Source organism: Lytechinus variegatus, chromosome 1 (genome assembly GCF_018143015.1).
Source record: "Lytechinus variegatus isolate NC3 chromosome 1, Lvar_3.0, whole genome shotgun sequence".
In the NCBI taxonomy this organism is placed as follows: domain Eukaryota; kingdom Metazoa; phylum Echinodermata; class Echinoidea; order Temnopleuroida; family Toxopneustidae; genus Lytechinus; species Lytechinus variegatus.
The window spans coordinates 13,321,670-13,465,848 of NC_054740.1; the positions used below are offsets into that span (position 1 = coordinate 13,321,670).

General features: G+C 36.5%; 5 protein-coding genes across 6 annotated transcripts in view; 3 read left to right on the top strand and 2 right to left on the bottom strand.

Annotated features, from left to right (window-relative positions):
• Nucleotides 1-19,838: 19,838 nt before the first annotated feature.
• Nucleotides 19,839-21,159, bottom strand: LOC121405797 (the record flags this gene model as incomplete). The annotated part of the gene is made up of 1 exon (XM_041596786.1): nucleotides 19,839-21,159. A coding segment is annotated over exon 1 (960 nt), but the record flags the coding sequence as incomplete, so codon positions are not given.
• A 3,998-nt stretch (nucleotides 21,160-25,157) lies between these two features.
• Nucleotides 25,158-51,215, bottom strand: LOC121429678. Its single transcript, XM_041627220.1, has 4 exons — nucleotides 51,055-51,215; nucleotides 36,333-36,547; nucleotides 26,392-26,654; nucleotides 25,158-26,073 (listed from the first exon to the last, which is right to left on the bottom strand). The coding sequence occupies exons 1-4, from the start codon at nucleotides 51,213-51,215 to the stop codon at nucleotides 25,492-25,494; spliced, it is 1,221 nt and encodes a 406-aa protein (XP_041483154.1). The 3' UTR covers nucleotides 25,158-25,491.
• Nucleotides 51,153-78,364, top strand: LOC121405878 (glutamate receptor 2-like). The gene is made up of 18 exons (XM_041596900.1): nucleotides 51,153-51,629; nucleotides 56,390-56,536; nucleotides 61,398-61,655; nucleotides 62,131-62,309; nucleotides 63,337-63,390; nucleotides 64,654-64,851; nucleotides 66,419-66,589; nucleotides 67,352-67,456; nucleotides 68,644-68,778; nucleotides 69,224-69,427; nucleotides 69,892-70,150; nucleotides 70,719-70,863; nucleotides 71,337-71,535; nucleotides 72,190-72,446; nucleotides 72,675-72,786; nucleotides 73,300-73,434; nucleotides 74,956-75,069; nucleotides 75,880-78,364. Exons 1-18 carry the CDS (start codon nucleotides 51,536-51,538, stop codon nucleotides 75,937-75,939), a joined length of 2,826 nt encoding a protein of 941 aa, XP_041452834.1. The 5' UTR covers nucleotides 51,153-51,535; the 3' UTR covers nucleotides 75,940-78,364.
• Nucleotides 78,365-82,535: 4,171 nt separating this feature from the next.
• Nucleotides 82,536-115,942, top strand: LOC121405974 (glutamate receptor 4-like). Of its 2 annotated transcripts, none has more exons than XM_041597080.1 (19): nucleotides 82,536-82,889; nucleotides 84,807-84,953; nucleotides 92,469-92,726; nucleotides 93,299-93,477; nucleotides 93,754-93,807; nucleotides 94,360-94,548; nucleotides 95,195-95,365; nucleotides 96,958-97,062; nucleotides 99,269-99,376; nucleotides 100,867-101,070; nucleotides 102,324-102,582; nucleotides 103,142-103,286; nucleotides 103,789-103,965; nucleotides 110,974-110,995; nucleotides 111,799-112,049; nucleotides 112,579-112,690; nucleotides 113,400-113,546; nucleotides 114,172-114,285; nucleotides 115,545-115,942. In XM_041597080.1, exons 1-19 carry the CDS (start codon nucleotides 82,796-82,798, stop codon nucleotides 115,545-115,547), a joined length of 2,739 nt encoding a protein of 912 aa, XP_041453014.1. In that variant the 5' UTR covers nucleotides 82,536-82,795; the 3' UTR covers nucleotides 115,548-115,942. The 2 variants fall into 2 exon arrangements, with proteins under 2 accessions (XP_041453014.1, XP_041452938.1); XM_041597004.1 differs by having other exon boundaries at nucleotides 115,548-115,942.
• Nucleotides 115,943-125,982: 10,040 nt separating this feature from the next.
• LOC121406135 (alpha-1,3-mannosyl-glycoprotein 4-beta-N-acetylglucosaminyltransferase A-like) overlaps nucleotides 125,983-144,179 on the top strand; it is an 88,739-nt gene continuing 70,542 nt past the window's right edge. The window contains exons 1-3 of the mRNA XM_041597190.1: nucleotides 125,983-126,213; nucleotides 129,693-129,860; nucleotides 132,165-132,323. Coding sequence (XP_041453124.1) covers nucleotides 126,129-126,213; nucleotides 129,693-129,860; nucleotides 132,165-132,323 — 412 coding nt within the window. The 5' untranslated portion in view covers nucleotides 125,983-126,128. The remainder of the gene's footprint in view (nucleotides 126,214-129,692; nucleotides 129,861-132,164; nucleotides 132,324-144,179) is intronic.

The following is a 144,179-nucleotide window of genomic DNA, read 5'->3' on the forward strand; positions in this document are numbered from 1 at the left end:
ATCCATTCACCTCACCTGGGTCGAGTGCAGCACAACCACAGTAATATTAATGTTGATAAGGGATTTGCTTTGAAAGGATGGTGATGCCCTTTTTTCAGGTTCAAGGTTGGCAATCAATTTTTGCAGGATCTCAGATGATCACTTTTATCATCGATGCGATGTTTTGTCATTAGATTTTCTTTTGATTCATCTCCAGTTCGGCTAATTCATCCATTTATTTTTGCAGTCATAATGTTTGATGACGATTTATTGAAATTATTTAGTTGATTGATTACACAAATTGATAACTATGCATTTATTTATTTGTTCATGCATTTGCTCATTTATTTTTATTCATTCATTTATTTTCTATAGTGGTGGGGGCTACAAAACTATGTTTTCCAATATGGAAAAAATATTTATATTGAAAACAATTGCAATAAATGCATCATATTTCTGTCATATACTAGTATTTTGGGTTTTCCTCTACAATACATCACTTTTATATTTTGTAACCGATCAATACTGGAAAACATAAGCATGATAAAAATAAATTCAATTCAAATACTTATCTATTATAAACTTCGAATAGTGGCAGTTAACACTAACAGAATTCATCTTATACTTAAAAAAATACATTATTGTACAGTAAAATCATTCAATAATGCAAATCGACATCTAATATCAATAGACTATTATCTGTCATACAAACGATTGTCTATTTTCATATGGTTTTGTCTCTTCGACATGATATATCTAGCTCCATGCTTGATATCATATCCTTTAATGAGGCATGCATTTCGTTTGTTTAGATTGATGCCTAGAATAAACAAGAACGGATGTTAATACCGCGTAAGGTATTTAATTAACTCCCCCAAGTCCGTTCTATACGTCATAAAGATGGGTAGCTTATTATCGAATATCAATACAGACCTTGGATGAGATGAAAAGAAAGAGGGGGTAATTAATTCAAGTCGGTCGAACTACAGAGGTATGATACATGTTTTAGACAAAGGAAGTGCGTTTTGCTCCGCCCCTCCATCTCTCTCTCTCCCCCCTCTCTCCTTCACCTTCTCACTCATTCATTCTCTTTCTCTCTCATCTTTATCCACTTTACCCTTTCTTTTTATCTCTTCTTCCCTTTCCTTTCCCCAAAATTTCCACCTTTCCCGTAATTAATCACTGTTTGCCATCTCTCTCACGCTCTCGTTTCTCTCATGAAGTTCTACTGAATTTTGATCTAAATATCTCACGCATTTCTTCTCCCCAACTGTCCCTCTCTCCCACTCTCTCTTACTCCACTTTACATTATTTCCTCTCTCTTGTTCCCTGTAAAAAAAAATGAAGAGCTAATTTAGCACTTACAGTGCTTGTATAGTGACTGCACTACGAGTGCTGATTTTCTAGTTCAAAATCAGCTCTCGTCGTGCAGTCACTATACAAGCACTGTAAGTGCTAAATTAGCACTTCATTTTTTACAGTGTAGTAACGCAAAACTTTACGCATATCATCTCCTAATCCCTCTCTGTTTCTTTCTCTCTTCGTCTTTCTCCACATTCCCCCTTTCTCTACCCTTTCCCTTTTATTCCATCAAACCCTCTCCATCACGCACACCGTTTCTCGTGTCTCATTCACGATAGCAATCCTGATCTTACGATCCTCCCCCAACCCATTCTCTATTTCTTTCTCCCATCCTCCTTCATCCTCTCCCGGCTCTTCCTCTTGCTTGGATTCCATGATTAAAGTTCGATATCAATATCAATTGAGATGTTATGCAATTAGCTGCATCATTACAAGATCTATTCTCCAACAGCGATGCGTGAGAATTCTACAAGCGGACAATATTACGCGCCTGATTGAACAAAGGAGTCTTGTTGTTAAACGCCGTTCTGTTCCCATTCCTCTTTCAACGCAAACTTTGTCTCATTCGTAATATACTATCATCTAATTGTTTCAACACAATGCATCTCGGTAAAGAAGGAACTGTTCCATTACTAATGCAACTGATTATTTTCCTTGCAACGACATCCTTTATCATTTCTAACGTGGATCTATTGTCACCATTTTCAATAACCTCACATATACGAACTAATTACTTCCTAATAGCTTTTCAGATTGATTTAAAACGGATATGTTGTGTCCATGTTGGAAAGTATAAATCCACCCACTTGCCCTGGGATGCACCAGTCACTGGCAACGATTGGAGGACGATGTCACCGTCGAATAGTATAAACTATTACCCACCTTTGCGAGTGACAGCTGAATTCTCGAAGGAACGGTTCCGATCGAGGTCCGACCCCCAAAGTCTCACTCCTTGGGATACTCGATGTCTTTATAGGCACTTCGATGTCTTTGACAGGGCACGGAGAAAGGACTTTCAAACAAGGTAAGTACAACCAACCAAGAAGAATGAAGTTTCTAGAATATTCTGGACGCCCTAAATCTTAGAAAATTTGATTGATTTCAAACAAATTCGATCAATAATAGTTTGACAGTTGAATGGACAGTCGGTTGTTGTCAATCGTTTGGTCAAAAAATTGGCCCTTTCACATTTACTTAAGCAGTATTGTGATAGTTGATAAGATAGAAGGTTGATAGTGGTCCGGGTTACTTTTTACTTTATACAATGCACATGAAGTTGTCCACTTCTGGCTGAAGTCTCAACTGAGCTGCAGTGTGACGAAGTATAACAAATCAATTTAGAGAGAAAGGGTACAAAATGAGTTCAGTCGAAGCCATTACCGTTTTCATCCATCATGTCCATCCTTTGAAATATGAGTAAGCCCCATTCGTACCTGAATTATGAGCTAAGACATATTAGGTGAGAGGAAAAATAAAAGAAATTGAAGCTTGGTTATTCTGTAACGGTTGAACGGGATGGAAAATAAATAGATTCAGAGAAGTTGTTTTAGCTTTACTTAATTATATAAGAAATTTTCCCTTTATGGCGATGCCACTCTCTATTGTCATGATAACATTACATTAAAAGTAACCTGATTACTGATAATGATGTCCTCCCCAAACCATCTAAAGGTGGTTTCAGACCGCCTCGAAGTTCGCCAGTTCCAGGTATTCTCTGATCGGGAAATTTACCCCGATCAGAAAATACCAGGTATTTTGGTAATGTGAAAGCAAACTACGCGTAATTTCCCCAAAGAAAATACCCGCTAATAGTGGGTACTTGGCGAAATTACGAGAACTTTCGTGGGGATTTTTCCAAGGTCGCAGGTATTTTGGCGATGTGAAAGCAAATTACGGGAACTTTTATCCCAGCGTGTCGTTGGGCGCGGCGGCGTGGGTGGCTGCTGGGCTAGTGATTTTGAATCTCGCGCCTTGCCTGCTTATCAGACCATACTGCGCATGCTCGTAACTTCGGGAACTTATCCCGAAGGATGTGTTTCGGGGCGGTGTGAATGCAGGAATAATTAACGGGTATTTTTTAGCCTTAGAAACTTCTCGTAATTTAACGGGGATTCTTGTGATCGAGGCGGTTTGAAACCACCTTAAATAGGCGGTGTCAGCACACAATCCTTCTGTCTCCCTTTTTTTTGTTAGTGTTGTTACAATGTAAACTTACTCTCTAAATTTATTTGTTCTCCCTCTTTCCTCTTCCTTTCCCTTTCCTATAGTACTATTCTCTTTACCTATTTGAGTCCTATCCCTTACACTTTTCTGTTTTTATTTTTGGTGTCTATCCCTCTTTCTTTCTATACATCCTTTCTTTAGCTTTCTATCGGTTTTTGTAGGTTAGGCCTAAGTACATGGAAAATTTGAAATGATTACAGTTATTGTCTTGCTAAAATGTATTACACTAATTATTGTTCTTATGTTGAATCTACTTATATATATAAATCATTTTGTATCTCATATAGGATATTCATAACTTTATGTCAATCATAATTGACAGTATTTTTGCTTCTATATGTTCTCCATTTCACCCTCCTCTTTTTCACCACTTTCTGTTTTTCTCTCTACCTCACTCAATTTTCGCTTTCTATTTGGAGGACATAACTCCTCTCTCCCTATCTTTCTTTCCATTACTCTCATTTCTCTCTCTCTTTCTCTCTTCTTCATCTTCTCTCTCCCTCTTCCCCTTGGCTTATTTCTCTCTTTCTCAAATTTCTATTTATGAGATACATCTTTTAATTGGAGATAGGTTTTGACGAAGAATACCGTAATTAAGTTTTTATTCATTTGCTTTGTTATATCTGTATATTGTACTTCATGAATTTTTGTAAATTGACCCTTTCAGCTTGTGCTGCTGGTCAATTTTTATGTGCATATGTTACAATTTATATCATGTGGAATTAATAATTTGAAATCAAGATAAACTGTTGTAAAATCTTTCTTCATTTTGCATATACCCAACTTGTGGAAATTAGTTTGCTTTCAAAGCAACATGTACTAGTATATTTTTTTATTCAAGTGAGCTCACAGAGTAAGAAATTATGTGTGCTTTATGTAGTATAAACGTATACCGTTATGGTTCGCTTGGTAACCCTAGGAAATCTAATCAATGATTGTCTTGATGTCTTTGAAAATTCAGGCGGATAAAAACGAAAATCTATATCAACAATTTCCAATCACTGTTTCTGTTGAATAAGAATTATTTTGACAAATTATTTTCCTCCCAAAACACTTTGTTTTACCGAAGAACGACGCAAAATACCAAGACAATCGTGATAGTTATCATGATGCCAAGAATACATCTACTATGAAAATCCTGTAAAGCTGCAGCAGCTGGATATCAGACATGCTTATCGATTTTGCTGGAATATTAGTGTTACGAGAGACCGCATCGAGTGAAGTTCAAATGATGACTTTCATCTAATTACAATTTAGTTTTGTTCAATAAGTTGAGAGCTTGAAACATTCTTTAGACCACTGCAATATATTTAATACCCAATGTATATTACACAAGATCGACTTTCCATTCATTTGTTTTTTAGGAAGTCTAGCGGGGTTCTGTCTAAGAGTGATGCCAAAGAGAAGGAGATGCTTACGTGAATGGCAAAATATTTTCAATCACTGGTACGAACAAAAGTTTATATAAAAATATATTGTACTTTTGCACGATAGGCACACCTGCGATATAAAATACCTTTAGATAATACTGGAATGAAAGAAGTGCAAGCAACACAGTTTTTAGGTATTATGGGATTTTAGCACGGGGAAATGCCTCTCAAACGAGACTCAGCAACGCATTTCTACTTCAGAAAAAAAGTACTGAGGATAATATGCAATATGCCCTTTAAACCTCATTCGGATGAATAAGCAAGTTCGTAGTTCCTTTCTGCGCATGATCAAAAGATTCTACGCATGATCAGAGGAAGGTCATTTGTACTTAAGTGACATGGTGGTTTAAAATCTAATGAGATAAGCACCAACTTTGATATCTTGATTATTCATATATTCTTTTTAATTGTGTTTTTTATTTATCCTAAAAAAACAATGCGTTCACGAACGACTGGTACTTCACAGTTTGCCAAGTACATTGTGCAACATGCTATGATATGCATTCAAAGTAGGAACGCAACAAATACCTTGATAAAGTGTTCATTGGTGTGCTATTCTAGTCACCTGGTCTATTCAATTTCTTCATCCTGCTGTGTAAGGCAAGCTTACGTAATATCTTGCTTTGAAATCTGCCTATCACAATGAAAGAAATAAAAGGTCATTTGACCAAAATTGCCCCTGAAGCAACTAAGAACTGGTCTACTGTGTCGTCAGAAAGGTATCCTTTAAGAGGACAAGTCCATCCCAACAATTTGAATAAAAGGAGAAAAATCAAACAAGTATAACACTGAAAATTTCATCAAAATCGGATGTAAAATAAGAAAGTTATGACATTTTGAAGGTTGGCTTAATTTCACAAAACAGGATTATGTACATCCTGGTCGGTATGCAAATGAGGAGACTGATGACGTCATCCACTCACTATTTTTTTGTATTTTATTATATGAAATATGATATTTCTAATTTTCTCCCCATTGTAAAGTGAAACAAAGATAAATTTCTCTTGAACATGTGACATTAGCATCCTTTAATACTACATGGTTCAGTCAAGTTGATCATGATTGTCAAATCAGTAAAAAATGAAATGTTGTCTAATTCAAACAATAAAAAAAAAATTTCAGAAATAGTTTTTTTTTTTTTTTTAAAGGATGTTTTATTATATTCTCTCAAATCAACATACATACTTTGTACAAACTATTTGAAACATAATTATAAATTATACAATAAATCCATTACAATATAATTATACAACTTTTACATCAAACTTCAAAAATACTAGAAATTAATATAGTAATGCGTTTCAGCAATTACAAAATGAAATATTAACAAAATATGACATGATCAGAGAGAAAAAAGGATAAAAGAAAAAAGGATTATGATTTTTTTTCTTTTTTTCTCAGCCCTTGTCATTCCCCCCCCCCCCAACCCTCCCTTGAACACCCCCATCCCCTATCCGGTGGAGAACTGGCTCTGGGCTCCAGTATATGGTCTAATATAATTTAAGTTTTCCCATTTACAGAAATGGATTGTAAGAGTCCCCCTCTTTGTTGCTAATTTCTTTTCTTCTCTTTGATCCCCCCTAATACTATTTTTTATTTCAATCAATGAAGGAGGTTTTTTTAATTCTCGGTTTTTGTAAATAAGATATTTAACTAAAATCAAGACATGATTAATTAATTGATATTTACCTTTACTTTTCTCCTGCTTCCCGAAAAGAATTTCCTGCCAACTAAATTTATCTATTTCAAAATTTAAATTTCTTGCACATAGATCCCAAAGTGATTTTGAAAATTCACAAGTATAAAATAGATGTTCATATGTTTCTTCTTCCCTTTCACAAAATGAGCATAAATTGGTCGAAATAAGACCAAAACGGAAAAGGTGGTGGTTAGTGTATAAAATATTATGCAAGAGTTTATACTGGAACTCCCTTAATCGACTATTCAGTGTGCAATATCTTAGTCTTAAAAATATACTTTCTATTTCCTTATTGGTAAGATCATAATTCGTTCTAATTCTGTCAAAAATGGAAGGTTTAATTTCATTTTTATATAACAGCTGTTCGTATATTTCTTTTGATTTTAAAAACATCAAATTAGTCATTTTCTTACCCAAATTGAAATCGATTCCAGAGTTATGCTTTGCATTCATTTCACTATTGTTCTTCCAACTAACAGGTAAACAGGCATAAATATGCTTAATCTTTTCAACATCATTTGCATCTAAATTCAAATTAAGAAAATGTGTATCACATTTTAGTTTACCGTTATTGTCCAAAATATGATGCAGTCTATAAACCCCTTTATCGTATAGAATCTTATCAAATATACAACTCCCTTTATATCGAACAAGCTTATTATTAAAAATCACCACTTTCCCAAACTCTGTACTTCTAGTATGTCTTATATTTACCCACTCTTCTAATAAGTCCATGTAAAATTTGGAAGCTGTTACTTTCAATAAACCTGGTATATAGTCACATGAAAATAACAAATCTCCACCCAAATGTTTAGTGGCAAAATTAAAGTACCGTTTCCATTTCATATCTTCATCTTTATTTAAAAGTCTTTTAATCCACATTATTCGCTGTGCCTTTACCTGTACAGGGAAGTTTAACATCTTTAATTCTCCTTGCTTATAGTCTAAAAACATTGTATTCCTATTAATTTTGTCTTTCTTACCTTTCCATAAAAAATCAAAAGTTAATTTATCCAATGACTCATAAACCCACTTAGGAACAGGAGTAAGAGACGCTCGGAAGAGGACTTTAGAATAGATATGCACCTTCAATAGTTGAATTTTCCCCATGAGCGTTATATCTCTTAGCTTCCAAAAGTTCAAGAGTGTTTTAATTTTGCTTAAGATTTCTTTGTAATTAAGATCTTCTTTCTTATGTTCATCTAAGGTGAAAAATACTCCTAAAACTTTAAGAAAATCCACGGTCTCGCCGAAGGAGAAGTCATAATGCAAATGTTGGCATGAACCTAATTTTAATACTTTAGTTTTGTCATTATTGATTTTTAATCCAGAAAGTTTTTCAAAATCTGCAAATAGAACTTTTAGCCTATCCACTGATTGTACATTACGAGCAAAAATTGTCATGTCATCTGCATAAAGAGCTAATTTAATTTCCTCATCTCCAAATTTAATTCCTTCAATCAGATTATCTTTTCGTAATTTATGAGCCATTACTTCAATACACAAAATAAAGAGGTAAGGACTAAGCGGATCCCCCTGCCTTACCCCCCTTTTTATTTCAAAATAGCCGGTGGAATTTCCTTCATTTAAAACGCAACTTAAAGTATCAGTATACAAAACTTTGACCCATCTCTGAAAGGATGGACCAAAACCAAAAGCCGTCAGAGCCTTTTGAAGAAAATGATGTGATAACGAGTCAAAGGCCTTCTCAAAATCTATGGCAAACAAAAAGCCAGGTAGATTAAAATGGGATGTATGAAAAATAACATCATCTATAGTACGAATGGCTTCACCAATATTTCTACCTTGTATGTAACCCACCTGATCCCCCACAACGATTTCATTAAGTATTTTCTTGATTCGCTTAGCTAAAATTTTTGTTAAAATTTTATAATCTACGTTAAGAAGTGATATAGGTCTATAATTTTTCAATAAAAGAGGATCTTTCCCATCTTTAGCGATTAACGTAATAACTGCTTGTTTTTGCGACGAAGCCAATTCCCCGGACCAATATGCCTCATTTAAAGCATCTTTTACTAAATCTCCAATATCTGGCCAAAAAGTATAGTAAAACTCCGAAGAAAGACCGTCATTTCCAGGTGATTTGTTATGTTTCAATTCTTTCAAAATTTCTAGACATTCTTTGTTAGTTATTACTCCTTCACAAAGTTCTCGAGATGACTCCGCCAATTTAGGTAATCCTTGAAAAAATTCATCAAAGAGGTTATCTGAACACACGCACATTACTTTATCATACAACCTACTGTAAAATTCTCTGATTTCTTCATTTATTCTTTTTTCATCACAGCAGATGTTTCCATCTGTGGTTTTAATTTTTTTAATTGTGGTTTTTCTTTTATTACTTTGCATCAACTGGTTGAAATAACGCGAGTCTCTTTCACCACATTCATACCAGGAGGCACGAGATCGAACCTTAATACCTTCATTGACATAACTATAGATTACCCTTAATTTCTCTTTTGTATTTTCTAGTTTTTCTAAGGTATTTGCATCAGTACGATCTTTCAATTGTTCTTCTAAAAACTGTATTTCTCTTTCTAAATCCGCTTTTATTATCCTTCTTTTATCAGCCAATTTTTTCGAGAATTTTTGTGTGAACCTTCGAATTTTCATTTTTAGAAAATCCCATAACAACCTTTTATCTTTTATTTCAGATTGCAATTCATTTCTCAATTCATGAATTTTTTTCCTTAATTCTTTAACATAATCTTCATTTTCACATAAACTGTTATTAAACTTCCAATATGACCTCTTCCTACCAATAATGTTATTTTTTCTTTTGTCGAATAAGTGTACAAAAATTGAATGATGATCAGGGGCCACAGATGGAATTATATCGCACTTTATAACCATTTCCTCTAAACATTCTGAAATTATCCAGTAATCAAGTCTGCTTTGCATGAAGGGGTTCTTTTGCATATATGTAAATTGTCTTTTCAGGGGATGTCGAACCCTCCAAACATCAAAAAATTGAAAGTCTTCCATAAATTTTCCAAAGTCTCGATTAAATCTATTTGAAATCCTATTTAGAGATTGTCCATTATAATCTAAATTATTGTCCCTGATCATGTTAAAATCACCACCTATTATAACAGGGTATCTATCTTTATTCAACTTAGCAAGGGTATTTCGTATTTGTTTTAGAAATTGCAATTGTTCATTTTCAAAATTTCTTGTAGGAAAATACACATTTCCTAAAATCAACCTAACCCCTTGAAACTTACAATCTATGAATATATATCTACCCTCATTGTCTCTTAAGACTTGTAATATCTCTATATCTACCGTTGGCGCAATTAAAACTAATACACCCTTGCCATGAGATGAACCATGACTAAAATAACTGGTGCCGTCCCACGATGAATCCCATCTATCCTCACATTCCCTAGTACTAAAGGTTTCTTGCAAAAAGACAATATCGGCCCCTTTATCTTTACACCAAAAAAAGATACGGTCTCTTTTATCACTATCTCTAATTCCTTTCACATTGAGGGAGATCAATTTACAACTAATCTGGAGACTCATGAAAAAACCGATATAAAACAAATAGCCGAACACCGGAGCCAATCACCCACCAAAGGGGATCCCAATACTTGAGGCCCCGTCCCCTCCCACCCTAAACCCTCCCAAAAACCCAGGGCAACTCCGAAGAGTAAGCTTCATGCTGTGGGCAAGAGGCAAGGTGGGAACGACCATGACCATCATAGGCGAAACCCTCTCCTCCGACAATGAAAGAAGGAAAAAATAAGATAAAAATAAGAGTAATCTAACAAGCACTCTAAACATAAAAGACGACACCAAAACAACACCTGAACAAGACAAGAGACTCGCACTGCGTTTCCCTACATAAATACCACACATAACAAAGGAGAGTAGGGCTTCCCATGGGGTCTCCTACGAAATCCATTTCTTACATAAGTACGTAAAATATGTAAAGAGCTTGAACCTTGCCCTTATTTCATGAAAGAGCATTCTTTCCCGGCATTCGTTCCTAAAAAGGATATCTAGTGTGTGACCGGGAATTTACAACCGTTTAACATAACAAAGTTAAATGCAATGTAGGAATAAATTAAGATGAACACGGATCATTGAAATGAGAATAGGCGAACAGCGATTCCGGTGCTGTAGAGTGTGATTATAATTGTCCAAATGAAAAGGGTAAAAGCTTCGAAACCCTAAAATATATATTTTTTTTTATAGTAGATGCAATTGTAAATAATGAAAAAGTACGGGAAATGTTAATAATATATATATATTTGCTATTTACAGCAACTTTGGCCTATTGAGTTCTCAAAAAAAAAAAAAAAAATATGTCCGTGTTCAACCTAATTACCTAAAATGCCATAAACATAAATCAAATTTTCTTCAGTTTACTTCCTGATCAGTCTTCCATCAGCTTTTAAACATTTCCGACAAAATTAAGCTGAAGCAAATTGCTAATAGTGGTGCTACTTTCATCGATTGAGTTACAGATCTCTTCGTATTAGTTTTTTCAAAGAAACATAACCGAGGTAAAAATACATCTTGAAAATACTTATGTAAAATGCATGATAAACATGACTATTTCTTATGGTCTCGCTTAATACACACAATAATATTGATCTCTTGTCATTTGACAGTCATATGAATGCTCTTTTCATAATTAATATTCCGGAAAATGTTTACAGTATTTATCAAGTAAATATACAAGGAAAAAAATCTTCCTTTTGAAAAATATAAAAAAAAATATCTTGACTCTCTGTAAAAAAACTATAATTGATTCACTCGATTTCTCGTCCAAGCATCATGATGATGCGGACATACTAGCTCAAGCACTTTAAACTATACTTAATGACTGCAAGAATTGTATGAAGTGAATGAATGGAATTGTGTTTTTTTATTTCCATTTCGTTCTGAATTTAATTCAAAAATATATATATATTCTTTACGTTTAATTAGAACATTTTTAATGTCACAACTTTTTTTTCTCTCGTATTAATATAATTAGATCATTCTATTTCAAAATTGTCAAACTTGAAAAAGACTACTTTCTCTTACAAGCTATGAAGTCATTATATTCCACTTTTTCTAGTTTCACAAGCCTATGTCTATTTCACTATCTACGCATTGGATGTTTTTAATGTTGAGTATTATTCAATAGTAAGGGACATCATCGATTGTCTAATTTGCATGTCACTGAGTTGTACATATAACTGTTGTGAAAAATAAGCGAAACTTTAAAATGTCATAACTTTGTCATCTTACATCCGATTTTGGTGAAATTTTCAGCATTATGCTAGTTTGATTTTCTCTTTTTATCAAGATCAACAATTTTCTGGGATGGACTTGACCTTTAAAGTCAGTGACTTGCATTGCTTACAACTATTCAAATTTATGTATCCGCTAGATAGAAATAATGTACCTAATATCCTATCAAATAGATTTATGAGAAATAATGCCTTGCATTTATTCACGGCTAACAAAACAACAAGAACAAGTGAATTGCGATTTGTCGTGGCTTTAATGAAAATAGAGATGAATGTGCATCTTTACCAATTCTGCTTTTTGTGTACAGTGTATGAATATCATCACATATACATATACCGATAATGTCTGTAACCAACCGATACCCTTGTTTAATAAGCTCCTCGGAGAGGGGTTAAACCCCGGCTAGAAGGCCCCCCTCGTAAGTTCTTCAATGTTTAAAATTCATGGCTGTTTTCCCACTGGTTCCCTGCTAGCCGGACCGGAATCCCAGCACAGCTATTAATTATGAGCTATCGGTGGATTACAGATGACATAAATATAGCATATAGAGATATATGAATGCCCATGACTATAGACCAGCCTGCCCGCCTTTAAGATCAGGTCAGGCTAAGATTAAACTTTAAGCATGACACAATTATTTCAGTTTAACAGCGTTCTCAAACATTTGTATGTACAAATAGGTCCCCCTCACCTAGGTAACGAGTGGGGACCTGCAACTTACATAATAACATAACATAATTGATTAAAATCCACATGCCTGCCCTGGCATGGAAAGGAAAAAAGGAGGTACTTTAATAATGCGCCTCTTACTGAAATCATGCCCCCAGAACTTCAACTGCTTGTTTTTCAACAACACACAAGGCGTCAACACTCCTCCCAAAAACGAGTAAGGGCGAAAACCCGCCTGCCCACTGGCCAAAATAGGACAGGAGGATAAAATTCCCTTACGGCCCACTTATGCACGACGATCGTTGTTAGGATTGGTGTGCGACCAGGTCAAACACCCTCGAATTTGGATTCGTGTTACGCTCTTCTATCAGCCTAGGCTCTGCCTAGATTCTGAAATTAACCATGAAAAGTATACCATCACCCTCCAACTACTTCATACACCATTCATTATAGAGTATCATATAGATTCAACAAATACAACTTCCCTGGAAAATATAAATGCAAAAGTACTTGTACCCCCCCCCCCCTAATCACACTTTGCCAAGATCAACTACTGCTGGTATTCAAGCCAACTATAGGTATCCAATTTTCATCCCACTGAAAATATTGAGCCCCTTAAAGGAACTTTAATAAAGGAAATTGAATTCAGAAAGAAATTTGTTTCACCAAACGAAATTCACTAATATGGCCATACTCTGGCAAAGGGAAGCAAGGTACGAAAGTATCACTCGTTGTAAATGACCAATGCGTGTTCGTCATTAACATATACATCAATGCAATTAAACTAAATAATATTTTCTTCAATATCTTTCCCCAAAACGATCATTTCTTCACAATTTCTGCCTGAACGGGCAGCACACAACAGATATTTAAAAACCATAACTCAAATCTGACTGATGCGTGAGCTGCTTCCTATACCAAAGGTGGGCAGTATTAATAATAAATACACCATGACAAAATTACCATACAAATTCACATAAGTATACCAACATACTACGCCTAAAGACCTGAACATTCGGCTGAACTTGAAGAAGCCTAAAAATTGGGACAATACTTCCGTCTAATTCCTAAGGAGTCCGATGCAGACCCGAGAAATAACTTTATCTGAAATGAAGCCTATGCAATCTTATCAAACATTTCTTCATATATAATGCTCATGGTAGAGGAAAATAAAACATACATAGAAATTATGAATTCATAAACATTTCTTCTCAAATGACCTGAGAAAATTATAATTTCAATCCCCAGATTTTTTCTATAACCATCCATAACTTGGATTTTTATGACAACTCACATGAACGTTTGAGGCATAACCTGCTTCATAGTAATTTCGAATTGACTTCTTCCTTGCAAACAAAAACTAAATAAACAAAATAACATTAAGAATGCACAAGGACAATAAATACACAACCATATCCATAATATGCAAGAATCCCCCCACGATATATATGTCAACATCCCCCTTAATTATAACTAGAGGATGGTAATGGGGAGGAGGTGGGAATTTTGTAAGCACGCTTTACACATGCACCGTCATCTCTCTTCATTGAAAGCCAAAACGAAAATGAAGCATTCCGCCGCACTTTTATCCGCGCATAGCTCAACCGCGGCAAATGTCTGGCATTGTGCCCAAATTCTTTGGCGCGGGCGCCAAAAAGCGCTGCCCCGCCCTTTACGGGTCGGGTCACGAGCCCTTTCTCGGGCAACCACGCCCCCTTTCAAAATCAAAACAAACTAAAATGTGTATTTTGCTAGCCCGCTAATAAATCATTTTAAATCGTCAAGCCGTCTTTAAAATCCATTATTCACGGCTAACAAAACAACAAGAACAAGTGAATTGCGATTTGTCGTGGCTTTAATGAAAATAGAGATGAATGTGCATCTTTACCAATTCTGCTTTTTGTGTACAGTGTATGAATATCATCACATATACATATACCGATAATGTCTGTAACCAACCGATACCCTTGTTTAATAAGCTCCTCGGAGAGGGGTTAAACCCCGGCTAGAAGGCCCCCCTCGTAAGTTCTTCAATGTTTAAAATTCATGGCTGTTTTCCCACTGGTTCCCTGCTAGCCGGACCGGAATCCCAGCACAGCTATTAATTATGAGCTATCGGTGGATTACAGATGACATAAATATAGCATATAGAGATATATGAATGCCCATGACTATAGACCAGCCTGCCCGCCTTTAAGATCAGGTCAGGCTAAGATTAAACTTTAAGCATGACACAATTATTTCAGTTTAACAGCGTTCTCAAACATTTGTATGTACAAATAGGTCCCCCTCACCTAGGTAACGAGTGGGGACCTGCAACTTACATAATAACATAACATAATTGATTAAAATCCACATGCCTGCCCTGGCATGACCAGAAATACCCAATTATTCTTGGAAAATACGTGTTTCAGGTGGCCTAATTGCCAAATTACCGCCAAACGAGAATATATAATTTATTTATATATGATCGACCGCCAACAAACACGTCAAAATTTTACTCGTATCTACCAAGATATTCAATAAATCTTAGCAACCATTACAGGATCATTCTACTAGTATTCACCAACGTTATCATCCTTAGTGCTTTTACCAGGGGGGGGGGGGGGGGTACCAGGGAACATTGCTCATTCCTCCATTACAATGTATATCTAGGTTATCCATAACTGACCCCAACATGATTTAATGCATGCATACATTGAACGTAAATGCATGAGCAGCTAAATAACAACAAATGATACATTATGAAAGCATAGACACACTGGTGAAACCGGCTCCAGACCAGCCAAAACCCTTATTCATACTATCGGATCGGACGGTCTGGAGTCGGTCACGCCGGAGCGACTAAGGTAAAATGTATAAATACATACTCAACGAAGATATGAAAGACCAACTTTTAACTCACTGATAAATCTGTCCAACCCTTCATCGGCCAGATGTAGGCCATCAGTTCTGTACAGCGAAATGTCATTATGGGATATTGATGGATGCGGTATGGCTTTACCATGAAATCTTGCAGCTAAAGCCTTGGCGTACCTATTGGCCGCCCTTCTCTTTAAGTCCAATTTACCTTGATCTCCTGTACAGCCAGCGGGGTACCAAACCCTCTCCAAAATGTCCGACCACACTATTTGAAATTTGTCCTTATTGGCGTCAAAAAGTCTATACGTCAAACTAGCCAGCTTCTTCTTGGACAGTGCCTCAATGTCATTCGTTCCTACATGCAATACTACTACTGAAGGCTTTGGTTCACTCCGACCCATCTTATCTAACCAATCGCTTACCCCTTCAATTCGTAGCCCCCTTTTCCCCAACCAGCGGACCGACGTTCCAAGTCCAAGGTCAGCCTCGCCGGTGTTCTTCGCCCTGCGATGTGCCCAAAACACTATCGAGTCCCCTATGATCCACACCACAGGTCCTGTAATAGAAAACAAGAAAAGAGGGCTGGGCAGAATTTTGAAGTATGAAAATTTCCCCCTGAAAGGTCTGCTACCCTTCACCACCCCTTCATCACGGGGTTTTCCCCTCCAAGATACAATGTATGTAATCACATTTTTGACCCCTCCCCTTAATCCTGAAAGCATTGATATTAAACACGTCATTATACCGTTGTAACATTCTCTCTAAAAAGCAGAATGCTCGTAATTGTGTGATATCATTAAACCCGCACTTACTCATTCAATATTAAGCCCAGAGTTATTTTGATGATACATGTATATTGATATCAACATGTACAGGGGGGGGGGGGGGGGGTCGTTATGATCAATCTGATGTTCCAAACACCTTCCAATCAATATAGTACTATCCCTTTCTTCCTTTTGTATAATGTAATAATGTATAATGTATAAACACATTCCAACCAATATATAATAATGTATAATGTATAATGTCTGAGCACATTCCAATCAATTTATAACAATGTATAATGTATAATGTAAAATGTATAAGGTATAATGTATAATGTAAAATGTATAAGGTATAATGTATAATGTATAACGTATAAACACATTCCCATCAATATAGTACCATCTCTTTCTTCATTTTGTATAAAGAATGTAATAAAGTATAATGTATAATGTATAATATATGATGCATAATGTATAATGTATAATGTATACTGTAACAAGGGCTCCTTTGTAAACAAGCCTCTTGGCACTGAACATACCACCCTGCTTCTGAATAGGGCTGAATAAAATAAAACAATACCATGTAAGCAGATATATTGAGAATTATACACCCAAATATCCAACAACCCATCGGCCACGGCTTTGATTAAAGCACATGTCCTCGTGTAAAGTAAACGCGTTGTGACATTATTGGAAGATAACTTACACCTGATTTTGGTCAAAATGTCAAATAACCTAAAATCATCATTTCATATATATTTTCGTTCTTTTTTTTTTTTTTTTTTTTTTTATTTTTTTACTTAACCATGTCGAGTCTTATATATCTCCGATGTGCACTCGAAACCCAACGCCCCATGCGTTGGATTTCTTCATCCGAGCAACCGGCCATGGCAGCGGTCGTAGCCGCCCCAATACGAAAGGAATGCGATGAAAACATTGCCGCCGGCATATCCCCGTATGTCAAACATCGTTTTATCATGTTTCCAAATTCACGCCTAGTTAGCGGGAGAGCACCATATGAACAAAAGAAGGCTCCACCATTCTTTGGGCGGATTTCTAAATAACGAATAACCGCCATCACAGGGCAGCTAACTGTCCCCAACTCTGGTATCGAAATGGTGCACCCATTTCCCCGCTGGTCAGTCTTTGACTTCCTTAGGAATAATTCCACCCTGCGATGCGGTGCATCGCCAGTGACCCTAACATCTGTGTGCTGCAGAATAGACTCACATCTATGCCTGGACTCTACTGTCAACTCACTAACTCTCAACAAACCATAAAATGCCACTGAAAAAGCAGCAGAGTACATCAAAACATCGTAATGACTACCACAAACATGCCTCAAGTAGGCGAGCATTCTATTTAACACAGACAATGTGATTGGATGCCTAGCATCTCTTCTCAAAGTACTTCGCCTACACCCTTCAATTAACCTTGTAATCACAAAACTCTTGGTCACATCCTTTAGCCCAGATGAACTCATATAAAATGCCAACCCAGATATGTATGTTTGAATAGTAGACCCTGCATATCCCATAAAGGATAAATAAGAAATGAACTGCGCCACCCATTCTACATTAGGGGGTAGCTGGGGGTCGTATCCGTACACTTTACAAAATTTCACGTATGCCCCCAAGGCAATAGAGTAAGTTGTGTGTGTTCGAGCTGCCCTAGAAGCCATCAGCAGTCGACTTCTCTCGATAGCCAGCTCTTCCAAAGACGGACTGGAACCTCCACGCCCTCCCGGGCGGCCCCGGTGCTAACGCATGGAACCTCGGCATCTGAAATCGAGATAGTGCATCAGCTATACCATTATCACATCCATGTACATGCCTAGCCCTCAACACTATATTATTGCTTAAACATATAATCACCACCTTCCTCACCAAAACCATAATATCAGGGCATAGCGCCGACTGCTTGTTAAGTACTGCCACCACGGCCTGATTATCACAATTAAACAATATATTCTTGTCCTTTAGCTCCATGCCCCAAATCTCCAAGCCTACCCAAATAGGGAATAGCTCTAAAAAAGCTATAGACCTCCTACCGGCCTGGAAATCAGCAGGCCACCTGGATTGAGCCCACCTGCCCCCAAAGAAAATTCCAAAACCAATGCCAGCCGCCGCATCAGTGAAAAACTGAATTTCCTCGCTTCCAAACCAGCCTGGAGCCCGGAAGAAAACTTGACCATTAAAATGTGCCAAGAACTCCAACCAAACCCGCAAGTCAGCCTTAGCCCCTCTCGTCAACCTAACCATGTGAAAAGGACGCTTAACGCTCTTAGTTAAGTCAATGAGCCGTCTCATGAATGCTCGCCCTGGAGCAATTGCCTTACATACAAAGTTTAGACTACCTACAATCGACTGAATGTCTCTTAGGGAAATTTTTTGTTTCTGTACCGCCCAATTTAATTTCCCTACTAATTTCTCAATTTTGTCCTCCGGTACCCGAACCTGCTGAGAAACGCTATCTATTACCAGCCCAAGATATGACAACTGTGTGGTCGGGCCTTCCGTTTTTTCTCGCGCTATGGGCACCCCAAATCGTTCGCAAATTGCTTCAAAACAATGCATTGCCCGCCTGCAATCCTCCGAGGCAGGGCCGCCTGCAAAAAAGAAATCATCCAAATAATGGACAATATTTTGCGACTTCGCAACTTTTCTCGCGCAAAACTCTAAAAAAGTACTAAAACATTCAAAAGTGGAACAAGAAACTGCGCAGCCCATCGGCAAACAACGATCAAAATAGTAACGACCATCTATATACATCCCAAGCAACTCAAAATCTTTTGGGTGAACAGGCAAGAGCCTGAAAGCTGACTTAATGTCAGTCTTTCCCATAAGGGCACCCCGCCCCAATTGCGTCACAATATCTACCGCCGAATCAAAGGACGAATATGTTACTGTACACTGCCCCTCCGGTATGCCATCATTAACTGAATTTCCCCTGGGTGCCGATAAATGTTGAATCATACGGAACTCCCCTGGGGCCTTTTTGGGCACCAACCCCACTGGTGAACACCTCATATTCTCGAAGGGAGGAACAACAAAAGGCCCAACTATCCTACCTAAGTCTATTTCATCCCTCAATTTCTTTTTCAACGTATCCATGTGTTCGAATGCTGATTTCAGGTTTTTAACAACCAATGGGACCCTGTCCCCTTCAAAATGTAATGAAAAACCAAACTTAAAACCATTATACAAGCACTGAGCATGCTCCTGATTAGGATAAGTAGCTAACATGGGCACCAAACGTGCTAACTTAATAGGGGTCGGAGCAATAGACGACACCGCACTAGCCGTAGACCTATTTACTGCCAGCGGGACTGGAACCGGCCCGCCCTTGGCTACACTGCTTAGCCCCATGACCTGTCGCCTGGCAGCGGGAACACTTGTGCTCATAGATGCAAGCTTTGCCTCGCATGCACTTGCCTCTATTAAAGGCAAAGCACACGCCTCGGCTGGGTGTGCCATTGGCTCCGGGTCCCTTTCCTCCGAAGGGAAAAGATTTTCTCGCGCCGTACTCCCCTCTGTAGAACTGATGGCGAGGGGCATGGGGTAAATTGTGGCGCTGCCGCGGACCATTAGAGGCCACCAGCATCAACCACAACTCGGCGTCGACGCTCGCCCAGGATCGCCCGGGTAAACGCGCCTGCTTGCTCCTAAACTGAGTGTCATAGTCACGCCAGCCATAACCTGCAAACGCACGGGCTGCATGCCTTATCAAATCCATATATTTCATGAGCTCCCTGCTCCTTTCAATGTGCTTCTCAGCGTAAATTGAGGCAAATACTAGAAACACCGAAGTCCACTGCTCTACCGACATGATTTTCTTAGCCTTTGATTGAGGTTGAAGTTGCAAACCAAGACCAGATCCCGATTGACACAAACTCAAAGTGGTGTCACCTACACTCAAGGCCCCAAACTCATCACGTGCATTATTATGCTTAAGGAGCACTCCCAAATCTATATATTCACTTGCCCAAATTTTTTCCTTCAGTGAGATAGCCACTTCCACACCTAGTGGGTCGCATGCGCTAATAAATGGTTCCGGTGCCCCCAACACGGCAGAAAGCCTAGGCGCCTGGGGCTCAGATCTCTCAACACCGACCTCCACTAGATCTAGGCCTAGATCTTCGGCTACCCCTGCCGACCGCGCCGGCACTGAAACTGCTGGCTGAGCCTGCCCCGAGCTACCGGTATCCGACTCCTGAGCTACTATCTCATGCCAAGCAATAGATCTGCCCACGGGCGCCTGGCCTTCCCGCCCCACTAGATCTAGATCTAGCTCTGCCATTTTATCACTAACTTTAGACCTAGGCCTACCACTTTTTTCATCAACATCGACAACTTGAGACTGAGAGGGATTTAACTCACCGCTCCTTCCTGGCCCGTTGTTGCCGCCTCCCAGCCCCAGATCCACACTTGCGGGGGTTGACGTCGCCCGTGGACCTCTCGGCCGACCCGGCCTCCTCTTCGGTGTGTCATCTCCCTTCCTCGCACCTGCGGTCGTTATTTTCTTGGCCTTAACCTTTGGCATGATCAACTCGCGAAACTAGAGTTAGACTCGAAGCTCCGTCACTCAGCCCAAGTCCAATGAATCCTGGATGCAATCACCTCCAAAGTTCAATCAAGCGAACCGCCAAGAAAAAATTCAATCCTGAAGTTGCAAACTGAATCTTTTAGGTCCACAAATCGGCACAGCTAACTTAGTCTTAGTTCTACGGCAACAATTCCTGAGGCTGAAGTCTGAAGACAGTAAAAAACTGAAATCAGCGTCTGTATAATCCAATAAAAGTATGAATCCTTTGTGTAGATATCCGGTATAGGTAGCTAGACAAATGTCGAAATATCTGCCACCTAGGCCTAGTTGCCAGTGCCGAAAGAAAATTTTCAAAAAATTTTGTAAGCACGCTTTACACATGCACCGTCATCTCTCTTCATTGAAAGCCAAAACGAAAATGAAGCATTCCCCGCACTTTTATCCGCGCATAGCTCAACCGCGGCAAATGTCTGGCATTGTGCCCAAATTCTTTGGCGCGGGCGCCAAAAAGCGCTGCCCCGCCCTTTACGGGTCGGGTCACGAGCCCTTTCTCGGGCAACCACGCCCCCTTTCAAAATCAAAACAAACTAAAATGTGTATTTTGCTAGCCCGCTAATAAATCATTTTAAATCGTCAAGCCGTCTTTAAAATCCATTATATACATGTAATACTAGACAGTCAAATGACTATCACATACCTAAAACTAGAACAAGTTTTTTTTGAGCAAAACTACATTTTTTACAGGACCCCAAACCTGGAACTATCTGGACATAGTAATAAAACAGGCATCTACCCTGAACCGATTTAAATTACTCATCAATTTTTTTCTTCTGAATTCTTAATGATTGAATGAAATATCCACGGTAGTGTTGATTATTTTAAAGATTAATGCCAGTTGTGGTAACAATCTCAAAATGAATTTTTACAGAATCCAATATAATGACCACCAAAGTGTCTGTTTGCATGAATAAAAAATATGTGCCAAAGGATTCTGGAAGAAAGGGTGTAACTGCAATAATAACAATGTATACTGTCTCACGTGCGCTTGTGTGTGTTGGCGATCTACAGTGTGAACGTTTTTCAGCTTAGATTTTATGATTTCACAAAGTTCAGTTTATGTTACTGTACCAGATCTAGAGCCACGATGGTATAGTTATACTTATCAACGGTTTTACAGACTTTCTCATGAAATCGGTGTTTTACTGCAACTACTTTCATTTAGCTTATATGATTTTGTATAATAGTGCAGTGTTTATATCTATTGCTGATCATTTTGCTATATTCATATCATACATGACCCTTGTAAATAATTTCGATAGGGGGTTTACATCTAACAAGCTTTGCTGTTTAGTAGGCCCCTCCATTTTTTAAATAACTTTGCTGGTACGTTTCAAAACTCCAAATGTTGTGCAGATGATGTATATTTCTACTGTAAATGATTTATTTTTGAAATGTACTTTGAAAATTTGTTGAATATGAATACATAAATAAATAAATGAATAAATAAATAAATAAATAAATATTTTTTTTCGAATGCAATTAATTGACTGGTGAATTTTAGACTACACTGTATGAATGATTTTATCTTGTTATCTCAGTCTTTTTGTTAAATTCAATATAATTTTGTTAATAATTCATGACGGTTACTTACTTTAATTTCACTTTACTTATTGTTAACTGGACTTTTCTGGAATATTTTATATTCATGGGGAAGGAGGGGGGGGGCTTTATGGTAAATTGCACTAAATCCATATAAATATTTTATATCAGTCAATTATGCTAATGTATTCACGAAACCATACTAATTTTTTGTTCTTATTAACTAAAAAAAACTACTTTTGGGTGAAAATACTTATAGGATTCATAACAATTATAATACAAAAAATTGCGGTACCAAAATCCAGTTCTTTTATTATTGTTTTTATTCATTTTTTATGTATATTTTTGTATTTTCCCCTTTTATTTGTATTGTATTTTTTTCTTTTAGACAGAATTCATCTCTGACATTATTGATCATGATTATTTCGGCCATAAAGACCATCTGAATGTATTTCGTAACCGAGTATACCGGTGCCTCACAAATTTGGTCTCAAAAGTTGAATGTCGAGGGTTTTAGGGGCAAAAATCACAAAGGTAAGTTAGTATAAAATAATACAAATCAATACTCCATTAATATTTTGGGTGGGGATGAATACAATTTCGAAATCTATCCTAAGCAATTAGATTTTAAAAAGTCCATACTCTGCTCGCTAGTAGTTTTTTTAAAATAAATATTGCCTCATTTGCAATGTCTGGCCCCTAAATATATATATATATATATATATATATATATATATATATATATATATATATATATATTCATTACGCTTCTGTTCGCTACCATCAAATTATTGCTTAAATATTTTCGAAGTATATCTTAAATGTTTTCGAAATAATTTGTGAGATGCATGGTTGCAGACTGCGCAGCCACAAAATCGATTTGACTTTTCTTGACTAAAATGACTGTATAGCGCCCTCAGTTATTGACCGACACGTCTCTCGTGGCACGATTGACAGGTAATGAATATTGAATTAAACCCATACATATCTCTAAGGTTAACCCCTTGTAATATTCCGTATTCATTCATTTAGGCTTAAATATTCTAAGAAAAGACTGGAAAGCCTTTAAGCATAATTAAAAAAAAGTTTTCAACAGATGTTGTTACACGGCAGGTACTAAGCACCTTTCAAATTTATTTAATTTTTTTTTCGCGGTTCCTCACAGCTTGCTAAATTCGAATTTCGGGGGAGGGGGGTATTTCCTGTGACCCATCAGATTTTTTCGGGGGGATCATTAAAAGCAATTTGAATAAATAAAACTTCCCATGTGTTGTGTTAAATGGCGTATTAGATTATTTTAATATGATATTGTTGATGCACATGCACTTTCTGTTGTGTTTCACCATTTCACTGATTTTCAAGATACAGAAAAATAATTTTGCGTGTTTTCTTTTTGTTTAATGATTTATTAAATTCTTTAAAGATTCTTCACGTTCAAATACTCATTTTTTTAAATAAATCATGTTGACATACGCTATAAAACAATATCATTATTTCTCATCTTAAATCTTTGAATACAATGTGCTAGTTGGCAAATCTGTAATATCGCCCTCACAATTCTCGCAAGGCCACGGAAAGGAGATGGAGAGGGGAGAGAGAGAGAGAGAGAGAGAGAGAGAGAAGGGAGAGAGGGGGAGAGCGAAATGAAGTGTGGGGGTGGGAAGACAGAGGGAAGGGGGGATAAGGAGAGGGGTGCTGAACTAATGCAAGAGATATTGAGAAGACGCCAGAAAGACCAAACAGCATTCAGCTCATGATACCACACAAGGCTAGTTATCCACGGGTTTCGCTGATACCGCACAGTCCTTTTTCAATGTATCTGTTCGTTGTCAACGAAACCTGCGGTTATTGGCTTGGCTCAGCGAAGTGCAAGCTTCATGGAATATTGATGACAGATCGAGCTTGAAATCGACGCGACGCAGCTACTCGAATCTCACCATGATATGTTTAAAGTAATCCTTATATAAATTATTGTTTCCAGAATAATCATAATCATGAGTATTTCTGAAAGAAATTCTAAGATGTCGTTTGAAAGCGATGAAGTTTGTTATGCACAATTACTGTGATGAAATAGAGATATATACTATATCTCTATGGATAGAGGTATATACTATATCTCTATGGATAATAATGATAATGAAAAGTTTACCATGATAGAGCAAGTTCTGAAATTAAGCGTAGGTTTTAATACTGGCTAGGTGCAGGTATATGGTGTTTAAAACAATAACTCACTGCATATAATACAGTTATCCGTCTTCTTGCCCAGATATAGAACACAGATGACGTGATTGACTTTTAACCAACGTTCGTGATCAGATGAGGCACGATTATGAATCTTTCACACAAAAAATGTCAGTAAACATAATTGTATGTTGGTCCACGCAAATTCGAAAGTGTGAATGTTTTTTAACTTTTACAAACTGACTTTGCGATTTTCACTCGCATAATATGCCTAGCAGGATTTCACTTTAAAATGTATGGTTTCTCGTAAAAAAAAATGCAACTATCTTTTCTCTATCATTCTTTCTTTTTCTTTCAAACGTAAATAAGCCATTCATTTTCACAAGAATCTTCTATAGTTTTTTTTTGCAATATAAATATTGTGTAATTTTACATATTTGTTTGTATAAAGCTGAACAGGCTATTCTGGATAAAGATCTGAAATAAATAAATAAATAATAAATAATTCAAAAGCCCATTCACCCATACAACTCAGTAACAAAGACAATATATTGTGGTATTCACAATTTCTGTTTATTGAATTTCTCGAAACAGGAAAAATATCATTGTATAGTAATATTTATTTTTGATCTTCCAAAACCGAAACAGTTTTATTTAAGCTCCATTATCAGGATTACTCCATCTACTTAGAGTTAGTAATCAGTAATTAGTTATTACTCAAGAGCTTTTTCTTCATACTTGATGTTAACCTCCATGTTGAATCTTTTACCAATCATAACTATCATTGTCAATGACATTCTTAGGATTAATTAACTCTTGTTTATTGTAATCCTTGATTGCAGAATTTCGGCAGTTATGATACCTTATGCTATGAAACTGGAGTTTAAAATTTATACATGCTTTGATGATATTATTTCTGACGGTATTGTGCTAGCTTTGGTCCCCTTTTATGTTCCTGTATGTTGATTTGTCTCTCCTTTGATTTATTGCGTTGCTTCGTATGATATGCTTTCGGTGGACTGCCGCGGTAGTGATGTCTCCATCGTGCTTTAATATCACTCCGCCTAACATCTTGTTGCTGCCGTTCCGATCTGTCCCGGGTTCTCCCAACAGTTTCCGACTTTGCACGACCCAAATACTTGCTTTCGACGCGAACTGGTACCGGGATCCGCGACGGCTTGGCATCCTGCGCATCCGCATCTTGGGAAGCTGCGCGGCGTACCAGTTTTGTTGCCGCACGTGACCAATCATGTGATTCGTCCTTTTCCAGTGCGTTCTCTGATTCCGTTGTTTGAGTGAAACTATTTCCATCCGTCTGCCAATTAAAATTCTGACTGTCAAGTAATTTGCTTTGATTTTCGACAGCCTGCTTCAGCTCTTTGATTTCATTTGAAATGTCGGTGAATCGTTGTTCGTTCCTCTCTTTCCCGCGCTCTATATCGTTCGAAATGCGCATGCGTGTATTTGTGTGCATTAGTTCCAACTTCTTAATCTGAATGATACAGATTTGAAAAATAAGATAGAAAGAGAAGAGAAAGGGAATGAAGGGTACAAGTGGTTGTATAGTGAGCGAGATGTGCAATGAAAATCTATAGAATTATGAATAAAAAACCAAAAACAATAGCTCCGAATAATAGTGAAAGTTAGTTTTCATATAAGAGAAATGTTAGACAGGGTTCTAAGCCCGTTTTTATTGCCTCACCTCAAGATGTCTATTTACTCAAAATTTAGAAGTGAAGCTATAATAGTAATGAACTATCCAAAACTCTTCTGATCTGATATATATCTGCCATTAATCCTAGAGTCTTACCATTTCTTTAAACATCATATCTGAGTAATCAAGAAGACCCTTGGAGGCCCGACAGCTGCTTCGAATGGTTCGTATCAGGTTATAGGACGTCACCGACATTTGACTCGACCCTCCATCAACATGCTCTAAGTCCATTGGACCGAGCTTCGAACTGTTGCAGGAACTGCTGCTTTGGTCGGACTTGGGCCTTGATGGAACGTCCGCAGTCATCGAACGTCGACGTGCGATAGATACATCAGATAGTGGCTCAACTGGGAAATTAACTGATAAAAAAAAGAAGAACAGGCGGATCGTAAAAGAAGTAAAAAGGAGAAGGCAAAGATTGATTACGACTATGAATAAGTTATTGGTGACATGATGAGGAATTTAATAAATGAACGTGGTTTTTACAGCTTCCTCGATATCAATATCTTCCGCGAGAAGTTTTGAATCTTGAAAAGGTGTCCACTCGCGGCTTTTTTTTTTTTTGGGGGGGGGGGGAGATTCTTAAATTGGCCATTTTGCCGAGATGAAAATGATATTTGACTGCTGTTAATGATCATAAAAATTATTATTAAAAAGTATTACCTATCCAAACACCATGCTAATATTCCTTTTCTACTACACCATTTCCCGACGTTATGAATAAATTATTTCTGTTTTTTTCTTCAAACAAGTGCAAACCTAGTTACCAATAATATATATAACATTTCCATTTAAGTGAAAGCAGGATAAAAGAGCATTGTAGATTAAATGCCTTGCTCACGGGCATAAGTTCTAGTCCAGGATAGAAGAGGCATAACCTTGTTTTTTTATATATACAATATTTTTTTATGGTTTCTTGTCAATTCGAGGGTGCTGATTACGAATCTGAATGATGCCACTCGTGTAACCTTGAGCATAAAATTGTCCGCACATTGGCTGTGAAATGCGTGAAATTGTGTGGCAGGAGTGAAATACAATTTTAAAAAATAAATTTTGACAAAAAATATTTTCCAGATATTCAAAATGGCCGCCATAGGCCATTGTATACACTATCATGTACAATATGAATAGGGAAAACTAATTTTCACAAAAATGAGCACTAAACTGCAAAAAATCGCGATGTATGGACGAAGTAATATATGCAAATCACCATTACTAACGAGATATAGCATTTGTAATGTCATATATGGGAAAATTGCAGTATTTTGATATCTAAAATAGCCGCCACTGGCCCAAACAGTATTGCGTACAATTGCAATGGGGGCCAAAAAATTCTCAAGAGTGATCACTAAAATGCTTTTTATGAAGATTAAACAGTTGGAATACTGACTATAAACATAATTATTAACGGAATATATTACTAATATGCCATGTATGTGGTGAATGTTGTATTCTGATATTCAAAATGGCTGCCAAAGGCCCTAAAAGTATTATACAGAAATGAGAAATGGGAGAGAAAAAAATCACAAGATTGAGCGCTTAAATGCATATATATGTGATAAATTAATTGGATACTGTCTAAAAACTTATTTTCTTACGAAATATATCATTCAGGTTTTAAGTTTGTGTTAAATATTGTATTTCGACTTTCAAAATGGCCGCCATCGACATTAACCGTATTATGTGCAATGCAAAGTGGGAAACCAATATTCACAGGAGTGAGCACCATAAATGCACGTAATAGTGATCTATGAGTAAAATATTGTCTGAAAGCATAATTTCTATTAAAATATATCATTTATTCTGCCAGTTAGGTGATAAATACGGTTATTTTTAAGTTAAAATGGCCGCTACAGTCCCTTACGGTATTATACACAATATGAATGGGAACAAATCATTTGAACAGAATTTGGCTTTGCTTGGTCAAATGGTAATGTATGAGTGGAACGTTGTCTGAAAACATTATTTATAACAAAATATATCATATCTTATGTAATTTAGGTGATAAATACTGTATTTCAACATTCAAAATGGCTGCCATATGCCCTTTTTGTGAACATGATTTGTCTCCACCCAAAAGGTATATTATACGATAAGTGCCTATGGTGGCCATTTTCAATTTAAAAATGCAGCATTTATCACCTTAATTACACAACATTATGATATATCTAGTTAGAAACCATGATTTTAGACAATTATTTACCTTTACATCACAATTCACAATTATATGCAATATTTAGAGTCAAGCAAATCCAAATTCTGTCAAAATTATATGTCCCATGTTACAATGTACACAATACTTTTAGGACCTATGGCAGCCATTTTGGATTTCAAAGTACACCATTTATTACCTCCACCATGTCCACGACCCATATGTGATGTATTTAGTTAGAATAATGTTTAAGACAATATTGTGAAGAATTCAGTAATTCCATTGACTGTCTTTTCACTCTTTTGTGACGTATTATGACGCTTATTACGTACGTGTAATTTTTCATAAGATGCGTCATCTAAGGAAACACCCTACGCGCAGTATGATTTGTCATTGACATTCATTATAAGTGCGCAAATTTGTTATGTTTTATTTACTTACGCTATTTATTACCAAAACATTATTTTTGTTATTGAAATGCGCATATTTGATCACTTTTGAATTTTACATGAGAAGGAAAGGTCGGCTGACATTCATCTCAGACAGATCTCCCGTTATTTGAGACTGAGCATTGTTGGTTTAAGAGAAAGAATCAGGTGAATATTAATTCTCTCTTTTATGACATATTCCTATTAATTGACAAATTTTGCCGAGACATTTAATGATTTTAATGATTATTTTGGACTTCATAAACGAGAGAGAGTATTTGCGAGAAATTTTATCATTAATCGATTGATTTGTTTCGTTTAAACAGAAAAGCACCATGAACGTGTGGAGGCGAAGGTTGAGGGCTTTTGTAACCTAAGTTCGATTTTATTTAAAATGTCACCATTCCTTTGTTAGTGTTAGTTTTTAGTTTTATTTCTTTTTGATACATTTTTTTAAAGAATTATTTTATATAGTTTTTTTGTATTCAGTTAGATTAAGGATTATACAGGCTCAATTTTAGAAGAGAATAATTAAGTACATGGAAACAGGATATATCATTTTTGCTTGAATAGGAATAGTCTTCGTCTTTAGGAATAGTCTTTGTCTTTATGTTGAACTTGTTGTATTGTGAGATAGGAATGGAGTAAAGTCGACTGCTCTCATTCATAGGTGGTGGTTTTTATAAGTTTATCTCTTTGACAGTGGCATTCAGGAGGCTGTATAGCCTTGCGGCTGAGTTGCCATAAAGAAGAAATGTTAAAAGTTCTAGATTTGCACCGACAAAGTGAGTGACTTCTACGAGACTTAGGAAAGGTAGAGAGTGAAATTCCCTGTGGGGTGTAACTTGTTCTTGACAGTATTTGACTGTATTTTTTTGGAGAAAGAGCAACAAGGCCAGTTGCTGACGGTGTCTGTTGACGGAGCTGGGGCTAGGTATATTGAATACTGCAGGCAGTTAGAACAGAGTGAACTAGATAATTTCAGGAGTGCCTAGAAAAGACTTGTTTGTTTATTGAAGTGAGAATTATAGAATTGAGTTGTATGATGAAAAGATACCAATTTATTTGGTCAATTTTTATGTGCCAATTCTTGGCCTATTTTCTTCAAAAGATACCAATTTAGTTGGTCAACTTTTTATGCCAATTTTATAAATTGGTTTATATATTTTTCTCGGATGAGTCATCATTCATTGCTAGGATTATTTAATATTACATGTACTTGATTTGAGCCTAGATATATAGATCATTTATGTACGTAGTTAAGAAATAATTCAGCTGTACAGAATCAGATTGTTGTATCATTTATTACATAATAATAAGCTTCCATCTTGGAGGCATTATTGGAAATTTAACGCAATATTTTCTGCTGATTTCCTTCTGTCTGGTATTTAGTAAATTGTTTGCATTCATGTGGTTTATGGTGATTTATGATTGTTGACGATGATTGATTGATTGATTGATTGATGTTTATCTATTTGATTGATTGCAGCACGTCTCTATATTGGAGACAACTTACCCGCCATTGAACTCGGATAGGCTACCCGTGAACCCCATTAATTGATAGAGAGGTTTGAATATGAGTAGTTGTGTTGTGGATATCTTTATTTACTGGAATTTATTCCAAATTATTCTGAGTTGCGGTCTCAGTATAATCTCCCGCATGGTGGCAGCATTTACCAGGAGTTTTAGGGGGTTTCACGTTACATTTTTCTGGTGGCAGCGGTGGGATTGTCTGCATTTTCTGTACAAAAAATACATTTGTCTGGTGTAGCAGTGTTGTTACACTTGTGACATATGGTGTTTGCATTTACAGGTGGGATTGTCTGTATTTCTTGCATAAAAAAAACATACATTTTTCTGGTGTAGTTGGATTGCTGTATCGAGCGGTCGAAAGATTACCGCGACGTTGAGTGGTATATAGTTGAGATGTGCTTTCATGTAGTTGTTAAGTTACATTTTTCTTGGTGTTTGCACTTGCAGGTTGGATGCCGCGAGTGAAAAGATAATTGTATGGTCAATATTCTCAGAGTAGTTGTGAGGGATTCTGAGTAAAAAAAACAAACGAGAAGTCGTTTTATTCTAAAAAGTATTTTGAGATAGAATTACGTTATAGTAGTTCAGATGCAAGAGTTTTTTTTTTCAAAATGCTAAGTTTATCTTGTAAGTTGAATGCGTATAGGAGACATTTTTTTGTAGCACTAGCTGGATGCTGTGATGCTGCGTGTTGGTCAATTAAGGCAACAGTGAAGGTTGCAGGTGTGGTGGAATTCGATTTGCTGGTGACAAGCTCTTATAGCATTTATTTTAGTGGCAATGTAGTATTTCACTAAGATTACATTACAGTAATAGGTGCTAGTATTACATTTGGTTACCAGACCGTTCGGGCTGAGTTATGAAAAAAAGTACATTAGACATTTCTTTAAAAATGAACCATGGTTCAGATACTTAATAATTAGGTATAAAGGAAATGGTGACATAATTTTATGACATTTAAGGTCATGCAAAATTTGGTTCCAAACAAAACTTGGATCCTAAAATTATAGGCCCTGGAGAAGAGATGTTTTATACAATCTCACTATTGGTGTCTGGAGCCCTGAAGGAATGCTCATCGATGCTGATTATCTGGAGACTGATCAACTCTGGTACTGGCTCTGATGACGACATTCTTGGGACGATGGTGACGTTCTATACGATTATGACGACAGGATCACTGACGGTTGCCGGTGGCTGAAACTCTGGTACTGGCTCTGATGACGACATTCTGGGGACGATTGTGACGTTTCTATACGATGGTGACGACAGGACCACTGAGGGTTGCCGATGGCTGAAACTCTGTGGCAATGCTCTGGTTGAACAGAAGACTTCACTCTCCAACTGATGAGGCTGGGATCTACTCCAAGACGGACGACGACTGGCAGAAAGCTAATTGGATCCAGCCTGGAGAGACGACACACGATTTTCTGTTGTGAATTGCCGAAAGCAGTGACACTGAAGTGGTAAATCCTGATCAACGTTACTGGCTGTGGACAATAATTCTCGATGAAGTGATGACGAGAATTATATTCAACGTTCAGATGTGATCTGAAGAATTTGAATTTCTACGAATCGACGCGAGTGTCTATGGACTGTTCTCGTTGAGATGACGAGGTTTGGAATTCAACTTTGGATCAGATGGGATCTGAAGCTCATCTGGCGATCTTCCTGCGAGACGTGCATGGCTGCAATATTTCTCGTTGTGAGGTGACGACCGGGGTGACGAGAATTTTATCTCCGATACTCAGATGGACTGAAGGTTATTCTCATCCGGCGACAATTCTACGAATCGACAACGATGTGGCGACAGTTCTGCAAATCATCTTGATAAACTGGTCAAGCTGTCAACCACTACTTATCTGACTTGACAAACCCAGAGATGGATGGTGTACTAGTATAGCAGCTGAAAACTTTCAGTATAGGTACATTTTCTCGGGTGCTATTCAACACTTTGACAATTCATTTCATACAAGCAATTAACTTTGCAGTTTACAGGTCATACTTCATGATGTCTGGAACAAGATTGGACTGAACTACAGATATGAGATGAGTTAATAGACTGGTAGATGTCCAATTTCTTTTCGAAACCGTGATGACAGCGGCAGACTAGAAGTCACCTGTGAACAGAGAGAGACTTATCTATAAAGAAAGACATTACAAGTCAGGTTGAAGATATACCATTCAATTATGGAAGACTGTTCTTATCCTGAACTTTATTATTTCATACACACACTTATGAAGTGTTAATAATTTTGAATATTATTTATTCAAATTTGCTGGGACAGCAAATGTTTAAGTTGGGGGTAGTGAGACAGAGACCCCATATGTGCTTTACATATATATATATTTTTTTTTTTTTTTTTTTTAATTGATATTATGTGCTGATTTTTTTTTTCCCTTTCGAATTCTTCATGTTCATTTTTTTTTTACTCGTTCGCTGGGACAGCGAATAATTAAGTTGGGGGTTGTGTGAAGAATTCAGTAATTCCATTGACTGTCTTTTCACTCTTTTGTGACGTATTATGACGCTTATTACGTACGTGTAATTTTTCATAAGATGCGTCATCTAAGGAAACACCCTACGCGCAGTATGATTTGTCATTGACATTCATTATAAGTGCGCAAATTTGTTATGTTTTATTTACTTACGCTATTTATTACCAAAACATTATTTTTGTTATTGAAATGCGCATATTTGATCACTTTTGAATTTTACATGAGAAGGAAAGGTCGGCTGACATTCATCTCAGACAGATCTCCCGTTATTTGAGACTGAGCATTGTTGGTTTAAGAGAAAGAATCAGGTGAATATTAATTCTCTCTTTTATGACATATTCCTATTAATTGACAAATTTTGCCGAGACATTTAATGATTTTAATGATTATTTTGGACTTCATAAACGAGAGAGAGTATTTGCGAGAAATTTTATCATTAATCGATTGATTTGTTTCGTTTAAACAGAAAAGCACCATGAACGTGTGGAGGCGAAGGTTGAGGGCTTTTGTAACCTAAGTTCGATTTTATTTAAAATGTCACCATTCCTTTGTTAGTGTTAGTTTTTAGTTTTATTTCTTTTTGATACATTTTTTTTAAAGAATTATTTTATATAGTTTTTTGTATTCAGTTAGATTAAGGATTATACAGGCTCAATTTTAGAAGAGAATAAGTAAGTACATGGAAACAGAATATATCATTTTTTTGCTTGAATAGGAATAGTCTTCGTCTTTAGGAATAGTCTTTGTCTTTATGTTGAACTTGTTGTATTGTGAGATAGGAATGGAGTAAAGTCGACTGCTCTCATTCATAGGTGGTGGTTTTTATAAGTTTATCTCTTTGACAGTGGCATTCAGGAGGCTGTATAGCCTTGCGGCTGAGTTGCCATAAAGAAGAAATGTTAAAAGTTCTAGATTTGCACCGACAAAGTGAGTGACTTCTACGAGACTTAGGAAAGGTAGAGAGTGAAATTCCCTGTGGGGTGTAACTTGTTCTTGACAGTATTTCACTGTATTTTTTTGGAGAAAGAGCAACAAGGCCAGTTGCTGACGGTGTCTGTTGACGGAGCTGGGGCTAGGTATATTGAATACTGCAGGCAGTTAGAACAGAGTGAACTAGATAATTTCAGGAGTGCCTAGAAAAGACTTGTTTGTTTATTGAAGTGAGAATTATAGAATTGAGTTGTATGATGAAAAGATACCAATTTATTTGGTCAATTTTTATGTGCCAATTCTTGGCCTATTTTCTTCAAAAGATACCAATTTAGTTGGTCAACTTTTTATGCCAATTTTATAAATTGGTTTATATATTTTTCTCGGATGAGTCATCATTCATTGCTAGGATTATTTAATATTACATGTACTTGATTTGAGCCTAGATATATAGATCATTTATGTACGTAGTTAAGAAATAATTCATCTGTACAGAATCAGATTGTTGTATCATTTATTACATAATAATAAGCTTCCATCTTGGAGGCATTATTGGAAATTTAACGCAATATTTTCTGCTGATTTCCTTCTGTCTGGTATTTAGTAAATTGTTTGCATTCATGTGGTTTATGGTGATTTATGATTGTTGACGATGATTGATTGATTGATTGATGTTTATCTATTTGATTGATTGCAGCACGTCTCTATATTGGAGACAACTTACCCGCCATTGAACTCGGATAGGCTACCCGTGAACCCCATTAATTGATAGAGAGGTTTGAATATGAGTAGTTGTGTTGTGGATATCTTTATTTACTGGAATTTATTCCAAATTATTCTGAGTTGCGGTCTCAGTATAATCTCCCGCATGGTGGCAGCATTTACCAGGAGTTTTAGGGGGTTTCACGTTACAATATCTTTACCCATACATCACAGTTATATGCATTTTATGATTCTCACTCTTGTGAAAATTAGTTTCCCTGTTCGCATGTTACATAATTTAGTTAGGGCTTGTAGAGGTTATTTTGAATGTCAAAATACAGTATTTATCACTTATATGAAAGAAGAAATGCGATGATTAAAAAAATGTTTTCAAACAACGTTTTACTCATACAACAGGATTATATGGATGTCATAGTCAAGCAAATCCAAATTCGTACAAAATTATATGTCCCAATTCACATTGTAGATAATACTGTTAGGGCCTATAGGGGCCATTTTGAATTTCATAATACAGTATTTATCTCATGCATGACAAAAGAAATGATATGTCTTGCTATAAAACATGTTGTCAGACAATATTTTACTCATAGATCACAATTACATGCATTTTATGTTTCTCTATTCGCATTGTACATGATGAAGATAGGGGCTATGGCGGCCATTTTGAATTTCAAAATACAGCATTTACCACATAAATGGCATATTTACAACTATGTTTTTAGTCAGTATTCCACTCGTTTATCTTAATAATATGCATTTTAATGCTCAATCTTCTCATTTTTTTGGCCCCGGCCATTGCCATTGTACATAATACTTTTTGGGCCAGTGGCGGCTATTTTAGATATCGAAATACAGCAATGTTCCCATATTTGACATAATAAGTAATATATCTCATTAGTAATGATGATTTGCATATATTACTTCGTTCATACATCGCGATTTTTGCAATTTAGTGCTCATTTTTGTGAAAATTAGTTTTCCCTATTCATATTGTACATAATAGTGTATACAATGGCCTATGGCGGCCATTTTGAATATCAGGAAGATAAATATTTTGTCAAAAATTATTTTTTAAGATTGTATTTCACTCCTGCCACACAATTTCATGCATTTCACAGCCAATGTGCGGACAATTTTATGAATTTCATGAGTAATTTTCATATTTTGGCGGCCATATTGGATTTTGCCAATTTGCGGAAAATGCTCAAGGTTACACGAGTGGCATCATTCAGATTCGTAATCAGCACCCTCGAATTGACAAGAAACCATCAAAAAATATTGTATATATAAAAAAAAACAAGGTTTGGTCAATTTCCTATGGGGCCTATCCTGGACTATTCCGCGGCCGGGATCGAAACCCGGACTTTCCATGTATAGCCAGGCGCCTTAGACAACTCGGCCACGGTACGATACTTCAATTGATTAATACAATGCCATTGTCACAGAATTCTGGAAATATAAATTCAAAGCCGAAACAGAAATTATTTTTTTTTAATCTGTAAATATGTATATGCCTATTGGATTCGACAACATGCACATAAGTTTGTTAACCTTCTTAACTTTTACTTAATGGTGATGAAAAAAAATACTACATGATCAAATGACCTTGAAAACAAATCATATCGTCCAGATCACATTCAGGTTGACAAGATGTTACATGTTTAACTTCATTGTCATTTATAGTTTACAATCATTGCTCGCGTGCCGGAAAATATTGTAAAAGGGTGATTTTATGGTTAGCACTCAAAAGCACTTTTATTTTCTTTCAAATGTACCTGTTGTGTCGCTGGCTTCCGGTATTTCATTTCCATTTCCACTTGTCACGTGACTAACTTGACTCGTAGCACTCGCATGACTCGCACTGCTAACTTGACTCAGTTGATTGGTATGACTAATATCGCAATGATGAGAGGGACCGGGGTCACTGGAATTGCCAATTTCAGATATTTCTGGTGGAGCATTTATCTTTGTCTCTTCTTCAACTGATTCGCTATGAATTATAATGGAAACATAATGTTAACATCAATTAAACGGAAAATATTGAAAGAGTACCGGACAACTATAAAATAACGATAATAATGATAATGATAAAATAATAATAATGATGATGATGATGATAATGATAATAATAACAATGATGATGATGATAATAATATAATGATAATAGTAACGATAATAATAACAATAATAATATTTATGATAATAATAATAATAACAATAAAAATATTAATAATAATAATAAACTTAGAGTCATGATTGATCATTATGTTACTGTTATGTCACAGAAGATACAGAAATATGAATGAGGTACTATATTGCAAATAAAGAATATTAATACATGTTAAATTTCATGTGATATGAATCCGTTGAAGGTTGGTGATCTTTGATATTCTAATCGGGGAAAAACAAAAGGAAACATAATAGGTCCTCTTTGTAATTACGAAAATATTTCCAGTCAGTTAGTTTCCAGATTAAATGTTTAACCTCTGTATGTTTCCAAACAGGGATTGCTTCCTCCTACTGACTTATTTAATGAAGTATATATAGCTAGCTTTAATATAGCGAAGAACAAGAAGTTTACCAAGAACAAGATACAAATTGTCAATTTCTAAAAAAAATAAAATAACTAAAGGTCTTCTTGTAAACAGAGAATAAGAAGTGAACCAAGTTCGCACGTTGCTCAATTTATTTTTGAGCTTGGGGACCTTGCTCTGAGAGAATAATTACTCTTATCATGCTTATATATAGAATGCCTACAATTATCCCTGCAACCAGTAGCGCGCCGTGGGTCACGGCATTGGGAGGGGCACCAGCAAAAATTTTGAGTCACTTAGAGAGTGCGCGAAGCGCGCTCAGTTGCTAGGTATACTGACATAATAGAGACATTTTGAGGACAGTGCCATTAAACGGATATGTCTCTCACTGATCACATAATGCGAGCGCGAAGCGCAAGCTGAATTTTTGTTAAATTCAGACCTAAAAAGGGACATTATAAGCAAATTTTTGTAATCATAATACATACCTGTCTCGCTAAACACACAATGCGAGCGCGAGCTGAAATTTTTGTATATATTGACCCCGACCGGACATTTTAAGGACTATATTTTAGGAATGCATTAAGAGTATACATATCTCACCATAGACATCTAATGCGAGTGCAAAGAGCTTGTTGATTTTGTTAGAATAATATGCATCTAAACACATTAAGCACTTGTAGTCATTGTAATCATGATTAACATACGCATCTCCCTAATCAAATATCGCGAGCGCGAAACGCGAGCTGAACATTTAGGAAATTCAGACCTGAAGAGGGGCATTCTAAGGACTGCTTGTAGGAATTCACGAAGACCATGCGTATTTCACTAACCAAATGATGCGAGCGCTAAGCGGAAGCTGAAAATTTTGTATATATTGACCACAAAGATGGATAAGGACTATTTTTTTAAAGGAATCCATTAAGAGTACACATGTCTCACCATAGTCATCTAATGCGACTACCAAGTACATGCTGATTTTGTTAGAATTACATCCAAATACATGAATCACTTTTTGTAGTATTGTTATCATGATTATCATACGCATCTCACAAACCAAATATTGCGAGCGCGAAGCGCGAGCTGAAAATTTAGGAAATTCAGACCTGAAGAGGGGCATTCTAAGGCCTGCTTGTAGGAATTCACGAAGACCATGCGTATTTCACTAACCAAATGATGCGAGCGCGAAGAGCAAGCTGAATTTTTTTTACATTCAGATCAGAAAAAGGGAAATATTAAGGACTGATTTTAGGAATTCATGAAAAACAGACATATGTCACCAATCCACGAATGCGAACGTAAGTACGGACAGGAAATGGTTTATATTAAGACCTTAAAATCGGGCAATCACTTTAAGTAGTCATGAAAAAAAAGTATATGTCACTACAAAAAGCAATAATAATTCGAAGTGTAAGAAAATACATTTGGTGTATATTGACTTGAAAACGGGAGGTTTTAGTACAACAGGATTATAAATCTTGTTAAAGGGATGGTCCGGGCTGAAAATATTTAAATCGTAATACATAGAGTAGAATTCACTGAGCCAAATGCCGAACATTTCATCAAAATCGGATAACAAATAATAAAGTTATTGAAGTTTAAAGTTTAACAATATTTTGTGAAAACAGTCGTCATGAATATTCATTAGGTGGATTGATGATGTCACATCTCCACTTTCCGTTTTCTTATGTTATTAGATAAATCATAATTTTTTCATTATTTCATACTTGTGTGAATAATATGTCTCCCTTATAATGAAATAAGTTGCAGCAATAAATATCTAATGCACTATATCAGTTGCCGATCCAATTTTTCTAGTTCTTGGAGGAAAAAAAATCGAATAAACCTAATTTCATGCAATAAAATTCCAAAGAACAAGTGGGGATGTGACATCATCAGCCCACCTAATGAATATTCATGACGACTGTTTTCACAAAATATTGCTAAACTTTAAAATTCAATAACTTTGTTGTTATCCGATTTTGATGATTTTTTCAGCATTTTGTTCAGTGAATTCTACTCTATTTATTAAGCTATAAATACTTTCAGCCTGGACCATCCCTTTAAACAGACAATGCGAGCACCAGGAACAATGAAGACATGGCCCTGCGCAAATTATGTTTCATAAAGTTATGATTTATTTATGTAATATAACATAACATAATCATAATAATATAACGTTATAATTAACAATAATTTCCTCTTTCCCACTACGTTTCTTTCCCTTTCTCCCTCTTTTTCTCCTTTTCCCGTTTTTATTTAATGCCCCCCGTAGTTACGCCACTGCCTGCAACCTACTCAAATTTTAATTGAGTCCTCTAGACAATGCCGTCGCTTCATAGTTTGAATTCGATTTAATTTTCTTAAATATAAAGCATGGAAATGGCATGTAAAAGTACTGATGGTGTAATCATCTGACGCCTCGATGACGTCAACCATGTCAGAACGCTTAAAACAGTAGCGAATCGCTTTGAAGCCGTAGAATCACATGTTCTGACTGAAAAGTGAAGACCTGCCGTTAAAAGTATTTGACTCCTCGTCCGCTGTTAATAGACCCACTGACCTAGCCGCCTAGGCATGTACGGCACAAGAAATTCAACAAATATGACTTCTGTAGAATTGACGCAAGTCCACCCGTCTTGGAGTATTATCTCTGCGTCATTCTTTATCGTAGTAATCGTTGCTGGTCTGGTCGGCAATTGCTTGACTATATTCTCAGTGTTCCTGTCAAACAAGCTCCGAACTAAAACCAATATCTTCGTGGTGAACCTGGCCATTTGCGATTGTATAACCTGTCTTTGTATCACCCTTCAAGTTGTGGCTCTTGTGTCACCCAGTCAACCGTCACTACCGGGCTGGTACGTCAATCTTTGTGGCTTAATCTTAGCATGTTGCGTTTGTACCTCTATGTTAACCTTGACAGCGATCGCTTTTACAAGATTTATAAAGATAACAAAATCTGCGAATGTCTTCAACAAACTATTTACGGTACCGAAAATAGCACCTACCATTTTTGGCATGTGGGCCTTGCCAATTATCACATACAAAGTTGGAGGATTGGAGATGGTTTACGATCCCGTGGCAAAGATCTACATATTAGATTCGGATAGCAGTGATGACATCTATTTTTATATAGTGGAGGGAATTTATGTCATCGGGTCGATATTGGTTATAACCCTTTCATACCTTAAAATTCTACTTCATGTCCGAGCACACACAAGAAATGTCGTTGCTGCTGTTGATGGTGAAGCTGTAAATGCAACGCCAAAAGTTCAGGGGCCTCATGAGCTGGCTAATTGGAACGAGCCTCCACCAGTACGACAACCAGAGAATCAAGTACCGCCTCCAAGACAAGTACTTCAGAACGCTAATAACAGATTCATAGCTCGTGAAATTAAGATTACAAAGAATCTAGCACTGGTTACTCTGGTATATTTCTGCTGCTTTTTACCCTATCCCATCTTAAGTAACAGTTCTAATCAATTCGTTTTTAATGTTGGTATCTCCATAGTTTGTAGTAACTCTGCAATGAACCCCATTATCTACGGCCTTAAAAATGCCGATTTTCAGAAAGTGTACCGATGTATTTTGACTGGTTCTTTCAATAAGATTCCGGTTCCTTCTCGACCATTGCGATTAATGTTACAGGATATTTAATGGCGCAGTGCAGCCAAACAGTAAGAAATCGATAGGCTGATAAAACTAGTTAATGGTGCCTGTTGATTTCCGCAAGGATCTGTCATAGGCCCACTCTTTTTCACTATCTGTATATCCCAACAGTACGTGACATCATCGGTGCCCATAATATAACAAGGAATCCATGTTTTGGGCAGAGGGAGTGCACCCGAGTCAAAATCATTCTCACACGTGATGATGATGATAACAATGATAATAATATTAATGATAATAAAAATAAGTAATATACATATTTGAGGGTGATCGTATATAGGGTCTCAAGAGATTACTGTATTTATGAATGTATCATGTGATAATATGTAATCATAACTGTGTATGACATTACAGACTTTGTTATGGTGAAGACACTTTATAATATGACAATAATAATAATAATAGAGTGTTTGTGTAGCACATTGCACTTTACAATGGTCTAAAGAAGAAAAGATGAGGCAAAGCTGCTGGCAATGCTTTAATGTTTTTTTTTTATCATCAGTTAAATAAATATGTTTTCAAAGCAGATTTAAATTGTATCTACTTGCCTTAAATTGTGTGGGATACTATTCCAGAGTTCCGGCGCTGCATGCGCAAATCCCCGTTCACCATAAAACTTTGTCTGAAGAACAGGTACGTTATATAAATCCTTATGAAGTGATCTACATGTAAGATTTCGAACAGGTACACAAGTAGCTCAGACAGATATTAAGATGGAGCCATTTGTCAAAAACACTGAAATGAGAGTAATATGATCTTGAACTTGATACGTGACCTGTCCGGCAACCAGTGCAAGGATCTTAATACAGCCAGAGTTGTTACAATATAGGGCGAGGCTAGGTTTGATTTTGAGGTCTTAAATTTTTATTATTGAACAGTTTACCAATTCATCTTTGATCTTGTACATCTGTAGAATCATTTACAATATATCTGAAAACGCACATATTTTTTGTCATAGTGTATTGGGTTTGTGATATTGGAGAACTGTAATATGTAAAGCACATATGGAGCAGTTTTAATTAATTATGCGCTATAAGCATCATTTTATTATTCTATTATTATTTGGGATGACTATTATGTAATAATGTTTTTCATATTGTATGCTACATGGAATGTTTTTGCAGTGAAAATTTGTTGTTTGTAATTAGTATTTTGGTATTTCCATAATCCATGACTATGTTCTATACAATAGCTTAGTAGTAAAACATGGAAGAAGATCATTTCTGGTAATTTTGTCAGTAATGTTAACATTGGTCAAACCTCACGCTACTTGTGAGTCAGATTTCTTAAAGCACCCCAATGACAAGCTTGGTCGTTTCGCTCCCTCGCTTTCGGGTTTCTTCGAAAAAAGTTAACGCGTTTTGTTTGATACGGGGTGCTGGTTTCGAAAAAAAGGTTTTCACTAGAAAAGGGGAGACCCCATCCCCCATTTTCGAATTTCAGGTAAGCATCGTGTTATAACTCGGGTACCCCCTCGGGGGGGGGGGCGTATACATCAGAATATTTTCGAGAATATCAAAGATCCAAAACTCCATGGAGTAAAATTATCCTAAATTTAGCTCAAATTGAATCTAAATCAGAAGCTGCTGTATTATTTGTTAGAGATACTGCACTTAAGTATTAAATTTTTGCTTTATAATCTGTAACTGGAGTTTTAAAGAGACTGGGAGGTATTATTGGCCCAGGTCTATCCAGAGACATGAGCTGACATCAGACATGATAGTCATCGCCAAGAGAAAAACCAAGAATCAAAGAAAACAAAAATTATAGCTAAGCATCATTGTTAGTCATTAAATTGTATAATTCTTTATTGAAAAATCTTCATTTGTTCATACTTTGCTTATAAACCTGTAATCCTTTTAGAATGGTTTACTATCCTATCTGTTTTCTTCTTATTTTTGTTGATTACTGTATATTAATGTTTTTTTTCTCTCTTTCTCTCCCCATTTTCCCTCCATCCCTCTGCGCCTCGGAATAGTTTACTAGATAGATGGCGTATAATAAATGTTGTGTATTATGTATTATTATTATTATGTACTATAATAAATATTTTTGAAACTATTGGTGTGGCTTGGTTTGGAACAAGTTACAAGGAGGGTGGACCAAACACTGAATTTAAAATCAACCACAAGTTAAGGTAAATTCTGCCCTGTGCCAGATGAGCGTACGCGTACGGCAAGGAGTGGAGGGGGGCGGTGGGTATATTCAGGGGCCTTGGGGCACTTGCCCCCGAAAAGTTTCATGGCAAAAAAAAGAAAAGAAAAGGAAATAGCGAAGTGTGAAAGATGATTTTTTTTCTGAATATTATGCCAAAATCTATCATAAAATTGGATTTTATTGTAATACACCTGTAAAATGTCGAAATGTTTGCTCGCTCGCAACGTTTCAGAAATTTTGCCTGATGTGGTATATCTGGCCCCTTCATTTTTTTTTGTTTTGTGCTCATTATGCCATTAATTATATTAATATGATTAACAGTCTGATTGTTTTGAGTGTTTGGTGCATTTCATCCTCTTGTAAGTTCCAATGAGAAGAGTTGTATGTTTGTAAGGATGCGGGGGTGTAGTTTTTTTATGTTGAAGAGGAGATATCGATGACATCGTGAATAGAGGGCTAGTGGATTTATTTAAACTATTATTATCACATCTTTTAAAACATCATTTAGTATTGGGTAATTCCATGGGCGGAAATCTCTCCCCGAAGGTAGGGGGGACCAGGGGCGGATCGAGCTCCCGCAAATGGGGGGCGAATTTTTTTCACCCTTATGCTCCCCGATCGGCTGCTCAAAGTTGATTTTTGTGTGTTTGTTTGTTTGTTCCCCGGTTTGTTCGAAGGGGTTGCCCCAGTGGTGTAATGAGCCAAAAATTTTGAGGGAGCTTGACACGGCGTATCACATTAAATTAATTAGAAGTTGCGAGCGAGCAAAAATTTCAAAATGTTCATTACGAAAATCAAAGTTTGTGATAGATTTTGACATGACATCTGGAAAAAATAAGCTTTATATTTCACCCTTATCGCTTTCCTTTTCTCTTTTTGTTTCTTGGTCCTGAAAAATTGGGGGTGGTGGCAAAACGCCGATGTCCTAACAGTAATTTCTAACTTTATTCTTATAAAAAAACATTAAAATGTGTAGTATTATCATAAGCCGTATTTAAAAAGTGCGAGCGCGAAGCGCGAGCTGATTTTTTTTTTCGAATTTCATGAATTTTGTCCTGAATATTGAATATTCTGGGCAATAGGCCTATGTGTGAACCTGAACAAAATGTTTATGTAGAATTACTGCGAGCGGTTCTGACTTGATCTGTAAGGGACCTGTTAAGGACGTTTTGCAGTTAGCCATTAAGACGATGCATAATAATGCGAGCGCGAAGCTCGAGCTGAATTTTTTTGACATTCCGACCTAAAAAGTTGACGTTATTTGTAATAATTATCGGTATAGGTATAAAACCAAATAATTAACGCGAGCGCGAAGCGCGAGCAGAAAAATTGAGATTTCAGACCTAAAAATGGGACACTCTATTCATGTTTTGTAAATCATGAAAATAGATGGGAAATTAGGTCTTTTCCTACATAAATAATGCGAGTGCAAAGCGCGAGCAGAATTTTTTTTTATATTCTGATCTGAAATTGGATAATTTTAGCACGTTCTAAATAAAGATCAAGCTGCAGATCTCAATAAAAATGTGTGCGCGTTTTTTAGAGTTAGGCAGAATCTGGGCATTCTGAATATATTTCAATTTTTATCATGAAAATTGGTAATGCAAGCGCGAGCGGAACATACTTGATATTCTGTTATGAAAAGGTTGAATTTAAGCACTATCTAAAGCACTGTGTAGGGAAATTGTGAAGTAGATATGGATAGTACTTGATAAATGATGCGAGTGAGAAGCGAGCTGATATTTTTATTACTATTTTGACCTGAGACCTGGACATTCTTGGCCTAATAATAATAATAATGATAATAATAATAATAGCAAATTTTTATAAAGCGCTTTTCCCAGAATGGCCCAAAGTGCGTTACAGCATATTATTACCCCGGTCATTGGATTCATTTCAATCAAGCACGAAAAGTGCACAATTTCCACTCCCTGGGGAGCATTCCTTGCATTCGTCGCAGCCACATTATGGCGCTGGCAAAATCAAACATACAATATCTTTCGCATCCTACCGGGTACCCATTTAGCACCTGGGTCGAGAGTGGCAAAGTGTGAATTAACGCCTTGCCAAAAGACGCTAGACCACGGTGGGATTCGAACACACGACCCTCTGTTTACAAGGCGAGAGTCAGAACCACCACACCACTACACCACGGGACAAGTGGTTCTGACTCTCCACAGGACATTTTGTCGTCATATGAAAATGATTACTATCCTATTCTGAAAAAGCGAAAATTTTGTTACTAGGAATTCATGAAAATTTCATCTATCGTATTTATAATGTTATAAGCATAATGACTGAGTAAATAAGCATGAGTGAGTAAAATTTGTTGACATTGAGGCCTGAAAATTGATATTTAAGCACTTTTCTAGTCATGAATAGGATTAATGAGTTGATATATTTTCAACAATAATGCCAGCGCAAACCGCGGACAATTTTTTTGACCAACTGTCATAAAAGGGGGATTTTAAGTAATTTGTTATAGAATTGATACATAAAAAAATCTTATGGAATAAACAGAGACAATATGTAGGTCTACTTGGCAAATCAAATAATACCAGGACACAGCGCAAAAAGCTGCAAATGATATTCACACAATAAAACAGACAATTTACAGAGCACTTAAAAAATCAATTTGTTAATCAAACAAAATAACAAAAGCATGATGTTCGAGCTGAAATATGCATTGTATATTTCAAAACTTAATATTTTATGCTACATATCAGCCTATTAAACACGATATGTATTTCGTTGAACAGGCTATGCAAGCATGAAATAATATATTTTCAAATCATTTTCCAAGTCTTCCCTTGACCTTATTCTATTCAGTCGTCTCCCTCCTATTATTTTTCCTCCTTTCCCCCTTCTTTTTTCTTTCTTTCCCCCTTTTTTCCATTTTTTATCCTCCAAAATACATGTATTATTTCGACTTTTATTGATGTATTTCTTTCCATCATAAAAGACCAAAATTAGTAGGGGGACAATTGATATTGTGTCCCCCCTACTATTTTAGGTAGGGGGACGCGACCCCCCTGTCCCCCTGGGATTTCCGCCCATGGGTAATTCTAACCACACCTTTAAATATTACTCCCACATTTTTTTTCATTTACTATTAAAGTCAATAGGAAAAAAAACAGATTTTATAACTGCAATATCATGTTTCGAATTCAATATATATACATATATATATATATATATATATATATTTACATATACATATATACTGTATGCGTAGAAATAATCTGCACTCAATGTTTATTCTTCTTTGTATTATATATTTCAAAAAAGAATAGAAAGTGGGGTTCTTTGAAACATTCCATCTATCCTTGTATCAGTTTGAACGACCGTTGGCTTCATAAATTTGAGCCCATGCATGGAATAACAGAGCTGTTATGTTCTTAAATAACCGCATTATACTATTATTATTCATATTTAAGTTATTGTTCGTTTTACTGTGTTTTATGATTTCGGAAATAATACCGTAACAAACAAAAATTGATAATTTTCATGCATTATGAAGCAATTATAATGGAAAAGTGACAATTGTAACTTCTTTGCATGCAGAGAGCGTTCGCATCAAATTCTAACGAATTTTAGTCGACCTAAGCTACGTCGTAAATACGGCGGGTGAATGTTTGCAGCACGTTAAAATGTTTGTGAGGAAATGACAAGGGGGCAAAGTGGACTCGTTTTCTTTAAATATTGATCATCTCGTAAACCACCGTAACATGTGCGAATCAACATTCAACGACGCAATATATGTTCATTCCGGGTCATTGCACTCGTCGAGCGAGATTCAAGAGAGTTTTGGCTTTCACGCACGGCAAACGACGGATTCAAAAACACAATAAATGCATTGAAAATTTTCCGCTAAATGACAATGAGCAGCTGGGAGGTCTTTTTCGAAAATTGGTGAACCGGAAACAGCAGTTTCGTCCTCAGGTTCGGAGCTGACAAACAATTGCAAATTATGTCGTTTGTTCAGAGTCCATTACAAAACTCCTGTTTTGATTTGACAATTTCGATAAAGACTTATTTGTCGTTCATGTCATTTGACAATGCATTTTCAATATTTTTGAATCCGCCGTGTGTCGTCGAAGCAAGAACTCCCTACTGAGACAATTGGGACCTTTCGCAATCTTCACCGACGCTAATTTTGGGGTCCCCTTACACAAAAGTTATCGCTTAATCATACACTTGATTTTTAAGATTGATTGTACATTATAGTCAATAGAATCAAACGTAGAAAACTGCTGTACGATCAATGCTAAACTTTGTGTTACAGGGGGGTTACAGGCCCTACAGATCTGCTTTTCGTGTGCAAAATCCTTTCCCGCGACACCCGCACTATACATACATGTATATTATGACTGATGGCTGGAGATATTCGAAATGTAGGACCTAAAATAGATTATGACATGGATAAGAAAGTGGTTTTTCAAACAGATCGAGTACATATTGAATGAGGAAAAACTTACTGAATGAACGCTTAGATATAGATCATTACACTCCATCGAATCGATATTGCATTTAATGTGGATTATTGGTGGATCACTGGCAATTGATTTCATGGGTCAGATCAACCTCTCTAGCCAAAACCATTTCTGTACACAGCATATACATGTACAATACGTTTAAGCACGGACCCTATAGGGTCCATGGTTTGAGCTAACGGGTTTCTTTGTTCTATTGTGTACGCCTTCTACACAAACGATATGTCTCGAGCACACGATGTGAGGGGCATTATGTTTTACATTCCCCAGAAATGGGGATTAGATTCAAATTCCGGGGGGACCACTTCCATTGATGAGTGGATACCATGCGCGACAATGGAGTTTCGAAAAGCACCCTAAACAATGGAAGTAAGTCTTTTTCATATTATGAAAATGCATCTCTTAATTAGTGTTTGGATTGTGACACCCTACAAGTATTGGATATGTCAGTATCCCTTTTTCAGCATTTTAAACATCGTTTTGACACCCTTATAACGCTACATAGGTCTATACGTAATGTACTTGCCCACTCTGTCCCCTTTTACGCGTGGTTGCTCTTGGTATCCATTAATCAATGGAAGTGGGCCCCCCGGGCGGCCTCTCGAGCTCTAGGAGGAATCAAATGTGGCTTTGGAAAGTCGTCCTCAATCGGATATATCGCTGTTACCATAGTAGCAACCAGAATTTTGCACACGAAACGCATATTGAACGTTTCCGTCGCAGATGCGAAACGAAAAAAAAATCTCATGTCACACAATTTGCATTGCCGGCTAGAGTTTTACGACGGGCCCAAAAAGTCTCTTCCAAAATCAACTACCGTTGTAAATAGCTTCCGCGTCCTCAAACGAAAGGTCGGGAATTACGAGACGCCAGGGACGAAGCCCGGGTAGGAAAGAGAAGGGATGTTGGCTCGAAACACAAACAACGCCCCCTTCCACGATGATTGGGAAAATGACCTCTATTGAAATAATGAGAACGGAATTGAAGAAAATATATATATAATTAGGTCTACGTGACTTCGTCAGGGCTATTTCAGATATTTCTTTCCTCTCTCTCTTTTTTTTTTTGGGGGGGGGGTTTCTGAGAGATGCGGAAATGAATAAAGAAAAATAATCACAATAACGTAATAACTAGATCACCTTTTAGAAGGAGGAAAACAAAGGGAAATGGCCTACATTTGTATGTCCTCCGCCTCTAATGGTATAACTCTCTCCTTCGCTGGACTTGTTGATGCCGCCATGGAAACTTGTCGCTTCACCGTCCCTTTCCCCCATGCCTCCGGTACCCCCTGTAATTCAACAGGTGGACCCGCCTTCCCGTGAACACTACCCATTCTCAGTGCTATTTTATTCATATGAGCTCAGGCCATGTCGTCGGGGAACAACTAAATACTCAACATGCTCTATGTCATTCTTCCAGCACCAAAGACGCTTTACGCAACATTGCCATTGGAAACGCGGGCATGCGCATGCGTACTTTACTGTTGATTGTTACGTAATTTGTTGTGCGCGCCACCACTTTCTCCGTCCCTTCCCTCTATAATAGTCCTCTCTTCCTGCATCCCTTCCTTATCATTGTTTATCTGAGAGTTTTTCTATGATAAAAACAATGACACACCCGATTGAATAACATGAGAGCGTTTTATGCCCACAAAAAATCCAATTAGAAACTTGAAATGTAGTTCGTCAAGAGGACAAAATAATTAGGTGTTCTATTGATTCTAATGATCATAATATAGACCTCTAAACCGATGAAGATGATTTACGGGCTTAGAAAAGGTATTCCAAGTCACAATTAACAGTAAGAGTGCGGAGCTTGGTGCGCGCTCGGCATTTTGGAGTTCTTTCAAGTATCTCCGGTGGCCTCAAAAAGAATGCGTTGATGATCTATTATTTTTTTTCATATCGATGGGAAAAACTGAATAATGGAACTGGTGCTCATGAAAGACAGCAATGTTTTATTATGAATGGATGCAAACTTCTCTCCCCCCCATAGGAAATACACATAGACACCTCCCCCCCAAAAAAAATACAAAAGGAAAATAACCATGCCCTTTGTGAAGTCCTTTCTTTTGTCGTTTTCCTCCAATGATCACAAATTTCTGCAGGTTCTTAACTGCCAGGGATTGAGTGACCTTCATCAGATAGCTGCCAATTCTTTAACCCGGACTGGAGGGGACGATGATGCCCCCCTCGATGCTTCGCGCGATACTTCCGATAGGCAAAAAGATAACACCGCAAAATTTTATGATTTTTTTTAACCCCCCCCAACTTCTGAAACAAAATTCGCGACATACAGGTATTGCATCGCGACGTCATGTGACTTTTTACGTGACAATGTCATGCCGAAAATGGCTCATTTTTATACTTTGTGTACAAAGTCTATGGGAGATAAAATTTATAAAAGGGTGATTATTTTTCGTTCTAATTGGTCTGTTTAATTTATTTAGGATGCTAAATATGGTCTGTAATAATTTCCATTGAAAAAAAAACCAATGAAAACAAACGATGAAAAAACAAAGAAATACATAAGAAATTCTAAAAGCAAAGAAATACATAAGGAAAAAAAATTGGCTCTCGCAATTTTTCTTTGTGGAAACCTTAAATTAGGTTACAAAGATGACCTCTGCAAAAAAAGAAGAAAATTTGAGTGAAATTGGATGTTAAATATGCAAATAATGTTTTTCATGAATGAATTTGCATAAAAAATAGATATAAAAATAACTATTTTCAGATTTTTTTTATACTAGCTTGTAGTTTATGTGGTAAAGAAGGTACGTGCCAAATTTCGGCGCGATCACAGAACGGCGGCCGAGATTAGAAGGGGGATCATGCCCCCAGGCCTCATTGCGTCTCAAATAGCCCAGTCCTTTTAGGATTAAGGGATGGTCCAGGCTGGAGATATTTATATCTCAATAAACAAAGCAAACTTCACAGAGCAAAATGCTGAATAATTTATCAAAATCGGATAACAAATAACCAAGTTATTGAATTTTTAATTTATTTATTTAGATAAATATTTTCAGCCCGGACCATCCCTTTAACCTTCATCAAATTGAACATCTCCGATTATTCCCAATTAAAAGTCTTAAAAGAAGTTTGCGGTTAATTGCTTTTGAAACAATCATGCAAAATGTAGCAAAAATAGCAAATGAAATAAAATGTACAAATTAAATGGGGTGGTTAGCAGGCCGATAAACTTGTTAAAATAATGGTCTGGTCTGTCTTACTCTGGCCGTCCGCCCCTTCTTTTCTTATCTTTCTCACAGGCTTTCAATATCCCACTCTCATTCACACGTACACGCATCCACACACACCCTCACTTACATCCTCGCACACGTAAACACACCCTCTATCACACACATTTTTTTTAAACAAGTGCACACCTAGTTACCAATAATGCATTTAACATTTCCATTTATTTGAAAGCAGGATAAAAGAGCATTGTAGATTAAAATAGTACCTAGCTCACGGGCACTAAGTGCCCCGGCCGGGGATCGAACCCCTGACTTTCCGTGTATAGCCAGGCGCCTTAGACCACTCGGCCACGGCACCTTGCCGTGGCCGCACACACACACACACAAACCCTCTCTCACTCCCTGTCCCCTTTGTCTATCTGACTCTCTCCCTCTCTTTTACTCCCACCTCTCTTCCACCTCATTTTCTTTTGATGACGACTGTATTGCAATAGCAAAGGCACCGTGGGGATTTGTGCTCCGAGTTGTAAGCATCTCACGGCTTGAAGACGAGGCATCCAAGCTTTCTGCATCGTTGCGTACAAAGCTCATTTGGCATCCACCCCTCATCTCTTCTATTCTCCAAAATCATCTCGATTTCCTTCTCCACGCCAGAATCCCTAAGCTCTGAAGGAGCAGGATGATATGCGACGTTTGAGTACATTATTACTTAACCCCACACGACTTTCTATATCAGTCTAAAGCGAGGCGAGCCATTTCCCGCTAAAATCAATTGATGCGCAATTTGAGAACTCAAAGAAGTTTGTTGTGGGAAGGTTAACGAGAAAGGAGTCGTGCTAATTGTAACGTTAAGATTATCGCCGCACTTAAAGCTCGTTGACGAGAGCTAGGTTTAGGTTTGGAAAGGAAGGTTTATCCATCGGAGTGCAATGGCGGGAAAAATGTCCCACGCTTTGGTGGTCGTCTGTATGGGCACGCTATTTAGGACTTGTTGTTCAGCGGGTTCGTCAACTATTATGGTTGGTAAGTAATATAATTTCTTAAGAAATTAAAATCTAATTCGGTTTTATTCCATTAAACTGCTTAGTAAGTTCGCATCTTATGGAGTGGAGGAGGAAAAGAACTAGGCTAATGATCAAAATCATGTTTGAGCAAAAAAAAATATGTCTGTGATCTGTCGTACAAGGGTGTGAACCCCTTGAGACGAAGTTAAAGAAAGGCAGAGGAGAAAATGCATTTAAATGTCACATTATCAAAATCAATTGTGTCTATATACTTTGAAATTGAGCACATAAAATGGAAACTGGGCAGAATTGAGGCTGTGCATATTCTGTATATTGTGAGACGTTACTTTTTGTTTTGTTTTTGTTGCTACGTTGTAGATAGTAAAATATCATAATTTCACAGCACCCCCCCCCCCTCCCCCATTTTGGTAATCAATGTGCGCAGCTTTAGAATGTTGCGAAGTTTAGCAACTTAATCTGACAATAGGAAGTTTTCGCAATCTGCCCCCGTTGGGATTGCGAAAACTACCTAATAACACCTTATTACGGAAAGAAAGATGGCTGCTTAGAATACGAGTTTGATTACCATTTCAGTCATATACATCATTGGAATAAGCAGCATAATGACTGTGATTACACAGCAAAAACTTTGGTGTTACGGTGTTACCCGGCGTACATAGATCGAGGACCACACCTGATATTTTACATCGGTGTAAAATTGACAGTGTTTGTTTAAAAATGTATTATAACACCTTTTATGTTACATTTACACTCTTTGGTGTTATGTTCAATCTCTAGGGTGTAATTTTAACACTTCATGGTGTGGTCCTCTATAGACCCCAACTGGTGTCAGTTTTAACACCAAAGTTTTTACAGTGCGATATTTGCTTATCTAATTAATTCGTGTATATCGACACAGTAAAAAGCCCGTTTAAAACTGTTATACATGTAAACGCTCTTTACTATATAACTTTCACAGTCGTTGCCTTATATTTTTAAAGATTTTTAATCTACAGTAATTTAGGCATTGTTATTTACTTACACTGTCAAAAAACTTTTGTAAAGTTCACATAGTAGACAACGTTGTAGGAAATTTAATCAACTTTGTATGCATATCTTACACATGGAATATCTTATCAAGCTTTATCTATATGCAACATCTTAAATAAATCACTGTAAAAAAGGCATTAGATCACTCAGCAATATAGATATCAAAATTGTTTAGAAAATTTATCAACACTGGAACAACTAATGAATTAGATTCATCACCAATATTCCCCCCCCCCCTAACTTCTCATAAATTCAATGTACGATGTTCATTTCATATTGCACCTGCACATTTGCCTACATTAAGCGACATTTTACCTTTTCATACACCCTCTTTTTATGAATAATTAGGTGCTTGTGTTTATACAGCCTTCAGTAAAAAAGGGGGACTGTTATAATGCAGGTGTTATAAGGGAAATCAGGTTGTAAAATAGTATAGGAACGGTCCTTTGGAGAGGTCCATTAAAAATATTAATAATCACGATGCATTATCCGATAATGATGGAATCGTAACTCCGATTGCATCGTGCATTGCTATCACACTCTTTATAATGACGTCAAATTTTGTGCGCCAGTTTACATGGTTTAGGTCATAAAATATAGATTAGTTGTGTTTTTTCTCTAATGAGTGTCCCTTTACGACGCAGTGAATCACCATCTTAATTTGTCCCAAAATGGAAACAAAAACGCCGGTGTTAAACACCGGCATGGTATCTATATCTATTCTACTGAAACAACACCGATTTGGTGTCAGGCTAATATCAGATAGGCATTCAAGCAACACCAATAAATGTTAAAACAATATTGGTACGATACTGCAACAAATAACAATGGAAATTAAAAAAAAATTAAACTTGGTTTCCTTTTTTTATTACAGGAAATGTAACAATCATAAAACAAAACATAAATCAATATTGATCTTGCATGCACATCTCTTGAAGTGTCAGTTATTTTTTTTATAATCTTTGCAGTTTTTATTCTTCACAAAAACAATCAATCAAAGTATACAAAACATATCGTTGCACTTCAATCAAACAGAACATTGTATAAGTGCATACAACATATCCTAATTTACAAGCAACTTGTAAATATTAACTTTGGAATAACAGCAGAACTAACACTTCAACTGTAGTACAAGTTGAAGTGTCAGTTCTGCTGTTATTCCAAAGTTAATATGATCCAGATAAAATCCCTGTTGACTGGCGATTATTCCTTAAATTAATGTTCACAAAGATGGCGATGATGAAATTGATGTTGAAGCACGATGAATAACAAGAGTCACTGTAACAAGTTGAAATGTCTGTGAAGACGATGTTGATGATGATGATTAAACAGTCAATTTCAGCAATCCATGGGTTGAAAAGCGTTCATTAAAACAGGTTGATGATCTCGATGAGAACTGAGAATTCCTCTCTCAAAATAACTGCAAACAGTTCATTGATGGTGTGCAGATAATTCCACACAAGATAAATATTCCAGGTTGAAATAAAGTCTGCTCTGACATAAGGTCTGGTGTGAAACTCTGAGTTCTAATCTGATATGATGTGATCTGATCTGAATTGATGATGTCCTTGAAGAAACTGCCAGCTTTTATACAAATTATTCACTATTCTTGAGGCTTCTACAAAAGAACATTCTGCCCATTTCTAGAGCTGCAGTCTAAATTCTAAAACACTCTTTAATGATCTCAGTGAAATCAACAAGATGTAAATAACATTGCTAATCCAATATTGTTCTTTCCACTGCCCGAGGAAGCTCTATTGTCTGCCTTAAATTAAAAAAATCCTCAGCCTATTGTGTAGCCTTCTCTATCATGTATCTTTGCAAATTGCAGAAATAATCGAAATTAGTTCATCGTATTAAATATAGTGCACAATAAAGCTTTACTGGGACACTCTGGAATATTCTTAATCACTCCATGTTATGAATATTCTTAAAGAGAAAATAACTAAATAAAAAAAATGTATTTCTTTTACAATTCTTCTTATATTAATATAAATAGTGTACAATCTATTGTACAATATACTGGATTATATGTACGACAAATATAAAATTATCCCGAGTGCAGGTTTATTTCACCGAGGCCGAAGGCCGAGGTGAAATAGGCTTGCACTCGGGATAATTTTATATTTCGAGTTCATATAGTCCAGTAATATTGTCTGATAGAACGTTCACTATTTATTATAGTAAATAGATCCCTCAATCTAAGCCCCCCATCATGGATTTTACCATAGTCTAGATATAGATGGCATACGTTCTTCTTACCTTATATTTGTGAAATTCCAATTGAACACGATGAACTCCTAATTACATGTAGCAACAAATGAACTCCAAACAGTCGATGAACTCCTAGGCCAGTTGAATGACAATGATATACAAATATATCGATTGAAAACAAATTAATCGATATTCTCCCCATTCATTTAACACGGGTTTTGCCATCCAAAAATCGGAAGTTATATTGTACATATGTACAATATAACTTTTTGAAGGGAGGTCACGTGGTACCAATCCAGCCAATCACAGCTCGTATTTTACTACCACTATTTACTATATAACAATATTGGTTTGATTTTAAACTGGCGTTGTTTCAACACTTATCTGGTGTTTATCGACATAGATACCTGTTGGGTGTTTCATAAAGCTGCTCGTAAGATAAGAGCGACTTTAAGAACTACTGGTGATCCTTTCTTTGGTAAATGGTATACACCATTGGCCATGGTGTTAAATCAACGCCGGTATTTTTCAGTTATAAAGATTGTGAATTATATTGTGGAAAGCAGATTTTACGAAAATTTAAGTTATTTCAGTTCATTCAAATACTGAACATGCTTGACAAACAATGACTAAATGTCTTTGTAATTCTGTAGCCATGATAAATCAGATAAGCTTCAAGTATTTTTCTCTAACTTCAATTAGCGCTGATGTAACTAAAATGAATTGTCTCGATATTATAGCACAACTTGAACCAAGTGATATAATTCCCAGATTTATAAAAGAATTATGACACGAAAGGTTTGGGATCATAATAAAGAAGCAGATCTTTTGAAAGGGGTCCTTTAATGAAACGAACATGACAACATCTGTCAACCTGTGCGCTTTGAAACACCAGTATAAAGCGCCCTACAAATTTTATCATTATTATTATTATTATTACATAACGAAATCAAGTAAATTAGATAGAACATTAAAGTAAGAACATTTAAAGATTACAAAATGAATTACCAATGAAATACAGCAAAGCTCGTAACTTTTCACTCGTATTTCATGAATGTTAATTTATGTTGGAATTACCCGGTCAATTAGGTTACTGGGTTTATATGCATTGCCTATCTACTGTATCCAATGTATTTCGTGCTCAGCATAATCGACTAGTGATGTAAAACAGTGAAATAAAGATGAACATGACATAATAAAAACAGACACAAGAACAACAAATTTATAGTTTTCTTATTATGACGAATTTCCAGGATGAATGAGAGATAACTATTATTAATATTAATATTATTATTTGTTATTATTATTATTGTTATTTTTATTATTATTATTATTATTATTATTATTATTATTATTAATTATTGATTATTATTGAATATGATTATTATTGTCATTATTGCCATTATCATTATGATTTTGGGTGCATGCAAGCTGTGTGACAGTAAATATTAATATGTTGGTTTATTATGAACATTTTCATAGGAATTGATATGACATGCCTTTCTTTTTTTCAAGGTGCTGTTTTCGATAGATATCTTGACTTTGGTTTTGAACGTGGTATCATCTCTCATAACACCCAGAAGAATAAATCAAATTCATTTCAGTTCATGGCTTTGGAACTACCAGCTCTACTGGAAGATACATTCAATGTTACCAGAAGGCGTGAGTATTACGGGATATACCTATCATTTTCCTCCTTTCAATGTATTATTGATCTCGTGAAATATATTAGATTCTGATTTAATATTCTAAGTTGTATTAAAATCAAAGATCGTTTTCCTTTAATGCCATTGCTTTTAAAATATAATCACTGTTTTCTTCATTTCTCTTTTTTTTGGGGGGGTCATACATGTTCGTTTTTTCTTCCTCTTTTCATTTTTCATTCTCTTTTCATTGGTATTTCATCTTTTGGTCAGTACATAATATTTCAACATTGATCATTCTTTCTTTTTCTTCGCCGTCTTTTTCAATTTGTTGTTGTTGTTGTTGTTGTAATACATTAGTCTTTTATCGTTGTTGTCGCATTCTTAATAGCCCACTTTCCCATCAAGTGGGAAAATTCTTCAACAATTTCTTTGACACTCCATTTCGAATGTCAAGACATGTTCTAAACTTAGAGTTTCGAATGCATCAAGTTTGAATGATACCACCAAAGATCCCACTGAATGATGGGATTAAAGAAAAAATAGAAATAAGTTATTGATATTACCTCACAGTTATCAACCCACCCCCCCCCCCCCCTCTCTCTCTCTACTTTTCTTTCTCTTTCTGTATAACAATTCTTCCTTAAATGTTTCATTTCAGTCTTCCTGCAAAAATATACTTTTTTTATTGTTTTCCCTGTGTATTCTGCGCCCATTGCGTTCATCCCAAACTCTTCCCTAATATCCTTCACAAACCGTATTATGATCATGCACCCTTGGTCCCTCAACTTCGCGATGGGATGCAAATCTGAGCATGAATCTTTGATACATCTCGTGAATATTTGATAACCCCATACCTCATCTCGGCCATATTGATTTCCCCTGCTACCCGACCCCGCCGTCCCGAGCACCGCGTTATAAAAACTCATATCGCGATCAGCCACAAAACACACAGCGCATGCAGTCATTACCACTATTATTATCATCATCATGTGCATCATCGAATAAAAAAATATACTCCCCGTTTAAGAGCGATGGGACATTATGAAAAGTCACGAGCGCTAAAAGGTGATAAATTCGGGTTATTGTGACGACATTAGGGTTTGGGCGCCAAGATCATTTTTCTCTGATTATTCCGTTGTATTAATATTTCCTATCATTGTTGGGTCGAACTGATGTTTGTATCATTCTAACGCGGTTTAGAAAAGCTACGTTTCCTGTCTGGGTTGCTATCAGTAGAGAAGATGCATATTGTTGCATTTGATATAATTGGTTATGCAAATATCAATTGATATTCATGATAGGGGAATTGCTAGATGTTAAATTTTAGACCACATGGTTGGGGAAAAAACATTCAGTGACCAGAACACTTTCGTAATATTAAATGTAAGATAAGGGTAGAGTATAATTTACATGTTTACCTTACTGACCCTTTATCAGCTCTACCAAAGCTTTAGAGGGCTTTAACCCAAAAAATAACTGCAAATGAAAAAGTAATTAAAATTTCAAATTGTACATACACTATACTTTTGGGAACTCGTGTGAATAGAGACAGGAAGTGTTGATCGAGTATTTTTCAGGCGCTGACTTTCAGAGAATGTCTTACTAGAGTCAGTAGTTTTAGTGCTCAATATTGCACGTCACGTGTTGTTTTTGGCACAAGGAGTCCAGGCTGAACATCAGCCTCTGAAGTGAAGTCACTATAAAGTGCTTCATTTAGCACTTTTTTCTTAGAATGTGCTTCGCGCGGGATATGCAAAATAATGTTAATACCTAATTTCACATATCCACCCCTTAAAACTGACTGCCAAACAACTAATAGAATATGCGTTATCAATGTTCATATCTTCTGTAATTAGTGTAACAATTTACATATGTATTTCGAAAAAAGGTGCACGACATTTGCTCAGGCGACAATTGCTCTGGGCTTATGTAGGGTTAGGGTTGCAATAGGGTTTGATGTAATGTTTATGGTTAGGATTAGGGTATAGTGTTAAAACCAGGGTTGAAGTTGGTCATTTCATTTGCAGCGGAACAAATGTCGTGGAACCATTTGAAAATACATGTAGTGTCACATCCATGTAAGGGACACATCTGCTTCCCCCCCCCCCCCTTGAGACACATAATGAATATTTGTTAGGGATAATATGTCGTGCAAACCTAGGTGAGCCCCCCCCCCTTTGTGTTTTTGTATTTTTTCTGGAACAAAATGACCTCCATTTTGTAGTGAAAATCTTTTTGGGGGTGTTTTTTAATCATTATTTTTTTTTGCTTGTCAAATGTTTCCCGACATAAATAACCAAAAATTAGAAGTGGACACCTTTTTTTTTGGGGGGGGGCTTGTTAAATTTTTCTATAAAAAATGCCCCCCTTTTGAAATTCTTGATCCGCCCCTTGTTTGAAAACATATCCTAGACTCCAAACAAGGAAAGAGCGAATGACGCCATTGACCCTGATAAATGAATAAAAGCGTCTTTTCCACTTTCAACGTGTAAAGAGAAAAGGTCAGGGTTGAACGTTGGCATAATTTGGCCATTCGATGGCGCGCAACAACCGCCATTTTGGCTATCCCCAGGTAGGTAGTCCAGCTAAATGAAAAACGAATTAGCTTCATGCGAGTGTCATCTTATAAATCATCGAAAAGAAATACTGCCCTCAGGGGACGAATTAAATGTGACGCGTTTTTTTATAAATCATGAGCATTACTGGAGAGAAAAACCGAAAGAGAATAAAACGGACAACAAAATGACGATACGGGCGGGTTGATTTGATTGCATAGTCAAGTCAGTGTTTAAATATATTACACTGGAAAAGATGAAATAATTTTTTCAACTATAACTATATTGTGTTTCTTTCAATAGACCATAATCTCACACTCTGTTTGCAGGGGCGGTACTGTATTTAAAGGGGGAAATTAGCATAAAAGCGACGTCACATTTCTCAAATAAATCATTGAATTACAAGGGTAAAGACCCAAACCTCATTGGCTAATTTAGAGCCCTCCCCCCCTCCTCATCCTTGTTTTCTATTTTTTGTACTCTCTTTTTATTTTATTTAATAGAAAAACGCAAATTTGGCCCTGCCCTTTAAGCCCTCTCCTGATCTGCTGATGCATTTCGATGTATTCCTTCCATTCAATATCATTATCTTCTCAATGATATTTATCTTGTAAATCTAATTTTCCATGAGCAGAGGATAGAAGGGGTCGTAACATAGTGATACAATGCATGGAGCAAGTTCTTGAAGCGATAATCCTTTGATTGATTACAATCTATTGAGAACTATCATTCACATTTTTTTACAAGTAGGTAAGGTGTGCATAATTTGTGACCCAATGTTCTATATGACTATAGTAAAAAACAATCTCATCTTTTTTTAAATAAATGTGGAGGGGGTGGTTGGTATTTTGATGTCCACGCACACGGTCACCGCTTTCTAAAAACACTCCTAGGACATGTCGAAATATTTTCCAATTGTCAGATAATATTTTAACATGTTTCATGAATGTGAAAACAAGAAGAGTACACTATTCATTATTATCAAGAAATAAAATAAAAAGTGGTAAATATCCCACCATAAGAGAGTGGAAATACAAAATGTAGAATTGTTGGAATTGTTTCTTCCGCTATATTCTTCTAGAGCTAAAGACGCATGCACACGACCTATTCCATTTTTGTCTCACCTGCATAGCAGAGTGAGACTATAGGCGCTGCTTTTCCGACGGCGGCGGCGGCGTCAACACCAAATCTTAACCTAAGGTTAAGTTTTTGAAATGACAGCATAACTTAAAAGGTATATGTACCTAGTTCATAAAACTTGGCCATTAGGTTAATCAAGTATTACTAAACATCCTGCCTGGGTTTTATGTCACATGATCAAGGTCAACAGTCATTTAGGGTCAACGAACTTAGACCACGTTGGGGGAATTAACATCACAATCTTAACCTAAGGTTAAGTTTCTGAAATGTCATCATAACTTAGAAAACATATGGACCTAGTTCATGAAACTTGGACATAAGGTTAATCAAGTATCACTAAACATCCTGCATAAGTTTCACGTCACATGACGAAGGTCAAAGGTCATTTAGGGTCAATGAACTTTGGCCGAATTGGGGGTATCTGTTGAATTACCATCATAACTTTGAAAGTTTATGGATCTTATTCATGAAACTTGGACACAATAGTAATTTAAGTATTACTGAAAATCCTGTGCAAGTTTCAGGTCACGTGACCAGGGTCAAGTATCAATTAGGGTCAATGAACTTTGGCCAAATTGGGGGTATTTGTTGAATTACCATCATAACTTTGAAAGTATGTTGGTCTAGTTCATAAAACTTGGACATAAGAGTAATCAAGTATCACTGATCATCCTGTGTGCATTTTAGGCCACATGACCAAGGTCAAAGGTCAATGAATTTTGGCCATAATGGGGGTATCTGTTGAATTACCATCATAACTTTGAAAGTTTACGGATCTGACTCGCGAAAATTGGACATAAAAGTTATCAAGTATCACTGAACATCCTGTGCGAGTTTCAGGTCACATCATCAAGGTCAAAGGTCATGTAAGGTCAATGAACTTTCGCCACGTTGGGGGTATTTGTTGAATTACCATCATATCTCTGTAATTGTGTTTTGGTCTAGTTCATAAAACGTAGAAAGAAGAGTAACCAAGTATCACTGAACATCTTGTGCGAGTTATAGTAGTTTTCAAAGTCAGCCCTGCTGCTATATTGAATCGCGTGATGCAGGTGAGACCGCCAGAGGCATTCCACTTGTTACAAATTGAAATGTATGTATATCACATCGAATTTAAGCAAGAATATTAACACAATCACAATTGCTTTCCTTCTTATTTTCTTTCCTTTTATCACCCCCTAGTCTGCACCCTCTACTCCCAAAACACCCTGATCACCGGTGGTCATTCCAAACAGGTGTGTCTCCCGACTTTGCAGTCTTACGCCAACTATTTCCTCATCCCCTACGTAACGGTAAGCCAATCCAAATCAGACATGGGTTTGACCATCAGCAGCAGTGACTACTTGTTGTCCATGATGCCCTCTCTGGTCCCACCCGTAGAGGATTGTGTCAAGTACTTCAAATGGGACAAATTCGCCTATGTCTACAGCTCCCAAGAAGGTAGGCGGCTTCTTTGCATCTCATTTTGGCTCATACAAGTTTATGTTGGTTTTTTTTTGAGGGGGTCAACTTATCAAAAGATTTAGCCCCATCAACAAATATGGTCTACCGTGCCAGGTAGAATAGGTCAACATATCCCTCGTGTAAATTTTTATGAAGAAATAAAACATATATCAACTCGAAAGATTATTGCGATAAAAATATCATTGCAACCTGATTTGGAAATCAGGGTAACCAATCACAATTTTCTTTTTCAAGATCGATTTGTGAGTGTTGTCGTCATTGCCAATATCGCTGTGCCATTATGTTGGTCTTTTGAACACTCGGTGTTTTTCTGGCTTAGGCCTATAGTTTTCTTCTTCTTTGTTATAATGTCTTGTTTAATATTTCTGCTTTCATCTTCAGTTTGTTTAAATGATCGTGATGATATGTTTTTTTATCGAGAGTTTGTTGCACGGTATTTCTATTCCTTCAGGATTGCAGAGATATCAGACCCTTTCGTCCCGGTTTCCTTCGAAGCAATACGACATCACTGTTCGTCGGGTCGGTTCCGAACCCGAGACCCGACTGCTTCTGAAGAGCTTTCGTGATTCTGGTCGCCATCGTATCATCTTCGACACCACGGGAAACGATACTCAACTTGTGCTTAGACAGGTTATTGCTTTTAAATATATTTTTAATGGACTTGAAAGCAAAACGACCTTTCATATTTGTTTTTATGTCATCGTACCAAAAATATAAGGCGCTTTGTATCATATTGACAACACAGAATACAGCTACCGATTGAAACCTGTAGAACCCCTTTCATCTAACTGTAGCCCTATGAATTCGAAACAATCTAGACTTTATGCATTGGCGTCATCATGCCGCCATCTTAGAGGCTGAAGCTATTCCCTTGCATGCGTTCGTGATCTGCAGCTGGCGCATCTATGAAAATTCCGTTTCCGCGTATTCCTATCCTCTGAGGGAGGGCGCTATGAAATTATATGACGTCATATTACTATGCATTAAGTCTTTGGTTGTGATATTTATTTCTTGCCCTCATGAGAGTGTTCTGAACTTTCCACAAGTAATTAGCAGGTGTCTATATTTGACGAGGAATATGCACTGCATTCCATCCTACGATGACAACATAATTCAAGGGCCAATCATAATTGATTTTCAAGTGGTCCACTGATGTCGCCCTTGTTCGATACCGCTCCTTCCACTGTTTTCAGTCTTTTAAAGAGAAAAAAAAAACCCACGTTAACATCTCTTTTCGAAAATGATTATGATAGATAGGAACGGGTGTAATAAAATATAAGTTTAATTATAAAGTGCGTGTCTGCCGTTCCATAGCAAATTGTACATTTTTTAATATCAGTCTTTAATTTATAAAAAAATGAAATTTCTTAAGCTATATTGTTTACAAGAATATCTACAGTTTGTGAAATTTATATGCAATAACATATTTACATACACCAGAATATACGCCACCGTCGACAAACCCTTTCAATTGTTATGATTGGCATGCTTTGTGAAATATTTTACATCTTTATAGTAAGTTGCTTTGTTTGAATTTTGTAAACGGAAAATTAACATAATGTGGTTTCTGTCATGCCTTAATAACTTTCGAAATACCAGAGAATGATTGTTTTGTCTCATTTTATCCTTAAATATCCTCATTTTCTTCCATTTCCAGGCCAGTATGCTCGGTATGATCACCAGTTCATTTCATTACCTTTTTCTTGACCTGGTGAGTAGGTATTTCACTTTTATAATGACTTATGAAATGCTACGTTTCACTGTTCGAAATAGAAGTCTAAAATAAAAATGCTCCGAAAATTAATTTTGCCAGATTGATAGTGGGCCCGGTATAGCCACTGTGGAGCGCCAGATCGACGTCTCTTTATTCCTTATATCCCGTTCCAACTGCCCCCTGCATCCGTACGGTTACGATTCGCCAAAACTTGCCTGAAGATCTGGGGCCCGTCTTACAAAGAGTTGCGATCGATCCGATCAATCGCAACTATGGAAAGCAAGCAAAGTCAACTTCTAAAATGCATGTTTGTTTTAAAAAATCTAGATATAAATGTATATCCATAAATTCATTGATTTCTTGACAATTCATTTGGTGTGATCTCCTTTGTTTACAAAGGACATTTTGCAAATTTCCTGTAGAAGATATTATGACACTGATGGATTTCCATAGAGTTACAATTGACAGAATCAATCATGGGCGGAAATCCCAGGGGGACGCTCCCCCCCCCCCCCTTCTCAAAATAGTAGGGAGACATAATATCAAATGTTCCCCCTACTATTTTTGGTCTTTTAGATTGGAAAGAAATACATCATTCAAAATCGAAATAAATCATGTATTTCAGACGAAATGGCCTTACCTTTGGGGTGATAACCCTTTTTTTTTTGCTTGTCAATTTTCCCAGCCCCTTGTCCCCCCTACCTTTTTGGGGAGATTTCCGCCCCTGGGATCAATCGCAACTCTTTGTAAGACGGGGCCCTGATATGATCACTGCAATTATTTCACGATTTAGACCACTGTTTCAATTGTGGCGCGAATCGTGACAGTGAGAACATGGTATCAAATCGTTAAACGCCAAATGGGGTAACAGCAACTCCCTTCGGTCTTGGAACAAATGACATCAGGAGGAAGAAGGTTCCAAGCCCGGATGGTTTTCGGGAAGACTGAATGACGGTAGATGTCGGTGTTGCATCTGATGTTGGAGAGGGAGAGTCTATGGTGTCCCTTTAGGGCCTTTCGGTCTGACGCGGCCGATCGAGGCTTCAACTCCCGAGCTCATGGAGGTACCTTCAAGATTTAGACAAGTCATTCTTTGTGTTCGGAGAGTGAATTAAAAACAAAACAAATGATACACAGTACGGTAGCACAACCTGGTAAACCAATCCACCACACCCGTCTCGTTCTTTCTTTTTCTCTCTCTTCCTCCAATCTGTATTCGTCTCCCTTTCTCTCAATCTATTTTTTCCTTTCTGATTTTAGGATCTAGCAGACGTGAACATGGATGATTTTATTTTTGGAGGGATGAACGTAACTGGTTTTCAGCTCGTAAACAAGACCGATCCCCACTACAAGAGCCTCGAAATGATGTGGTACAAACGTCAGGCGTACCTCAGGCAAGGCAATCAAACCTTTGACTGGCCGCAGAATATCTCCTCATTGGGCTACCCGAAGCTGAAGGTAATGTTCGGGAGCGTTTGATGAAAATTTGTCGCAAATCTGACAACTTCTCCTTGATTTAATTTGATTAGTTGAGAAGCAGAGGTGTGTGGCCTTTGGTTCCATGACATCTTCTCTGGCGACAATTGCTCTGCTGTAAATTCCACACACTAATCGAATGGCCAACTTCAACGTTGGGTTTACACTATACCCTACCCTAAACATAACATAAAACCCCATTGCAACCTTAACCCTAAAATGGATGAAACTAATATAAGCCCGGAGCAAGTTGTCTCAAGAACAAATTTGTCACCTGGTCTTTAGCATGTTTTGTGACAGGGAATGGAAACTTGCCAGTGCTATAGCAACTACCACGAAACGGGTCTCTGATAATGTTGGGTCATTTAGATCTGTTAGAGACAATAGGGAGGCATGTTCGTCAACGCTGCAGCTCTCTCTGTTGTATTGTCTTAATAGTGTATAGATAAGCAAGTGCGGAACTTTCTCGCGTGCGCAAAAGAAGCCGGCCAAAATCGTGTAGTTCTGCATGTTTCAATACTAATATTATGAATATTTGATATAAAAGTCTTTGGAAACTGTTTTTGATGGAAGCTCCCCTTGTGATATGAACATATATGATATGTCAATTTCAATGAAAGTGTTGATATTGTAGGGGCCGCGGAACGGTTTTCAAAGTGGGGGGGGGGGCTGAACATGCTAAAAATCACAATTGTATGGTCATTTTTGCGTTTTTGTACACGGTTTTGGAAAAAAGTGGGGGGGGGGGCTTCAGCCCCCCCAGCCCCCCCCCCTGGTTCCGCGGCCCCTGTATTGCTTAGAAACAGAACAAAACCTCGATGTGATTGTTTATCGGGGGGGGGGGGCATCCATGACGGTCAATATTTTGCATTAAGACCTATATCAATTAAAGTATAAGCCCACATGATTTTATTTGGTACTAATTTATTGAAGGGAATACTCACAACATGATGTAATTTATGTTGTATATCACAATATCGCTTGACTTTGTTATTTTATTCAAAATATTCGTTACCAATCAATCATAATTATGGTGTGTGAATTCGCAACGACACCCGTAAACTGATTATATAGCTGTTGATGGTTTTCTTGATTATCGAATGATTTATTCACATAAATCGTGTCTAAAGAGAGAATTCAAATTCGACCTTATTCCAGCAGATATACACAGCGATAAATGAAGAAGCTTGGCATTTCCGCACGCCGCCTTTCGAGGTAGTACATGTTATGTATAGGCCCATGTATAAGAACCTCTTAAAACACTGTTTAAAATGTTAAGCACGTTCTTTAAGCCGCCACGCTAGCAACTTTTGTAAATTGTTCAAAAAAGTTTGAACAGCTGTTTTAAAGTTTAAAAATATTGTTGTTAAATGACGGGCTTAAACAACTTGCCATTTTAAACAGCGTTTTTGCAGTGTTGAATAATCCACTACGAGCTTGAATTGAGCTGGGATTCTGTCATCCTATTCATCCTGGCTTCTCTGTACAGAAACGAAGACGAGTGAACGCTCTGTCTGAACTTACCTTGATTTCTCTTTCCAAACCGCAGACGATGACGGCTTTGTCGTATGACGTCACTCGTGTATTCTGGGAAACGATCAGCATGTTGAAGAAGAACAAGAGAATACAGCTCCTTACGGTCAGGGCGGCAAGATCTTGTGGCAATCCAGGATTTAAAAAAATCCCACAGGACAAAGACGTGCTGGAGTATATCAAACTGGTAAAGACAAAGCAAAATGAAAAGAAATATTGAAAATCAGAGTGCCCTCATTAATTCTGTAATATTTGTCATTTAAAGTAGATTAAAAGTCATTTTATTCATAACATGGAAAGACAAAAGTGACAGATTTGGGCGGAGCAATACTTGTTTGTGTAGGCCTACTCCCATGTTTTTGATAGGTTGATTATATGAGTGTCTTGTCCAACCCTTGTTTCAATATCTATGAAAAACCCAAAAATCTAAGTTTAAAAAAAAAGGGATTGGGAGCAGTACGGGTGGATAATCCTGACAAACGAATCTCAAAAGTTATTGAGGTGATGGAAAATGTGCAAGTGTTTCTTACGTGGTAGATTTCGTCCGGTGAGTAGAATACATATGAATAATCAACTATAGTTGTGAAGGTAATTGTTTAGTGTTTCACTTTGATATGCTAAGTGCGAAGGGTCTTTAATTTTAAAACGTTATTCTGTAAGAAGTAATCAACAGCGTGAGCTTGGGAATCCGCATCGTTCATAAATATGAATGGCTGTAGAAAAATATCAGTATGTAAGTCCGCAAATCAAGCATGTCAAGTAAGGAAGGATTAATGTGTTACCCAAAGTTAGGATAATAAAATGAGGTAAAACTCTTTTGATTTCTGATGATGCAAAGATTAAAGAGAGATTCTACAATTGCATTGTTACATTCTACGACTACATATTCTACAAATCTGTGTTTGTGAATCTTCTACAGTGTTTATTCTTTTTTTATTTGTATGCCTAGATATCGTTCAAAAGTGCGACTGGCCACATAGAATTTGATGAAAACGGAGAGCGCGCTAACTACACACTCAAAGTACTTGCACTTAAACCAACGGGATTGCAAGAGGTTTGTAAATATTATACAAAAATTGTAACAATATATATATACATATATACATAAACATACATACACACACACACACACACACACACACACACACACACACACACACATATATATATATATATATATATATATATATATATATATATATATATTGTAAGAAATGGATGAAGAGAACAATGGTAGGCGTAGCTTAAATCAAGGTTCCCCAGAGCTATCTACCCTTTGGAAAAATTGGTGATGCCGAAAAAATGTCTCCGCCGGGAATCGAACCCGGGCCCCCAGCTTTGAACGCCGGTGCCTTAACCACTAGACCACAGAGACGGTTAGTACAATAGTAGGTTCGATTCGATTCGGTTCGATTCCCGGCGGAGACATTTTTTCGGCATCACCAATTTTTCCAAAGGGTAGATAGCTCTGGGGAACCTTGATTTAAGCTACGCCTACCATTGTTCTCTTCATCCATTTCTTACAATATTTAAATAAAAAAGAGTTGCCAAAAGCTGTTGTACATGTATAACTTTACACACACACACATATATATATATATATATATATATTGTTGAACTTTCATTTTTTCAGAGAGAATTTATATTTTTCAAGATATGTTTTTATTGTCACGTAATCTATAGGCCTACTATATCCATGTTATATCAGGAGTGTGATACGGGTTTCTGAAAAGTTTAAGTTTTAGTATTTCACATACAAATATTAAATTTTGGTTGACAAATATGAAAAAATGAGCCTCGAGACAAAACGATACACATTAGAATCGAAAGCCCATTAGTTGAAAGCAAAGCTTGTGAGTTATATAAACCCAACGGAAGATATAAAAATTAGATGTTGTTATAAATAGCAAAATAAAAAGGAATCCACAAAAGAACATATCGAAAGAATGAACCATTTCATATCAAATCGTCCCTCGGATAGGACTTTAAATGGAGGTCCCGTGTAGAGGAGAGTCACCGCATTCGCACGTTAAGAACTCACTGCACTATTCGTAAAGAGTAGGGGGGAAACCCCGGTGTAGCCATGGTAGCGGTCCACCTACGGTCTCCCCAATCAGTTACATCGGGAGGAGAGACCTGCAGGTTATAGTGATTCAGTTCGCTGTTCGCCTCCCATGCACAGGTGACGCCAAACAAAATGATAATAACAATAAAAATAATAATATTTCTCCTTTCCCATAGGTTGGAACCTGGATGCCTAACGTGCCTAATAGCAATAGCAACAGTCCTCTTCTGAGTCGTCTGGTTCTCAAAGGGGAAAATTCAGAAAACTCATTTCAGAACGTCAATAAGACTTTCATCATTACTTCTGTTCTCGTGAGTTATTATCAAATCTATCATCTTCAGTTTCATCATTGCTTTATGATCATTATCACTACTTTGGAGTTACATGTAACGTTATCATTATCATAATTATTAGTGTTATTACTGTTTTTATATTTCTCTGTTTTCGTTAATATCATTGATGCAAAATATTTCATTCATTTGTGTTTTATGGTTATTCCCACTAACTTCAATATACAGTATTTTCATAAACTTTTTATTTGTTATACAATTTTTATTGTCATCTAGACCTATAAAATACGTACGAATTCATGTACCCGTTTAATATTCACAGGACTTGTGTTGCAAGCATTTAAACCATTCTGCTTCTCTACAAACAGTACTACTAAAATATACCATTACCCCAACTACCCCTGCTAGACTCAAAGTCTAAAAATCTAATCAATGATCATAATAAATCATAATCAATTTCATACAGGAACGACCATTCATGATGTTGAAAAATGAGAAAGCTCGAACTCCTGACAATGGCCGATATGAAGGGTACTGCATGGACCTCTTACATGCAATCAATGAACACCACCCATTCAAGTTTATTATCAGAGTAAGAAACGACAGCGCCTACGGAACGGCCGATGACAACGGCACTTGGAATGGCATGGTCAGCGAGCTGATAAATAAGGTAATTCGAGGTTCGAGATCTTACTCCACTTTCATTTTATAGTTGCTCCCTCCGCTAGACAAGCCGCCGATTTGCGGTTGTAAGTGGTAATTACCTCTACTGCAGATTCAAAATAATTATTCTTGGGGAGGCTCCTTTCCCAAGTTGCATCTAATTTAGATGTGTGAAAGGCCTGTTTTTTATTATGATCTAGGAATATTTCCAGTCCGGGTAATATTTTTCGTGATTAATAATCGGTTTATTTGGTCTGGTCCGGGGAGAAGTCTGAAGATGATCAGATGATGAATCAAACTTTCAAAGAACATGAAATATCATTGCATAATCAAAGGGCCACGTTTCCTCAATAATATTGGATCCGATACATTCACATCCTAAACAAATAACAATTATAATCACGAGAGCAGGGAATAGATTAACTAATATTTCATCAATATTTCCATCTCTGAAACTCGACATCCATCCAGGAGGCCGACATCGCGGTCGCCCCATTGACGATCAACTCCGACCGGGAGAGGGTCATTGACTTCACCAAGCCTTACATGAGTCTTGGGGTCAGCATCATGATCAAGAAACCCCAGAACACTCGTCCCAGTGTCTTCTCCTTCATGCACCCTCTGTCCTACGAGATCTGGCTCTCCATCATCTTCGCCTACCTTGGAGTCAGTGTGGTCCTCTTCCTAGTCAGTCGGTTTAGCCCGGACGAGTGGTACACCGTAGAACAAGGTACTTTGATTGTAACGGAATCGTAACGGCATTGGTTCGTGAAGGTTGTCAGCAGCGGCAGGCTGTCATTCTCGGCAGATTTCCGGCGAAATTCCGCGTTTCTGGCAACAAAGATGCACCAGCCCGGTATGAGGCATAGTTTTTCAGAGAATGGCAATTAGGCGCTGACAAACTTTCCGAAAAGGTGCCATTGGATGTTTACAATTATACCGGTATACTCTCTTTGATATCACAAATATTGTATCTTTTTCTTTTATGTTATTTGAAGAATGTGATAGAAATACAAAATGCACTAGTGAATATCCATCTTTAATTGTACTCACAATCAGTTATGGTAGTCATAAGATAGGCCTGACCAAAGGACTTTTGTTTTCACTCCGTTACTTATTATGATAGCAGCCACACCTGCAAGAGGAGAGGTAATTTTCTTGATTTACGGCAGGTGAATGGCTTCTTAATTGTGTTGTACACATTAAGATAAAATTTGTAAAATGAGTCGTATATCTTAACTTACACGGTAATCATGGTAACAAAACTGCCCTCTTTATTTCATTCGTTCTGTATCCAGGAACTCTGTCTAGTGCCCCCTCTACGGAAGGCGAGATTGACAGAGACGAACCAAGAGACAAAAAAGCGAACAACTTCGGGATTCAGAACAGCCTTTGGTTTTCGATGGGCGCCCTCATGCAACAGGGATGTGAAGTTTCACCAAGGTAAACTTATTTCTGACCGTGGTTAATGTTATCCTTTATTCGGTAAAGATGAATTAATCATACATGTTGCCATTAGCTGGTAGATAATTTTTGTATTGAATTAACACAAGATGCTGGCATGGTTGACGAACCATTGTACTATAATTACTACTAAGAACTGTGGCGCGAAGGACGCGGGTGTACTGCTAACCAGTCCTCTGTTCTAGGCTTGGTGAAGACGAGATCGGGGAAGTCCGTGTTGTCCCAAAATAGGTCATTAAGCTTGACGAGAATATTAAGCTTTTGGTAGTAGTGGTAGTGCAAAATATGAAAATGCTGCAAACACACCGTCAAGACTTAGTGGCAATTAGGAAAACACAATCCTTGTTCATTTTGACACACTAAAATATTTGGTACCTGGAAAGGAACTTCTATATATCAATTATCTAGCCTTATGTCAGACTATGATGCATCTTTTTATTTTTTATTCCTAGATGCTTGTCAGGTCGAATCGTTGGTGGGGTATGGTGGTTCTTTACCCTCATCATCATATCCTCATACACTGCTAACCTGGCTGCCTTCTTGACTGTCGAGCGGATGTCCTTTCCGATCAATTCGGCAGAAGATCTTGTCAAACGTAAAGACATCTCCTACGGTATTCAAAGAGGAGGCTCGACACAGTCGTTTTTCTCCGTGAGTATATGATAATTCTGTCAATACTTACTACCAATAATTCATCTTCTAAATTTAAGGTTCTTCGATTTTCCTAAAACCAAATCAAATCTTAAACCGACCTACAATCAGCCAGAGTTTGGGAACATCCGTCCTGCGTCTATTCATTTCATTCTTTTGAGATGATCAAAATCATGGAAATTGAAGTAAATGTATCCACTAAAGCTTTGTCATGATGAAACCATAAGAGACCCATCGTAGTCCATCTTATCTTTCAAAGGTTCCAGGCAAAAAAATGATGGGTATTACCATAATGGTACAGTTATTGTCAGTACACTTTTTTCTAAAACGGATACAGTGTTAACCTGTTCATATGATAATAATACTAATAATAAAATATATAGGGTATTAAGACATAACACTGTCTCACCACTTACATATATATAATTGTTACCCCTGTCATCGGATTCAATCAGTCATCCAGCACACAACGTACGTAAATCCTTGCATCCGGTCAGCCACCAAATGAGGCGCTCACAGTGGTGGACCAGCTACAAGACTCACATCCTACCGAGGAACCACTTCCTTGGTGGAGAGTGGCAAAGTGTGGATGGACACCTCATCTGATTCAATTATTCATATTCACCTCCTTTTCTCACGTATATTCTGATACAGACGTCGAAAATTCCGCTCTACAATACGATGTGGAGGTCGATGAGTAACAACAATACGCTCCCGTCACCGATGACCAACTCGTCCGTGCAGGGCATCGAACGCGTCCGACATTCCAACGGCAAGTACGCCTTCCTGCTCGAGTCGACGATGAACGAGTATCAGAATCAGCAGAAACCTTGCGATACGATGAAAGTGGGATCGAACCTCGACTCGAAGAGCTACGGGATCGGGGTCGCCAGGGATCTCACTTTGTTAAGGTAAGATGACAGGACTTGTGATAAAAATAAACATGAAACGAATAAGACGGCTACCATTTTCCTATCAAGATGGCACTTTGTGAAGTCTTTATCATCTCCCGGCAGAAATAAAAGTTAAAATATTTAGTTTTGAAAGCCTTTTAAAGAAGGCCTATGGTTATTGTATGTGATTTCCTTGCATGAATTAAACTCAATTTGTTCTGTTTTATGATTCTGTTTTCTGTCCAGGGATGAATTAACTCTGGCTATACTTCAACTGGGCGAAGATGGCGTCCTTGATAATTTGAAGAAAAAATGGTGGTACGACAAAGGAGAGTGTGATCCTCAATCTCAAGCAATGGTAAGATTTTAGATTAAAATAGCAAATTTTCTCCATTAATTTTTTTTTAACAAGGATGATTTATTTTAAAACACGCCTGAAGTGATAACGCAATTACAATAATCACTGTTCTCTTAATTTACAGTATAAAATCAACTAAGAACATTAACATTAAGAACAAATGCGGCATGGGGAATTATAGACCTAATGCATGTGACATTATAATCTCACAACGCCCTCCCTCAGAGGATATAAGAAAACGTGTAAATGGATTTGTCAGAGATACAACAGCTGCAGCTCACCAACTCATCCAAGGCAGTTGTTTTAGCCTCTAATATGGCGGCGCGACGATGGTCTATGCATCATTGCCGTTCCATGTGATACTGCTACGCACGCTGAACGGTCTGAAGTCATGGAAGTGGATAGGGAATTTGATCGAGTTTATTGTTCTAAAAAAAATAACAAAATATTTCTTTAACTTCAAGACCGAATCCTAAACTGGCCCTAACAAACCAACTTTCTTCTTTGATACAGGACCAGGCGAGTGCTCTTAGCCTTAGCAATGTTGCTGGAATCTTCTATATCTTGGTGGTAGGAATGGGCGTGGCTATTGGCGTTGCTCTAACCGAGTTCTACTGGCGTACCAGGTCTCAGTCGAATAAAGAGAAGGTGAGTTGCAGACACCCCACCCACCCAAAAACAAATTTATAAATGAACAAATAAATAGATAAATAAATAGATAGATAAATGCATGCATTAATGAATGAACAAATAATAACATAGAATAAAAATAGATAATAGGCCCTAATTGATAAATGAAATATTAAAAAATCCGTGATAAATGTCGCAAGTCATGTCAAAATTCTATTACACTCTAAAAAATGAAGTGCTAATCTAGCTCTTAAAGAGCGTGTATAGTGACTGCACTTCGGAGTGCTGATTTGTCTAGTTCAAATTTGAACTAGACAAATCAGCACTCCGAAGTGCAGTCACTATACACGCTCTTTAAGAGCTAAATTAGCACTTCATTTTTTAGAGTGTAGAAAATATAATTCAAATACCTCTTTACATACTGATGCCTTTCGCATCACACATTCTTCTTTCTTGATCTCTTTTAAAAAAATCATTTTTATTTTTTTATAAATCTTTTGAGAGTTGGTAACATGGGATTATAATTGCAATAAATTTGAACTGCTAGTAGGCCCCCATTCCACAAAGGAATGACCTTTGAAGGACCTTTGACAGACCAAAAATTGGTAAGGTCTTTCAGCAGTCTCCAAGATCACTGAAAGACTGATTGACATTTATTTTCTAAGGCCCCCATTCCACAGAGGGGAGAACTTTGAAGGACCCTTGAAAGACCAAATACTGGCAAGGCCTTACTACTCTTACAGCAGTCTCCATGATCACTGAAATTTGTCATCTCTGTGGAATGGCTCGGAAAGACCCCTCTAAGAACTCTGAAAGACTGATTGATATTTATTGTCTAAGGCCCCCATTCCACAGAACGGAGACCGTTGAAAGATCACTGAAAGACTTAAAATTTGTGAAGTCTTACAGCGGTCTTCAAGATCACTGAAATTTGTCATCTCTGTGGAATGGCTCAGAAAGACCCCTCAAAGAACTCTGAAAGATTGATGGATATTTCTTGTCTTGCTGGTCTTAGAGTAGTCCTATAGAGATCTTTCAATGGTCTTTCAGAGATCTTTCCATGGACTTTGCTTGTTTTTTCAGTGATCAATGAATGATCTTTCAATGATCTCTCATGAGTTTTACAGTGATCTCTGCAAAAGTCTTGAGAGACTGCCGAAAGATCATGGAAAGACTAATAAGAACTTTGAAAGTTCATTGAAAGACCACTGAAAGACTGCTTTGAACCGTTTCAAAAATTTTGGAGTCACGAGGACCACGAAGACTACTGAAAGATCCATCTGGAATCGTGAAAGACGTCGGAGATCTTTGAAAGTTCGTTGAAAGACCCTTGAAAGATCAAGTTTCATGGTCTTACAGCAGTCTTTCAGAGGTCTTGCTCTCTGTGGAATGGGGGTTTCAATCGCGATCGATTTAATGGCTTATGAACGTGGTTAAACCGGTCTAAACTTAAATCAAATGTCGTTAAATCCTTTATAATAATGCCGATGTCTTGCAGCGATCAGATCGCTTGATAATCCCATGTGTTGCTTTTTTCAGATATCTCTATCAAATGCTTTGAAAGCTAAGATTCGTATGTCAGTGACAGGTGAGAAAGGAATGCCGACATACCCCATCATGAGACAAGTTAACCCAATGGCGTGTGAGAAAGCAGTAAGTTTGATTAATTTTGTATAATAACTTATGCTAGCAGTTAAGGGTGCAGGGGCTGATCTAGCTTTTTTCCAAGAAGGGGCTTTGACCGAGAAATTTTACAAGCAAAAAAAAGTTCACTGTAAAATGCGGGTAATTTGGGGTTGGATCCTAAATGAAGGTCATTATCTTATTTGCGCCACTGGGGTGTCTGATCTGAAGGTGCTATACTAAAGTTAATCTTTCTTGATGATTAAATAATTATGAATAATCAAAATGATGAAAACAGAATTATTCTTTATATATTCTTTCAGGTTAATATAGTGAATTCACTTTGTAGAACAAATCACTGACTATTCATTTATTTTTAACATTTGACCTTTCCTTGCTTAGTCTAGTGGAAACAAAACAGTATAGACGGCGCTTTGGGGATGAAATTACTTCGTCAGCAAGAATGAAAGTAATAAATGCTAAAAATAAATGATCGATTTAATCAAAGCTGGCTTTTGAAATTAACCGGCTCTGAAATACGATAACTTAAAAGTAATGAATTAGATTTTAAACGTAGACCGCGCGCTCCATTCAAATAATTTATCATCATTTCAGTCGATATGGTTTCCGACACGTATTTAAAGTATTGTATACTGCTGTTTGTTAGCTGAATTATAAAATTGAACATCCGTCATGATTTTTATTACACTGTAGAATCACAAATAACAGATCATCACATGCTTGATATTCCCCACCCCCCTAATGTTACCTCTGCAATCTTATGCATTTACATATTTGATGTCTTTAACATATTATTTTCAACCATATTTTTTCGTATAGCTGCTGTCAAAGGACCGAGAATCACCGTCGGCTATCCGGAGAGGGCAAACATCCGTGTAAAAATATCCGACTCAATTAAACCCAACCATACAATAACCATATCAGGAGATGCAGGAGTTAGTTATCCTCAAAGGATCCCGGGAAAGGGATATATCCAGGGGAGCGTTTCATCAATATTTTTGTCCGACAAGTTGTCAGATCTGACATCTGTCCTTGAATTCGATTGGCTTAGAAACACTGTTACTATGGTAACTCTCGGAGTAAATGGGACATTATCGAATAAAAAAAACGTCTGACAAGTCCTTTCACAAAACGCTCTGACACCAAAGTAGCAATAAGTGGCAAAACTTGTTATGGCCAATGAAAACAATCGTTGCATGTGCACGTGTTCAACATAAATGCGGTAACCAATCACAATTATTGTTTCAAATTGATTTCAAACGCATGTGTTAACCCTACTGGAAAGAACACAGTGTCCCACAATGTATGCCACAGTCTGTTCACAGTGTTGAACACGATGTGAAATCACCTTCACACTGTTAAATTTGAGCAATTTAAACACTGTGCATCACATTATCACACAGTCCACTGTGTGAGCAAACTGTGGACACTTGCACACCTTCGAGGTGTCCACAGACTGAACTCATTCTTCACACTAGCTATTGAACAGTGTGAATACTATTTCCACATAGTCTACAATGTGAACACACTGTGATCACACTGTGTGAAACTGTGTTCCTTCCAGCAGGGAGGAGGCTTACGATTTTTTTTTCGTTGGGAAAGTTTAAAAAAGAGAGAGAGAGTAAAATCAGCCCCATGTCAACATGATTAGTGAAGAAATTCCAGTGACGGGCTAAACAAGCTAAATGGGCATATTCTAAAGACAAGGAGGGCACTTCTTAGAGTCAGGGAAAAAGTCTTATTCAAGACGGCAGATATTTTTAATACTAATACACCAAACCCATTAAAGTTTTGAATGAAATGGCTGAGGTATAGGTTAGAAATAATGATTTTGTGAACAATATCATTTTCCTCGTGATATGAGATTAATTCAAAATAGAGGTTACAAAAACCGATCATGATATATTATTTTCACACAAAGGATTTTCATATTTTTGTTGTTTATGTACGAATTACATAATCGGTAGTACATTATATAGAAACTGTATAAAATGGTAATTGAAATATAATTATGTTTATACTCTTTTCAAGAGTATTAAAATGGTTTGTTTAATCATGTCCCATCCATGATTAATTTCAAATCAAAACATGAGACACATCGACATGTACTCATCAATTACCAAAAATATTTTTAAAAAAAATCTTCAAACTTATGAAATGCATCAATTTAAAAGCCTGTGATGGTAATAGAAAATGATAGATGAAACAGAAAATAAATACGACTTTGAAATGAATCGCATGGTATCCATACAAATAGTTAACAAGAACTTCTAGTTGATCAGTGGACCTTCTACACCTGTTCTGCACCCACGTGGCGTCATGTTGATAGCGCACTCACACAGAGGATATAGGCGGAGTAGCGGTAGCTCAGCTGCAGATCACCAACCCATGCATGGCAATGGCCTCGTCCTCTAATATGGCGGCACGTTGACGTCAGTGTATAAGTGAAATGCGTGATTTTGTTATCATTGGGGTCTAACACAAGCCATGTGGCCAGCCCTGTCTTGAATCTCTGTATTTTATCTTTTTTCTTTAAACGACCAAAAAGGATGGAATATATTTCGTAGAAAAGGCGCTATAAACATATCAAATATTACTATTATTACCACGGTGCGAGGTAAGAGTTATAGCTCTGATACATTTGGAGAAGCACTGCATTTTGTTGCCTGAGAGTTATGAGGTTGTATGACAGGTTTTACAAAATTAGAGATATTTCATTGTATATATGGAAATAAAAACAAATTAATATGCTTTGTGTATTTCTAAATATCAATTCTAAACTATTCTATGAAGTAAGCATGTAAGTGTTATTTATTGTAGTTCAATTAAGTGTGCCTGCATAGCACATAGAGCCGTTTTAGATTCGAATCAAAGTTGAAGTCCCATTGCTCTCTTGGCCGTTCGCAGAATATTTCTTTTGCGATGCAGGACGCGTAAACTTTAAAAAGAAAACTAAAAAGCGAGAGAATGAAGCGACCGAGCTTATCTGGGCGCTTTTGCATTTTAAAAGTGAAATAGAAGGATTTTATGCATACTGTTTTGTGAATATTGTGAAACCTTTCAGCAAAAAAAGTGTTAAAGATTTCTGGGGACAGCTGCCCCCTCCTGCGTACGGCCATGCTTGCTCTAGAATAAGAAAATATATTAATTTTGGATCAACCACATTTTCAGTTTGATTCGAATCCAACGCCATTTTTTTTCAGACTGTCCACTTTATGTCGTTTGTCATGTTTGCAAACATGTTTTCCTAAAGGGTTGATCTTGGATGAAAATATTTACATCTAAATAAATAGAGTAAAATTCACTCAGCAAAATGCTGGAAATTTCATCAAAATCGATAACAAATCACGAAGTTATTGAATTTTAAAGTGTATCACTAGTGAAAACAATTATATGCACATCATTATGAATATTCATTAGGTGGGCTGATGATGACACATCCCTACTTTCCATTTTCTTATGTTATTGCATGATATCATCATTGTTTCATTTTCTCATACATGTCTAAATAATGTGTCTCCAATATGATGAAATAAGTTGCGGCATTAAATAATTAATGCACTTGATCATTTGTCAATCCAAGTGTTTTAGTTCTTGATAGAAAAATGATGAATAAGCCTAATTTCATATAATAAAATATAAAAGAACAAATGGGGATATGACAGCATCAGCCCACCTAATGAATATTCGTGAAGACATGTCTAGAACAGTTTCACCGAAATAATGCAAAACTTTGAAATTCAATAAGTTCGTTATTTGTTTTCCGGTTTTGATAAATTTTCAGCATTTTGCTTTGTGAATTTTACTCTATTTATCGAGATTTAAACATCTCCAGCCTGGACCATCCCTTTAAGTTCATTTTATCGTATAGTATCTGTATACCTTTATTCTTGTTCATTGTTGAAATTATATGTACAGTAATCTTTTTTTGGTCTAGTCTGTGAAAATGCGTGATATGATTTTAGGGGCTTCTTTGTGATATGGGCGAAGTAACTACATTGCAATATTCATGCCAGTATATCGTAATTCTTTCGTCAATATAATGGGGGTAAGAGAAAAATGAGGAGGAAATGGTTGTACATTCTGTGTTTAGTATTAACCTAACCGTTGATCACTGTTATTGTGTATTATCCTGATGATATAAAAGAGCTGAAATAAATGTACATTATGCAATTATTTGTAGATCGGTTGTTAAGAGATTTTTAAATATAGACACCTACAAGGTATGAGTTGAATTCCTAATTTTCGCCAGTTATGACATTGACCAAAAAGTGTATAGTATTTCTACACCTAGTTCTATAGTGTTTGTATAGTTATAGTTCACCTCATGTTCTGTCCTCTTTTACTGACATGATATTCTTCGTACATGTAATTACCATGGAGAATAATGAATAATATAAGAACATAGAAATGGAAGGAGATGTGGTTGTAAATAATGGTATTATTTTTTGTTCATTGCTATCTGATTTCAAAATGATCTAATAATATTGCTTGTAGAATATCGATTTTGGTTGTTGCGATATCGCATTTATGCAAATAGTAAATGAAAAAATCTATATATCTTAGGATTAATAAAACATTTTTATGTGTCATTAAGTGACCCCGACTTCGCTTTGCTTAATCTTCATCACGTTGGAGAGAAAGTGTGTAGGCTTGTATGTGACAGAAAGTAAAAATTGCACAGACTGAGGGTCGGATCTTGCATGCGTCCCCATAGTGTTTTCTCAAAGTGACAGAGGTGGGCCTTCGGGGAAAGGGGGGTGGATGGAGAGAAAGAAAGAAAGAAAGAAAAAGAAAAAAAAAGGAAGGAAGGAAGGAAGGAAAGGAGGAGGAAGGAAGGAAAGAAAGAAAGAAAGATGGATTGTGGGAGAGAGAACTTTTGGGGTCAATTTTACTGGGCTTACATATCAGTGTAAAAGACATCAAAATCCGGACTAAAAAGTAGTGAAACATACGATACACACATAATTATTTAACATGCTTAAAATTGATGAAAATATATTTTAACATAAAGAGATATATACATTAAGAAATTCTGAAACTTCACTTTTCCACAAATCCTGGGCAGATATTCCTGAAAAGTGGTATACAAAAAGAGTGCTTTAATTGCAGCGGTGATGAAGTAATTTCATAACGGGTGAATAATGCTTGGTCTTATTATAAATTTCGGTAAATTATATACTTTCATGTTACGAACTTAGATTTTTATTATTATCAAATCACTATTTATTTCTACTCGTTCATGTCTTTACATTATCGTCGAATATCTTTTTACATTTTAGTGTAAATACGCTGTTGATTGATCAGGCCCCATTTCATGAAAAAGTTGTTTTTGATAGAAAGCCTTGCTTGAATATCGACTACAGTGAGAACAGTACAAATTTTGTTTTTAATTGGCTCTTCAAAGATGCTATTCCAGAAAAAAATTGCTACCATATCAATTTTATAAAGAAATGTGGCCCATATGCAATTAACAATGTAAAAAACATAAAAAAACGTGTCCCAATATGAGCATTGTAGGAGACAGTTTCTTTTCTTTTGGTCCAATGTAAATTCGTCCAATTGCCAACTCGTCTACTATCATTTGGTCTACCATCAGTTCGTCCAATATCCACTTGGTCTAATTGCCATTTCATCCACTCACCATTTCGTCTAATAACCAGTTGGTCCAATAGCCATTTAGTCCATATACGATTTGGTCTAATTAGACTAAGTATTAATTGGGAAAAATGAATGAAAATAAAACAAATTTTAGACCAACTGGTTATGAGACGAAATGATCATAGACCAACTGGTGATTAGACGAAGTGATGATTGGACCAAATGGTTATTGGACCAAGTGGTTGCTAGACAAAATGCTGATGGACAAAATGGCATTAGACTAAATGAAGGTAGACCATGCGGTGAGTGGACGAGTTGGCAGTCGACGAATGGGCGATTTACCGTAGGAGACGAACAGAAGTGGGCGAAAACGAATCGAGATTCCTTTTTACAAACCGTCATGTTTTTTTCCACAGGGGCGGACAAGATGGGTTTTGATAGGGTGGGGGAGGGGAGACGGTTTAAGGGTAATGTCATATTCACTTCCAAATTGAATCAAAAGGTATTTTTAGTTACAGGATTTCTTCTTTTTCTACTCTCCCTTCTTTCTATTCCCTGCCTCCTTTTTTGTTTTTTCTGCTCTTACCCTCTTAATACGTTCACTATTTGCAAAAATCATCTCATGGTTTACTGCTTCGAAATGCATTCTCTAAACGGATTATATACAGATCTTTTCAAAAAGAGAACCTGCACCTGTTTCAGCGTACATTGAAAATACAGTATTAAGCATTATAAGACAATGAATGAGTCAGTTTTTCATGATAAATGAGTTTAGTTCAATCATCATCAAGGTGGTAGTCAGGGGCGGATCCAGGATTTTCCAAGGGGGGGGCATTTTTATGACAAGCAAAAATCGTTCTTCGTTTTCAAAAGAGAGGGCACACCTTTTTTAATGGCATTTTTACATTACAAATTTCAATGTGCTTCTCAAAGGCGGGGGGGGGGGGGGCACGGGCCGGCTGTGCCCCCCCCGTCCCGATCCGACAGTGGTGATATTCCAAATACAGGCTTATGATTTACAAAGATAAACATGACGTTACAAATCAATATTTTTAATGAATATGAAATGCCAGTTGATCAAATATTTAAATGAGGGTTTTTGACCAAGTAGCCTCAATTGGATAACATTGTTGGGAATATTATTTTTTAAACATAATTATACATGCAAGCACGAGAATAATGATAAAGGTCTTTTTTTCAATCAATCATTGTCTATTGTCATGTGTAGGCCATTTTGCTGAAAGATTGGTGAATCAAGTTAGTAACAACACTTACTCCTGTCGATTACATGAAGGTAGCAAAACGGGCATCACCATCTTCTCTCTGAACCCTCTATCGCCCCCCCCCCCCTAAAATAAGTTGAAAATATTTGATAAAGCCCACCAAACATGCCAAATGAAATCGTGGTTTATTTTTTTTCATCTTCATCATGACTTTATTGGAAGCTAAAGATACTCTACATTATTTTATGATACTATTTGATGTTTGGGATGAAGTACTCAGAATAATACCCTCCCCCCTCCTCCGCCATCTCTTTTTCTTAATCTCTTCACCTAATGTCCCCCATTCTCCGTCTCTTTTTTTTCGCACACCAATAGTTTATATACTTTCCTTTAAAAAAATGAATGTGTCCCTCATTCTCTCCCTCCCTACCTTCTCTCCCCTCTCCTCCTCTCTCTCTCTCTCTCTCTCTCCCCCTCCCTCCCCTTCCTCTCTCCATCTTTATGCAATTCCTCCCTCTCTCACCCACTCTCTCCTTTTTTTATCTGACGATAAAATAGGACAAGCGCGCACGTACCTGCGGGATTTGCTCAGCATCGCATTAAAAAAAAACATCCTCATTTTCCGCACCTTTACATTCATCCCTCAGACAACTTCATTCCACAACGGAAAAAGTCCTTCCTCAAGGAGCACAGTTCTGCTTAGCGTTAGAATTTATTGTACATTTTCCCTGACTTGTCTCAAGCAAAGTCATTTTTATACTAATATCATTTCATAAAAAAAAACAATTGGTACATGCATCTAATCCACGTTCAATACAAATTCTAATTTGTCGACGGATGTTGTTTCACAGAAAAAGTGAGTGATTACAATTTTATTTTTGAATGTGAAAGATGTTTTGCGTCTAGCGAAAATGGAGGGAAAGATATTACAATCTATTGTGATCGCCTGCTTGATCATTCTACTTTGGACTTCTTATTCGGCAAGTTCGTCAACTATTATGGTCGGTAAGTACTTGCTGCTTTTCACGGAATTTACAGAATGTTCAAGACAGATAACTTTCCCCATAATTCGGTTTACAAAACATGAAACCGAAATAGCTATTGGGGTACCAGTCAGTTGCCTAATGTGAATTTCCATCCTTTAAACAAATATTCTGATCCCATTCCAAGACTGCATGTTTTATTTTTTCCTAGATGATTTACAGCTATAATCAGTTAATGTACATGGGATTTTTAGCTTCTTCAGAAGGCTGAAACTATTTACATATCTCTTGCTACATAACACTATGACATACTTATTCTTAATTATAAATAGCATTTATGAGGGGCCAAATATCTAGTTGCCTATTCAATGGCGCAGCCATATATTACCACGGCTTTAGGGCAATTCCATAAAATATGTAAGTCCGACCCCATGTTTGTGAGACCTTTATGATTTTGTTTTTGTTTCTGATTCTTATGACAGTCTGTAATGATGTCAAATTACCATGACTTGGTCAGTTTATGGAGTGAAGTAAGACTTGAGACGTACAAAATGGTTGAATATTCTATGGAATTGCCCTTGGGGTTAGATGCACTCGGAGAATTCAAGGAGTTAATCCTGCCAGGTACCCATTCACATCGCCTGGGTTGAGTGAAGCACAATGTGGGTTAATTTTTTGCTGAAGGGAAACACGCCTCGGAAAGGAATCGAACCCACATCCTTCTGATTGAAAGACGAGAATTGTAACCACTTGACCACGACGCCCCCACACTGAGTTATACTATGTAGGCCCTATCACTGGCGTTTAGATGGGGATGCTTTAAGTTCCATGACCAAGAAAAGGAAAGAGAGAGAGGAAAGGATAGAAAGAGTGTCGAAACATGTTATAATTTTCACATATATTATGCCATATATACAAACAATAGACTGTTTTTTGAAAAAGTTCAAAATTTTCGTTCACTCGCGACTTTTTAGAAATGTTGCTCCACACGCCCTCATTTTTGACTTAACTGTCCCTCATTTTTGACTCATCACGCTACTGTCCTGATACGTATTAAAGTAACGTAATAATTCTCATCCTAAGTAATATCAGCGATATCATGAAAAGGGATGTTGTGTAGATGATTAAGTCACAAATAAAGCAGTTTGCGTTGCCAATTTTCCCGAAGCTATAACTTATATGAAATACGAAATATTATTTTTTTTTAGCAATGGTAATTTGTTACAAGCATGACAAGGAAAGTACTATTATTTCTCAGCATGAAATTTCTAGATTTGGGGATGAAATAATACTTTTAATAGTTCATCTCATGTATATTGATATTCTAATTAATTATGTTTCTGTCTTATATTCATTTAAGATAACATGCGGAATGAAATAAGCATTACCAATCAAACATTAATTGAGGAGAAGATTAATATCCTTAAAATCGCAGGCCAGTAATACCTTGAATATACTTTATTTAAAGAAACAATGCTGACGTATTTTAGAAATAATTCCTCATCTAGCAGAGGGACATGCATGAACTTTTTAAGTCATTTTATTTTCTTTTCCATACGCATTTTCTGATTGAACTCTGTTGATATCTTGATATAGATCGTAATAATAATAATAGCTAGATTTATAAAGCGCTTTTGCCTGAGGATACAAAGCACTGCTATTATTACCCCGGCTTTAGCTCGAGCTACAATCACCGGCGCTCAGTGCATTCAAGGGAATGATCCTGCACGGTACCCATTCACCTCACCTGGGTCCGCAGTGCAGCACAGTGTGGATGAATTTCTTGCTGAAGGAAAACACGCCATGGCTAGGATTCGAACCCACGACCCTCTGTTTGAAAGGCGAGAGTCAAAACCACTAGACCACGACGCGCCCACGAGGTTATTTATTAACGGGGACATAACCAATTTTTTTTTCTAATTATTGTTATTATTTCAAGGTGGTGTTTTCGATAGATATCGTGACTTTGGTTTTGAACGTGGTATCATCTCTCATAACACCCAGAAGAATAAATCAAGTGCTTTTCAGTTCATGGCTTACGTACTACCAGCTCTACTGGAAGATCCATTCAATGTTACCAGAAGGCGTGAGTATTATGGGATGTATTACACATTGTGTTGTGTGTTAGAAATAGATTATAATGCAAGTATTCACTATTTCAATTTGTGATACTGTGTTAATAAGGGCGAATTCGGATGCACGAATTTCTGTCTGTTTTAATAATTGTTATTCGCGAAAACCATAAAATATATAATAGATGTCAAAACATGCAAATATAAAAGGTGAAAATATTGTCCATAATATTTTTCGGTTTAATTTCTGTTCTTAAGATTTACTTGATCCCATATCGACTGACATGAACGAATTCAACCGTTGATTCCCCTTTGCTTGAAATTGCCACTATTTCTCTTGCTGTTTGTTCGTTTAGTCTCTCTCTTTCTCTTGGGGGGAGGGGTGGGGGTGGGATTGATTTGTGTTCGACTGAAGTCCCAATCCGTCTCTATCACTACAGTGAATATTCTGTCAGTTTCCTTACTCAATTTCGATCGTCATTCTTCTCACCCCACCCCCTCTTTTGCCCCCTCTTGACTCTTCCTTTCATCCCAGGCTCCGTTTTGTCATAAATCATTTTCAAACCATAGAGCGAATAGCTCTATGTTCAAACTATGCACCCCAAGTCCCTCGTGATATTAGGGAGATGCGAAGCTTGCATGTCTGAGGCATGTATCTTTGATACAATCTTGTTAATATTTGATAACCGCCATAGCTCAACTCGGTCATATTGATTTCCCCTGCTACCCGACCCGGCGCGGTCCGGATCACCGCGTTATGAAAATCCCGAATATTGAAAATAGTGTGTAACGCATTCTTTAACACCATTATCGGATGATAATCAGTCGCAAAATAAAACAGGATATCAGCTTAAGAGTCAAATAGATCTGAAGCTATGGATCCAGGGTTTCATAAATTGAGGAACCAACGATAAACCAGCATCGACCATGAGTGCATAGAATATTGGTCGACATTTAGTGTCAGAAAATTTAACATGCAACCCCTGAGAAGCCATCAGGCCCACTGGAGATTTTTAAAAAGTCACATACCTCATTCGTGCTTATAACAGCGAAGTAAATAAATCTACAGAGTAACTCCAAACAGAAAACCTAAAATTTGCTCCATTGCCCTCGTATGTTTTGGCGTAACATGGGTACCTGCTCCTCGTGTCACGGCATAATTAAAAATGATAATAAATTGCATATTTTTGTTAATCTACTAAAATATTTCGTCACACCCCCTCGTTTGCTAAACATGACATATTTAACATGAGGTCTTTCTTAATGGTAGGCTCTTCTTTTTTAAAAAAGAACATGTACAAGATACCGTGATTCGTGTTCCTTAATTTCTCAAAATACCCCCCCCCCCTCCCTCTTTTCGTTATCTACGCAAAACTTGTAAGCGCTTCGGACTCTAGCTTGTGTCGGCGTAACTCCCTCGGGGGAAAGGTGTTCTTGTAAGGAGATGATGTACATAGGCTTATATGAGCTTTATAGAAATGCTCTTGAACTCAAACTCTTGAGAGGGCAAATGACGTAATCAATCTGTTATTTATGCATACATAGAGGTGACAACCTGTAAGATATTATTTTTTCATACCAAGACACCGATCGAAATGTCAGCAACGTAGGGTTGTTCGAAATGCAAGTTTATCGATGAAAGACAAAAATGATCACTGTATCTTAAATAATCGGAGAACTGTCACAGAGTCACACAGGTGTGACGAAAATGACGTAATGTTATTTTTTATATAGCGCACGGACTCTAACGATAGCGAAATAACAAGAAATGAAGTATAAGGTGTGTATCAATAAAAAGTTCACCCTATGAAAATTTTCTTGATATAAAAAAATACATGGGGATATTTTTTACGCGAATCACTGCTACGTACACAGTTTAAAAAATATATCTCGCTGTTTAAACCCGTCAAGCAAACAACAAGTTGTTTAAACTTTTACATAATTTCAAAACTTTTTCAACATCTTAAGAAATTAAACGACATGTTTCAAACTTTAAAGGACAAGTCCACCCCAACAAAAACTTAATTTGAATAAAAAGAGAAAAATTCAACAAGCATTACACTGAAAATTTCATCAAAATCGGATGTAAAATAAGAAAGTTATGGCATTTTAAAGTTTCGCTTTATTTCACAAAACAGTTATATACACATCTCGGTCGGTATGCAAATGAGGAACTGATGACATCAGTCACTCACTATTTCTTTTCTATTTTATTATATGAAATATGAAATATATTTATTTTCTCATCATTGTCATGTGAAATGAAGTTTCATTCCTCCTTGAACACGTGGAGTTCCATTATTTTAACATTTTGAGCTTCTGGCAAGGAGGTCCTAATCGTCAATTCGTAAAAATTGAAATATTGTATAATTCAAACAATAAAAAACAAAAGTGAGTGAGTGACATCATCGACTCTCTCATTTGGATGTAACTGGCTCGTTCACAGGGGCGGATCCAGCTTTCGCCAATAGGGGGGGGGGGGCGAAAAATATTTTCATCAATTTTTTTTCTTGATTGGCCGCTATAATCTGATTTTTGTGGGTTTTCAGGGGGTAGTCCTAACTAGAGACTGAAGTTTTAAGTATATGTTAGTTTTTATTGTTATAAACAAGATAAGGTATCTCATGTGGTCGTAATATACAGTGCGTCCCAGAATAAACGAAACCGAGATTTAGCGATCATTTATCATAATTTAATCATAAATAGAATAGACAAATGACCTACCAATTTAAGGCTTAGAATCTCCTCTTTCATATGATATTACTTAGGCTATTTCTTATTCACGCATGAGTGAGCAAAAACAATTTGAAGAAAGGATACCAAAAACCCATTTGGCGGGGGGTATCTGGGTTTCAAAAAGAAAACCACATTTCTGAAAAATTCAATATCTGCTCTTTAATTTGGTACCTCAATTACAGAAAATTGTCAAGAAATAAAAAAGTTCTGGTCATTTGAAATAAGGCTTGTATTTCCATAATTTCATGAGATAAACGTGTTTTCACCGGTTTCCCACAGAAGCTTTCGCATGGTGAACAAAAGATTTAATGCATGGCTGATCGTCAACAAAACGGAGTGTCGAGTGAGTTTGAAAGCCAGCCTGGAGAACCTCTTCAATTTATGAAATTATTGAAATTCAAGCCTTATTTCAAATGACCAGAACTTTGTTATTTCTTGACCATTCTCTGTAATTTAGGTATCAAATTAAAGAGGAGATATTGAACTTTTCAAAAATGTGTTTTTCTTTTTGAAACCCAGATACCCCCCGCAAAATGAGTTTTTGATATCCTTTCTTCAAATTGTATTTGCTCACTCATGCGTGAATGAGAAATAATCTAAGTAATATCAGATGAAAGAGGAGATTCTAAGCTTTAAATTGGTAGGTCATTTGTCTATTTTATTTATGATTAAGTAATGATAAATGATCGCTAAATCTCGGTTTCGTTTTTTCTGGGACGCACTGTATAATGTGAGCGCGAGCTAAAATTCTTTAATATTTATGTCCTTAGAACTAAAGATTATGAGCAGTTTTTATAATCATGAACAAAGATAAGTATGCAACTAAACAATGCGAGCGCGAAGTGCGAGCCAAAATTTTATTATAGTAACGTGAAAAGGGACTCAATTAGAACTGTTTTTAGTGATCAATGAAGAGGATACAAGTATCATCAATTAAATAATGAGAGTGCGAAGCGCGAGCTCAAATTTTTTGATATTCCGACCTGAAAACTAGACAGTCTAAGCGCGTTTTTATTTAAATAAAGAACAAGCTGTGTGTCTCAAACCATTAAATGAGAGCGCGAAGCACGAGCTTAATTTTTTATATACTGACATGATAAAGAAGCATTTTGACAAATTTTGGAAAGAATTTCCAAAGAGAATAGGTATTTCACAAGTCAAACAATGCGAGCGCGCAGCGTGAGCTGAAAATTTTGATATAACAATTTGTGTAAATCAAACCATATAATGAAAGCTTGATGTGCGAGCTAAAATATTGTGTGCAAATTGATTTCAGAACTGGATATATGAAGTGTGCATTTAATCCTCTTGCATTGGATTCATTACACAGGCAATGCGAGCGCGAAGCTCGAGCGAAAATTCTTATATAAAGTCTATTTTCCAATTCTTCCCCTCACCTTTCTCTTGTTTCCTTTCGAGGTCGGGTCGGGCCGGCCGTTACGAGGCTGTAAATTACACATCATGGGTATAATACCTCTTTCTTACTTTTATTTCTGTTTTTCGTAGTTTCTATCAAGATAAAGTACACTTTTTTTCTGCAGGTTGTCAAAAAATAGGGGGGGGGCCGGGGCCGGTTCGGCCCCCTCCTGGATCCGCGCCTGGTTCATAATATTATTTTGTTAAAAATAAGCGAAACTTTGAAATGTCATAACTTTCTTATTTTACATCCGATTTTGATGAAATTTTCAGCATTGTGCTTGTCTGATTTTTCTCTATTAATTCAAATCGACATTTTTTCTGAGGTGGACTTGACCTTTAAACAATTGATGTTAGAGTGACGGGTTGAAACAACCTGCCTGTATTTTTAAACAGCGTTTTTTTACAGTGTACAGGACAGATAATAAATCGCGATGATCTAAGTGTGTGGAGCGGGATGGGGGGCAGTGGCGATTGAGGGGGTCCGTGCATTGGGTGAGGAAATTAGTGAGGAAGGAGAAAGGTGTATATTGAAATCAATATTCTTAGCTTAAGTACATGTTCTTTTCATAAATCTATGTAACTATACATCCAATTTTTGCACAAATCACATTCTAAAAGGAAATCGTCATTCGCTTAAAAAGACTTGCTCCGTTATACATAACGTGGAAAAGGCTTCAAGATATTTTTTATTCTTTATGATTATATGTTTAAAGTGTAATTTTTTTCGGTACACACTGTTCATTAAAGGGGAGTGAAACCTTTAGAATAAGTAGGCTTGTGTCGATACACAAAAATCAAAGAATAAGAAAGTTTGAGAAAAAATCGGACAAATAATGAGAAAGTTATGAGCATTTGAATATTGCAATCACTAATGCTATGGAGATCCTCCCATTGGCAATGCGACAAGGATGTGTGATGTCACACATGAACAACTTTCCCTTTGATGGACTATAAAATACCATCAAAATGTCTCTTTTTGCTTTTTATTATGGTGATACAAACTCTTTATCCATAATGTGTTCTTTATAAATATGTATTACATGCCCTCCTATATAGAAAGAACACATAATCTACTGATAGATGTGATAAAAGAGACAATTCAAGTGAAATATATACTAACTTAATAGGGAGAGTTGTTCACTAGTGACATCACACATCTTTGTCGCATTGCCAATTTGAGAATCTCCATAGCATTAGTGATCGCAATATTTAAATGCTCATAACTTTCACATTTATTTTGTCCGATTTTTCTCAAACTTTCGTTGATCTTTTTCTTTGATTTTTCTGTTTTCACACAAGCTATCTTGTTCCAAACGTTTCATTCTCCTTTAATTACCACGAACACATTATGATAAACACGTGTCGCCGCTGAAATCGAGTTGGAAGTGTTATCTCCATGAGTATTTATGAGAGTAACATAGGCATAGTAGACCTGATTCTCACATGAACCCAATTTTCATGAAAAATGATATCATTAGGAACGTTGACCCAGCTACTGAAGATGGCAATGCAAGATTCATGTTGTGAAATAATTAAGAGAAAAATATGATGATGCTTGAGTGTTAGTTGACTCTTTGTAATGGTGTCCTCCTGGAGTAATTTGAAGGAAGTGAAACTGGTAATCACCCTGGATCCTCGTGTAAATCACACATGTGGGACTGATATGGCGTGATGACGTTTATAATGCATGTACAATAACCTAAGCGAACTTAATTTAAAGGATGAGAGATTTCCATGATCGTATATACAGTGCGTATCAAAAAAAAGTTTACACTTTGAAAAAGCCCTGGGAATTCAAAAATATACAACATGTGGGTAATATTTTCACATATAATCTTGGGTTTTGGTCTCATCTATCTAATGAAAGTAAAAGTTTTGACAGAATGCAACACTTGAGTGAGCACTGTCCATTTTTGTAAAGCTCGCAGAAATTTGTTAGCGCAGAAATGCTCGTTTTCACGCTTTGTCAGGGAAAAAGGGCAAAATCAAACTTACCCTGCGAAACATTTCCCATACATTTCTCTTGCACTTTTATTCAATTGAAATAAAACGAATACATTCAAGCATTTTGTAACAATTTTGCACCCAAATTGAAATTTCAACATTTAGTAAGCACAACCTTTACCCTTTTTTTGCCGGCTGGATCTGAGGACATAACTGAATCTGAACAAAGGTTTATATCAGACATCTCCAGATTTTTTCACTGAGTTTTTATCATTTTAGTGGGTTAAAATTTCATTTTTCATTTGATATTTGTTTCTCCACACTTTTCCCAAGATTGACGATGATTTACAAAAGTAAAATCAAGCCTTAGCCATTTCATGTAAATCACAGCTCAGTATAAATCAAATATCGTCTCGATTGCCTCGGTGTGTGGGGGAGTGGGGTTGGGCGCAATGCACTCTTCGAAGTGTTTTGGGCAAGGAAACAAGTTTAAAAAGGTAAAAGATATCTTCAAATCAATTTTACTAGCTAAATTCCACGTTTTCTTCATGATTAAGGTCTGCTTTTATTTGCTTAACTATTTCAAAGTTCTGCGCAAATCATTTTTCACTAAATTTTAAAAAGTAAGTGGTGCTCACTCAAGCGGAAATATTTTTCGACAGTTATATCGTCATTTGCTTAAATAGATCTATACCAATGTTAAAATGTGGAAAAATCTTCAGGATATTACAAATGTATAATTTTACAGGATTTTTTCAAAGTGTAAACTTTTTTTTGATACGCACTGTATACATGATATATGACTTCTATTGTATCGCCGCTGAAATCGAGCTGGAAGTGTTTGGGGCATGAAAAGTTACTGGAGAAGCAAAAAGAATTTTTTCGCTGATGGAAGTGCGTAAATTACCTGGCAATTGAGAATGTGTTTTTTTTCTTTCAGAAGTATGTGCCTGTTTATTATATAAAATTATGAAGATGCTTTACCTGCAACTATTTGAAGAAAGTTGCACAAATGATCCTCTTCAATTCCATTATGAAAGTCATGAAAAAAAAGTCTTATTAACACTCCCCTTTTTTTACAATTTTCGTCTTTTGCACACACGCACCCTCACACACATCACACACACACATACACACGATCTCCCTCCCTTTCTCGTTCTCTCTCTTTCTATCTATCTATCTACCTATCTATCTATCTATCTATCTACCTATCTATCTATCTATCGATCTCATCCAATTTCTTCGCAATATCCATAGCAACTCGAGAATTCAGACAATTTTCGCCAACAAAAGTTTATAACTCCGTGGAACAACCAGTGATGTCAATATAAAATATGATGGAAAAAAAGAAAAAGGCAAAAGGAAATTGGAAAGATTGAAACTGACTAATTATTTTTTGTTTCTTTCTTATAAAAAAAATGCATATCTAGTCTGCAAGCTCTACGATCAGAATACTATAATCACTGGAGGGCATTCCAAACTGGTGTGTCTCCCGACCTTGCAGTCTTACGCCAACAACTTCCTCATCCCCTACGTAACGGTAAGCCAATCCAAATCAGACATGGGTTTGACCTTCAGCAGCAGTGACTACTTGGTGTCCATGATGCCCTCTCTGGTCCCACCCGTAGAGGATTGTGTCAGGTACTTTGGTTGGGACAAGTTCGTCTATATCTACAGCTCTGCAGAAGGTATTGTACTTTAGTGTTTCGGTCCTCTGCACGGGACAGACCCATATTACAATGAAATAACAGGTGGAAAATTATGGCTAGAAGATACAACTTTCATTATATTAGCTGGGCCAATGACTTTATCATATCTACATGTATCCACATCGGTATTTGATTTCGGTAGCTTATTTTTAAAACTAATATATATATATATATATATATATATATATATATATATATATATATATATATATATATATATATATATATATATATATATATATATATATATATATATATATATACCAAACGAATCTTGAAAGCAGTTTACTTTATCTTCATTTTCCTCTTGTGTTTGGTGCTCTTTATCAATGACACAATCACAATGACGTATTTCTGTAGATGCAATCAATATACAAATAAATACACTGTCAAAGTCGATTGAAGTGTTATAAAGTTAAACTATATTTAATTGGTTTTGGATATTGACGTTTTTCAGTAACATGAAGATGATGACGTTTGTTGATATTTGTTTAGCAACAGACGTTCCGCTTTCTTGTTTATGACTTACCCCTCTTTTTTATTTTTGTCAGGACTACAAAGATACAATACCCTCTCAGCCCGGTTTCCCCCGGATAAATATGACATCCTGGTTCGTCGGGTCGGATCCGAAATCGAGACCCGAAATCTTCTGAAAAGATTTCGTGATTCTGGTCATCATCGTATCATCTTCGACACCACGGGAAACGACACTCAACTCGTGCTAAAACAGGTCATTTACCACACAATATTGGGTCTGAATTTCATTAACATATTTTCATTTCAAGAATAACCGCTCTGAAAATAATTACGTTAGGCAGGCATCGACTTTGCCATTTTTGTACCTATTGTTAATTTGTCCGAGTAGATTTATCTGTGTATAATGATTCAATGTAGACATGAACGTTTTATTAAAGAAAATGACAAGAATTCAATGATTTTTTTTTACTAGACAATGACACAGATGAAGGTACAGCACGTATTTCTCATCCTTTGTTCTAATTATTAGGTAGATGCACTTGGCATGATTACGAAGTCGTTTCATTACATCTTTCTGGATCTGGTGAGTACGGAAAATCTAGAATATAAATAAAAACAATTCAATACGCAACCGACTTTATTTTAAGATTCAGAAGGGAAATAAAAGGGTGCTTAGGAAATAAAGCTACGTTGTCATCTGCAGAAACAAAGGCAAATCCATGTCTGTGCCCAACGAAGAGGGCGTTTGTCGGACAAAACATCCGACAAGTCCATTCATTAAACATTTGTGCTAGCATGCAGACGCTGCGCCACAGAGTAAAAACAGTTGACACGTCAGCGTTTTAGTTACTAGAAATCAAAACTTACATGTAAATACCAAGGACTACTTTAAAATGGAGTTAGCAATTCAGAACAAGCTAAAAAATAATATTCATCTCAAAGTGTGTTAGAAAGAGATAGAAATCGATACAAAACTCAAATTTGTTTTTGCATCCATTACTCAGCGATGTAAAATTGGGCCGAAGTGTTCTCTTGAATGGATCTCTTTATGATTATGAGAGTATTTTCTCAAGCAAGTTTCACACTTTTCTCTCTTTTCATCGCCACCATCAAATAATATGTCTGACTGATTTAGGATCTTGCGGATGTGAGCGTCGATGAATTTTTATTCGGAGGGATGAACATTACTGGTTTTCAACTCGTTAACAAGACCGACCCCTACTACCAGAACATTGAGAACATGTGGTACAAACGTCAGGCATATCTCAGGCAAGGCAACGTCACCTCTAACCCAAGCTCGGCTTTGGGTTACCCACCATTAAAGGTGATATGATTCATCAGTATTCATTTATCAGTCAAATTCAGTTAAATCATCTATTGTTCACTGATTTTTTTTTTCATTTCATCCATCTAGAAATTATTGCTAAATAGAAAAAGACATAAAATCTTAACACTTGTGCACCATTTCCCCGTCATACAATATGCAAACATTATTTTGATGAAATTGCTGATTTTTATACTAAAAGAAAAAATGTTTGGGGGGTTACTAAATGCAATGCAGAAGTTTCACTTGTCATGGTTAGAATGGTTGGTCTTAGTGATACGTAAGCATTTAGTGTGTCCGAATCAAGTTCCTCTCTTTCTCAGAAATTCATGCTATCATGAATTCACCGTGTTCCCCCCCCCCCAATTTTTTTGATGGGGGTGTCTACTCCTAACAATTTTTTATTGCAATCTTTTATCTCAACTTTTAAGAATATAGTAGTCTATATGAAGATTATCACGCCGTACATGTTGTGTATTACAGATACCTTCGAGTAATCTGGTTCCGGGGAACGATTTTGAAAATGGGGGGGGGGGGCTGAAAATATTTAACATCGATATATCATTGCAATTTTTACGTGTTTGTAGATGGTCATAAAAATAAATAAATTCATCTCGCTTTGTTCTTTAATATGTTATACATGAAGACGTTGACGGCGTTGACCTACGACGTCACTCGTGTGTTCTGGGAAACAATCGTTTTGCTTAAGACGACTGGTAGGTTACCAAGCCTGACGGCCAGGCAACGTAGGTTATGCTCTAGCACAGGATTTTTAAAAATCCCACAGGACAGAGAAGTACTGGAGTATATTAAAAAGGTATGTGTTCCAAATGATTCCATGCATGACATTTGCTTCGGCGACAATATTGCTCTGATTAAAAATCTGTACTTTAAGCCAAACATAAAACCTAAGCTTTAAAAATAAATAAACCCTAATCATCATCGTTACATTATTCTGAAACAAAAACTCTATTACAATAGCATATCAGTATCACTCTGAGATACCAAGACCGAGGAGATTTTTCATCAACATTTTGTCCGATAAGTTGTCAGATCTTACAACTTTCCTCGACTTTGGTTGGCTAAAAGCACTATTACTATAGTAACTATCGGATAAAATAGGACTTGTCGGATAAAACGTCCGACAAGTCTTTTCATGAGCATTTGTCGCAAGAGCAAATGTTGTGTCACTGTTGCAAATCACCCTCAAAAAAATGAAAGTTGATCCTTGTAGCATTATATCAATATTATACGTCTGACAAGTTGTCGAAACTGATAAATTTCCTAATACCTCGTTCCCACCGTCGAGTGATCCGTTACGAACACCATGATTGCTACGATTGTTCTCGTACGATCTGATACGGTCACTACGATTAAGACCACGATGTCAATCGTGACGCGAATCATGAAAGTGGAAAAAGTAATTAATTTGATTTACTGAGAAGCACTGTTACTGTATAGTGTAACTGTCGGATTAAAGGTTCAACAAGTTCTTCCATAAAACACTCCCAGCTATTATTATGCATGTGACGTTATGATCTCGTAGCGCCCTCCCTCAGAGGATATATTCGCGAAAACAGAGATGGCAGAGATGAGTCAGCTTTAGATCACCAACGCATGAAAGACAATGGGCTTTAGCCTCTAAGATGGCGGTGGGATGACTACAAGGCATAAGGTCTACATTGCGAAAAGGTCTCATCAACCTGTTAGAGATTTGATGGATGACAAAGAAACTTTCCAAAAGAAAATTCGAAGTAGTTCTTCTTTGACACAATCAAATTTGTTCCGAATGAAGTAGGAAATTTGGATGTTAATACTCATTACAACACATTTCGTTTGTGCTGTCTTCAATTGGGATTTTGGATATGTGCGGGAAATAGTTTTGCATTAAAAAAAAGCACGATTGGTACTCTACATTGAGGATGAGGCAAATTAATATTTACTTTCATTAACCATATTTTGCTATGTCGTAGTCATCTGCATTTTGACATTCGAAATGAACATTTCGTTTGTGCTGTCTTCAATTGGGATTTTGGATATGTGCGGGAAATAGTTTTGCATAAATGAAAAAAAAGCACGATTGGTACTCTACAATGAGGATGAGGCAAATTAATATTTACTTCTATTAACCATATTTTGCTATCTCGTAGTCGTCTGCATTGTGACATTCGAAATGAACATTGCATCATTTTACAAAAAGAAAACAATTGATACATCAAAAATCAATTCAATAACGAAGGAAAATAGTAAAAACAATATGCAGTGGATAGGGGATTGGCAAAGGACAAAACCTACGGCTGCCAATTCCCTTCAGGAGACGGGTTCTGCGTATCTCTAATCATAGAGCTATTAACAGATGTTAATAGCTCCATGCTCTAATATTCTAACGCCGTATCTGTTGACTTTTAGCTGTCGTTCAAGAGTGCAACGGGTAACGTTGAGTTTGATGAAAACGGAGAGAGAAGCAATTACACACTCCGGGTACTTGGACTCAAACCTTCAGGGTTAAAAGAGGTTTGTAATAATATCACTATTCTTTTATTTGAAGTAGTTATAGTAGTAGTCATGGTAGTAGTAGTAGTAGTAGGAGTAGAAGTAGTAATAGTAGTAGTTTATAATGGTGGTGGTGGTCGTAGTGGTGGTGGCGGTGGTGGTGATGGTGTAGTTTGTGTAAGGAGTAGTAAAAATCAGCAGGAACAGAATTAGGCCTACTATCTTGTTTTTTATTCTAAAACGCACTGATACCGTTGGTCCCATACGTGTAGAACAATCTGCGCTGAAAACAGATATTTCTTAATTCTCGTAATGCATCTTTCTCAAAGTTCCAGAAAAACAATTAACTTTGTCTTCATGTTTATTCTTCTACCTCTTTTTTAATTCATCTTTATGAAGCAAATCCACATTTTAATCGGCAATTCTTTAGTTGAAATACTATCTGACATTAAGTGAAAAAGCTTTTTAAAAATTAAGTTTTTATCGTATATGTTTGCCTTGGAACATCTTAAAGCTGTTCCTCGTCGCGCACTTCACCAGAAAGCTTCCACTACTGGTCATCTTTTAGCCACTGTTGAAATCAGTTGAAAACTCACCTTGGAAAAATGTTTAGAATTAATGCAGGGGTGGCGCAAGGGTGTTTTATGGACCGTGTCGGCGACATTTACTTTCTATCGATCGAATTATACAGGGTTGGTATGAACATTTACACTGCTATATGAATTATATATTCCTTTATATAATACCTTCCTTTTATTTCATTTTTCTTCTCTCTCCCATTTCATTCCTATTTTCTCTTTCTTTGCAGTACTTGAAAGCTCAAAGGGGGTGGTCTCCCCTGCCCCTCCTGTGACGCTGCTCCTATTTATATCAATGTATATTTACAATACCACGATTTCTTCATAAGCTAGTACACCAAAAATTAACGAAATTCTCTTACCCATTTTACTGAGATAAGAAGTGCTTTTAAGAAGCTCTTTCTCCTGGGGCCTGTTGCATAAAAAAATTTACCTGAGAAAACTCTGGTAAAAACTGAAAACTAAGGTTAGTCTGATTTCTGCCATTGACTTTAACACACGGCAAAAACTCTGGTAAAAACAACCTGAGATTTCTCAGGTAAAAAGTTTTATGCAACGGGACCCTGGTATTGCAATGTCATGAAGTTGTTACCAAAAGCTTTTGTAGAACATGCCACCCGTGTCATCTTTCCCATTCCTATTCCAAGCTCATAATGTTCATTTTAGTCTTGACCTGTGATTGTAACGGGGTTCATCCTTGTCATTTTTACCCCATGGTTGTCGTATTCACCGGCGTATTCACTACGTGCACTCCAACCACGGAAATCTACCTTCGTCTGGTCATTGTTACATTGTTCCCAGAGTTTATTCAAGATCATTATTGAGCGTGTGGCGGATCTTGCCAGGTTGAACACAATACCATTTTAGGGGCCCTGTTGTTTTTGCATAAAAGTCGACCCCTTCTAATCCGGCTGGATCCGCGCTGCCAGTCGCACAGAGTCGTTTAATGGTGGCAGGGGGGGGGTAAAATTGTGATTCAACTTTGCTTTCACACTGGAACTGACGAACTTTAAGGCGGTATAACCTTTGGGACACCCTGTGGAACACACTGTACACACGGTAAACACACTGTGGAAGACATTGAGGGACATACTGTGCACACTGGCCCGTATTCTGAAGTCGGGTTTAACTTAAACTCAGGTTTAAAGTTGTAATTTAAGTATGGATAGCCAATGGTTACATAAATCGCTAACAGTAGAGATATCATATTTCAGCTCATTTGGCTCTCAAATCATTCATAATTGTCTAGGAAGAATAAAAAGATGATTGTCTTCACCGTGGATGAATCAGGAAAGAGCACAGTAAACATAAGAAAACATATATACATCTTAATAAAAATTTTGACACTTCTGGCTTCCCATAATTTTAGCACAGAGTTAGACCATGGGCTAAGTTAAACCTGACTTCAGAATACGGGCCACTGTGTAGAACTCCCTGTGTGTCATACTGCGGATCACACTGTGGCACTCACAGTGAAACACACCATGGGACACTGTAGAACACACTGTGGAAGAGGCACTGTGAGACTCACTGTGTTCCGCGCTGTGAACACAATAATGTTCCACACTTGTGAACACAATGTAGTTCACTGTTCTTTACAGAAAGGTTACTCATTTCTCGATCCACATGTTTTTTGTTCCCTTCATCAGGTCGGTACCTGGCAGTCAAACAACAAAACCCGTCTCACCATCAACGAGGAGGACCCAAAACTCTTCTTGCAGGACATTAATAAGACTTTCATCATTACTTCTGTTTTCGTGAGTTATCACTGCATGGGAGGTGTTTGACACTAGAGTAACGATCAGAGTCGGCCATTGTTGATGGTTGAGTTCTTGTCCTTTCTATTGGAGTGGAGCGTTGTGGCCCAGTGGATTAGTCTTCGGACTTTGAAACAGAGGGTCGTGGGTTCGAATCACAGCCATGGCGTAATTTCCTTCAGCAAGAAACTGATCCACAATGTGCTGCACTCAACCCAGGTGAGGTAAATGGGTACCGGTAGGAAGTAATTCCTTAAAAAGCTGTGTGCGCTATGAACGCCTAGCTTAGCCGGGTAATATAGGAGCGCCTTGAGCACCTAACAAGGTGGATTTGTGCGCAATATAAATATCCTATATTATTATTATTGTTTACAAAGTCTACAGGATATCACGGTCCACTATATACTGCTATAACAACAATTTGGTCCTGAACGATGAAAGGGCTTTTATTTCTTAGCGACGTACAGTGGGTTCAAGAACAAAGAATGTGTCTTGTCAATTGCCCTTCATGACAATGAACAGCCTTGAAGTCTTTGTCGAAAATTGGTGAATCAGAACCGCAGTTTCCTCCTGGACTATGGACTTTCGTCAGCTCCAAAACTTAAGGCGAAACTGTTCCGGTTCACCAATTTTCGACAAAGACCTATGCAGCAGTTCTTGGTCATATGAGTGGCATTTTCAATACATTTACTGTGTTTTATTAATCTGCCGTGCATCGAGGAGTGAAAACTCGCTTAAGACGATTGATCAGGTTGAGCGTCACTGAGAGTCCTCACCGACACTTGACTGTTACTCTAGCGCGAAAGTTAAAAGACCCTGCCGGGCTGCTTTTTCAGGTTACACCTCAATCTTTTCAACCGTATTCTTAACATCGACCTGTTATGGTTTCTTTCGTAATCCCTCATTTCACGTATGAAATCAAAAGATGGACCTTGATGGTAATAATTTTTTTTAATTAATTGTCCTTTTCTAACATATGACAAGCAAGTCATGATAAGTTAGGCCAGAGCCGTGTGAGCTGCTCAAGGTAAACCTAATAATTTCGACGTACCATTAGGATCGGAGTTAATAACACCATAAAGGTTGAATTTCAAGAGCATAGAAATGTACTGAAAATGTCCGTCAGATAACAAAAAACAGCTGGGAGGTCTTTGTCGAAAAAGTGGTGAACAGGAAAAGCAGTTTTGTCCTAAGTTTCGGAGCTGACGAAAAATTGCAATATGTTTTTTGTCCAGGATGAATTATTGTTTTGATTAACCAATTTTTGACGAATATTATTTGGTTGCCCCTTTTCAAGAAGGACATTTGACAATACATTTTCTATGTTCTTGAATCCATTCTGTGCAAAGGTGCGAAAACCCCTTATCTTGATCTGAACACTGAGACGATTGGACATGTTTAAAAACGTCCAAACACTTCTCAAAATAGATATGGCTAATTAAACGAAGGGGATTCGTGACTAAATGAGAGTTATTATTTATTTGAAACAGGAGTCACCATTTATGATGCTGAAGGACGAGAAAGACCAAACCCCCGGCAATGGCCGATATGAAGGATACTGTGTCGACCTCTTACATGCGATTAACGAACACCATCCCTTCAAGTTTATTTTCAGAGTGAGAAATGACAGCGCCTACGGAAACGCAGATGAGAACGGGACATGGGATGGCATGGTCAGCGACATAATGACCAAGGTCAGTTTATCTCGGGCACCCGGGATTGGGGTTCCGTTTCATAAATATATAAAACTATGGTAACTTTGTCGCAACTGCCACGGTAACATGGCTCAATCAAAATCAAGGTTTCTGTTGTTGTTACAATAATGAGCAATGGATAGTTGTAACTCTTTATGTAACGGACCCTTGAATATACAAGTCTTCACATTTAGCGAAGGAGATCTTACAAAGCAACGCCAGGAAAGCTTACTTTTTCTGCACAAAATCGCTATACAACATGTACTTTTAATGACAGGTGGCGTCTATAATTTTCACGCGTTAAAGGCCTTTCTCACCAAAAGAGACAGCTCCAACATACAATCTGCTTAACCGATGGGACATCTATGCGACATCTCACAGACGTCTCCAGACAAGGTGACAAGTACTTTATCGGACAGTCGCGAGGATATTGATGCAGAGTCTCCAAGTATTCATGGTAGTGTCTCGCAAACTTTTATTAGTTGCAGCAACGCGGCGTCTCAAAGGTGTTTCCGATACCTCGTAGCGAGTACTTGGAGATTTTGCAGCAACATATCCCTGCGACTGTTGGGCAAAGTACTTTTCACCTTGTCTGGAGACGTCTCTGGGATATCGCAAAGACTTTTCCTTGCTTCAGAAACTGTTATGTTGGAGAGGTCTCTGTGGCTGTAGCCTCTGAGACGTCGCAGAGACGTTTCCTTTTGTGACTTACGGCCTCAAAGTAGGCCATGCATGTCTCCGTGACGTCTTTGAGAGTTCCCTCCGAGTTCGCCGAGACATCAGAGACGCATCAGCAGTCGGGAATGTCTCTGCAGCTGATGGAGATGTCTCGGAGACATCACAAAGACTGGACTTTAAAACCCGTGGGTGTTCTATTTTCTGAAGCCCCTAATTATTTAGCAGATGTCTCGTAGACGTCGCGGAAGCGTTTCTTCAACTAGCTTAATATGGAGTCACAAACTATATTCACGAACTAGTTGCAAGCCGAGTGTGGGCCTTCTCAAGGGAAAAATGACGCACCATAATGCAAAGAGCATGCTGCACCCAAAAATGCAGGACCGAAAGGTTGCTTAGAATTGAAATGTAAAGCCGTGATTCACGATTGGCTTCATCATTGAATCCGTTTTATTATATGGTTTGTTCTTGATATCGTCTTTGTACGTCGAATTAAAGAAAAAAGCAAATGCAATGAAACTACAGACGTGGTGCTATTAATAATGGTTACATCTTTTTATTTTTTGATACATGTTTAGAAGGCCGACATCGCCGTCGCACCGTTGACCATCAACTCTGAGCGTCAGCGGGTCATCGACTTCACTAAGCCTTACATGAGCCTAGGTATCAGCATCATGATCAAGAAACCCCAGCACACCCATCCCAGCGTCTTCTCCTTCATGCACCCTCTGTCCTACGAGATCTGGCTTTCCATCATCTTCGCCTACCTCGGGGTCAGTGTGGTGATGTTCCTCATCAGCCGGTTTAGTCCTGACGAATGGTACCCTGTTGAAAAAGGTAAATAACTGATGCTGACATAGCACTAATGAAGCCGACCCAAGACCGATCAAAGAAAATACCTTATTTCGAATGGCTTATCATCGGTTGGTTTCGGGTCGGTCGTCTTAAGTATTACTATAGCATAAAGATGGTCGAAAAATCCAGAGACGCACCAAAGTTTTGCAATCTTGTAGGATACAGACCTATGCAGTTGTGTCGCCACCATTCCCCAAAATAGATAAATAAATAAATGAAAGAAAGAAAGAAAGAACCTACAAGAAGAGGTCATTGTGAAGTAGAATTGATTTCATTTATCGTGGTGTATATTAACCTAATGCCTTTTACTGGCCTGAGTTAGAGAAACGATAACATTCATGATGTCCTTGTCAAACATTGATCTTGCCTTTTAGTACAACAGTGTTGCAAATGTATTGAGTTCACATGAATAAGATCCCATTGCATCTTTCAAGATGTGACATAACCTCTACGCATTTCTCCAACATAGTTCACTCGCTTCTGAATCCAGAAATCTCAGTATCAAGAAAATCAAATATTTTTTCCTCTTTATCATCTGCAGGATCTTTAAAGAGTGCACCCTCTACGGAAGGTGATCTAGATCGTGTGGAACCAGGAGACAAGAAAGAGAACAACTTCGGAATTCAGAACAGCATGTGGTTCTCTCTGGGCGCCCTCATGCAACAGGGCTGTGAGGTATCTCCAAGGTATGCTCAATAAAAGAGGGGGTATTGTTGCATCAATCTCGTTTGTTCTCTTGTTTTTATTGTTGGTTGAAATTAAGTATACTCTGGGTGCTGTCTCAAAGAAACTATTGATGACGCGTGACACAAGTTATTCCAAGACACTTTTCCGTAATACGACATCTTATCTTTCCGACATTTTAATGAACATTTCAAGATTCTCATTGACAAAGGCACTGCGTTACTAGTAGCAATTTTACCTCTAAAACAAGAAAGACACTAAGTCTAAGGATATTTCGATTGCCTGCAGCTATGTCTTATAGCAAATTGCTTTTAAAAAACGCTTCTCCCTAACAAAAGAGATGCAGACATCTTTGAGTTCTAACTTTTAATATCAAATGGTTGTCCTCAAAAGAATATGCGCAAATGTATGTTTCATCCTTTTCTCTCGCATATCTTTGAAACAAGTTTAAACCCTCCAAGGTTGCCCAAACACTGATAAATCCGCACTCTTTTTCGTTCCTAGATGTCTTTCGGGCCGAATCGTTGGTGCAGTGTGGTGGCTCTTCACCCTCATCATCATATCGTCTTACACTGCAAATCTCGCTGCTTTCTTGACTGTCCAGAGAATGTCCACCCCTGTCAATTCGGCCGATGATCTCGTCAAACGCAAGGACATCTCCTATGGCATTCAAGGGGGAGGGTCTGTTACACCCACAAATGTAATAATCGCCCACAAATGTAATAACGCCCACAAATGTAATAACACTTTACCCACAAATGTAATAACGCCCACAAATGTAATAACACTTTACCCACAAATGTAATAATTTCACCCACAAATGTAATAATGCACTTTACCCACAAATGTAATAATTTTTGATCACCCACAAATGTAATAATGACTTTACCCACAAATGTAATAAATTTGAAGGGTTTTTGGGCAAATCCGTTCTGAACTAAAATCGTATAGTAATGCGTTCATATAGCACAAAAGTGCAAAGTCTCTTTTCCTGACCCGGTTAATAAACAAAGTATAGTATAAGTCCAAAGTCTTTATTCCAGACCCGGTTGTTTCAAAAATAATAATATGAGCCCAAAGTCTTTATTCCAGAACCCGGTTGTTTCAAAAATAATAATATGAGCCCAAAGTCTTTATTCCAGACCCGGTTGTTTCAAAATTTATATTATAAGTCCAAAGTCTTTATTCCAGACCCGGTTGTTTAAAAATAATCATATGAGCCTAAAGTCTTTATTCCAGACCCGATTGTTTCAAAAAATGATATAAGTCCAAAGTCTTTTCTCCAGACCCGGTTGTTTAAAAAATTATAATATAAATCCAAAGTCTTTTTCCAGACCCTGTTGTTTCAAAAATTATAATATAAATCCAAAGTCTTTATTCCAGACCCGGTTGTTTATAAAATAATAATATAAGTCCAAAGTCTTTATTCCAGACCCGGTTGTTTAACAAATAATCATATGAGCCAAAAGTCTTTATTCCAGACCTGATTGTTTCAAAAATGATAATATAAGTCCAAAGTCTTTTCTCCAGACCGGGTTGTTTAAAAAATTATAATATAAATCCAAAGTCTTTATCCAGACCCTGTTGTTTCAAAAATTATAATATAAATCAAAAGTCTTTATTCCAGACCCGGTTTTTAAAAAAAATTATAATATAAATCAACAGTCTTTATTCCAGACTCGGCTGTTTAAACAATAATAATATAAGTCCAAAGTCTTTATTCCAGACCCGGTTGTTTAAAAATAATCATATGAGCCAAAAGTCTTTATTCCAGACCCGATTGTTTCAAAAAATGATAATATAAGTCCAAAGTCTTTTCTCCAGACCCAGTTGTTTTAAAAATTGTAATATAAATCCAAAGTCTTTATTCCAGACCCGTTTGTTTCAAAAATTATGATATAAATCCAAAATCTTTTTTCCAGACCCGGTTGTTTAAAAAAATCATGATATAAATCCAAAGTCTTTTTTCCAGACCCGGTTATTTCAAAAATTATAATTTTAGTCCCAAACAAGATACATTAATGATATTCCAGTGGAATAAAAATGAGAATCGAGCTTAGTCTTTTCTCCAGACGCTAATAGTAAATTGAAAATCAAGCATAGTCTTTGCTCCAGACCCGGTAGCTAAAAGCTGAAACGTTATAGTAATGCGTTTATATAGCACAAAAATGCGAAATCTTTTTTCCAGACCCGATTAATTAAAAAATTATAATATAAGTCCAAAGTCTTTTTTCCAGACACATTTATTTCAAAAATTTTAATAATTGTAATAAACAAAGACCCACGATACTATTTATGTTGAATAACATGGAAATGTAGCGTAGTCTTTCTGTCAGACCCAGTTATAAAAGTCATTAAAAACACAACAACAACAACAACAAAATAAAGACCCTGCAACCATTAAAGGTCAAGTCCACCTCAGAAAAATGTTGATTTGAATCAATAGAGAAAAATCAGACAAGCACAATGCTGAAAATTTCATCAAAATCGGATGTAAAATAAGAAAGTTATGACATTTAAAAGTTTTGCTTATTTTTAACAAAATAGTTATATGAACGAGCCAGCTACATCCAAATGAGAGAGTCGATGATGTCACTCACTCACTATATCTTTTGGTTTTCATTGTTTGAATTATACATTATTTCAATTTTTACGAATTTGACGATTAGGACCTCCTTGCCTGAAGCACAAAATGTTAAAATGATAAATTTCCACGTGTTGCAGGGAGGAATGAAACTTCATTTCACATGACAATGACGAAAAAATAAAAATATTTCATATTTCATTTAAGAAAATACAAAAGAAATAGTGAGTGAGTGATGTCATCAGTTCCTCATTTGCATACCGACCGAGATGTGCATATAACTGTTTTGTGAAATGAAGCGAAACATTAAAATGCCATAACTTTCTTATTTTACATCCGATTTTGATGAAATTTTAAGTGTTATGCTTGTTGAATTTTTCTCTTTTTATTCAAATCAAGTTTTTGTTGGGGTGGACTTGTCCTTTAAAAAAAATAATTATTGTATATTCCTTCCTTTTTTCTATGAAAAAAACCTAAATAAAAAACATTGAAATACATATGAAAAAAACTGAGAAATAAGATATCAGTAAGCAATAGGGGGATTACTTCCCGAAAACGATAAAGTTGTTGATCGACGATCTATGATATATTATATAAAAGAAAAACATTCTAACAAGAGGGGATAACCATTCCATTCCATGTTTTTATTTGGCAATAAGTCATGATTGACTATTTTTGCCACCCACTGTATGATAAGTAGGGTTACAATTTTATTTAGTATTATTTTTATTACTTCTTTTTGTCTCACCTGTATAGCAGAGTGAGACTATAGGCGCCGCTTTTCCGACGGCGGCGGCGGCGGCGTCAACATCAAATCTTGAAGTGACATCATAACTTAGAAAGTATATAGACCTAGTTCATGAAACTTGGCCATAAGGTTAATCAAGTATTACTGAACATCCTATTAGAGTTTCATGTCACATGACCAAGGTCAAAGGTCATTTAGGGTCAATGAACTTAGACCATGTTGGGGGAATCAACATCAAAATCTTAACCTGAGGTTAAGATTTTGAAATATCATCATAACTTAGTAAATATATGGACCTAGTTCATTAAACTTAAACATAAGGTTAATCAAGTATCACCAAACATCCTGGGCAAGTTTCAGGTCACATGGTCAAGGTCAAAGGTCATTTAGGGTCAATGAACTTTGGCCGAATTTGGGGTATTTGCTGAATTACCATCATAACTTTGAAAGTATGTTGGTCTTGTTCATAAAACTTGGACATAAGAGTAATCAAGTATCACTGAACATCCTGTGTGCATTTTAGGTCACATGACCAAGGTCAAAGGTCAATGAACTTTGGCCATAATGGGGGTATCTGTTGAATTACCATCATAACTTTGCAAGTTTATTGATCTGACTTTTGAAACTTGGACATAAGAGTAATCAAGTATCCCTGAATATCATGTGCAAGTTTCAGGTCACATGATCAAGGTCAAAGGTCATGTGAGGTCAATGAATTTTGGCCACATTGGGGGTATTTGTTGAATTACCATCCTATCTCTGTAAGTGTATTGGTCTAGTTCATAAAACGTGGAAATGAGAGTAACCAAGTATCACTTAACATCTTGTGCGAGTTATAGTAGTTTTCAAAGTCAGCACTGCTGCTATGTTGAATCGCGTGATGCAGGTGAGACGGTTAGAGACATTCCACTTGTTTATTATTATTATTTCTTGTATATTCATTCCTTTTTTTATAAAAAAACAAACCTTTAAATACATATAAAAAAAACTGAGGAATAAGATATCAGCACACAATATGGGGATTACTTCCCGTAAACGATAAGGTTGTTGATCGACGATCTATGAGATATTATATAAAAGAAAATCATTCTAACAAAAGGGGATAACGTTTTAACAAGTTCTTCGGTACTTTAAATTTTCAGTGTACCAAGCACCATTTGTAATATATTCAGCATTTTTTTTTATTAGTTACAATTCCAATAATCTCAGTGGCCTAAGATATATTTTCTGGGGTTATATTGACCCGTTAAGTAAAGAGAGAGAGAGAGGATTTATGTGATCAAGAAGTGATAAGATAGGAAAAAAACTGATTTGAAATGACTGAAAGAGAGACAGGCAAAGAAAGAAGAGCCCCCTCCCACACCCGTACCAGAGTTACGGAGTTAGGCTGTCCCGTCGGTGGATTCAGGTCCATCAACATCTTGAGGTTTAATCTTTCCAGGGGGCAAATTTGTGCGTGTGTGTGTGTTTGAGTTTTGTCAGACGTGTCTCAATCAGATATGATTATTTACGTCTGGGACCGACCTTTAACGTCACCACCCGAAAGACGTGACCAGGGCTCGAACCTCTGCATCAATTTGTAACTTCCCCACATAGCTTGGATTACAGGCGCACGCCACAACGCCCAGTCTTTAAATATGGTGTAGTCTTTGCTCTAGACCCATGCAGTTATTTCAAAAAAGGAAATTATTAGAAACGATAAAAACAGACAAACAATATTAACAAAGACGCCACAATATCATTGATGTAGAATAACGTTGTTGTTGTTGTTGTTGTTATTTTGGGTTTTTAAGGCGCGTACCATTCAGATCTGAATATTTACGCCTTTTATTAATTTGACGTTTTTGTGGTATGCCTTATCACAGGGTTTTATAGTTTTGGAGATGCTGGTGTCTAAGTTTTTAGATTAATCTTTTGCTTAATTTGTATTTTAAGAGAACTGGATGTGGGGTAAAGACAACTCTCTAAACCCAAGCATTTTAACTGGGTTTAATTTTAAAGATTGGTCTTAGCTTTGATTTTTTTCAATATTTGTTTATCTTATAAGTACCTGGGTCTAGACGAAGGTCTAAGCATATAGTGTTATTCAACAGGAATAAGAATATGACAAAGTCTTATGTTTTTAAGAATGTTTGAATTAATTTCTAAATGACTGGGTCTGGAAAAGAGACAACGCTCTAAACATAGGCTTTTGTACTTAGTCTTAATTTGGAGGATTGTTGGTTCTTAGATTCGTTGTAGGGGGTTGGGTTTTATTGTTTTTTTTTATTCTTGAAATAATTGTGTCTGGAGGAAAGTCTACAATCGATCTCCATGTTATTCAACAGTAGTTAGATAATTGGATATTTGTTTTAGACAATTTTATTTTTAGATAATAACCAAGTCTGGAAAATGGACGTTTTCTTTGCCCATGCATAATTACAATGTTTTGTAGGGGTCTTAGTATCATTATACAAAAAAAATCTGGGTGTGGGGTAAAGACATATTTTTTTACTGGGTGTAACTTTTGAAAACTGGTTTTAGATTTGATTTTCTTTTTTAATTCATTTCTTAGATAACCTGGTCTGGAGGAAAGAGTACGTTTTTACAACTCATTCCAAGAGAATATGATAGGGTCTTATGTAAGACAATTTTTTTTCGTAATTTTTGTAATGATTAGGTCTGGAATAAAGACAACATTCTAAACCTCTTTTTAAAAACATGTTCTTAGGTTCAAGGATTGCTTGGTATTAGATTTGGAGTTATTTATATTTTTACTATTAGCCTTATTTTGAAAAACAAATGACTGGGTCTGGCTGAAAGACTATGCTATATGTCCATGTTTGGCGCAAATATTCACTACTGAATGACACGCGCCGTATAAGCTAAAACAACAACAACAAGTTATCCAGCATTAATAAGATTATGGGGTCTTTATATGGTTTTTGTTGTTGTTGTTGTATTGTTATTTTCAATTTTTGAATAACAGGGTTTGGAGAAAAGGCTAAGCTCGATTTTCTTTTTTTCCACTGGAATATCATTATGGTATTTTAGTTTGGACTTATATCATAATTTTTTAAATAACTGGGTCTGGAAAAAGACTTTGGACTTACATTATAATTTTTGAAACTACTGCGTCTGGAAAAAGACTTTGGACTTTTGTGCTATATGAAGGCATTACTATAGGGTTTTAGTTTTTAGTTTTAAATAACCGGGTCTGGAGAAAAGACTATGCTTGATTCTCAATTTACTCATAGCGCGTATATTCACAATACGTTCAGTATAATTTAAACAACAACAAAGACTTTGATTCCACCAGTTTTAATTAACTGGGTCTGGAGAGAAGACTAGGCTCGATTCTCATTTTTATTCCACCGGAACATCATTATCGTATCTTAGTTTGGACTTATATCATAATATTTGAAATAATCGGGTCTGGAAAAAAGGCTATGGACTTATATTTTTTTTAAACAACCGGGTCTGGAGAAAAGACTTTTGACTATGTTATTATTCTTTTAAACAATCGTGTCTAGAATAAAGACTTTGGATTTTTATTATGATTTTTGAAACAACCGGGTCTTGAATAAAGACTTTGGACTTATATTATTATTTTTTAAACAACCGGGTCTGGAATAAAGACTTTGGATTCATATTATAATTTTTTAAACAACAGGGTCTGGAAAAAGACTTTGGACTTATATTATCATTTTTGAAACAATCGGGTCTGGAATAAAGACTTTGGGCTCATATGATTATGTTTTAAACAACCGGGTCTGGAATAAAGACTGTAGGCTCATATGATTATTTTTGAAACAACCGGGTCTGGAATAAAGACTTTGGGCTCATATTATTATTTTTCAAACAACCGGGTCTGAAATAAAGACTTTGGATTTATATTATAGTTTTTGAAACAACCGGGTCTGGAATAAAGACTTTGGGCTCATATTATTATTTTTTAAACAACTGGGTCTGGAATAAAGACTTTGGATTTATATTATAATTTTTGAAAAAACCGGGTTTGGAATAAAGACTTTGGACTTATATTATAATTTGTTAATTAACCGGGTCAGGAAAAGAGACTTTGCACTTTTGTGCTATATGAACGCATTACTATACGATTTTAGTTCAGAACGGATTTGCCAAAAATCCCTTCAAATTTATTACATTTGTGGGTAAAGTCATTATTACATTTGTGGGCGATCAAAAATTATTACATTTGTGGGTAAAGTGCATTATTACATTTGTGGGTGAAATTATTACATTTGTGGGTAAAGTGTTATTACATTTGTGGGCGTTATTACATTTGTGGGTAAAGTGTTATTACATTTGTGGGCGTTATTACATTTGTGGGCGTTATTACATTTGTGGGTGCAACAGGGTCCACCGAGAATTTCTTTTCCGTGAGTAGTATACTTTTCCAGAATCCGAAACACACAATTTCATATGAGGCTGAAATATAACCCCCAATGCAGAGTGAAACTTTCCTCTCGGATTTTCAAATCCCACCATTTCACTAGCATTTAAGGCAAACGGTAAAACTTTATGATTTCAAAATCCTAGCATTTTGCCACTTTCGGTTTAAATGAGTATTCGCTTTAAGAGATAAATGATGATGATAACAGTAATAATAATCGTAAAAAATCCTTAAAACATCCTTTTCGACATTTTGCGTTACCAAAATAATAACAATGTTATTGATAATAATGATAATAATAATAACAATAATCATAATGATAATAATAATTATGATGATAATAATGATAATAATAATGATCATAATTATGAAAATTACAATAATAATAATAATAGTGATAATAGTACAGTTCTTAATAGACGCACAATACCTACACGTTTTTAAATTAAAATCAATCCTTGTATGGCTACGAAACCTTGGTATACAGAATGATAATTATTTCAAATATAATAGAATGATATAAAGAATGTCAATTGAAGACATCGAGGAAAATGCCATACAACTTTATCAACGGCTTTCAACTAGCATAACTAATGCAATCATGTAGTTTGTGTTCCCTATGTGTCCATGATTACTACTTATATTGTGCTTGATGACAAATCAGTTGCTCTTCTAACCCTTATGCTGGCAAAGTAGTTTTTGCTCGAGAAACGGCAATTATTAAAAAGGTTTTATATTCTAAAAAAATGTTTTCCTCTTCGTTTTATTTCTGGCTGTATTACGAGATAGTCATCGAACATCCCACTATACATGACGATGTGGAAGTCAATGACCTCTGCCCAGCCGTCGCCGATCACGAATTCGTCAGTGCAGGGCATCGACCGCGTCCGCAACGCCAACGGCAAGTACGCCTTCCTGCTCGAGTCGACGATGAACGAATATCAGAATCAGCAGAAACCTTGCGACACGATGAAAGTGGGATCGAACCTCGACTCGAAGAGCTACGGGATCGGGGTCGCCAGGGATCTCACCATGTTGAGGTAAATGGTGATTGTAAAACCCTAAAATACTAGAGGGAGGGGAGGGGCAGAGAGTGTCTGAGAGAGAGGCCTAGGGGTGAGAGAAAGGGTGATGCTGACTTTGCACAATGTTTCACACCGTCTTTCAATTTGAAAACAAATAATTATGTTTTATGATTATAGGGCGCCGCCACAGACAGACAGAGAGAGATTGTACGAGTGTCCTAAAATTATCCGCTGTAATATCCCGTCTATATCAACAAGGGAAGATGTTCACTTGATTTATTCATATTGTTATTTAAATTAGGTTAAACTACTTATTGGCCTACCGATATAACACAAAGAGAACGAATTCAACGGGGAGTACTTTAACTTTCCCTGGAGTGCGTGATTTTGTTAAAGCTTTATTTCATGTGAAATTTCATTCTAAACTTGTAAAATATGAATGCCTATCATTCTAAAGGAGAGAGATGTCAAGTATTATGCGATGTATTGATGTTGGTTTTTATAGAATTGAATTGACTCTCATTGCAATATAATATTTCAACAGAGATGAATTGACTCTGGCTATACTGCAACTTGGCGAAGATGGCGTCCTTGATAACTTGAAGAAGAAGTGGTGGTACGACAAGGGAAAGTGTGAACCTGAATCAGAGTCAATAGTAAGATTTCAAAATTATATTTCATGTCTCAGTTTTGACTTAAATTGTATCTTCTTTGAGTGGATACTAGTTGTTTTGATTTTAACGACATAATTATTCTTTTCTTGTCGGTGACAAAGATCATATCAAACTCTCAGATTGTATTGCTTCACATGTATAGAATGACAGGATTATTATTATTATTATTATAATCATTATTATTATTTCCCTTGTTCAAAAGGTTATGCTCTGTTGGTAAATCAAACAGCAACCGGATTTCTTTCAGAAATCTAGGGTTATTGTTCTATATTCTATCAAATTGGTCCTCTTCTCATTGTTCAATTCTCTTTCTAATTCAAGACCTTCCGTATGATGTGAGCTGTTGAGTCAAGGCAAACTTGCCTTCTTTGTGGTTTCAAAGGACACCTCGACTCCTAGAACAGAAAGCTTCTGTGTCTTGTTGTCACAGTTCCTTATTATAATTATCATTATTTTTATTTTTATCATCATCACCATCATTTTTATTAAAACTGTTTTTTGATTGAATTGAATTCAATCGTATCAAATAAGAATTTTTCCTTAAGGCAGATGCTTTGGGTTTTTTAAGCTCAATCCTCTCGATTGGCGTTTTGACCATTGATAATTTGACATCATTGTCATAACTATGAATGCTTATACTGAATTTTCTATCAGAAAAAAACACAACAAATTTCATTTTCGTTCTTTGTAGGACATGCAGGCCAGTGCTCTAAGCCTCAGCAGTGTTGCTGGAATCTTCTACATCCTGATGGCAGGCATGGGCACGGCCATTGGTGTTGCTCTTATCGAGTTTTACTGGCGTAACCACCGTAACCGATCTCAATCGAACAAAGAGAAGGTGGGTCAGTATATGGATAATTAAGATACACCTTTTTTCTTAGCCACCTCTCCCATCTCTGCTGAAACTAATCAACCTTTTTTGTCATTTTTTGTAAACGTTTATTTATTGAAAATGTAATCAGACAATTGTCTTGCGCAATTTGTATTATTGCCAATTTCTCCTGATGGTTTAAGGTTGTTCCTACAATGTAACGGTAAAACGAGCTGACCACTCATGTTAAACAAATTAACGCCCTTCACTTTTCTGGTAAAGCCCTTTATTGATAAATGATTGTTTTTGCTTTAGTTGTACGAGATTTATAGCTGTTTAGACACGATGATTGTACAAAAGTAGTGTTTTATTATTCAATGTATTAAAAAGAGAGTAAAGCTTCGGTCTTCTGACACTAGCCATTGTCTTCCTCTAGAAGGGCTAAATATATGCAATTTCTTTTCAAAAAATGAAACAAATACCACGAATTTAGTTCTAATAGGGTAAGGAGGATTCAACAAACACAGATGGTCTCGGTGGATATTCCATTGTTAAAACACTGATAGAGCGTGGAGATCGAGGATTTCAGAGATTGAAATATGTAACCATGGTAACTGTGTATCAGGATTATTGTTTTGAAATTCTCTTGCAGACATCTTTATCTTTGGCTTTGAAAGCTAAGATTCGCATGTCAGTGACGGGTGAGAAAGGAATTCCTACATATCCCATCATGAGAGAGGTGAATGCGATGGCATGTGAGAAAGCGGTGGGTATAATGAAAACATTTGAAAATTTCTGTGAAATATAATTATAAACATAACATAACGGATGATTCTAATTGTTCGCCACCTGTTATACAGACAAAAAGACAAACCTGTGCTATGTTGTCATGTACGCTGCCTTTTCAAGCGATGATACTATGTGTGGCAAAATTTATCACTTTTATTCAGTTCAGTTCAGTTTAGTTTATTTCACTTCCATTTTCAGATAATAACCATAACAAACATATGTATGAATGTACATAACAGAATAAGTGCTATAGGAATACTTCAATAATTAATTAACAAAGTCGTAGGAAATAGTCGGAGTATATATAATTATTTTTGTTCCAAACACATTTTGATAATTAGACAAATTATAGATTACAGTTAGCATATGAAAATGAAAATGAGGTACTTATTAAAAAGCAAACCTTGTAATGGTAAGTCCCTTGGGATAAATTTGTAGTCATCTTAATCGTATGTAATTAAAAGTAAAGTAGAACAATCTTGATCATATATGACAATAGTAATTTCAAGGTCAAGTCCACCTCAGAAAAATGTTGATTTGAATCAATAGAGAAAAATCAGACAAGCAATGTGCTGAAAATTTCATCAAAATCGGATGTAAAATAAGAAAGTTATGACATTTCAAAGTTTCGCTTATTTTTAACAAAATAGTTATATGAGCCAGTTACAGTACATCCAAATGAGAGAGTCGATGATGTCACTCACTCACTTTTGTTTTTTATTGTTTGAATTATACATCATTTCAATTTTTACGAATTTGACGATTAGGACCTCCTTGCCTGAATCACAAAATGTAAGCAAAAATGGAATTCCACGTGTTCAGGGAGGAATGAATCTTTATTTCACATGACAATGACGAGAAAATAGAAATATTTCATATATCATATAATAAAATACAAAAGAAATAGTGAGTGAGTGATGTCATCAGTTCCTCATTTGCATACCGACCGAGATGTGTATATAACTGTTTTGTGAAATGAAGCGAAACTTTGAAATGCTATAACTTTCTTATTTTACATCCGATTTTGATGAGATTTTCAGTGTTATGCTTGTTGAATTTTTCTCTTTTTATTCAAATCAAGTTTTTGTTTGATGAATGATGATTGCAGTATTAGGAATGTTATTTCTTTTTTCCAAAGACATTTAATATTTGGAAATGGTTTATGATCAAATGGTTTGACTATCATAGTTAAATTAATAGGTATAATTAATTCAACTGTCCCTTATTCTCTCTTAGTAGCTCTTGTCGAAAGACCGGGAATCTCCGTCGGCTATCCGAAGAGGGCAGACATCGGTTTGAAATATGTTCGTCTGAATGCTCACTATCGACTGGTTGTCAGAAAGAGAGGGGAGCTTTTGGAACTGTTGCATGATTGCAACGAAATTTACTTCAGATTCAAAGAAACAATTTTCAAACAATGGACAAATTGGAAAAAGTTGAACCAAATTTATTGATGTTGACCATGGTTCCTAATCATTGTTGATCGAGAATGCCTCTATTTATGATTGTTTTCGAAATGAATAGTGAGTGGGAGTTTGTGCCGAAATCGATGTCACATTTTTGTTTGGATTGCAGAAATAGTGGAAACGGTGCATAAATTGTATAAAGCGCTTAAAAACATCTTTGTGATGTTTCGCTACGCCCATCATTCCATACATGAAAAGGAGGCGCGATGGTTCAGGAGGTAAGAGTTCAGGGGAGCGTTTCATCAACATTTTTGTCCAACAAGTTGTCAGATCTGAAATTTTTCTGGATTTTGATTGGCTGAGAAGCACTGTAACTATGGTAACTGTCGGATAAAATGGGACTTGTTATTGGATAAAACGTCCGACAAGTCCTTTCATGAAACGCTCCCTGGTTGTGGCGGTCTTGGTTGCGATCCCACGACCTTGCATTCGAAGCTATGTTTTTGGCATTATTCTACATAGCCACTGATTTACAGTGGTGAGTTCGTTGTCAGAAGTCAAATGTAGGTCTGCTATTTCATTGAAGAAAAAAAAACATTTTCGCAGTCTACAAAGTGAGTAAAAACGTATTATTGCAAATATAATGACAGTCTTTGACACGAACTACTATATCTTTAAAGAGTATTTAAATGGTAAGTTTTCATTGATGTATGTTTACCCTTGTATAATCAGGAAAATTATTTGCTATGTGATGAATAAATCAAGATTACCGATCCACGATGGCGTACAGATAAGGGGGGGGGGCTTTAATTGGACCCCCAAAATTTTCATGACCAAGAAAAGAACAGATGGAAAAGAGAAAGGGGAAGGGAAGGGGGTGAACTATGATTTTTCCGTATAATAAGTCAAAATCTGTCTCAAAATAAGATGTTTAGTCAAAAGGGTCAAAATTTTAGTCGCTCGTTTCGCTCACTCGCAGCTTTTTTTTTTTTTTAAAAATTTCGCCCCATATGACAGGTTTGGCCCCGTCAAAGTTTTTTGCTCATTACGCTCCATGTCATTCCACGAAAATTGTTGGCAATGACAACTTTTTACTACCGACGGTTATCAAAGTCAGTGGTGTAATCGGTCAAACATTCTGTAGAGAGTATACAGAGCGTGGCGTATACCAGGTAGAACGAGCGAAGCAAGCGTGCAAAAAAACGTTTTTAACAGATTTTAACAACATACCCTGCAAACAAACTTTAGCCGTGGGTGTGTGCGTGTTTTTTCTTTTTCATTTCCTTTTTTTCTTGAAGCTTTTTTTTTAGGGGGCGAGGTAACTGCCCCCAAATTCCCATCTGTATGCCAAAGTGGGAAACATGGTTACAAGCGGACAACAGTCTGTGCTTCTCAGACGGTCAGATAGTAAGTTTGTTATTTTGTGAAAAGTTTTGAAAACTCTCCTTTGGTGTCCATGAAGTCATGATAATACAGTAAATTTCATGGATAAATACCATCACGAATACCCGTTCAATTAATAGATTAATAGAGAAATGATCCAAATAAGAACGTTTCATTACACTTGTTGTAATCACAAATTTATAATTACAGTATATTGTTATTATGTTATCTTGTGTGGAACTCATTATCACATAATTTCGCCCCAGAAAGACAACGGCCCGTCTTACAAAGAGTTACGATTGATCAAATCATTTGTAACTCTATGGGAATCCAGCAGTGTCATTTTTTTCTACAGGAAATGTCCTTTGTAAACAAAGGAGAACAACACACCGAACTGTCAAGAATTCAATGAATTTATGGACAATATTATATACTTTCATGTGATCATGTCTATAGTACAAAAATTTGAGCAGACATGCATTTTATACGTTGACTTTGCTGGCTTTCCATATACATATAGTTGCGGTTGATCGGATCAATAGCGACTCTTTGTAAGATGGGCCCCGGAAGGGCATGATAAGTCAATAAAATCTATCTTATTTTTCTTGATTTACTAGAAATGAAACACCATGGACTTGTCAAATCTTCATGCGCAATTGACACTTTTCAAAGTTTGCAAGAGACATCTAGTGCGCCTCGTTACAGATAGATGGCACTTTATAAATGCCGATTGGTATAATTTCGAGATATCATTTTTCGTATACCGTCTTACAAACACGACATGAAGATATCTTTATTTTTTTTAAATGACTTAACCTCTCTATACCTCTCAAAACTCAAATAAAAATATTTCATATATCGATTTTATAATCTGCTCTGAAATAATAATAAAAAAAAGGAAATACGAGTGAAATTGATTGCTGTCTGTTTGTATATTATGGGTTATGACAATTTATGTTCGAGAAATTTATATCAAGATGAATATCGTTTTATTGTTTTCCTTTGTTATATTAATATTGATGTATAATTCATTTTGAATAGGTACTTTATTTACTGTATTTGAAATATGTAATATTATTATCTGATTAATGGCTAAAAGCATTTTTAAAAATTACATACGGTTTATACAAAAATGCCGGATTTTTTTCGAAATCTGATTCATTATTTTTTTAATAAACTGAATGAATCAAACAAGTGATCAGAAGGGTTGATATAGGAAGTTTTCCTTTGAATCTACTTTCAACAATCTTGTTCTTTTTCATTGAAAATACATCTTTTTTATTCGAGGTTAACTTTTCTGTGTGATAAGTTCAGAAAATACTTCATGACGAAATATCAAGAAGAGATTATAACTTTGAGTATTACACAGATGTATTTATTTTTACGTAGACTATTCCTTCCAATTTTCCTTCAGTTCCTACTATTTGACATTACAATACTAAGTACACTTAAAATTCTGATTTCAATGAACTATTGTGATATCGCGTTATGTCACATAATAATACAATATTACCGTTTGATTGTAAAATGAATTGTCAGTGAATAAATAATTGTGAACTTTACACTAGACTTAGATAACTCTGTATTGTGTTGAGATTTCGTATTTAATGCATACACATAGACGTTAATAAAACGGAATTTGTTTTGAGAGTAACGATCATTAAAATAAATTATTATGGTAACGTAAGTAATCATGCCCCAATAAATAATAATTTATGATATTATGAAAGGATGGAATGTCACGGTGGCATTAGTTCCTAGCAACAGTAATAAGTATACTGGAAATTTCTGGTAAGGCGCTGTCACACCTTGGCGTTTTAGACAGCGTATGCCCGACGTATCAAAATTTCTCTAAAACGTCGGCATACGCTGAACTTTGTTTTTTTTTCAACTCTGGGCGTATACTTAGCGTATTCATAACGAGTTAGACGTATACATAACGTATTAGTAACTTATATCGAACGCTTCGTTAACTTATAAGTAACGTATTCCAACGAATGCTTAGCGTATTGCTGGCGTACACAACTTATGCCCTACGATAGCCTAACTTACGCATAGCGCGCGGCAGCGTATCGCTGACGAACACGTGTCATAGCCTATAAAAAGGCTGCCGCTCGACTATTCAAATCATAACCGCACGATACATCACCGTATCAACACCACCGCCATGTCGAAGAAAACTCCTGTGAACCCCACCTTTATATACCAATTCCTATAAACGTTGTCAATACGCCATTATACGGTAGCTGTAAGTTATAAACACTTTCAGTAAGTTTTGTGGTCGTCCGAGCACGTCTTCATACGTCAATATACGTTGGAGTTAAGTTACACATACGTTCAAAGCACGTTCCTCATAGGTTAGAAGTAAGTTTTAGGGTACGCTGGACATTATCTCGACGTACATCGACTTATGAGTAACTTACGAGTAACGTGTGTCAACGTGTATCAACGATCGCGTAACTTGCCTACAACTTATGACCCGCGTATGCGGGACGTATGAGCCATACGCTGGCATACGTCGAAAAATTTTGTGCTTGCACAAAATTTTTCGACGACCTCGCCGTATGACGACGTATACCAGCGTGTTTTAGCGTACTCTTAACGTATGCAAAACTTACCCGTAACGTATTCGACGTACGCCAGCGTATTCGCCAAATTCCTCATACGTCGGGCATACGCTGTCTAAAACGCCAAGGTGTGACAGTGCCTTTGGAAAATTGACATTTTAAGAATTGTCTCTTAGAACTCATGAAGATCTAAAATATCTCACCAATCCACTAACGCGAACGTAAATACGGATTAGAAATGTTTTATATTCAGACCTTTTAAAAGGGGGCAATCACTTTAGGTAATCGTGAAAAAGAAGTATAATATCATGCCACTACATAAGTGGAACTAAACCCCTCAAAAAAGCTTTGCAACTCAGTTTTACGGGATAACTTTTTAGTTAATGAAGTATAAAAGATGAAACTGGTATCATTGGAAAGCTGAATTATTATTCTTTACAATGACATGCCATTTGCTGTGATTATGTAATCATGGAATATGCAATCACCCTGAAAAGCGAGAAAAGTCAGAAGTGAAATGTTGCAAAATGCATTGATTTCTAACAAGAGTCTCCATTTCTATAGAATTTCTACCATGCAGGCGACAGTGAATGCACTCGGTCCATCCTCGAAACAACCGGAAATTCGCTATTGCAAACGACGCATTTTGCAACATTTTCATGTCTAACATTGCTGCGTATTATCATGTCTGTGTATTTCATGATAACACTAGCATTACAAATGACACATGATCGTAAAGAGGAATAATCATACTTTCCAATGATACCACCTTCACATATGATGATGGCTCACTAAGAAGTTGCAGAACTTATTTTGAGTGGTTTATATATGCCTATATATAGGCCTATATTTGGTGTATATTGACTTGAAAGCGGGATGTTTTAGTACTCCAGGAATTAAACGTAACAATGCGAGCACTAGGAATGATGAACGCAAAGGCACATATAGGATGATGATGATGATGATGCACAGCATTTGCATAGCGCAATACATCTGTCGAAGACATTCAAAGGCGCATTGGAGGAGCATATACTCAGCATAGGCCTATACTAAATTAAAGTGCCATCAACGTTTTTTGTGGGACACGCTGAAGCGTACATGCTTAGTGTGGTCGTCCTCTTTACCGATAGCGGTGTGGTGGTTTTAACATTACCGTTTTTGAAAAGAGCACACAAACAAATAATAATTATTGTTGAGGCCGTATGCTCATTATTGACAACGCTCCAAATCTGAAGAACAGAAAGTAGTTGTAAACAAATTATGAAAACCGATTCAGTTAAATCCACTTACAATTATTAACAGTACAATGCACCCAAAATTCAAAAGTTCATCTTTAGCGAAATATTATATCACCATTGGTGTCTGAGTTTACAATAAAAGCAAAGGTTCGTTGTAATTTTTCAGTTTTCCCTAGATTGAGTATTGCGATAAAGTAATTGTATATAGACATGGTGGAGCAAGGCATAGATGATATTCCAACCGGTAACAATGCAATATATATGTGTGAAGTAATACCTGTACAACAGCTTTGGCAACTCTTTTATTTAAATATCATAAAGTAATGGATGAAGAGAACAGTGGTAGGCGTAGCCTAAATCAAGATTCCCCAGAGCTATCTACCCTTTGGAAAAATTGGTGATGCCGAAAAAAATCTTCATCCATTACTTTACACTGTTGTACATGTATTATAACTTTACACATTTGTATACTTGCTCCCATACGTGTACTGTACTGCATCAAAGCAATAGCTTCGATCCAGCTGAGGCATTATATATATATATATATATATATATATATATATATATATATATATATATATAAGAAATATGGGTTTGCATGATGGGTATTTCGAACCACGACTCAAACCATATCTCACAAATCTTCATTATAGTGTTGACGTTAACATGGTTAAGGTGCATGCGGGGGTGCATGAAAGCAAAAGAAACCGCTTAACTCATCACCACTCTAAAAAAAGAACAGCGACTTTCAATATTGTGTCATTTTGCAACTTTGACCTTGCCCCAGACACTGCACCTCCATGTAAACCATAATCATATCATGTAGGGTATCTTTTTAAAGAAAATTAAATGACCTTTTTTATATCAATTACACATTAAGTTTTACTAAAACCGAGGAGAAATTATCGATCCAATTCAGATTTCCAAACTTTTTTTGAGGGGTTTGTATATTGGCTTGTCAAATTTACATCAGAACCCCCAGTCAAAAAATCGTTCCCATGTCCCTGTTAACTCCTTGATATTATAACCAATATTTTTTTCAGCTTCAAAGACTTCGTCAAGATTGCCAAGTTCGACTGCTAGTCTTGTTGGATTTTAACAAGTAGCTTAAAGGACAAGTCCACCCCAACAAAAGTTTAGTTGAATTAAAAGAGAAAAATCCAACAAGCACAACACTGAAAATGTCATCAAAATCGGATGTAAAATAAGAAAGTTATGTCATTTTGAAGTTTTGCTTAATTATACAAAACAGTTATATGCACATGATGCTGGTCGGTATGCTATGAGGAGACTGACATCCACTCACTATTTCTTTTGCATTTTATTATATGAAATATTCTAATTTTCTCCTCATCGTCAAGAGAAACAATTCCTCCCTGAACATGTGGAATAAGCATTGTGTAATACTCTACATGCATATGGTTCAGTCAAGTTGGTCATTATTGTCAAATATGTACAAGATGAAATATTGTATAAATCAACAATAAAAAAAACAAAAAGAAAATGTGAGTGATGGACATCATCGACTGACTCATTTGCATGTTTCTGAGTTGTACATAAATTATCACTGTTTTGTGAAAATAAGCGAAACTTCAAAAAGCCATAACTTTCTTATTTTACATTCGATTTTGATGAAAATTTCAGCGTTGTACTAGTTTGATTTATCTCTATTTATTCAAATCCACATTTTCTGGGGTGGACTTGACCTTTAAGGTCTCGTGATATTAGCGTGAAGATTTGCATACGAGCGTCATTCAGGCTTTGAGCTTCAGCAAACAGGTAAACACAAATTAGATCTATCAATTAGTTTAAAGATCAAGTTCAGTTTTGGCGCTAAGAATAAAATGGGCGGGAGATGTGATTTGGAAAATATTTATTACAATTATTATTCGAATAGATGTACATTTTTACATTGTATAGTCTCTTTAATCGCCAACATGACAACCAAATTATTTTTACAGATATGATGGAACATGAAGCAAATGTAGATTCGAATAAAACGAGAATTAAAAAAATAATAATAATTATGAAAATGTCATTAAAATCAAATTTGACATCAACGAAGTATTTCGGCTTCAATAATTGCAATTCTGTCCATTTTCATGAAAAAATAACAAATATGAACTTGTCGCCGGACCCCCCCCCCCTCCCCCACAAAAAAGTGTCAAAACTTATCCAAACTTTTCTTTGGCTATCAATATCCCAAACTATTGGTTTATTTTTATGATTTTATTTCCGGTTATAGACACACATTCGTTCTTCGTCTTCTTTAATTTGACTATAACCGTTGAGCTTATATCACTGGCGGGGATTCCGGGTACGGGGGCGGGGCGTGTCCTTCGTCGTGGGACCGTAATTTCATGAAATCGGCCCCAAAGCTTTTAAAACAATTGGCGATACTATTCTGCATGACGACAAAATAATAGAATTTGAAATACGCAGTCAAAAGAAAACAAAATAAACAAAATGATGCAATGCAGCTGAGCTTCGTCAATTTCTGATGTCTTATATACAGTGCGTATAAAAAAAGAAACGGGACAATTTTGAAAGTCTATAAAATTTTTTTTTTCATATTATGATGTCTATATTTTGATGTGAATAGATGCTCTGAAATCTTATCTTTGAAGTGCAATTCAAGAAAACAAATGTTGTTCATGCTTGAGCAAACACGGGACGTTTTGTCGGGGGTTCAAAAAGAGGCTTGCGCCAGAATGGCAGAATATGATGATCAGACTTTTTGCTAATCAGCAGACTTCCTCTTCACCTTTTCATTATCTGTGCCATGATTTTTGAATTATGCTGTCAAATTTTATTTAAAAATATGTTTATATACTTTGATTGTTATGATTTTTTTCATTTAAACTTCTTTAACCTTTGAATATTCCTTCATAAGTATAAAAGAAGACTTTTGTCAACCCAATCAAGAAGATTTGCATTAATGGGAAAACTTGTAATTATTCATATCATTATGTGAAACAAATTATGTTATGGTACCTTTACAAGACATGAATCCATTTTTCAAGGGGTTATTGATTCCTTGATCAAGTTTAAATATACGCTTGGCAGGAAGGGATTCATGTCTTTCAATGGCAATGGTGTGTTGAGTCAATTTTGAAGGAGCTAGATATGGCAGATCGGGTAAAATGTATTAAAAAGTTGTTAGCGAGCAAAGCGAGGAAGCAAATATTCCCACTTTTTTATTACAATATCAAATTTTGTGATAGATTTTGACATAATATTCAGAAAAAATATCATACTTTCTATATTTCCTTTTATTTCCTTTCCGGGGGGTGAGCACCCCGAGCCCCCGCCCATAATTAATGTATGGCACTGTTCAAAAGGTACCATAACCTTTGTAGCACACAGTGAAAGAATAAAAAAAAACACACGCTCTCCCGTACTTCGGTTGAAAAAAATTGTGTTTGCTTGATGAGAGAATATTCAAAGCTAAAAGAAAACATATTAAAAAGAAACAACAACAGAGCAATTCAAGAAAATAAACAGATTTGAAATGGATTTTGACCGCATGATTTGAAAATTATGGCAAAGATAATGAAAACGTTAAGAGGAAGTCTGCTGATTAGCAAGAAGTCTGATCATCATATTTATCATTTTATGCCATTTTGGCGCAATCATTCCGTCTTCGCTCAAGCATGAACGAAACTAATTTTTTTAATGGCATTTGAAAGATAAGACATTAAACCACCTATTAACACCAAAATATAATTTGAAACAAAAATTTTACACTTTTCATATCTGTACGTTTTTTTTTCAATACGCACTGTACAGCATTCGTCACAAGACTACGCCGGATGGCCGTCACAATATTACAGATCGACTACGGAATATAAGGCAACGCTCTTTTCTCTTTAAGGACCTTGAAATATTCATTTTTCTGAAAAACGTTTTCAGGCATAAATTGCATTTTTAAAATACGTACAAAATCAATAAGTGAGGATAACCTAATCATAGGGATATTTTGGTATTGGCTTTTTTCTTTCTCTGTGATTCTCTCCGACTTTATATTTGCAGCTGCAAAAATAAACAAGATTGCAAATACCTGTTAATGGGGAGCCGGGGGGCCAGGGGGGGGGATAACCGTTCTAAGTCACAAGGAGAGCTTTGAAGGAGAAGGGGCGAGTTAGGAGGGAGCACAGTGGAGAAGGGAGAGTAGATAAAGCCGAGGAATAAGGAAGGGAGGAGGTAACATGATGAAAAAAATTAGATAAGAGAGGGAAATGATTGAAAAGAAGATATCAATATGATTGTTAAAAATATCCATGGCTAAAAAATTCTATAATTATATTTGAGTAGATTTTGCATTTTATATATTTTTTCTCATCCTTCCCGACCGTCTATTTTAAGAAAGATGTAACGAGCATGATGATGGCGAGAGAGAAAGTTGAGGATCAACACCAATCCCCCAACCAGACATGGTAGTTGCATGTTCCAACTATTCAGATTTAATACGAGAAAGCATGGAGAGAGACTTGTATATATAAAAAAATGGGTCGTCTCCATAGGAAAGCCGTACCTTAGGGTCAAGTTCTATACCGCCAATCGAACATGATTTTTTCGTAGGGTAGGGTAGAGAAGGGAAATCAGGTGCGAATCCATGCAGGATTTTTTGAAGGGGGGGGGGGGCACATTTTCCGGAAAATTTGACAAGCAAAAAAAATGTTTCAACCAAAAATTAAGGGAAGTTCGTCCACAAGAAATGTCTTCACTTTTAAAAGGGGGAGGGCACACTTTTTTTAACGGAATCTATACATTACATATGTAAATTATGCCTCTCTAAGGGGGGGGGCGCACGGGCATGCTGTGCCCCCCCCCCTCCGATCCGCCAGTGATCCAGGGATCAAGGGTTTACTGAAAGGAGGGGGTGTACCACATAAAATTGCCATCAAATGAAAGTGATGAACTTGTTCTCCAAACGCTTCATCTGTCAGTGATGACCCCCCCCCAAAAAAAAAAAAAATTACCTCCTTTAGAAAAAAAATCTTGGATCCGCGGCTGAATATTATAAATATACTAGTAGTAAGCACCAATGGTGTCTTCACTTACCAACAAACGTCTGTAGAGGGCAGCATGCAGCAATAATTTTACGACCGAATATTTATCGAAGCTTCGAAGTCGGAACGGAAGAAAACCACATGAATCGCATCATTTGGAGAGCAAGATATTAACATTGTTTGTAGAATATCACGTTTTATACATAAAAAGAAAATGGGCCTACGATCCAGGGGAAAATTTTTACTATTGATGACTGTCTTTGGATCATTTTCGCTCTTGTTTTTGCAGTCTCGAACCGGTAAGTGAAGTAGACCTGCAACTTCAATGCTCATCACCGGTTCTTGGGATATGAACGTGCCGGGAGTTCCCCGTAATGTTGTGGCAGCGCTTCACTGTCTGACTGTGTCTGTGTGGCTGTAGCTTTACCTTTATTTAGCTAGCTGGTTCACACATATAACTCATTATAAGACACTCATTCAATGAACAAGGTTATGATATAACATTGTTCTCACTTACATCTCAATGTGTGGCAAAATAAAGGGTGGCTTTGGCTTGTTTTCTCTTTTTCTATGGGACAAATGCTTGTTGAATGTTGTTTAATAGTCTTACAGTTACACTGGTCACTGTTACTTAGTTTCCAATACAGCTATTCATCATAACTTGGCTCTTAAAAATAGTCTTATCTAAAATACTAAATTTGATTCTTTAAATCATTTTTTTCTTAATTGAAAATAGAGATTGAATTTGGAAAATGAAAATTTTCTTGCCAATTTCTTTGTAAGGGCTGGGGAACTAGAGTCAACTTTAAAGTCGATTTTCTCTGAAATGGCTTTGCACCGTCTTATGTGTGATATGACGGTTCGTTCGGATGACCGCCGACGATTCACCCTAGTTCCCCAGCCCTTTCAAATATTAATTGCTAGAAAAATACATGTTTGGAAAGACTAGAAGATAATTGCTTGACATTTCCAACGGTGATTGTATCTTTATTTTTACACAAAAGTAATGATCAGGTCACAAGGATCATGAGGATCCGAGAAAATATCGCAAAAAGACCTAGACTAGATCTACATGCTTGTAATTTCAGTTTGAGTGGCTTAGATTTACCATGTACAAAAAGACCAAAGGAAAAACATCACAGCGCTTTTTATGTGCAAAGTCAATGCAGTGCCCAGTACCGATACAAGTTCTAGCCAGGAGGCTTCTAGTCTAGAATCTAGAGAGTAAAAATCATTTGCTAACGTAGGCTGACTCTCATTGAAGCCAGGTTTTCTTCTCATTCACCTACATGTACATGAAGGACGCCAAAACCTGAAACTTTCACCCTCGAGATTTCTACTTTCCTTCTAAAAGATCTAGCCCTAAATCATGTACATGGGATAAAACTTCATTAATTTCCGACATTTCTACATTCTCGTTATTTTTAAACAAGAATTCATAAAAAAAATGAGAGAAATATTGTGAAAAGACGGCAGTGACTTGCCCGATGTTTACGCCGCATCTTGTTTCCTATTGTTCTTCGCCAACGTTACGCGACGCACGCGTCTGTCAATATTGCTTTATTATTGGATGTTGAATAATTACAATTTAATATGATTGTATGGCCATACTTAAGATATTGACGATGTCAGCAAAATATGTTATGTTCATATGGAAGTATCAATAGTATTATATTATTATACTGGCATTATTTTTATTTTTGTCTATCTCTGAGAAAAGAAGCATAATGCGCATGCATGTTCGATGATCACAAACCAGCTTCAAATTGATGGGAAAAAATATCAAACGCAATTTTCTCTGTTTTGTCACGTAAAATGTTATTATATGGTGATATTACGATCTTGAAAAAAGTTTGTGCATTTTGACAATGTTTGAGAATCACTCAAGTCAATCATTATGTGATGTCCGTCATTGAAAATTGAAAGGAAATACAAACATTTCAAATCAAGCTCTAAATTCATATTAATGATTATCATATATGCAAATTATTGTTAAATGTTTGCATTTCATAAGTTGGGTATGCAAAAAGGGTGGCGTGTGAAAAATTTTCCACATGGTGCCATGGATAAATTGTTGCTACATGTACATCACAGCATATTGACCAAATTTATTGAGTAATATCTCATTTTTAAGCTACATGTAGAACTGTAGGCTAAATATATTACTATGAATTAGATCAATACAATATCAGGAACAAAAACTATAGCACATTAAGTTTGAAGTAACAGGGGTGGCGGAGCCGGTGGATGCGGAGCCGGTGGATGCGGTAAATGATAAAATATTAATTAAACCTAATTAACAACTTACTATAATATGTAATATGACTGATATCCTCATATTTCTGGGCGTTTTAAAGCAGGGAACAACTAAATGTCATAAAAATTTGACAATTTTGAAAATATGCAGCAATGGAATACATGTGTATGTCAGCTCTGATCTGCAACCTTATCAATTAGTAAACCGGAGAGATTTGGTTAATTATCTAATTTGTAATCTTAATTTTTAGTACAATTGCAATTGTATCATTGCAACAAACATTTCTACACATGATGTTGTCATTTTGCCAAGCATACAAATACAGTGACAGGTATTTTGGGGGCAAAAATGTGAAATTAAATACTGTTAATTAATTAGTATAATTAATATGCATAAAATAATAGATAATTATTCGATTTTTGGTACAGATTTAATCATTGATGTTTCAAGATTATAACTGCAAAATACTAGGGTGATCCAATGTTGCATTAACTTTTGACACCATTTTATGTGCAGCAGGTCCAATTTGAGAAAAACACATTTCAAAATTCACATTTACATTGACATCCATGTAATAATTAGCTATTGATTAGTCATTTTAAGGAAAAATAACGGTATTCGATACTTAAAACTTTTTCATTATTTAGAAAATGGTAATAGCTATAACATATCAAAAAATAAATTTTTGACCATTTTTACCCTGTTCGCGAAATTGAACCACCTTATGACATGCGACCAAATATTACAATTAAATAATGTTCTATGGTCATGATATTAATATTGTTCATGACAGCAAGGTTTATTTTACGTTGATCGCGTCAATTATCCAGCAATTTTCTGGTTTGATTAAAGCACAGTACTGCGCATGCACTATGCACGATCGATGGCGATGACTTCCATTCATGAATTCATCATATCATGCATAAATCATCTCGGCATGAGCAGACGACTAAGACTCGAATTATGATCAAAATAAACTTCAAAATGAATAGGCATCATAATTACACAATCAGTTTCATTTGGGGAGGAGGAATATAAATCAAGTAAGTAGTAGTCAAGTTGGACATTACTGTTTATTTTGATTATTGTGTGAACCAAATGAATCGGCCAGCCGATATGTATATATTTTTTTTTGATGCACCGATCTGCTCCGGCACTCGATGACATCGATCGAACACCGATTTCAAAAGTGATTCGACTCAGGCTTAATTAGATTGCTGTAATAACTTTCAAAGTTTAGAATATATAGTGTATAAAATGTGGATATAGGGGTAATCAAGTATCACTGACAAGTTTTAGGTCACATGATCAAGGTCAAATGTCAATGAATGTAGTATTGTATCATTATATGAAAGGAGTTTCTTGTGAATGATTATAGTAGTTTTCAAAGTCAGCACTGCTGCTACATGTATATTGAATCGCGTGATTGAGGTGAGACAGCCAGAGGCGCTCCACTTGTTTTCTTATTTGTCTCCTTTCACTCAAATCACGTTATATCGTTATTTACCTTTTTTTCTCTAGGTGATATGGATGGTAGTTTGCCGTCCTATGAGGGTCGCCTTGAAGAACTGCGGAACAGACTTCAGAGTACAGAGAGACAGAACCAAGCGAGGGCCGTTGAATTACACCATCTTCAACAACAGTTGAGAAGGTTTGCTGAGGACTCCAAAAATGGCTCCTCTCAAAAAGGTATACAGGTTTAGATGTTTTCCCTCAAAAAAAATTAACACCGGTGTATTTATTATTATTAATGAAGTCTTTTTCACCTCTTTATTATTTAATCTTCAACAAGACTGCAAGTCAGACTCCTATTTTTCTGACTTTCCTGGAAACCTTCTACAGGTATTAAAAAATCAGAGAATGAACAAATTATGGGCTCATTCATATTATATTTTCAACCACTATTGTGTACTGGTTGCTATGCACAAGGGAGGATTAGTCATTAATTTTGTAAACATACATACAGGTATCAAAATATGTTTGTACTTGTATCCCCGAATAGAGCTCGGAGGATAGGCCTACTATGGATTTGGCCTCGTCGCTCCGCCGCCGCAGAGATTTCCTTGTGAGCGCTCTACCAGCTGCATTTCTTCTCCGATCATCTGCAAATGTGGCATGAAGGTCCATTAAGCAAAGCCACCTATTGATTTTTGTGTGTGTGGAGACATCGTTACCATGGTAACAAGAGGTTTTTTGGAAATAGCAGAGATTTCCTTGTTAGTGCTCTACTGGCTGCATTTCTTTCCAAATTATCTTCAAATTTGCCATGAAGGTCCATTATGGTAAAACAAAGCTGTCTGATGCTTTTGGAGTGGGTGGAGCCGTGGTTGCCATTGTAATCATATTTTTGTGGAAAATTTGGTAAAACCTGTAACTTCTCCTTTCCAGTTGTCATAACAGTTGGCACACAGAAGCAATATTAGAAGGTGAAGCGAAGATGCCTATCGTTTTTGGTGGGGGTCTTATAGCGACAGTGATTTTCCGTTTCAAAATATTGCCTTTTTCCGTTTCAGAAAATCTCGAATTCTGTTTCAGCATGTCAGAAAACGGAAATTCCGTTTCCCCATAGACTCTGTGTGCATAAAAAATTAACGATTCTGTTTACGCATTCAGCAGCACTAATGTAACACTCGCGCTGGTCATAATTTGTATCTGCCACTGTACCAACAACGCACTAGAATCCGCTCTAATCGGATCTATGCGGGTACACAAAATATTTTGACAAATACATTTAACATAAATAAATCCTCACCTTTCACATTTTTAGCATTATTTTATGGTTGAATGAAATTCTAATGATAATTTTGAGGGTTTTCGGACATCTTTTTGAGCAGTCAACGAATTTGTTCTAACCGCCATTTTGGATTTCAAAATCGTGCTGTTACATCTTCAAACGTAGAGGGCAGCAACACACGACCTGCATGTAATCCTGCCGGCGCGACCGGAAAGGGCAGGGTCGAGGGGTATGATCGAATGTGGTTGAGTGAAGAGCTTTAACCATGTGTGGATTGTCGTGATTGTAGTGAAGTGAGGTTTTGTGGCCATTAAATGTTCATATTTTGGGGGACCTTGAGATTTTGGAGGTATTTCTGTTGCTGTTCTGTGTATTTTGAGGAAAAATAATGTTTTCCGTGATTTTCCGTTTAAAATGCCACTTTCCGTTTCAAAAGGCCATTTCCGGGAATTTCGTCTGTTCTCCGCGATCTCGGAAAATCACTGTCCCTAGTCTTAGGGTAACATGTAGGTTTACAAAATATATCCAGATAACTCTATAATTGTATTCCCCAACAGGTGATACTTTAGGTTCTGCAGAGTAATGCTGCTGCGTCATCTTATTGTCATCAAATTTGGTACCCACAGGCAAAATGTGGGCAGGGTCATTGTTTCCATGATAATTGCATTTATTTGTCAGATTTCTGTGTGAGCTCTATATACAATTGTATTGCAATGACGGATGACGCGGTGAGTTTATGTTTATGAGTGTACAAATCGTGAAACTCACTTTTAGAGAATGAAGAGTATGACACTGTGAGCAGTTAGCAGTAGAGTACACCAAGAACAGTACACCAAGAGAAATTCAAAACAACTGTAAAAAAAGTGATTGTCTGATGACTGACTTCTTAGGGTTAAAGTAAAACCAAATTTTCTGTACTCTTTTAGTATGAGACACTTCTAGTAGTGAGGAACAATACATGTACATTATTTAATACCAACACTGTTCAGTAAAAAAAAAATGCTGACTGGAATAACCGCAACTTCACCTCAACATCAGTCAGAGTAGTGCCGGGTCACCGTTAGTCCTGTCAGGATGCCCTTGGGGAGTATGTTCGTCTGAATCAGCTGGCAATTACAGCCATGACTCATCAACAGCTAAAAAAAAACAACTTGAAATTCAAGTTTGTTTTTCTACAGCCTTCCTCAGCGATGCGACCAGATTTGATTGTTTCATGATGTATATTATGATAAAAATCCCTTTTTGTTTTGCCCCATCAGATGAGAGTTTGCACCCTTTGCTGTCTCAGCTCAACGCCGTAAACCTCAATACTTCTAACTTCCTCCATCTTCCGTCCGTACTTGAATACATGCCGCACCTAAAGAAGAACCCTGTGGGACTCCAGCCTGCCTTCCAGCTTTCCCAGGGCAACACTGGAGGTAAGTGATCATTTCCCTAGCTTCTGGATGGGTGTAGTTTGCTCCAAACATGCATTGATGATTTCAGTGCAGTCATTTTACACCAGGAAATATTTACAGTATTGTGACCAGAATAGTATGAATTTGTGTATCACTCCAGCTGTGCTGGATGAAAGCTCTAGAATCAATTAATTCTTTAATAATTAAAATTTCAATTTTATAGAGTTTTTTATTTTTTTTTTGCACAATTGTATGATTTTTTAGTTTTTTTTGTTTTTGTTTTACAATAATGATAATAATATGCAATTGTATAGCGCAAAAATCTATTTCTATATATTATATCGCGCTGCAAGAGCTGTCCCAGATGCTGTACATACTATTGGAATAGATGGGTTTTTAATTTAAATTTTAAAATATGTAAATTTGTTGAATTCCTAATGTCGAGGGTAAGTTTTTGAAGGTGTTTCATTTGTAAATGCTCTGATCAACTTCATAAAAAGTAAACAAAGTTGGTTGTTTTGTATGGAATGTAAATGTCTTCAAAATTATTTTCCAGTGAATGACCAACAGCATCTGAATTTTTTTATTTTAATTAACAAAGTCGAAGTCAATCTACGAATTGCGATTCACTGCACACTATACTTTAGAACATCAAATGAACAGTTGGTGTGTATTGTAGTCTGCATGATGTGACACAGAGAGATTAAGCCCATCAGTGTTCTAGCTAGACCCAGTGTAGTTGTGGTCGCTTTTTCACAGCATTATGAAGGTTTTTTTCAGGCCGAGAATGGTCTATGGACAATGATTTTCCGTTTAAAGAAATTGCCTTTTCCGTTTCAGAAAATCTTAAATTCCGTTTCAGCATGTCAGAAAACGGAAATTACGTTTCCCCATAGACTTTGTGTACATAAAAATTAACGATTCCATTTACCCATTCAGTGGCACACTCGCGATGGTCAAAATTTGTATCTGCCACTGTACCAACAATGCAGTAGAATCCGCTCTAATCGGATCCATGCAGGTCCACAAAATATTTTGACAAACATATTTAGCATGACTACATCCTCACCTTTCATATTTTTAGCATTATTTCACGGTTGAATGAAATTTTATCGATAATTTTGGGGGGTTTTGGACATCATTTCGAACAGTCAACGATTTCGTTTTATCCGCCATCTTGGATTTCATGATCGTGCTGTACATCTTCAAATGTAGAGGGCAGCAAAACACGACCTGCATGTGAATGATTTCGATACGGCCGACCGAACGTACCCCGCCAGAGCGACCGGGAAGGACTGGGGCGAGGGGTACGATCGAGTGTGAAGGAGTGAAGAGCAGTCACGATGTGTGGATTTTGTCGTGATTGTGGTGAAGTGAGATGTTTTGTAAGGTTTTGTGGCCATTTAATATTTGTATTTTGTTGAGATTTCGGAGTAATTTATGTTGCTGTTCTGTGTATTTTGAGGAAAAATATATTTTCTGTGATTTTCCGTTTGAAATGCCACTTTCCGTTTCAAAAGGCCATTTCCGTGAATTCCGTCTGTTTTCCGCGATCGTGGAAAATCACTGTCCCTAATGGTCTTAAGCCAAATTTGAAGGAACATCAATGTAATAACTTTCTGACAATAGCAAATCTTTGGAAATAAATTAATAGTTATCAAATGTGTACAATACATTTTCTATGACAAAACAGAATTTCCATTTTAGATCAAGTTTGTATTGGAATTGCAGGTTATTAGAATAATACCCCTTTCGTAAACCCAATTACTATGAATTAGGCGGCTAATAGCAGCATAATTTGGTCGTAAAATTGGAGGAGGACAAGAGTTATCCGCATTACTCTGATGCTGCTATTATCCGCATAATAGCGGCATCGGGATAAGATTTTGAGTTTATGAACGCATTTCCAAATAATGCGGATAATTGCCATGGTGCAGTCACAAGGTCACCCTTTTCCAACACAACCGCATCGGAGGGGGCGTGTCCAGTTGTCATGGTGATTTTCCGCCTTTTTCAGGACGGGCGCTCGTAAAAATAATGCGGCTTATTTTCGGAGTTTATGAACGCAATTTTTATTGAATTATCCGCATTACTCTTAGGCGGCTAATTGGAGGATAGGTTTATGAAAAGGGTATAAGAAAAGATTTTATTTCAAATTTGATTAAAACAGTAGCTGGGGCAGTGAGTTTATTTCAAACTACTGCTGCAACTGCAGTTTCCTGAGATGTCAGGATTATATTGTCTGTCAGTCAGCCTTGACTCTAAACACATAACCTCACAAACAGTGATCAAAGGTCATCTGCAAAATGTGTTTCACAGACCATTTTATGCTCTTGTCACATTATGACTGGGTATAAACTCTAGTACTCTACTATAGCTTTTCTTCATATATCTATGGGGAAACAAAGTTGGAGAGCAACTACATGTATTGCAGTGCAACTCCCAAACCAAACTTGTGTATCAATATTCCATGTATTTTGGTTCAGCTAACAATTATAAAAAAGCGCAAACCCAGTGTTTGGAGATAATTTGTAGGGTGTCACCAAAAGAACTGTACTTTATATCTTGGTCATAATTCATAAACATGCACATGTACATGTAAGGTCTCATTCTCATCTATTTAACCAGTTTAATGTGTAATGGGAAGGCTCAAAATGGTCATGGAAGTGATCTTTTGGTTTTAATAAATGTTTTTCCAAACCGGTTAGGAAATCCACCAGGCGATGTGAGGTTTTCAAGACCACTTTGCCTCATTTAAAAAGATAAGCGAAGATGACCGTTTTTCATGAAAGAATCTTCAAACCAGTTTAGGAGATTGTGATTGGAACGCTAGAGAAGCGATCTTCTTAACTGGTTTCCCACGTGAAAATTAAAGAAAAGCCATTCAAGAAAGTAGGTGAGAACTAGGTGAGAACGGAGTCATAGGCTGCATAAATGCTGCCTCAAGGTAGAATCACAAAAATTAATCATTATTCAAAACTCACACATTTATCATAGTAACTGCAGAATCAGTGTTAACAGTGTAGTCAAACCTCTCTCCAGTGCTGTTTCTCTCCCACTTCAAGCCTACACTGTAGCCAGTGCATGTCACATTGCCCAGTTTGACCCATGTATTCATAGGTGAACTTCAACGGGGGTTTTATTGAAAAAAGATATACAGCTTCGATTTTCAATACTTGTTATGTTTACGGCCACTGTGTCAAGTAAAAACAAAGTTTGCAGTGCGCAGTATGGCATGAATATGAAAGAAGGTCGACACAATGACGCCAAAGAATCATGATTCAAAACAATGTTGCATTTTTTAACCTTTTTTCGAACGTGAATCTGCAGAATGTCTTTCCAAACGCCCCTTTTTTCTGTGTTTCATGTTTGTGTTTTGAACACACTATACGTCTACTTAAATCGACTATAAAATTCAACCTTGATTCTGCAAAAATATCTTTCTTAACGTACATGTATTTCAATTTCAAATCGTGATTCTAGGTTTAAAAATAGTGGAGTATAAAAATACCCATAGTAATCTACAATTTGGTACGCTATATTACTTAGCAATGATATGATAAATTAAATTTGTTGCCTACATGTACATACATACTGTGGTATTATTTACCGTTTGATTCTTAAAAATCATTTCAATTGGTAAAATGTATTGTGCAATTTATTCTGTAATTGTTGATCCATTTCATAAAACAGATAATGCTCAGGTTTACACTGTAAGTTCATGACGTACAGTTTAAAGGTCCCATGAAATACAGCAAAGATGCTGATTTATTAATTAGCTTAGTGGTTACCACTTACCAGGGTTGGCAGATTTAAATCACGTTGATTTAAATCGTGATTTAAATCGCGATTTAAATCACCATGATTTTTTTTTTAAAATCATTGATTTAAATCACTTCCATTGAAACATGTACAAATCATGGACAAAGTATTTGTTCAATGCAGTTTTAATTCTTCAAGTCAACTGAAAAACTTTGAATTAACTTTATATCAATAAAAGATCAACAAAGTCTTCATATCTACTTAAAACAAATTAAAATCAAATTAATAAAATCAGGTAATTCCTTAAAAACTACAGATGTATGTTGTCAATAGGTACTCATTTTTTGTAAATTATGTCAAGTTTTTCTTCTGAAATTTTACATTCTTTGTCAGTTATTATTAGTCAATTTCTTTCTTAACGTAAAGTTTTCACATAATCCAAAGACTTTTCAGAGAGCAGTTTGTAAAAAAAAAATTTTTTTTTTGTTGGCAGTTTTCCAGTTTTGATCCTTCGCCTACACATAACTACTTCTGTCATGTAAAATAAAAAAATGATACCTGCATGTAATCAACATATTTAACATGCCTCTTATTTCGTATTGTTACATTTATCATACATTTGATGTTTTGAATAACATAATTATAAAAATCACATTAACATAATGTAGTACAGTCATAATTTGACTGTTGAGAAAAGCTTTCTCTTATAAACCTTTTAAGTCACTGCAGCCCATTTTATGTTCAGTGCTACAAATAATGGAAGTTTTGTATCTGCATGTAATAATGGAAAGAGCTCTATAACAACAATTTGCAAAACTCAGAATAAACATTTAACACTGTATTTTAACGTTAAGATGCAGGTACTTCAGTTACAATCATTGGCAGTTGTAAGCTGTGTCTCATTTAAAATAAAATACTTCTTTTTGTAATACATATGTTGTAATTTAAGCAGTTTTGCAGTTTTTATCCTTTAAGTTAAAAGTAAGTAGATTTTTTTCATACTTCATGGATCAAACAGATTTTTTGTAGAGAATATGGGAATAAAAATTGTAGATTAATGTAAAAAAATCACAGTAACAGAATGTAGTATAGTCACCCTTTGACTAAGCTATCTCCTATATTGTTCTCCAAAACTGAGAGTTTTGCATCTATATCTGTAGCAAGAGAAGAGCTTTTTATCAAAAAGATCCTTAACATATACAGTTGTAGTCTCTCTTTGACTATTGTAAAGCTGTGACTAATTGAAAAAAATCATTGATTTGAATTATTTCTCTTACAATATACATGAATACTAGTAATTGGCAAAGGGTTTGTTGGCAGTTTTGATAAGGGATTTTTTCTCTTGGATTTTTTTAAATATTTGAATGAAAAATCCCAGAGGGGAATTTTCTCTACTCACTGGGAATTCCCTATGGAATATTCCTTCATAGGCCTATGTATGATAGAATAAAGTTCAGATACATGATTCCTCAAATTTATTTTTAATTGTCCATTTTTACTGGATTTTAATTACAAAATATGTGGTTAAGAACAATATTAGGGGTGAAATGTATAACATCAATATTGATGTCATTGTAAGAGTAAGGGGGGGATAATTACCCTTTTTTTCGAAGGAACTTTAAAAAAATAAAAAAAATAAAAAAAATCTGATTTAAATAAAAAAAATCTGATTTAAATCAAAAAAATCGCCAACCCTGATTTATTAATTAGCTTAGTGGTTACTAATTATGATTCCATCAAAATTTTACCAGAAAAACATCCCACATCAGGTTCAAAGGCAGTTTTATATTGAAAATTGAGCCAAATTCGCCCCGCCCTCAAAAGTTCAGCCCGATTTGGCTTCGTATATTACATGACAATTATGATGTCAGGGAAGGAAGCTGCTGAGTGTTGTTAACGTTTGGAGCGTGAAGTGCCTATTGTGGCTGCACGTGTGGATTCAAAGTGAAAAAATGAATTGCTGGAATAATATTCAGAACATGAATCTTCAAAGTCTGAAGAATCAGACGCAGCAGATGACGATGCAGCAGCCATGATCAAAACCTCATAAAAATCAAAAAATTTCTGGTAAGGATGAGCTCGGTCAAAACAGCAACGACACGAGGAACGTGTACAATAACTAGGGGTCTGGCTGCTCAGCTGGGAAAACCTTCCTTTGATGACGTCACAATGATTGACAGGTCGATCGGTCGACTCATTCGAAATTTTTAATGGGCGTTCCCGTTGAAGTTCATTTCCATGGAATAACTTAACACCGGTTCGCCGTACACAGGAACTGATGGCAAATTCATATTTTTCAAGTAAAACTACCTAATAATAGATAGGCCTATGTATCTAGAATAAGATGGAATTGGTGTCATAGGACCTTTCACTGTATTGTACACAGCATTTCAGTTATTTTCAATGTTGTGCAACAACTCTTTTGAAAGACTTGTGCTTTTTGCACCATTGTAAATATTTTTGCATGCATCCTTTAATTGCCCAGTATTATTACAAACACCTCATTTGTAAACAACAACTCAAGTGTTCTACTTCATGAACACTAGATTCTTCACTATCCGCTTTTATAGATGATGATTAAATGATGATTAAATGAAACACTACACGTACAGGTCTTCAATTTAAAAACTTTTGCTGGTATGAAAAATGAAGTTTACTCCCTAGAGCATCTAACTTTATGTGGTATTAGGGGGGAGAGTCCATCATAAATGTTGATTTGAATTTATAAAAAAATGGCACAAACTATTTTAGGAGTATCAATCAGTTTTATTAATTTTTACTGGAAATTTGTGAAAATTCTAAAGTTGACACTCACAATTCTCTGCAGTCACAACATTTCACCACCCACTGTTGGCTTCATCAGGCTTTCAAGTCTACTGGATGAATCACAATATTAAAGGAGTACCCCAGGCTGAAAATTAGGTGATTTGAACAGATGTTCATTCAAAATGGTTCATTAGGATAAAAACTTTAAACGCAGCATAAAGTTAAGTTACAAAAAGCTTAGAAAATATAAAAGCTATTTCATGGTACAATACTTGTATAACACAACAAAACAAAAGTAACAATTATTACATTTATAGCTAAACAAAATTATCACAGAATAAAACATGAAAAATACTACATCAACGTCAATAACAATAATCACAGAACTGAATCAGAATTTGCGATTGTGTTACAAAGTTATAGAATCAATATGAATCAAGGGGATTGAGAAATACAAATGAGCAAAATAACAATAACAAAAAAGAAACAAGAGATGAGCTATATCCATGTACATGTATGTGTGTCCACTCTTCTTTCCATATTGAGAGGGCAAGTACAGTATTAACATTCTAATATTAATAATCTACCGTACCGTAATTGTTTGTACAGTGTAAATGCCATATGAGATTGATTTTTATAGGTAGACCTACAGTACATACTTGTAATACAGTTTTTCATCTCTATTTATGAAGAGATGTATTGACTTCTATCCACTATGTTAAAGGCTATGAAGGAACTGTCCCTGGATTTATCTGCAGTAATTTACAGAGCTCTGACTCTAGAAAGACTGTTCATTTTGCAATCACTTTCCTGAACTGGTTTCCACTAAAAACAGTTTTGGTGTGAACACTCCAAGTGATCCATCAAGCCATCTTAAACAGTTATTAAAGGAGAATGAAACTTTTTGAACAACTTAGCTTTCAAGTATGAAAACAGATAAAGAATGGGATTGACATAATAATTGGCATTTATATAAAGCTTTATCAATCTACGACTGCTCAAAGCACTTCACAATTATTATTGTTCCATAACATTTGGACAAACAATATTTGGGTATTTGATTGTCAAGGTCACTATGGAAATTGTCCTGTTGGCAACAGGATCAAGCATTATGGTGTCACTCAAGCACAACTGACCCCTTTGTACACTCAATGAAAATATACCCTAAACATCAATTTTTGCTCATTCTAAAAAGTTTGTATCCATGTTACACTTTATGAAACCTCTAATACCGTCCCCATTTAAAGAAACCATAAAACCAGTCTATGGATAAGCTTGATGAAAGGGAGAAGACTGTTTGATTAAAATAATGTCTCAGAGAAGGAAGGGGGTCTCTTCTAGCATTTTCTTTTCCTCTTGGAGCTGCTTTGAAAGTCTGCAACATTTAGCTTCCCATCCGGCCGGCAGCGTATAGAGTTCCTAACGAGATTGCCTTTGAGACTCCCTACCACTGTGTGTAACCCAAGACAGCTGTTACCATACAGGGGTCCGGATGATCAGCTAATGACAAATCAATATCACCTGAATAGCAGCTGAACATCTTCCCATTTTCCTTTCCTCTTTTTGAGATGGTGTAAAATTGGGGGTAGTCACAGACCTTTGGTTTCTGCAAAGTGATTTTGAGTCTGAATTAGTGAGACCATATTCACGCATACATGGCTGCTTCAGCATTAGACAGTAATTTTGGAGTCTAGTCTTCATTCTAGACATGTATGTTGGTCCAAATTCACAAATGTGTTTTTTTAAACCATCGGTTGAACCCATGGTTTATGCAGATTTCCTGTATAAATTATGCTTACATGTACATGTATTTAACAAGTATATTTAAAAATGCCAGTATAAAAAATGCCTTAAACTTTAAAGCCTATTACAATTCAAAGCTTTGGTAAAGCCAAAGGTTCAAGATATTGCATGCACATTGAACTACATGTAGGCCTATTCTCTATATATGTAGTAAAGTACATGGGTTTTTACTGCTTTTAGGCCATATTACTTTTAAAGTAGAAATATGGTAAAAATGGAGAATCATATTGAATTAAAGGAGAAAATAAGGAGAACACGATGGTGTACATCATTTATCATGGAGACCGATTAAACTCAGTTAATTGATATTTTAAAGTTCTCTCTCTAAATGCTTCAAACCTGCAGAATTACGAACTGCGAAATTGGGAATTTTTGGTGATGTCACTGTCTGTACGAGAGGAGTGATTGGGTCTCCCACATGAAGCTCCACTTGCATGTAAAACCGAGGGTACGTTTTCTCCACATTGTCACTGAATACTTCGATCCCGAAATGAAAGAAAACCCATAATTTTATCTAGATTTGGATTTTCAAATTGATGATTTTGAAGATGAAGAGAATGATGATGAAGGGAATAACAAAGTGACGAAGTTGGAGGTAAATTGGGGGAATTACGCCGATGATGATGAGTCAGACAATTCAGCTTGCAACACGATCATATGCTGATTCGCTACCAACTCATGCAGCTGCTACAAGTGCTAGCTACACCACGCTAACCAAATTGAATTCATGAAAATGAATAACCACATCCAGACAGAGTCTATTACCTCTTTCAAAATAAGAAGGAAAATAATGATATAACTGTACTTACAAACAAGTGAATATAAACCGAACCTGAAGGCAAATCAACTCAACGAATAGCAGCAGACGATATGCACCGACGATAAAGTTCATGTGGCTGGAATAGATTGTCACTCGTTCTGTTAGATGTAATTTTTATCTTGTCAATTTGGCAAAATTACGAAACTTGGGGAATTATTTATCTATATAAAAATACAGTGACATCGCGTATTATTTTTGAAATCGCGATAAAACCTTTTTTGAAGGAAAACGTTGAGGTAAATTGAAATTAGATGTAAGAGATCATCCCCATCATGCGTAGCATATGTGATCGTAAACAAACCATCACAACACATGGCGTATTGCTTGCTGGCCTTGGCTGAGAGAGTAGATCTCTGCACGTGTTGCACAGCTCTCAATAAGCAAGGCGAGCAAGGAAGGAATACCGGTACATGTTTGTGTTTGAGATGGTTTGTTTGCAATGACATACAAGCCTTTAAAGACAAATGAATGTTGTTGCAGTAAACCCAGATTCCATTTAGATACTGGTATAAACCAAACTTTATGAACTTTGAATTTAAGCTGCAAAACAATCATACTGAAGGGTTCCATCCATTAGCTCTGAACAGGGACGATTGTCTCCGCTCTAAATTCCACAGCTTAAAGGAGAACGAAACCTTTAGAATAAGATAACTTGTGTGACAACAGAAAAATCAAGGAAAAAGATCAACAAAAGTTTGAGAAAAATTGGACAAATAATGAGAGGGTTATGAGCGTTTGAATATTGTGATCACTAATGCTATGGAAATCCTCCAATTGGCAATGTGACAAAGATGTGTGATGTCACTTGTGAACAACTCTCCCATTACTTCAGTATACAACTGCCTCTTTTATCACATCTATCAGTATGGCATATACATGTACATGTAGGAGGGCATGTACATGTACCTGGACATGTAATACAGATTTAAAGAATACATCATGGGTAAAGAGTTGTATCACCATATATGAGAAGAACCATTTCTTTGGATAATTTATAGTCCATCAAAGGGAAATTCGTTCGCATGTCACATCACACATCCTTGTCGCATTGCCAATAGGAGGATCTCCATAGCATTAGTGATTCCAATATTCAAATGCTCATAACTTTCACATTATTTGTCCGATTCTTCTGAAACTTTCCATGTTCTTATTCTTTGATTTTTCTGTTTCGACACAAGCCTAATTGTTCCAAAGATTTCATTCCTCTTTAAATTTTAGATTTTGGTCATTTACAATACCGTGGGAGTATACATGTAGTGTAGTTCTGGAAACATATTTTCTGACATAATAATATACAATAATTTTCTTTTTAGAAATTTATAACAAAAGGCGGTGCTGCACCATCCCGAGTTTGCTCAATATCGAGATTTTAGCCCGATCAGCCCTCTTCGCGATTAATCTCGAGATTCAAGAAACCCCGTCTCCACCATCGCAAGAAGAGCGATTCTTGCTCGAGCGAGGCAACAAGCCCGAAATTCCGAGCATGCGCACTTTCAGTCTTGAAGTTTCAACGGCCCGCGCTTTTGAATAACTTCCCGCGATATGCAATCAAGTACTCCTTTCACCGTAGCACTTTCGCCGAATTCGATCGTTGTTATGCAACAATCCTCTCAGCTCAGCCGCGCTATAATAATTTATAAGCGAGTGAAGACAGAAGTATTCTTCGTTTAATATGATGGCGGAGAAAGAGGCAACGACAGAGGGGGGGGGAGAGAGAGAGAGAAAGTGGAAAGAAATGCTATTTGCTCACATTTCGCGAAGGAATAAGACGACACTGCTGTCAGTATCGCCGATAATGAGCGCCTCCCCCATCGGTCTGGTCTCTCCCAAAATCCATTCACTGGGGGGCTGGGGGGGGCACCATCGTTGCTGATTGGGGAATTGATGAACGCTATTCGCAATAAAGTTTACTTTCGCATGCGTTCGGTACAATCGCGATGTGTTTATGTTTTGACCAAGGCGGAAATGGAACGCAAATTGCATTATGGATTGACGTCATGAATAAATCAACCCGAGTTCAATCCCGAGTGTGTCTGCACCTACGAATTAGCGGGATAATTCGTAAATAGCGCGCTATTTTGCAAATAAACCCGAGTTGACTTGGGATTGCAATCTCGAGATTAATCCTACGAACTAGCGCGATAATTGCGTCTGCATTACAAACAATCTCGAGATTTTTCAGATCGGGATTATTTGCCGGATCAGAAATAGCGCGCTAATTTGAAAACTCGGGATGGTGCAGACGGCCTTACTATGTGTGCAGCTACATGTATATGAACAGGAAGTTGAAGTTATATTGAACGGCCTTTCACGATACATTTACCATGTACTTGCATCCCTTTAGAATGGCGGGGGGGGGGGGGGGTTCAGAAGAAGAGTAAAAGGTAGTGAGTTTGGTTCAAGCCATCAACTTGACACACATTATCTCCTGCTTCCTCTTCATCGTGTCAATGTTCTGTAATGTTGTTAAAACAAAACAAGTCGGAACACTTGTTCCAGATAAGACCTCTCAGCTGTTCCTACCACCTACGAGTTTACGTGACAATCCAACATTTTATGTCTTTTTTTTGGCATCATTCTGTCAACACCGTTCAACCCAAGGAACATGGTTTTCAAAGACATTTAGGATGCTGTGTACATACATTCCTGGTATACTGTACATTATTCATTGCCATGCCTATGCGTATCAGTTGAAAACATGCAGTGTTGTCAGAAATACACTCTTG

Excerpts from the sequence above, each read along its gene's own strand:
- LOC121405878 (XM_041596900.1), top strand. The coding sequence starts at position 51,536 with ATGGCGGGAAAAATGTCCCACGCTTTGGTGGTCGTCTGTATGGGCACG. Across the intron at positions 72,787-73,299 it reads ATCCTCAATCTCAAGCAATG|GACCAGGCGAGTGCTCTTAG; the intron begins GTAAGATTTTAG and ends TCTTTGATACAG. Across the intron at positions 73,435-74,955 it reads CTCAGTCGAATAAAGAGAAG|ATATCTCTATCAAATGCTTT; the intron begins GTGAGTTGCAGA and ends TGCTTTTTTCAG.
- LOC121405974 (XM_041597004.1), top strand. The coding sequence starts at position 82,796 with ATGGAGGGAAAGATATTACAATCTATTGTGATCGCCTGCTTGATCATT. Across the intron at positions 94,549-95,194 it reads TGGGTTACCCACCATTAAAG|ACGTTGACGGCGTTGACCTA; the intron begins GTGATATGATTC and ends TTATACATGAAG. Across the intron at positions 97,063-99,268 it reads AACCTTCAGGGTTAAAAGAG|GTCGGTACCTGGCAGTCAAA; the intron begins GTTTGTAATAAT and ends TCCCTTCATCAG.
- LOC121429678 (XM_041627220.1), bottom strand. The coding sequence starts at position 51,215 with ATGAGGGGTGGATGCCAAATGAGCTTTGTACGCAACGATGCAGAAAGC. Across the intron at positions 36,548-51,054 it reads GAAAATGAGGTGGAAGAGAG|CGAATCAGTTGAAGAAGAGA; the intron begins GTGGGAGTAAAA and ends TATAATTCATAG. Across the intron at positions 26,074-26,391 it reads ATATGATGTTTAAAGAAATG|ATTAAGAAGTTGGAACTAAT; the intron begins GTAAGACTCTAG and ends TGTATCATTCAG.